The 143,620-nt window shown below is 39.6% G+C and overlaps 2 protein-coding genes across 11 annotated transcripts in view; one reads left to right on the forward strand and one right to left on the reverse strand.

Moving 5' to 3' along the window:
• ZNF518A (zinc finger protein 518A) overlaps positions 1-771 on the forward strand; it is a 10,549-nt gene extending 9,778 nt beyond the window's left edge. For all 6 annotated transcript variants that reach the window (XM_064463854.1, XM_064463857.1, XM_064463855.1 and 3 more), the window contains one exon: positions 1-771. This exon is cut by the window's left edge and continues 4,926 nt beyond it. The gene's annotated coding sequence lies outside the window, so the exon portion shown is untranslated.
• A 5,086-nt stretch (positions 772-5,857) lies between these two features.
• On the reverse strand, positions 5,858-113,099 carry BLNK (B cell linker). 5 transcript variants are annotated; one of them, XM_064463863.1, is made up of 26 exons: positions 113,002-113,099; positions 109,352-109,428; positions 103,965-104,027; positions 77,582-77,628; positions 37,098-37,163; positions 31,446-31,502; positions 29,350-29,399; positions 28,325-28,365; positions 27,555-27,711; positions 26,180-26,349; positions 25,601-25,682; positions 24,770-24,847; positions 23,297-23,322; positions 22,704-22,732; positions 22,305-22,400; positions 21,473-21,515; positions 19,089-19,116; positions 18,711-18,783; positions 18,093-18,123; positions 17,035-17,077; positions 16,182-16,260; positions 15,720-15,751; positions 12,613-12,692; positions 9,025-9,108; positions 7,894-8,049; positions 5,858-6,607 (listed from the first exon to the last, which is right to left on the reverse strand). In XM_064463863.1, exons 3-26 carry the CDS (start codon positions 104,019-104,021, stop codon positions 6,488-6,490), a joined length of 1,725 nt encoding a protein of 574 aa, XP_064319933.1. In that variant the 5' UTR covers positions 104,022-104,027; positions 109,352-109,428; positions 113,002-113,099; the 3' UTR covers positions 5,858-6,487. The 5 variants fall into 5 exon arrangements, with proteins under 5 accessions (XP_064319933.1, XP_064319931.1, XP_064319932.1 ...); XM_064463861.1 differs by lacking the exons at positions 109,352-109,428; positions 113,002-113,099 and adding an exon at positions 108,888-109,000; XM_064463862.1 differs by lacking the exons at positions 31,446-31,502; positions 109,352-109,428; positions 113,002-113,099 and adding an exon at positions 108,888-109,000.
• Positions 113,100-143,620: the final 30,521 nt, after the last annotated feature.

Here is a 143,620-nt window from a genome sequence, read left to right on the forward strand (position 1 = left end):
GAAGAGCAGATCTCTATTGCCATCAAGCTTTGAGGTAGATCAAGGAGCTTTGTGGTTTAGATAACTTGTAATTAACTGCAAATACAATTCCATAAAAATATATATTATTTTTTGTTACTACTATCATGTCCTATATTTTTATTCTATATAATATGTCTTCAGGGCTTTTGTTCTGTACATATTTTAAAAAACCTAAACATGTAAATATTTTTATACTTTTCAGCTATTTGGTATAATTCTTGCACAGAAATTAACCCCCCCCCCCATTTTTCAGTTCTGTGCATGCACTACTAAAGCCAATTTAAAAATTTTTTTTCAACTACACACACCTGGTATCCTGGGATTTTTATTGTTTTCACTTGTTAGCTCTTGATTTTGTTTTTCAGGGATTGAACACTATTGTTAGCAAGTGCCTGAAAGATGTGAAGCAGTTTACATTATGTCAACTGTGTAACCATAGGTCCGTATAGGGCCATTTCCCCAATAGTTTCATTTAAACAAAGCCATATGTGAATGCTTTAAGCTATCTTGCTATGCACATGACACTTGTACTATTTCTGTGCAGTTTGTCTACTTTCTTAGTGAAGTATTTTTCATAGAAATTAATAAAACATGTTACGATTGTGTTAATACAGTGAGCCTGAGAATGGAATCAGTTGCAAATCTACAGTATATATATTCATAATGTATATGGTGTTTAAGAATGGTGAACATTCCTAATCTGTATTGACTTTGTCACTATTAAATTTGCTATAACTTGTGTTTACAGAATATGACTGTGAGCATTATAGAAAATGTTTCTATTTTGTTTTATCCTATGTCTGCCACAAACCTTATAGGAAGGCCAGGATATGGTGAAGTGCAAAGCACCGTTTCAGGCCCGTAACCTGTAACCGCATTATAGTTTTATTCCAGGTGGATGTAATTTGTCCCCATAATGACTAAATAGTGTTTTCTGCTATTGCTTATTCAAATGAACTGCCTTTTAGGGTACCAGGGGTTTGGCAAAACCAAGGCTTAAGTTATTCCTCCCTCATTTTACTGGCCCGTAGGGTAGTATTCCTAGGAGCCTGTTTGCTTCCTACTTAGTTTTAGGGATAACGAAGGGAGAATATGCTTCACGTTTCTTAAAGTTTATGTGAGGGTATGTAAAGACAAGACCTTCTCTTATCCATAGTGACCGAGAGTATACAAATGAAGGTCCTTATTATCCACAGTAATTACTATGTCTAGAGGCTTTGTCTTCCAGATTCTTAATGAACCCGGAGGCTAGAGCCAGTCTTCAGTGGGAGTGCCCTTACCACATGGCACCTTTTGCCTAAGTACTGCAAGATTACGTCTTAGGTGTGTAAGTCCCCAAGTATTGATGGAAAAAACTGTCAAAATTGAATACTGGACTTGGAGAGGACTGGGGCATTTAAATCTCTGAGGTCTTAGATTGTATGCAAGCCCAGGGGTAGTTCTCTGTGACTACTTCCCTAAGATGAAAGTGAGGATTGATTTGCTACCAGTGAAACAATTACAAGTCTTATGGATGTCACAGGGATGGCACTGGTAACAGAATTCAACTTAGGTTTTAAAAAGTGGTGTAATGACAATGATTTTTTAAAAAAATTACTTCAGTAGCTAGAGATGTTTTTTTGTTTTGTTTTTTGATGTGTCTGTTGGCAGGAACATGCACAGTAGCCTTGTAGCTAGTGAGTTATGTGTGGGAGTCAACTGAAGTACCTGCGATGGTCAAGGCAGCATAGTTTCGGTGAATTAATACACAGTTGGCGTGTGTTCTATATCAAAATCAGATTGTTTTGTGCTGCACAATGGGCTTGAGCTGTGATGTGAAATTTGGCTAGGAACTTTGAAGAAGACTAGTGTAGTGGTGAGGAGGTGCATTAGAAAGAAACATTAGGAAAGGACAAAAATGCATTAAACTTTTTTGACTGGAAGGATCTATTGGCTGCCTCAGCTTGCTCTCCTATAAACCCTGAAGCTGAACCCCGATTTCTGGACATTGCCATTGCTGCCTTTGGCAGAAATATCTGTGCATTTTGTTGCTAAAACCTACTTGGTGCAACTTCACTGAGTATTACCAGTTTTTGTTAATGGCTACATAGCACTGAGGTGGAAGTTCTGCTGTAGAGTTTAGGGGTTTTCTCTATATTGATGAGCCATGAGAGCGACAACTGTCATTGGAATTTTTTTTTTTCCCTTCAGCTTGTTTCCCTATTAATTGGGTAACTTTAAACAATACTGTGAAAAAGAACAGTGTAAAGCTAGGAAACGTTGAAATAAGGTTGCTTTATACAATCCTTATTCATTGTCATGTGTCCCTGTCCATGGACATCCATCTCATTCAGTGCAGAGAACTTTTGTGTCCCCTCTTGAGCAGAGACTTAATATTTTGTTTCCGCACCCTCCATTATGTCCTTGTGTTATTTAGCGCACATTGCTCAAGTGTGGTTCTGAATATATAATTTCTTTTTCTTACAAGCTTTTCCATAATTTGTTGTTTGAGGCCCTAAGAGTTTGGCAGTTCTGCAGAACAGATTTCAAGGAATCTCAAGTGAGACATCCACAAAATTAAGATCACAATTAATGATTATCAGGAGGAAGTTTGGCTTGAGCAATCTGACCGGCCTCACAGCGGATAGTGCAGTAGAAGGTGCAGGGACAATATACAGTTCTTCAATGACACGTTCAACTGCTTTAACAATATGAGGCTACCTTTTCACTGCTGACTCCTGCAACGTTTGGGCATTTCTCAGCATCTTCAGTAAATGGGAAAGGTATCTTAAATATCCTACAAACAACATTCTTTCATTACACAGCCATGATTTATCCCTGAAGTATTGTGTGAACCAAGTGAAATGTATAAATCCACATGGGAAAATAGTCAATGATCATCTATTTAATGCTTGTATTGTAATAGATATATTTGATGTGACAAATTAAGGTTGCTCAGGTAACCTGATACGAAAAGTGTCTTGATTTTAAGTGCTTGACTTTGCAACCATAACATTTTAAGATAGCTTGTAACATTGTGCCTATAGCAAGATAAGAAAACCTTAACTTGTTTATAGTGTTTCGGGATGTATAGATATAGGTGCAAGTGCAGGGTCAACAAGTGGTTCTCCTCTGAGATATATACTTGGCCTGAGCTTTATTTGTACAGCATTCATGTTTCTGTGTAAAGTAGCCTTAAAGAGGCCTAAACTCTATCACGTTGTGTATTCTTTGCAAGATGTGTATTAATCAGTACGTTATGGTTCTCTTCCTCTGTAATTCCACTGTTTTAACAAAAAACTTCTGTTCAGTATTTGTTCCAGGGCTGTTGTCATGTGAGACATGTTTTTTTACAACACTTCTAAGAATCTGCCTGCTGCTGGTGGTTTAGATTGAAGGAGGAATGCAGTTTTGTAACTTGCATGTCTGAACATTTGGATTTTTGAGAATGCAAGTTCTTACTCTGTTCATGAAGCAACATTGTCAGGAATGATTTGGAGTACTCGCTGTACTCTCCTTTCTGTATCAGGTAGGCAGACAACACATCCGCCCCTTTGTAAGTTAGTAAATATGATACTTTGCCCTGAGTTCTCAGACAAAAAATGTACTTCATTTTAAAGCCAATTAAAAAAATTCTAGTTTTAGGTCTTCCCCTCCCCCAGCTAGTCAGTTAATGACAATTACATGGAAGAGAAATTAGCTAACAATGTCAAAGAAATATGGGGGGAGAGGTGTGTTGCTATGTCTGTCAGAGGTCAGACTTGACATACCTGCTACCCAGTGGAACCACCAGACAGCATTAACTAGTGGCAGCTGCTGCCACTGCAGCAGTGCTAAGATAAAGTTTCATGTATAGGACTGCACCGGTTCCTGGCTTCTGGACTGGCTGCTGAATCAATAGCGTCAGAATTTTTAACGTAGCATGTTCTAGCCTGAGTGCTATTTTAGCTCCTTGCAAAATGTAAGCCTTTATTTTCCCTTGCTCAAACCTTTCTCTTCAGTTAAAGTCGTGTTTAAAAATATGTCTACACCACAGTGTGCCAAAGCTATGAAAGATCAAGCTTGGGTATGGAAAGCAGAGTAATTAGTCTGCATAAAACTGAGAGTAAAATAGGTGATTGCATACTGGTGGGGTTTTTTTTGTTTGTGGGTTTCCTCCCTGACTCTTGGAGCCTCATTTTGTGCTTAGGGTGTTCTCATCTCAGGATTAATGGATTATTTTGTGGAAGGTGGTGTTGCCTATCAAATCCCTGCCTCATTTTGTCAAAACTATAAGTTATCCCTATAATGATGTAGGTAGAACATGGCTAAAAAGAAAAGGGGTTTGGGGATGAAAGTAGTTGTGTATTTGTCTAGGGCATAGTTGTTATTGCTAGATGAGCCACAAAGTCACGTGTAATGCTGAGCACTTAGAGCTGAGGGGCAGGAGCAGCACTGCTTTGAGCACGGAAAGGGCTTGGTATTACTAATTACCTTCAAAACCTGATACTTAGTCTCTCGCATGGAAGCTACACTTGAGTTTCACTTCGTCATGCCTTTTTCTTCCCCAGTTCTAGAATGATGGTGATACTGTACATTTAACTCAGAAGTGTTTGATGAACCTAGCCGCTTTTTTGAGGAGCAACATACAAAGGTTAGCAAGAACCAGTTGAGTTAAGAACAGTTTAAGTATTGTGCAGTACATGGGTGAATAAGGCAAGGACTCCACATTAATGCAAAGAAAGCTAAATATTGAATGGCTGCTTTTTCATGGAGTGTTTTAGATTGTGAGTATTGCTTGAAATAGTAACCTTCTAAAGTGATGTTTCACCTAAGTAATATCAGAGTACAGATATAGGAGGAGTAGATTAAGCTTGTGGAGACATAACTTTTGTTAATTTTGAGGCCTTGACTTGGCAATCTTAATGTTCTAAACATTACACTAGTACTAAGCATAGTATTAGTATAATACTATTTAATACCAACTGAACAATATACTAAACATAGCATTTATGTATACTGTGAACAGTCTGTCATAGGCCGGCTTGTGAAAATCTGTATACATTGCTGCTTACTTGCCAGTGTCTCATTTGATTCATATCTGGGGTAAGTATTATCTGTGTTGCAGAGGGAAGAAAGTGAGACACAGCAAGGTAGGTAACCATGTGCTGAACATATTCATCATTAGTAAGCAGTTCTTCCTAGAAGGCAGGTGTGTTAACTGTAGAAGTAATCGAACAAAACCACAAGGAAGTAGTTACAGAATACAGCTACAACATAGCTCTAAGTGACTTGCTGAGACTTCACAAGTCTTGGCTCAATCTTGCCTTAAATGCCTTGCAGATAATCCTACAGAACACTGCCTACTCTGGAACAAAAAGAACAAAGCAGGTGTGTAAAGACTGTCAAAATACCTTTAAGATGGATGAGAACTAATTAACAACTGTTCCTGTAAGTTTTTCATGGGTGCAATTTACACATTCATCAATATAATTTTCACCACTTTAACCTTCTGTGGAAATGACTTTGTTTGCAATCATACAATAAGTAAACCACTGTGATAGAACAGACTTGAAAAAAAAAGTGGGATTTTTTTGCGCGTGTCTGTAAATGGTGATTCTGCAAGAATTGAGTGGGTCGTTGGTTTAGGAATGAAGCAATGTAGTTGGGTCACCAACAGTAGGCAAGTTGAAGACAAAATACTTGAGAGCTATTACGCCAAATATATATGCTAAAACTGTAAAAAGTGATAGTTTTTGTAATAACTTATAGAGGAGCACACACAAATACACACGTCAAAACATCAATGATAGTGATTGATGCTTTCTTGCTGGAAGGATGCTAGGAAATGTGATCCAGCAATGCTTCTATACGCTACTGACTTCACAATAGTTCAAATTTTATTTGCACATTTGAAAATACAAAGGAAAACATTAATGAAACAAAGTAAAGCTGAGGAAAAGGACAACACGTGTCCATTAATCTAAAACATTCAGACAGCTTTATTGCCCCTAATCACATGACGTACAGTCCTAGTTTCAGCTCGTACACAGCAGTGCATTAGGTCAAGTTGCTCTAACTTCTGGGGCTGTGCACTTCACAAAGAAATTGCTGAAAGCAGTAATCTGTAGTCAATGTGACAAATGGAAAGAGTAGTTTGCTGTGGGTATTCTCATTTTTAAAGTGAAAATGGCCTACAGGAAATCTAGCTTTAAATAGCAAAGGACCAGGCTGCAGTATGCAGTTGTTCTTCACGTGATCTGTGTTGTCACAGATGGAAATCAGACGAAAGTACATCGTGTTTGGCTTCTTGTGTTAAATACAAGTGCTTTTCTCATAGAAGTGACCTGGGGTTGAACGTTATGAACTGCATCTCTTACTACTCAGTAGGTGCTCTCAGTGAGTATTTTCCATCATTTCGGATTTTCTTCTTTTAATACCAGACCCACATATTTTGGGATTTTGAAAGAAATGAGTAAAAAAGTCTTCATTTTAGCAGTCAGTTTGATTAAGAAACTCTTACAACATGTTTCAGTTTCGTTGAGTCTTTTGTGTTGTTTTGGCTGTCAATTAGAACGAGGGAGGTGCGCTGATGATTCTCTACTATTTCAGCAACACTGTCAAAGCGCTGGATAGAGAAAACAAAAATGAATTAGTGCTGGCTTCCTTTAATGCTCTAGTATTGACAGTAATCACTGCATCATCTTTTTCTATTTGCTTCTCCCACTACTGAAGAGAGTGGAGCTATGACTGTTACCAAGTGAGATACTCTGCCTTTTAGTAAGAGCACTGATCCTGCTCTTAGACCTGATTCTAGTTATAAACAGTTTAATTTGGACAGTGGATCATACCATGGCTGCTAGCTGTCTCATCTCATGCTCCTTTCCATTTGTGACTGCCACCTGCTCAAGCTGAACCACAGACATTGTTACATGGAATATTAAACTAACACCGCTTTCAATTTCCCTTAATATATACCAGGCTGCAGCCTGTGGCAGTTTGGAAGCTGTTTCATCTGTGGTTCAGCCACCTCAGAGGGAAGGGGATCTCCAGGAGTAGTATGGTACAGCCAGCCATCAGTGAGATCTGTTTTAGTTATGCAATTTTAATGTTTGTCACTAAATTAATATCCAGAATCCGCTAGGTGTGTTGCTTTTCCTTTTGGTCTTTGGTCTAATACAGATTTTTGGACTATCTTTTCTCCTGAGGTCACTTTCAACCCTTTGTTGAAAGTCAGATGAGCTCCAGGCTATTATTTATTCTGTAACCTCAAAACCATTGCTTGGGAGGCAGATAATTAGGCTAAGGCAAACCTACTTTCACATCCCTGAAAAGCCTCTTCTGTGCAGCAAAACAGTTTTTATTGGTATCTGGGTTCCAAGTTTCTGTTTTGCTGTCAGAGTAATTATCTGTGTGGTATAAACAGCCAACCAGTGATTGTTGCACTCTAGTTCTAGAGTTTAACATTTTCTTTATGTGAAAACAGGATTAAAAATACTGTCATTCTTATTTTTGATAGATGTTTTTGTTTGTGTGTGCTTTTTTTTTTTAAACGAGCACGGCTGTTCTTCCTTTACAATCTTCCAAGAAACTTAGAGTCTTAGGTAGAAGTTGAATAGAGGACTATAAACAGCTGGAGAATTTATCCAGCAGCTGCAGCTCTGATCCCGATAACTTTTCAAAACGGTCTGTGAGTATATTTTAAACTTGATCTGTGGTTTTAATTACTCACAGTATGCAGGAGCTGACGTTACATTGGTTTCTCTAGCTTGATATACGAGTCATTACATAGGGTATACTTTTGTCTTGATACATGAAGAATCCTTTTGGTCATAGTGCATTGTATCTGAATCCTTGCTTATTAAAGGTGTACAACTTAAAACTGTTAGGAAAAAAGCTCCCACATCATCTTACCTCTTCACCACTTTTTTCTCTGCCCAGTGCATATTGTCTTGTTGATTCAATAAATCGTATAGGAATGTTGTATACTCTTCTGTTGTAAAACACAACCAGTGTGTATGGTTGCCGTGAATCCTGTCCAGAACTCTTTCTTATTAGAAAGGATCCATCCTAAAGAATGAAAAGTAGTAGGTGTATTCAGCTTATTTTTTCAAACAACTTTGTTTTTAGCTTAATATTTTCATTTTTATTAGCAATAAACCCTTTTCTCCCGTTAGAAAAACTGCACAGCAGGAGATGAAGAGTAGAATGTATTCCTGCTGTCTAACAGTAGCTTACAAAGGTGTTGTTAGAGAGTCACCTTTGCTGCTGCCTGTTCTCTCAAGCAGAGAAGGAAAGAATAAACATGCCGTGGCAGCAGTCTGATGAAGTCCACAGATTATTAGGAAATGAAGTTACTATCAGTGGCAGTAGCTAGGCAAGAAAGCGGCAAGAAGTGGAGATACTGTTTCTCCAGAGCTGTAAAAAGCACTCTGATAAAGATGAGTGCCTGCAGCTACTGACACGGTAGCGCAGTGCTCAGTAGCCTGTGCTGGTTGTAACCCCAGTGCTCTGCCCCTTTATCCTGCTTTGTGGAGTTAGGCAGGAGTGGAAACGTACCTGATGCTGAGGATGTGACTCTGCATGTTACTACTCCCTCTGTGACACTAGAGCTCAAATTCTCCAGATACCTAAATGCATAGTGTTGCTATTTCAAAATGCACAGCAGCATCAGCCTTTCCAAATGGTAGCTGTTTTCACATGAGCCACTGGACAGTAGTCGAGATCATTTAAAACTCATGGGACTTTGCCTTCCATTTTAATGGATGCACATGAGCTACCAGATCTTCCTCAGTTCTCTAGTCTGTAATAGCTTTCTCTGCAGTGCACTAGTCTTCGAGTTACACTAATGCAACTTTGTCTTGGGATGGAAACCATAGTTAAAATAGCATCACCACAATAATTTTGCGTTTGACAGTATTTGCACCGTGCAGTATTCTGACCTGTTCAGAATACGACTGATGGTCTTAGAATATTTCAGGTTGTCTTTCAATTTTTTAGTTTGAAGTTCTTTCATAAAACAGATATTCTTTAAAAGTGACCTACCTTATTTGATCGGTACAATGCATCTTCTGCTGTTTTCCTATCACAGGTAGCAGCATACCATGCTTTACTATGGACACCAGCATCCTAGAAAGAAAGAAACAGTGTTTCACCTGTAAAATAATAATGATGATGATAAAGAATATGGCCTGTCGGGTAGTTACTACTAAATAATGACAGCTGTGAAGAACTTAAATGCAGAACACTGTAGAGAACACAGAACTTAAAAAACTCTTTGCCAGGAGCTCACTGGCACTTGTTGGACAGAGGTAGGACAAAGAAAAACTAGTGTGTCAAAAGAGTGGTAACAGATGCATGATAGAAGGCTGATGCATGTCAGAAGCGAGAAAGATACCTTGAGGAAAGTAGTCAGATTCAACTGGAGGATAGTTTGGTATTTTTAAAGCAGGAGGCTATTCCAGTAGAATTTAAAGAGGATATCCAGGAAATGTTGAAGAACAAATTAACCATTAACAGTTTAAATGCTGCTCAGCTGTGGGACAGCCAATGAAATGTCCAGATTTGGTAGGCATCTAAACTCTGGGAATGAAGTTTCTCCATATACTTTATGCTTTTTGTGACCATGATCACTATTGCCTCCATCTGGACAGCATGGAGATTGGATAAGTGCATCCTTTGCTCTTTTTGTTATTATTAAATAAGGAAAAGGGATGGAATCCTACAGAACAGGAATAATTAATTTCTTTCCTCTACTAATACAGCAGTTCAGCCCTTAGTGCTTTCACCTGAGACATGAAATATGAAATCAGTCCTGGTTCTCTGTTGGACTGAGTCTGAACATATCCTTATGTTTAAAACAGTGCTTTATCTAAAATATTCTTATCTAAAAGGCATAAACCCATGTTTACTGCGGAGAGGGATTACATCTGTGACAGAATACAAGAGCGGCTTGTATTTTATAACGTATCTCTTGGGTGCCTCATTTCTGTGAGCACCTTGCCAAGACCATCCTTCATTCTGTTAAGTGTTTGGCAGTGTTCTGCACAGTAAATGAACTTAACCTGTTCTTCCAGTGGAAAACATGGGACAAAGGACTTCATGGATGGGGGCATAGCCGCAGACCTGAAGATACAAGGTAGAAAGATTGGCACTTTAAAGATAGGTGGATTCTGTTTTAGAAGATAAAAACTCTCATAGCAAAGGAAGCACAACAAGATATGAGGAGGTGATGGCAGTTGGGATTGAGTGGTATGAGATTATCTGAGTAAGAGAAGATGTAGAAAACTGGGTAGTAAGATGATGCAGGATTGAGTGTACATTTGGAACAGGAGCGGAGTTTAGGGGAAAGGTATGGGGGATTTTAGAGAAATGACACCCAAGGGAAGGACAGGATGCGGGATTAGAAGCAACACGAGACCTATGCATTATCAAACTTGAATAGCTAGAAGATTAACTAGCAGGTTATAAAACCAGCAATTAAAAATTGAGCTCTTGCTGCAGAGGTTGCTCACTTGAGTTAGCTTTTGCATCAGAGAGGCTATAGAAATAGTGCTGGGAGTATTTCCTAATGAATACTTCTGGGTATTAACCTTCCTGGTCATTTGACCAGTTTTGCTCCAACCTCATAGTAACAAGCTTAATGATGAAATTCCTTTTCACACAAGCTCTGTCACTTCTGTACAAAACAGATTAAAGATGAATGGTTTATGACTGAGCTGGTTTAGCTGGCATATCGCTGCCAAAATGGGAATGACTTGGCTTCTCCCTTGCACTCATTTTGTTGCTCATCTGATCCCACAGTGAGATAATTCACTTTAGTAATCTCACAAAAAAAATTGTTACCTTTTTTGTTTAGTGTTTGACTGCCAGGTTGGTTTTCTGTCAGTTTAATGAGTTGGCTCAGCCCACTGCAGGATCAGAGGAACACCAGAGAAGCCTGTGGCTGGGAGGGGAGTTGACAGCGAGGAGGGAGCAGAGCCTCCATTCTGGGGGCATTGCTCCAGATGCTTAGATTGGCTCAAACCATAACATATAACTTTCCCTGCAAACTTCCATGTATTTCTCCAGTCACACTATTAATTGGAAAAAGATAGGAATAGAGGAGTTGCAAGTAGGCAAGGTACTCAGCCACTTAGAGAATGAGTCCAGTAAATCAATCTTTGTTCAACAGAACAAGGAATCGACTGCCCCCAGACCTTTCTCCTACCACGGTAATCTAGAAGCAGAGAGCTGCTGCTGAAGTCTGTATGGGAACCAACCAAATAACAAACCTTATGGGCATGAATCACATCTGGGAGCACCTGTATGTGCAGGACACTACAGCAAATGATACCACTGGACATAATTGGTGGGAAAATAAGTTATCTATATCTCTTTATCTCTTTTTTTAAAAACAAATGGATGTTTTACTAAGCTCTGGTTTTGCCCATGGCCGTTACATAAAAGCTGTAACTGTAATTGCTACAAGCTGTTTATTTAGTGTCTGCTGGATTGTTTATTTGAAACCGATTTTTATAATAAATATCCAGTATGAAATACTGTTGAATTTTTTCCAGAACTTCCAAGTCCTTTGTGTTCCTCACTGTTGTATTATCTTCGTCAAGTCAAGCTTTAGAACATTAATGTTATTGACTCTGCACAACAGAGCCTTTGCTTTGCACTGAGCAGAACCATTTTCACCTTGTTTGACTACTAGGCTAGTAAGAATGGTTTCCTGCATTTTGTAGTCTCCCTTCATCCAAAATGACAGTAAGGGGAGTAGCACTGAAGTGAAAATAACTTTGCATTTGCTTGGATTATTCAAAGCTTAATATTGCAGTGGAACACAGAAAAATAGAGTCATAAAACTAACAGCATTAACTGTAATGAGAAGAGGTCTGTTTAAAGGAACAGAAAGGACTTAGGAGAGACTAAAACACGTAGGGGAGGCGTCACAGCATCCTCCAAGAGGGGCAGCGGTGACTTTCCTCTTGGTTCTTAAAATTTTGCTGACACCCCAAACCACAATAAGTAGGGCAATATTGTGTTGGGCCTGTCAGCAGAGTATCTCTGTGTCCTCCTACAAATTTCTGGGGTTTCTTAGCACAGTGCACGTCACATTAGTGCAGGCTAATGCTAATAGCTGCAGATGATGGCTTCATTGTTATCTGCTGGGTGCACAGTATATTTTTTCAGGACACAGTATGTACAACTATAAATTGGAAAAAAGTAGGTAATTAAAAACTCCTTAACAACTAGACTTAAGTACATCACCACAGATTTTCTTGTTTCAAATGATGTTGAAGTATTAAGAACTGGCGAGTCAGGAAGACCTGAAACTAAGAAGCTTTTTTGGGTTTTGTTTAAAGTGACAGGCAGAGGGCCAAGGTTTGGTATAATGCTATTAATATATTTTTCTACAGTTTGTTAAAGCTCTACTATGCTATATGTTCCAATAATTTTTTTTTTTTTTAAGTGAAAGCTACCATTCAGATTATTTGTGCTACAGAAAATCTTCACTGCAAAAGGGGACAAGGATGCCCTCCACAGAAGGAGTATGATTTTTATTTAGAAAGGGGTTAGGGGCAGAAATACTACTTTAAAGTAAAGCATAAGAAGATTTCTGTAATATGAATTTAGCCAACGTTGTACCTGGTCTGCAGTACTTGACGTAGATGAAATGCTGCCGTGAGGGGAAGTACCCAGGGAGCGGTTTGCAGCTTCTGGTACTTCTAGAAGAGAGAAAGAACAACATGTCTAAGTTTCCAAGGTATGTTTGTTATGCTTGTTACGTTTGTTATAAGGAGTTATGTTGTTATAAGAAACTGATTTGCTACAAGGACTTTGGAAGATCAGGAAACACTTGACCTTTTGGTATCACTCAGGAAAGCTATTTACAGCGAATGGATGGGCCTGATGTAAGTGCCTGGAACACCTGCCTGCTCAAAAGAGGAGCCTTGCTTACAAAGAGAGAAACAGTTTGGTTAACAACTTGGTTAATAGCCAGAGCTAGACTTAAAATACAAGAAAAAAACACCCACCACCACCTAAGTGAATCAATGTAGCAACAGATAAAGAAAATGCAGGAACACAATGCAAAAAGCACTTGGGTCCAGTGTGAGTAGTAGTCTCATAGGTGAGGGAGTCAGGAAAACAAGTGTAGCTCAGAGATCATTTTTCACTAATTTAGTCCAACTGAAATGTTGGTGTATGTGTGCAAGAAATCTAGGCAGCTAAATAGAGAAGCAGAACTAGTAGGAAAGATTATGAAGCTTAATTATCATTGTAATAAAAAGCATAGCAGAAAACAGCTATTAGGGCTGAAATACAGATGTTGAAGAGTTTAAGAAATCAGAAGGGAAATGGTTGAGTAGTGTTGCATAGTAATGACATGATAGAAATATGGGAAATAAGTATAGATAATTGTTTTCTGGTAAACCAGAATCTTGGTAAAAGACAGTATAGGTGTTTGCTGTAGGTACTTGTGATCAGACCTCGGTACAGATCAATATCATTATACTAGAAAAGATGATTATAGAAAGTCTGGTGTTACTTACTGTTGTTATGGGGGGTTTTGTCTCCTGTTTGGTTTACTTATTGGGGGAAAAAGAGCTACTAGGATTGTTAGCACTCACCTACTCCTGGACATGATACTTTGCAGACTGCTTTATCAAATCTTCACTAATATAATTCGGATTTAGATTTTGGTTTCAGAAAGCAATAATTATGTTATAGAGGAGGCCATACAGTGACTCAGAATGGAAAAATTCAGTTTGACTGGACAGCTCAAAGACACCTGCATGAAGTAGGTTTAGAATTTCTTTTGAAGTAAATATCCAACGGTGTGGAAGCTGCATTCCAAGTGCAGGGGAAACATTGTAAGGAGCAGTTCCAGCTCTCAACTGAATGAATATGATCACCTGAAGAAGGCTATCCAATATTAAGAATTTTGGTTTTTTCTTTCATAATTTGACTGACCAGCTGCAAAAGCTACAGCTGAGAAGTATGTTGTATGAATTAAGAATTGCCAGAATTCAGCCTGAATTAGACTTTATAAAAGGAAATAAAAATAAGTAGTAAGGGATTCCTTAGCTGTGTAAAAAGGAAGGAGAAATGGGGCTGTCTGCAGTAAGAATTTTATTGATTTTAAAGATAATCTCAGTTCTAACCCAATAATAGTTCTGGTACAGAACTGGAAACTTCCACAACCAAATTGAAAGCAAAACTCAACTATCAACTCAAAACTCAACTATCTTTATCCCCTAAATTTTAAGAACTGGCACTTGAAATTACAGGGCTGGTAACAATTATTTTAAATAAATTTTAAGTCAGGGTGGTACCATATGGTTAAAGAATACCAAATATAATTGCTATACTTTAAGTGGAAAAAGTGACATGAGCAACTACAGGCTTTTTTGTCTGACTTCACAGAACACAAGGCCCTAGGAGAGAATTTGAAGAAAAGAACATTAAGATTAGGAGGCAAAGGTACAACTAGCAAGAGAAAGTATGAAATTTACCCAAGCAGATAAAATGTTCTGGCTCTTTAATAACAGAACAGAGTTCTACGGAGAGGCACTATGGTACCGTACTTACGCTGGACAGTGGAGCATTTGATACTGTGCCATATGCGAAACTAGTACTTTTTATGAAAAAGATGAAGGCTAGCACTAGGCTTCTATAGTGACAAGAAGATGGCAAGTTATGCTGGAGGAACATTAGTGATTGGGACCAACTGTATCTGTGATTAAATTGTTATTGGACCTGGCACAGAATAAGAGTGTGTTAAAGAAAGTTTACTAATCAGAGCATCATTTAGCACCACAGGACCTTGAAGAATAGTTACACTTTAGGGGTTAGTAAGAATTTATGCTCCATGTTGAAGCGCACCAGTTGCGTAACAGGAGCAGACAAACTCGAGAGCATCAGTCTATTGCATGAATATGAACCATTATTCTCCTTCCACAGCGTAGGAGATGTAATTGCAACACACGTCAGGGCAAACATTTCCAGGAAATAGAGAAGTACTAATAACAGCGTATAAAAGTTTAAGCTACACCACATGCAGATTTCTACGTGCAATTCTCATCATCCATTTGCAGTGTGAAAGATATGTTCAGACTGAAATATGTGCAGAAAAGGGCTTGTAGGAAGGTCACACGAGTGTCTGCTAACAAGAGACCTGAAAAATGTTAGGCCTAATTTACACTGATGTGCGAAGAGAGTTCATATACATATTACCTTCTTTGTTTTTAGCTGTGAATGGAAACAAAGTCCCTCTTTGAAAGTATTACTCACAGAAGAGCTTTAGCATTTGCCATTTTAAAAATACCTGCCTTTTTTTCCCCCTGTAGAGAAAGAATAAATTGCTGGATGCAATAATTATCTGGCTTCTAGGCAACAGAAGCCTGGAACAGCCCAGAAATGTCATATTTAGGGCTATTCTGTGGCAAGGAAGACTGATGGAATCTTTATTATGATGGGAACTGACCCAAACTGCCTGGAGTAGAAATTTCCAGTAGTCACAAATGGGGATGAAGCATCAATTTCCATCGATTTATACAATAACCCTGACATACTCCCTTAATTCTACTAGCTGTGCTAAGCCCCTGGGTACTTGATCTCTTTGTATGCATTAGAGACAAATGTTAATTCCAAACTAACGAATATGCATGGCATCTCAAAATAATCTTAATTCAAAGATTAATTAGAAATTACAAATTAATCACATTTTAATTTAAATTCTGAATTATACTTACTTGGCAGAATTGAGGGCTTTTGGAGCAAAGGCCTGAAATAAATATCAAGAGATTAGAGAAAGGTCTGAGGAGATCTACCTAGTTCTGAAAATATTAGAATTGTGTATTTGAAGCATGTAGTGGTAGGTGGTGTTCCACCTCACCCATTTGTCCATTGAGAAATAAAGGCCAGGTATTTTAAAAAAATCATATCCCACTAGTAATGGCAGTCTGGTTTAAGTCTTCATCACCTAATTAGCGGTTATATCCTCCCATGCTTTTTGATGGTGGTTATAGTATTTGGATACATTTGCTATATTCTATGATTTGCTGCTGTAAGGCTTTAAGAAACATGACTTTCAAAAAGCAACAGAAGGCTACACAGAAAACAGTGCTTCCCTTCAAAATTCTCACAGCTGTGTTCAGACCGAGCAGTAGGAGCCAGTGCACTGAAATATTCAAGATGATAAAAAGGGATTTTACTTTTGGGCACCACTTGGAAGGGGTGGAAGCAGAAGCTCTTGGCTGGAACCTCGTCGTCGTTCTGCTGCTGTAGGTTTTTCTGTAGTTTGGGAAAACAAATTGTAGAGTCAAGATTTCTTCAGAAATATATTGTCCCAGATAAGAAAGTCTCAGTAGTTGAAGGAGGATTTCTTTTATTATTATAACATTTGGGGTTTTCTCCTTACATGGCAGCTGACCACCCTGCCGCTTGCTTTATTCACTAGTGGCGTACCACCAAACTTCTAGGCAAATAGCTGTGCTGTGAACACCTGCAGGATCTCAGGGGGAGACTTGCCTTCTGAGAGGGGAGCTGTGTGACATGGTGGAGGATGCTGTGGCAGGCTGCCTACAGAAGCTCAGCCAGAGGGGTGCGGCGGGCTGGCTGCATCTTACCCTGGTGTTAGCAGCTCCTGCTGAGCTTTTGCCTGGAGGGGCTGCCGCCTCGCACAGAGGCGAGACACGGTTTCTGCCTGTGCGAGGCACTGGCTCTTGCCATGAGTCGATTCTGTGTGAGTTGGTTCTTGCTGAGTTCAGAACGATGCGCTCGCGCTTTGCCTCCCTTCCCCACTTTGAGGGCTATATGGTACATTGCTGGTCCATTATGTCGTACGTTACCCGCCAGTGACCTCAACAGTTGTACTGTGACGGCTTTTAGAGAACCATGATATTCAGTCCAACTAAGGCTGGCCAGATCCACTTCAAAACTGCTAAGACCAACCCCCCCTCAAAAACCTAGAATAAATTGAATGTAGTGTTGTTTCATGCTTTTAATAAAAAGAAAATTAAATTCTGATAGATGTCAACTTTTTCCACAGTAGTGGCGATAATTTACCTTCATTTGCAGTCAAGGTCTCTCTGGAAGGTAAACATGGTTTCTGCAGTAAAACAGAAGGAAACCAAATATTAAATGGCATGTCATTTGTACAGCAAATTTTTACCTTTTTATGAACTAGTTTATGTTTAGAATTGGCAGCATCCTGGAGGAATTAGGAGGTAGGGACGTGGCCATTCTCTGCAGAGCCTCTAGCTGTATGACCTTGAAGCTTGGGATTTTGCAAAGCAGATTTGTGAAGAATCCGAGTTTCTGTGTATAATAGATGGACAAAAGCAAAATCTAGAGATGGGTGTTTTTTTTTATTTTTAACTCCCATCAGTAAGTTTATGGGGTAAAAAAATGTTCCTTCTTATCTCAAGTCCAAAAATGAAGAGTCCATCCCAAATACTGTGAATCAAAATTTGAATATTTTCACCTTTCTCAAGCTGTGCTCACAAGTGTATGAACACATTTCCTTTTACTGGAAGTTTAACTGTCGGTTTAGCTCACAGTAATAGCTTGCCCAACCTTCTAGTTTCATTTTTGTTTTTCCATTTCGAAACTTTCAGTTTTGAAACATTTTTCAAATCAGTTTCCTTGAAAATTTCAACCAGTTCTCTCACCTTCTTCCACAAGAGGTTTTGGGATTTTTTCTAACGATGACATACCTACTGAAAAGCCTCTGACAAATTCTGGTAAAATCCCACATCCTTCTCGAGCTATCACTCTTACAATAAATCCATGTCTCCCATATGCAGCCCTCTGCATTTCCAGGAATACTTCCGAGTGGCCTGTGTTCCCATTTATTTCTCATTTTATTCAGTTCTTGCACTGTGTTACATCCTAGAACACTGAATCCAAACATCCCTTTAATAAAAATATTTTTCTACTTGAGCTTTCTCACTGCTGCTTAGTTCATGAAACTGCACCTAAATAATTCCTTTTTTAATAACTCTTTCCCCTATTCTTTTCAGAAATTTATGTTGACCCAAACTCATGATAGGATTATGTTTTACAATGAATTAAAAATCACCTGTAAAATTATTGTTTGATTATGCAATTACAAGTCAACTTACTGGTGAATTTACTGCATTAGAAGTTTTCTTTCTGTAGATTGGAGGGAAAAGTAAAAAAAAGAGTATGGTTACTTAGCAGAGACATGAATTCATTTAGCAACTAAGCATCAGGTCTGTAGATTCCCAAGATATTTCTGGCCAAGATGGGATGCATCTCCTTACTGGATGGATGTAGTGGTTGCAGGGTGGGGGAAGAGTAAGGGTATCGGATGTAACGCGGGTACTCAGGAAATATACGATATGCAAGATACGCTCTATCCAATGCCTAGGATGCCAGCTTGGGTGGGACAGAAGAGTTTTAATGAAAAACACAGCTTTCTGCATTTATAGGCATGCGCACGCTGCTGCTGTGGTTTGTGATTAAATTAAGCATGCCAGTCAGCATCTGCCATTGGTGGCTGGCAGTGAAGGGCAGTGGCACTCGCCTGCAAGCAGTATTCCTCCAGAAATAATGAAGGAATAGCTTGCCTTTACCTAGCCAGGGTGTCTTTCATGAACAGCAATAAAACTTACTCCCCAGTTCTGACTGGCATAGCCAAGGACAGGAGTTAGCCCCTCATACACCCGGTAATTTACTACTTTGATAGAGATGAGGTGGTTTTATTAATTTTTACTCACAGGCCCCTTGGTAATGGAGACGGAGCTGCTCCAGCGGGAAATCTGGATTCTTGTGTGTTACCGAAGCTGTGATCTAGAGATGCAAACGACACATTTACTATGCAATATTAGCTGTGCCTGAACAGAGGATTTTCCCCACTGCCATTTCAGTGTTACTGTAATAACAGTAAAAAATAGCCATCGGTTTAATTTTTGTCATGGCATATCTTCACTCTGATTATACTAGAAGACAGTTCAGTACCATTTCTTGCTTATTGCTGACTGTTACAGATAAAATTTACACTGACGCACCCCACTACATGCTATATGAAGGTCACCAGTGACATATTGACAACACATTCTGCTCACATTGCCGTGTTTTCAGTACAAAATACTTACTTTCATCATTGTTGTTTGCTTCATTGTCCTGTAATGGAAAAATATGTTAGATTTGATGAGAAGCAATTAAAAAAGGAATTATTATTAAATGGGAAGTGCATAAACAATCTGGTCTTGGTAATCTGTAATAATGTTTAAAGAGATATTTGGAAAAAATGCATATAACATCCAGGAGACTTCTCATCAGCTTTTATTACGCCATTTGAAAAATTTTAGCAAACATCAATCTAATTTTGAACATTCTAATAACTTTGGGATTGCTTGTCACATTGAGAAAATTGGCCCTGAATTTTGCAGCAAGACCTTTCGGTTCATGTTTCACTTCTGAGCTGGAAAGCAGAAATTTTTCAGCAGACCTGAATATATTAAGAACACATTTTCCAATGAACAGAGGGATGCCGAATAGATTGTCTTTCCCAGCTTCTTTTGGAGACATTTTGGCTCCCACTTCTGTCTTTTAGGGAATCAGACTTCCATATGAGTACCTTTACAAAGAGGCACCAGTTATTAATTTGTCTATATCCATCTACCAGATTAACGACTTTTCACTAATCTTGGGTACAAATGCATCCATTCTCTGGTTGGAGAGGTGTAATCCATCATCCAACAGTTGAGGGAGTGAGATGTGGAGAAATTTTTCTCCCAGCGAGCCCAGGCCTTTGAGAAGAACAAGGGTAACAGAACTGCATGATCAGCGCTGGTTAGTCTTAAGAATGGATTGAATGGGAGAAGTTAGCAGATGTTTCAGTTATTGTTTTGCTTTGTCAGTGTGCATAATCGGGGATGGGAAGGCACAGCACAGCACTGAACAAACATCATGCTCATTACCACGTTCTTCTTTAAAACTGTAAGAGCTGGCCACTTACACAACAAGCAGAGACCCAAAAATTTGGACTACACTGTAATTCTTTCCTAGGCTGACCTTGTGCCAAACTGGGTAACTGCAAGCAGCCAGGAGGTGAATACACCCTGATGAGTGTTTGTTTGGGAGCTCCATTCTTGGTGCTGTAACTAACTCTGTGTGTGGTCCCAGCAAAGCGATAGTCTCTCTTGATTCTCTGCAAACCAAGGATGATATTCATCTTGGATGTAAGCTCCAAGAATGAATTAATGGAGAGGTTTCAGCTGCAGTATGGCACTGGAATATGCTCTGAAGTGGGAGTATTCTTGTTAGTGCTGATCAGAGAGTGGGATTTCTGTCCAACATTCTCTCTTCAGAAGGAATTTTTTTTTTCTAATCTTACATTGGTGAGAAAAGCTGAGAAATCAAACCATTTCATAAAAGAGAAGTCCTGGACCTGGCACCACTCAGGAACTGTTCAGCATCAAATAGGATGCGGATCTAAACTGGAAGAACGTTGTGATGAGGTGGAAGGGAAACTAAAGTGCTGCTGCTGTTGTATATAGAGAAATACTTAGTATATCTGGAAATTTAAGGCTTGCAAGTAAGACAAGAAGATGTTCTTATACCACCCACATTATGTTACTGTAGCATCTAATGCTATGGTATGACCACAAATTCCTAGTTTTAAGCATCTAATTTCTCTATGTAGTTACGGGTAGATGGATTATTTCTTAAGGACAATTCAGAGCACTGGGCTGGGACAGAGCTTTTGGCACAGATGCGATGCAGTTACTGTCTCCCCGTTTCTTGGTAGTTTGCTCCTCATGAGCACCCTCTCTTGTGCTGGCACAACTGTTAGTAGAGCTATGGTGCAGAACAATTTATGGAACTAATCTGGCCGAGAAAGGACCTTTTATGCATTTGCTTTTGCCCATTTGCTGCAGCTAGACAAGCTTCCAGATAGTTTGCTTCAGAAAACCTTTGTTCCAGTACAGCAGAAGGGACCAGCTGGGGGCGAGAGTAGAGGAAGAAGAGGAATGACTTAAACACAGCCTTAGGAACCCAAAACTTGTAATTACTCCTTCATGGGCTGCATTTTCTAGTGATACTGGTTACTCGGACTACCCAGTCTGACATTTTAGGATTCCATTTTCAGAAAGTATTAGTCATTCATCAGCTGAAAGGAATGAGGCTCGGGGAAGGTGCTTCAGATTGGGCAAAACCGCCCATTACTGCTGAAGGTGAAGTTCCTGGAGTTCAGCTGGTGGTTTTTTAGTACAAGTCATTATTTTTGTGGACTGAGACATATATCCCTTAAGGCATTTGAAGTTTTTCTTGGATCAATACAGATGTCCAAGAGGTACACTGGATAAAAGATTAACGGCCACAATTACAATATTAGATCAATCTGACATTCAGTTACCTCTTTGTGTTATTTAATCCAGATAATAAAAATCATCCGTCCATCTCTGCATATATATAAACTTAGACTGTTCTGTGTTTTAACACATTCTTTTATAGTGGCACATTAATTACTTACTGCTTTTGGATGAAGACGATTTCTGGGAAGAGGCAAAATATTTCTGGAAAATATACACAATAAATTAAGATGAGCAGAATTTACTTATTTAATTGCTTGGCTCAGATATGCATTTCAAGACCTAGAGAGGAGGAGGTCTGCAGTAAATGGATTTAATTGCAGCTGTGCACCGCTACTGTGATCGTGGTGATGCTGTGCCCTTAGTGGGGAACTGTTCTAGGAGAGCTTCTGTCCTGGACCTCGCAGCCCCTTCAGCTGTGTGCAGGACCTCACCAAATGCTGTAACACACGCAACGTTGTGGATGCCACCCGCTCTTCGTGGGGCATATGGCCTATTTCGCAGGGTGATGTCCTAGACGTGAGACAGTGGTTATGAAGCGACTTCCACTTCCTACACTTCTGGGGACACAGGAGTAGAATAGCTGCATACTTAAAGTTTCCTTTGCCTTTTTCCCTCCAGAGACTTGGAATATAAATCATGGATTTACTGTGTCCGTCTTTACAAGCAACGCTGTGCCCCATCCCCTGCAAAAACAACCTATTTGCAAGGGTTCAGAGATGGGTAACAGGACTTTAAACTGGCTTGCAGAGATGTTTTACCTCTGCACTGGATCCCTACAGGGATATTCAGGAAAATGGTACCCATTTGGCAAACTGGCTTGAATACAGAAGTCTGCAAGGAAATGAGAACTTTCATTCTTACCTTGTCCCAACGTCCCTAGATATTTGTGTGCCCTGACAATTACTTATTGTCTGAAGGTTACACAACATAGAGGAGATAATTTTGTCTCTGCTAGTATTTCCTATTGCTATAAGCTGCTGTTGACCCCACCTGGAAGTATCCAGCTTAGGTGACTCTCTGGTCATGTTGTGCATGTGGGAGTGCTCCGTATTGTGAGCTGGCATAGATGGAAGTGGCTTAGTGAACCTAATAATAAAACATGAATTAAGAAAGGAAAATTATATCAGACAGTGAATACAAAGGCAAACTCTCTTTCCCTACCCCTTCAAAATTCTAAAAAGTACCCTTAAGAGGTATTTCTTTTTAATGTGTGTTATGTTTGGGTTATTGAAATTAACATAGAAATGGTGTACACAATGTAAAGAGAGAGAATTACCATATGTATATCTTCTAGAGAAGGAATTATCAAACATTAGTATCTAGATGAGAAAATGTATTATCTTCTGATGAGTTTTAAATAACGCACAAACATTCATAGCAATGGGTTACCTGGTTACTGGTGGTGGTAATGGTTTTTCCTGTAAGAGAAAAATGCACTGAATTATTTGGTCACTTTTTTATTTCATAAAATACATTTGTATGATCCTATTTACGTTATCACAGAAATGTCATTTTTGCACTGTGGTACAGATTTCTAGTAGAACTCTGCCTGGTAACCGGCACTAGGATGGGAGAGGCAAGAAGTCACCACCAGTAAAGCTGTGAAGCCCTAAGCACACTGCTTCAGCCATATGTCATGTCAGTATCAGCAAGTGCGAAGAAAATTACTGTGTCAGAACTGTCACTGCTCCTCTGCTGCAGTTCTGCTTCTGGAAAGCCTTCCCTTAGGCTGCTGCTTCCCAGACGGGATCACTGTCACACAGGACCGGGAAACTTCAGCCCCTTCCCATTTACTCTGATCTGCAGACCTTTTGAATTGATTTGCTGATTGCTGTGAAGGAAGTGTCAGAAAGTTTTAAGTGCAGACAGAGATTTGTTCCCGAGTTTTCCACTTTGAAAGACTGATCGTCTTTTTTCACAGTCACATTTGTGCCCTGCCTGAGAGCAATGTGCGCCATAAACTAACTATAGAAAGGCCTTACCTCTTCTTCAGGAACCTCGTAGACTTCTGTAGAATAGGGAAGAAAAAAATGTGTTCTTTGGTTAGCAAAAATCTACTGTCTGTTACCAGAAAAATTGATCAGAATTTGTATCAGTTATACTTCAACTTCGAGAAAAATAACTTCAAGAATCTGCTCAGAGCTCGATTCTGCCACCAAAACTCTGGGGTAGCTACACCCCTGGTCTTGTAGTGGGAACTTCATGAAGAGTCCCAGGAAGTCTAGTAAACAGTCACTGTATTAACAAACCTTCCCCCAACCCCCAACAGGTTTTTTGTTCTTTTTCTTTTTTTCCCCTCCGCAAAGCAACATGACTGCTTATATTGTGCAAACCTGGAACAGTTTGGATAAGATGCGTTATCACACCTGTGGTAGCATTTAGCCTTTCCTTGACTCTCGGGGAGGAAGAATCACAGGTGAATCACAAATACAAGCTGGCTCATTTGCATGGCCAGTGTCCATTCCTGAGCTCTGTCCCACACGCGTATCTTCATTCAGATACTAAAAGCCAAAACCACCAGCATCCTTATCTACGTCTAGTTTCTTTAATGAAAATGAATATATTTTCATAAATGTCATGTCAGGCTTCATTACTTTTATTGCGCTGAAAAATGTCCAAGTTCCCACCAGGGGGAGATGTTTTATTTTTTTTTTAGTAACACCTGTCAGGAGCTGGTTGTTGCCTGACAGTGATTTACAGAAAGGCTAAGATTGAAAAGGGCATTTTAAAATGTCTGAGAAGTAAGTCACAAAATTTTAAGTCATTCAGAAAAAAAAAACAACTTTTGTAGTTTACGACCTGAAAGCTAAACACATAGCTAATGAATATGCAAAGACTTTTAAAGAACTGTGTGATCAGTCTGTAACGGTTACACTCCAAGCAATTAATGACATGATAAAGATGCAAAAAAACCTTGGAGATAGCACAGCTAAGAAAGACTAAGCAAGTATATCTACACTTACAAAAGGAAATATGATTATTCTTATTTGTTTCTGCTTTGGTTTCTTTTTCCAAACAAATTGCTCTTTATAGAACTTAAAAATGGGAACACTTATGATAGGACACGCAAAACACTAACCTACACGGAATTTCTTTAAGGCTGAATCTCGATGTGGCTTTAAAGTGTTAAGTCTTGATTCCTATAGTGAAATGGGATTACTGAGTCTTATAATTGTTTTTGCTGTATTGATCCATTTGCATTCCTCCACTAGAGCCAAAGACAAAGTAAATTGGTTTGGGGCAAATGACTTGTTCTAGTTTTATTTGCACTTTAAACAAATTTACTATTCAAGTTAGGCAAAACAACTGCTACAACACAGAAAAACCTAAAGGGGAACATATTTTTGTTTTACTGAAGTATGTCATAGGGTTTGTGTTGTGAATACGTCAAGCGTAATTTAATATTCCTCAGTCTTACATTATCTTACTTTAACAGTGATATAAAGTCTACATACCTTGCATGTCAGAAGTAAGAGAAGGCTTTGGAGAAGCTGGCGGGGGTGACTTTGTCTTCATAAGTCTGTTTACAGGAGCTAAACACATATTTCATTCATATACATATATACTTGTGCATGTGTTTATATATACGCACACATATTTTATACACACTCACATATTAAAAAACTAACCATGTAACATTTATACAGTAAGAATAAATGCTACGTAGGTCCAGCTGATAGCCTTTTTGTATGACCTTGAACAAATCAGCTGAGGCAGAAAGCAGCTCTCATTTTAAAAAAGGGAAACATCATTCAGTGTTCACGCCTTGCTGAGTAAGTTTGAAGCTGTCAGTATTGTCAGAGAACTGAACTACATACTCTTCTCTGTTTACTTTTCACCTTTGGACTGTAATAATTTCACTCTAAAACTAAATATACTTCAAATAGTGAGGTAAAAAAAAAAAAGAATCAAAGTCTGTCTTTATTTACTGAAAATCCAAAAGGCTTGTTCTTTTCCTGAGGCACTTCAGAATTTTAATGCTGTAGCTCCCTTGGATGAGGAGGGAGATCACATACCATGAAAAGCTTCCTGGTTGTACAAGGGCTGGACTTTGAAACAGCTGAGAGAGGCAGGAATTAAGCATGGCTTCCAATAAAGTTAAAAATAATTTTCCTTGGCCTTGTCATGGGCCAAAGGAACCAACTGCCTTTTTTGCAGGCTGCGTTCTCTTTTGTAGCTGCACCTCCACTCTTTGAACCCTAGAAACAGACATTAATTTGATCCATTTTTTCCTACCGCTGTTCCTAACACGGCAATAATTATTAGATTAAATGACTACAACTCACATCTCGTAGGTAGTGACGTGCTGCTTTCTGTGGGTTCAATATAGTTATCGTCGTCATTGTCCACTGGCACGATGTAATTATCCTATGAGAAATGCAGGACAAATCTACCAGTTAAACCTCCATCATAACAACAAACGTTTGGGATTGAAGCCCTGGCAGCAGCTTATAATAGTTGCTATTTCACAGTGACTGCTATATCAGACATTTATCATCCTACGTGGATGGGATTCTCCAAGACTGAAAACCCTTCAGCAAATTACTCCAGTTCTGGACCAGTGGATAAAAGCTCTCCCTTTGGTTCTGGAGTAGCCTTTGTGTTTGTGCTCTCCCCATTGCCTGCAGCTTGTTACAGATGAGCATGAACTATTCTGTGGCCTAAAGAGCCTCCCGAAGTAGGCAGCTATCCCCTAGGAATCAGCGTGGTACTCGCAGGTCAGTGCTTGTGATGTACAAAATGATTTGTACCACGGAGGCTAAGAAAGAGACCAGGCCACGGCATTGCTGTGTAGGCTTTCTTAACATTGGTGTGGGGTTATTAGTCATTGAAACCATCAAAACAAGTATATCCATAAACATTACCTCATCATCACTACACTCCTTAGGCTTCAGTGGTACTTTTGGTTTTGCAGCGTAAGACGGCAAAGGCAGGGATGGCATGGATGGTTTCTTTGGTCTGGACACAGCTGGACTGGGCGTACTTGGGAGAGGTTTGTTGATGGGGGGAAGCTGCTGGTGACTGGTGCGACTATCTTAACATGGAAGAAAACAAGAATTTTACTGAAAGTTACAGATTAGCCTCTGGACCATCTTCTACTGTCTGTGCAAACTAGTCTTTACTGTGGCCACAGCTCAGGACAAAAGGCAGATCTGAGTGTATGCTGGGCCTGATGTGTGCAAACTGGTCCTATTTCATCACTCAAGGTGGCGACCTAGTCCTCTGTATCAGGCTGCAGCGGGTGCTTAGACACTGACTGTTGTATGAACAACTGTAACTCCCTGGGGAAGAGGCGATGGCTGGGTGGTACAGTCCATTGGTTAGTATGTCATGTGCCAGTGTGAACTTCGCTGATAGGAAGTGAGAAAGAACATATCTGACATATGAGAAAAAACAACTTTTACAGCACAAAGGGCGGGACTAAAACAAATTATGCCAGGTCCTCTGGGGTGGAATTTTAAGCATTCCTCCCCTTTTCAAAGAACAAACAGGTGAAATGCTGATAAATTTCTGTGAGTACATATGTGACATTTTAGCACTTTGATGATTATTCTATAACCAGTAATAGTCTTGTATCAATGAAAAATGAAAGCAGTCATCATGCCAATGTTTCTTTTCCCCATGGCCCAAATCTTCATCTCACTGAAGCTAACTTTCGTTTACTTCAGTGCCATCTGCCCATGGCTGAAGAGGCTCAAAACAGAAAGAGAAAATGCCTTTATGCTGAACTGATGTAAATAAAATCTTGATCCTGTCCTGTTCTGCACGTTATTTAATCTCCTTAGTACCAGTCTTGAAGGACAATATGGAGTGAATATTTGGGCTGCTTTATCCTCTGTTTTACTGCTTTTGGAAAAATAATTCAAGATTTAGAAAAGATTAAGAAGGGACCTGTCTAGTCTTATGTCCTTAATCTTTGATACAAATTCCTGCATTAAATTACGCAGATGAATCTGGAGCCAAGTTAGTGATATCTCCCATATCTTTGCATGAATTTTGTAGTTAGTAGATACGTATCAGAGTCTCTAGGATGCATTATATTAAGTATTGCTAGCACCAATACTAACTTGTTTCATGCTGTAATAACAAATCATACCCCTGAAAGCTGAAGACCCGATTGTCAGAATGAAAAGCAAACTCTTGAGGAATACAGAGGTTAGTCCATTTGAGGCCATTTCTCTTCTGGTACTGATAAATAAGCAATTATCAAACTGACAGAGCCAGCTAGTCCATAACTACCTGCATATTCACCCCTAGAAATAGGGAATGCGGAGGGAATCTTCTTTTTCTCCTGCTCACTTGGAGGTGGCTCGTAGCTGTCGTCAGGATTCTCTTCATTGGGGACCACATACATCTCAGAGTCAGAGTGGTCATCTGGGTTTTCATAATCACTGTCCTAGAAAGACAGAACTTCCCATTTCTCATCTCGTAACAGACTTATGGCTTCATAGCAGTGTATGACACGAATATCCTCTCCATTTCCTATTAAAAGGGTACTCAAGAGCTAACTCCAGAAGGAAACCGGTCACTTCAGGCTGATGGTTGTACACTATGGCATTTACTCTGCATGGCTGATGACCATGACTTACTTCATTCTAGTGTTCTCTAAAACCTTACCAGGAAATTTTCATTTTTAGGAAGAAGTGGCTTTCCTTTCCTAGCCCCTCCCATCCTCCCTCCTCTAAATAGATGATCTTACTGGCTCTGAAATTACTGTTCCATTTGAGAAGTCCCTCAAATGGATGTCATGTGCTTACTTATCCAAAAAGCATAGCATCCATGGCTACCACTGATAGTGCTTCTGAGTGTACTTCTAAGTTGAATATAAAAAAATTGAGGTAGCGAAAAGTCAATGGCTACTTGTAAATAATGCTGATGTAACAAATAAGGTAAAATTTCAATAGCATTATGTTCAACCGCAAGCAGATGATTAAAAAAAACTTTTTTTTATTATTGCTTGTGCTGAACTTGTTGCTACAGTAACCTACCACCCCAAAACACATACTTACAAAATCATCTGACCATTGTTCCTCTTCATTGTCTGCATGTTCTAAACCAAACATTAGAATTATTAAAGGAGATGGAAGAGTGAACATAAATGTTTATCTTAAGTATAGATTGAAAAAAAAAAAAGTCATATTCGGTTAAAAAGAGTAGTCAAAGTTTCCTAAACAGTTCAGAGCAACACATCTGGTTTGGACTGCACGGTAAATTAAATTCCTGCTCGCTGTTTTTTTTATAAATTGTTTCAGAGCTGTTGGAAAAGTATTAGAAAATGGCAAACCGCACATGGCCTGAACAGCAGAGCGTGCACTTTACCCAGAGTGTCCTGCTAATGCACCCAATTTTTAAGTGGGAGTAACAATTTCTACGTAACAGATGTATCACTGACCTCTGGGCCTTGCACTTTCTTGCTTCTCAGTTAAAGCTCCAAGACAGCACACTAATTACAAGTGTTCACATTAAACAGGAAACAATTATCTGATAACTTGCAAACTCCGTCCTTTTTGCTTCAGTTTTCATATTGCTGTTTCCTTAACAAGATGGCTATTAACTCGTAAAAATAGGCATGGACTAGTTTGTGGGCAGTGCTGTGTGATAAGCAAATATAATTCTACCTCTAAGATAATTCGTGACATCATCGTTGTCATGTTAAGAGTATTAAGATTCTGAATCTGAGATGATTAATTTGTTCAATTTCTTCCCTATTTACTTTCTTCACAATTTGTGGCAGAGAGGACTGGATGTGAATTCTCTTCTGTTTTTAGAGCAGCCTACATGCAGAACGCCAGTAAACACTGATTTTGAAAGAGTAGCTACTTGCTACTCTTTCTTCATACTGGGACAACTTGCCATGATTTGCTTGCTTCTCACGTCAGAGGTGTGAACTATCTTCAGCATTGTTGATAATGTTATATTGTTCTCATTAAAAACAAATCATGAGGAAAAGTATAGCTGAAATACTGTTAGGCATATAGGTATCAAATATACACAGAAATACGGTTTAAATTTATGTTAATTAGTACAGCCTTACCTGAAGCATAATCCCTTTGTGGTAGACTTGGTGGAGGTTTTTTTTTTAGCCTGTAAACAACAATTATTACATTTATGATCTAATAGTAACATTCATTAGAAGGGAGCATTAGCCAGACACAAAAAAAGCTGATAACAAAAGATACCTGCAGCTGAAGAAATACAGATTACCATCACAGATGCTTAGCAAACAGCTGCAGGAGAATGCTTTGAAAAGCTAGAAAGAGCTAAGAAATTAGAATCTAATCTGAGATTATATTTTTTTGCTAAGAACATATTTTGAAGGAACAGCTTCCTTGCATGCCCACCCACCCTCCTCTTCATTTCCAATGCAGAAACAGATAGCCTAGGGGTGAGAGGTAAATGCACATCCACCTGAAGATGAAAACCTGTTCAGGCTCACAGAGACTTTGTGAAGACTATGGCATAAGAGAGTGGTGCAACATTCTCCAGTTGTATTTTTATGACTATCATTTTGCATAGACTTTATTCTCTGATTAATGTTTAAATATACACCAGGGTCTCTCAGGGCCAGATTCCGTTTCCACTTACTATTATTTTATGGTATTATGCCCCTTTTTTGGTAAATACTGTTATAATGGCATTTGTAATACCAAGTGAATCAATAGATGATTTGTAGGAATACTGAAAGGATCTTTGTGGCTATACATATACACGTGCATATGTATGTGCGTGTATACATACATTTAGCAAACAGGAGTATACATATATGTGTATACACCTATAAAAGTGAGTGTACTCCTGTTCATACATATACATATTTATATATGTGTATACTCCTGTTTGTTAACTAGCAGCTGTCCAGAGAAGACACTTGAATTAATTGGTTGATATATCAATTATTTCATTGTCCTGTAAAAAGAGAGAAGAATTTGGGTTTAAAGTGAAAATGAATGGCGCATGTGTGACAGAGGCCAGACTGATGGATCTGAAGAGGAAAAAAACTTTGCTTTTTGTAGCCATATAAAACATTGACACAATTTACATTAAAATGACTCTTCAAAGTGACTTTTTGAACATTGCCTGTAGCACTGACGGGACCTCACCATGGGCCTGAACCTTTGTCCACTGAATTGATGGCTTCCCTCATTCTTCTTCAATCAGGTCCTAACAAATTCATTTGCAAAATAAGCAAATTATTTTTTAAAAAAATTTTCCACAAAGAATTTAAAGTGTTTTCAGGTGGTCTGGTGATGTCTACAGATTTTGCTGTACCACAAGAATTTGACACTGTCTGTTTACGTCCTGAGCACACTGCTTCGCTGGCATTGATCAGGTACCAGTGTAACTCAGGGTAGCGGCACGCTGGCACTAACACATCAATTTACAAACTTTTCCTGTCTGTTTTGAGAAATGCTTTCACTACTTCTGAGTTGAATTCATGGAATACTGTTGTTCAGCTAGTCTCACGCACAAAAAAAACACCCACATGCGTGAATCAATGAATAAATGGTGCAGGCACTGCTAAAGCCCAAAATAACCCCAAAACAAACCCCTCCAAAAAGCCAAACCAAAAAGAATCTAGGCACATTACTTTTGAAGTCTTTACCTGCTTTGTTTATTACTAACAACACTAATGATAGATAGCTGCCTCCTCCAAGTCTAATTTCCTGCAGCATAATCTAACTTAGTGTACAAACAGTAAATTAAAAAGCATGCTCAACAGCCCTGCTCTTCTCTTCTGTCCAGGTTAGCACAGGCATGTTAGAAAGGAAAAAACCAGGGCCACTGCCAGGGTACATCTCAGGTCTTCGGGCAGACCAAAATCTATTAGCATACTTTGCAACGTGTCTATTGTGACTTGTTCAGAGCCGGTGGTGACTTGGAAAACAGTGGAAGTGAGGCAACAGTAAGAGCCTGTCTGGGTCACAGTGTGAAGGATGTGGCTTAAGCCACATTGTATGTTCCCAAGCTGCTAAGCAGAAGACTTCAACACTTCATCCCAGGCCCTGTAAATCCTGGCAGTGGCCCCAACAGAAAATGTGAATATGTTATAACGAAAGCATACGAAGCACAGAACAGAGGTCTGTGTCTAAGCAGCCTATCATGCCATTGTGCAGCTCTGAAATAGCATACCGATCCCAAGTATCTTTCCCAGTTTTGCAAATTAAGGCCACTTGTTCATTTTGGAACCTGAATATCAATAGAAGAAAAGAAATGTTTCTGTCACAGAGCTGAAACAGTTCACGGCCATATCTATATTTGCTGTAATCTCTTCAAATATGTAATTTATTCTAAAATTCAGATCCACTTAAAAATAATTCTCACTGTACTGGTATGATTTACTGAGTGCCAGAACTGAAATCTAGGCTCTTTGGAAGTCAATTGGAGCTTCGCTGTGCAAGAGCCTGACCTTTACCCAATGTGCAAACCACGATGCAAGCTCAAGAGACAGAATCTCTATGCCGAGGAGCGGTTACCTAGCTGTTTCGCATTCTGACATAGTTACCCACATAGATGCTCACAGAGGGACAGGTGATTCCGTCCTGTTCCTCTGAAGTTAATGAGAAAGGACTGAAAGAATCAAATGCCATCCAACTAAGCATACATATTCCAGTGGAAGACAGAATGATTTCCTAATATATCCTTTAACAGAGTTATATAAAATTATAGCAAATGCATTTTCCAAGTAAAATTTTCTAGTTGTACTCCACTCCATACTTATGTTACAGGTGGTGAAGTGTCTCTGTTAGCTGTGGTAAAACACAAATAATGCACGTTTCCATTTACTTTCATGGGACTAGTATTTTTCTAGAATTTAACAGAAAAATAAGTATTTTCCAGAGATTCTGAAATATCCCTGAGAAATTTCAGTTCTAAAGGAATCAATAAAATCCAAGTACATTTTTGAGAGTATGTTTACAGGCTTTAAAAGCAACATAACACATCTTACTATATACATTTTAGTTTCAACAACAAAAAAAAAACCCAGGCAGCATTTGAGACATCTCACATAATGGGGCTTCGATGCTGCTCACGCATGAACAGAATGCAATGCACAGAAATTCACAGTAACTTTTAGGAGAACAAACTATTTAGTTTTAAAAAACAATGTATTCTGAGGTTTCTTCCCCACTATAGCATGCTGAGGTTGATCCAACAAAGCATTTAGGCATGCACTTAACTTTTCTCACATAAGGAATCCTGTAGTAATTGCAAATATTAATCACATGCTTTAAGTTCTAGCATATTTTTGTGTTTTCCTGCACTAAATGGAGACCTTAAATGCACTGCAGCAGAGCTCTGGGTTTTCTGCTCTAGCCACACTTGTTTTTACAGGCTACGCCCAGAAAAGTAACCAAACGTATATAGTAGTAGCCCTTTACATGCACTTCCTCACTGGTGTTTCTGCTTACTCTCCCAGCATTTAAGAGGTGCCTGAAAACTCCTTGCTTTCAAGAGTCTTTCAATTTTTCTGTTGTTAATTCTGTACAAAGTCCACTCTCCTCTTACGAACCATTTCAACTGAATAGGTTTTACAAAATTTGTATTGACACCTTTACTGAGTTGAATATTTACAGTATGTATTAGCCGTAAGAGCATTAGATCTTCACGCTCGTGATTAAAATATAAATTAATTGAACTTTGTTGAAAACTTTTCTAGAGTTCCAAACAAGTGCAACCCAATGGACAGATAAACTTTTCCTGAGCTGTATTCTCATGACCTAGTGGAATAGGGTGTTATAGCTTTGGAAGTATCTGGCAATTGTACAAAAAATTAATCTGAAACTTTTCTTTTAAAGTGTTATTACTAGGTTTTTTTGCACGTTTTCTTTACAATGTGGTATGGCAGTGAAATGGCACACAGCTGTGATTTATTAATCTTTACTTTGATGAAATTTTGTTATATTAACAAAAATCCTGGCTCTCAAAACATTCTATTCTACTACATATTGAAATTGATGTTTCTTCAGAATACAGTTAAAATTAGGTTTCTTCTTCTAAGTGTGGTACAGCTTGATTTTAGTACTCTTCTTTAGTCCATAAAATACCACTTTTCCCTCTGCCAAGGGTTTTAGCATGGATGTCTTCTAGTTGCAGCTATGCAGGTTGAAGAGAGATTTAGTGATACAGCTTCATTTTTCTGCTTGAAGTTACACCTAAGTTATAAATGGTATAGGAAAATGGACCAGACAATTTGAAGTAAAAATTTACCCAACTAAACAGCTGGGCAAAGCAGCTGAGATGAAGATGCATTCTCTTTCCATTTTTCAGGTCATGTGGCAGATATGATTTCAAGAAGTGCACGTGTTTGGATGGTGCGCAGTTAGACGAGTAACTGCGAGTGCATGATTTCTGATGGCTTTGTGAAGGAAGTTTCGATAGGATGTGCCATTGCAACGAGGTGAGTAACCTGAACTTCTAGTTTCTTATTCAACACAGCAGGTCGGCACGTACCAAGACTTCAGGGTGAAATCCTGACTTTGCTCTATATGCCGTATGACTTCTAGCACTGGCTTCGATGGAGCTAGGATTCCATGGAACAAAGCCTACAGGCTTAAAGCTGATGATTTACAGATGAATGCTATGTCTTTACAGTGTTTCAAGCACAGGCAACCCTCCTGCAGAGTGAAACCTATGATTTCTCTGACTTCCCTCTTGTGTATTACCAAGGATGTGAATATGAAAAAATACCAAGGATGTGAAAATGAAAAAATAACAGCTCTCACTGTTTATACAACTTTGGCTGTGCCTCTTGCTTCTACACCTGAGTACATAATCCTCTCTGACATCATGACCTGCACAGCAGCTGGGACTCCCATATTGTAAATAGCTCTGCATGCTACTAAGGGCAAGCAGGTGAACGGTAGCTTGCAATGGGCAATATTTTTACTGTCAGAAATTTTGAGTCAGGATGGGGAATAAACAACAGCAACTTTTAAGCAATGAAGAAACAATCTGTAGGTTTTCCTTCCTTTCTTTCTGCATAAGCAAGAGCCAATCCAGGTTTTAGAAGTTTCTTAACAAATACTGGTAATAAGTCAAGTGTATTTCATAAGTACTTGATAATTTCTTTCAATTTCAGTAGCAGAGGCTTACAGTACACGTGTGACAACTGTAGGCTTAGGATCAGCAAGGACACTATTTGACTTCTCAAACTATTTCTACTTATAATAGGTTTGAATTTGAGCCAGAACAATGTTTTTTTCCAGCATATAGATGAATTCCAAATCTGTGCTACATAAAGCCAATTTTAAAAATACAATTTTTCCTGCTTCAGTCATGTTTAGATTCTTGACATTTAATAAAATAATCCTACAACTGAAATGGAGGAAGTGATCAATGGGATAACCACATTTTTTAGAAAAAGCACCTACTAAAAATCAGACAAAAAGCCCCCGAAGGGCACATTCAGAGGAATACAGCCAGTTCTAATTCTGCAAAGCTTGACATCTCTTGTACATATCCTTAGTCGCGTCGTCAACTCATGCTTTTATTTCAAGCTTCATTATGTGCTGGGTTCAAGATTTGAGTTCTGAAATCGTGCACATGTGAGAATTTTTTCTTCAATTTTTTAAAAAATAAGTTTCTGATCTTCGTAATTGCAGAAGAGATTAATATGACTCAGATGAACCATAGAAGTATCAGAAAGATTATATGTCTGTTTTTTTAACATCTCTATTTGTATTCTTGTAGCTGGGGGAGGTGAAATGTGAGCTTTGTGCTGCAATCATACCTTAAGAGAGTTTTTGAGCCTGTTCTTTTTTGTGGATTTTTTTTTTAATCTTGAGAGAATCAAAAGAATTGCAGTGTTATAGCAGCAATCTTGTATCTGACATTTAATGATGGCACCTCCGACCTTCCCAGCTTCAGCTACGTTTAGTTCTTGTTATTTTTCCCTTGTCTGTCCTTCCCCTCTTACTCTCAGGGAAGGACACACGCTCAGAGCAATACTGATTAACAGCAGAATTCATGTCCAGGCAACTATGGGAGACAATTTGTTGCTTCAAATTATAAATTTGAGATGCTCCTATTGTTTCTGCCATCTGCTTTTCTCTCCCAGATGTTTGAACTGGACCTGCTGCAACATTATTAACATTAACTACACTTAAACTACTACTACGAAGTTGTAAGCCACCCTTTATTACAAAGCAACAACAGTCAACCCCCAATCCCTCTCACTCCCATCCCCTCCAAAAACCCACCAAAAGCCTTTACAGCCTAGAAGCTCTTCCCCATGACCAGGTCCCAGGTGAAACTATGAGGTTTTTGCAGACAGATCTCTGAACACAGTGGCCTATTTACAAACGCACTGTGTTAAAACAGACACTTACATGAAGTTAAAGACCCAAGTAGTTGAAAGAGGGTAATTTTATGGGAAAACTAGCTTTTGTGCTTGTGTGGAAACAACAAGTACACATACCACATGACTGTGATTTACTGTGAATTGCAGCAGTGCTAGAGCAAAAGGGGATGAGTAAAGGAAAAAAGTGTTTGAGAATCTATCTGGTATATCAGGTGTTACCATCAGCACCTGCTCAAGGTTTGTGGCCAGCAACACAGCTGTGATAAGGAGGCCACAAAGAAGGGCTTGCACCCTGAGGTTACTCCTCCTGCCCTGGGAACAGGTGAGCCAGGTGGTTGCTGCTGCCCCTAGAAGTACATCCCCCTCCTCTGCCAGGGACAGCAGCTGCCCCACAAACACCAGTCCCACCTGGGCTGGCAGCAGGGGCAGTAGCTGTAGCCAGCCCAGCTTTCTGGAGCTCTTGCATAGCCAAACCACACAGAGCCCTATTGCTTCTCCCACCAGCCTACTGACCACTTTGTCTATACCTAGAATTAGCTCTTATTAAAGCCATACTCCTCCTTGAACTGAACCATTACGGTCACTTTTTAAGAACAATTTTAGACAATGATTATATGTGCCTCTTATGTACAAGAGCTGTATTGCTAAAATTTAATATGGTTGTCCTGGAAACACTGCAGCTACTGTGATACTGTGTACTAATTAACTATTAAAAGTACTTAGTACTTTTGTCCTCAGTGACCCATGTAAAGAAAGACATCTGAATGAGAAAAATCACATTCAAATGGAAGTTGAATGCAAATAAGGTATTACATAAAGAAAAAGCGTGCTAAACAGCCAATTGGTTTAAATAGATGTTTGACTGGAAACAGAGAAGGGTGTATTCATTTGACAAGGATGCAGAATTACTGGAATTTATTTCTGTGTATAAATACACATGAATATTTTATGATTCTCATATGCACGTGACATCCATATGCATGCTGTTTAGCACTTCTTACTGGAATAAGGATCTTAGGAAATGCTGGGTTTTGTTTTATGGGACTGAAACACAGGAGGACTTAGCATTTTTATGGGAATTCTAACTATGATGTCTGACTGGTTGGTTCAAGGTGGAGCTCAAATTAAAACTTAATTGCATCAGGTAGCCTAAACAGTGGCCTGAGGAGGCAGGCACACATCCCCAAACAACAGGCGATGAACATTCCTGAAGAATATATAAGAAAAATGCATTTTACCCAAACACTGTTTTTCAGGGCTACAAACACAATCTCCTGTTGGAGGCCAGTTCTGCAACTCCTTTGAGATACTTTTAATACTGATGACAAGTCTGCATGTTGCAGAGTGGACTGCAGCTTTTTACATACGCTGAAGTACATTCCTCTAGAATAATATGGTCCCATCACTAAAGTACTATACACTCTGCTAGCAATCTGAGCTTCCCCGAATTGATATAACTAGGACTGACATTTCAAACTTACTTTTTGAACTTGTTTATTATCCCACTTTCGTTTTTCTTCATGTCATGCACCATCTTTTGAAGCTTCCTGTAAGATATTAGACAAAGCCAGCATTAAAATTACCACGTTGTTGAACACCCATTTATATAAATTAAGGAAAACACAGGAAGTGCATTTCCAGTAATATTTCACATATCAAAAATGCTTAATGTATGTTCAATAAGTAGTTTAGTTGCTAAATCATTTGTGTATGAAGCTTCCCTCCCTTTTTAACAGAGCTCTTGAACATGATTTGTGTTCTCCTCCTCCTTAATACAATCAAGTGCAGCTTAAACAATCAATTTAAGACCAAGCACATCAGGAAAGAGCATCATTGCCTAAATGAATACTTTAGAATATTTCCAGTGTTAGCATTTTGTTCAGAACTGACTTTACAACACTCCATACCTATAACGGGAACGCTCTCTGATTTCTGACATTACACGAGTCATTGTATCAGTGGACAGTTTACCTCATTCCCAGAGTGTCTGCAGTTACAATAGGAGGGGGGAGAATGATACATTCCCAGGCCCAGGCCATCTAAGAAACCATTAGAGTATCTGTGACTCTGAGCTGTAAAAACTTGTGATCTCAGGACTGCAGTTATGTGGACTGATATCTGGAATCAAAAACTGTTTTTAGTCAAGCTGCACTGACCTAATTAAACTTACTTTATTTTAATTAAATATCTCATTTTCCACTCAGCAAGCATCATTTAGAATCCCACCTCCCTTCTCATTTAAAGAAAATGACACCACCAAAATCAAGGCAAGATCAGGTGAAAGCCATTGAAAGTCTGGTCATGCTAGAAACTTCTATAGCACGTATATATATTTTTAGTTTCTTCACACAGTGCATGTTCTTTCTGTTCACCTAAACTAAGTATCTTTTATTAGACCTGAGCTGAAGATCACTGCCAATATAGGAAAGCAATGATTTTTTTTTTAAAAAAGGGCTTAAAAATTTTTTGCCTTCCATTCTTCATTATAAGTTGTCTATTTCATTCTGTTTTAGTCTTGCCTACCTCATGTCTGATGCACGATCAGGCTACCAAAAGACTCTTGGAAGCTCTGGTTACAAAAACAAGTGCAAACAAAATAATCTTTCCCTTTTTTAAAAGCTTTCTTTAAACGTTATGCAGAAGGTTAAGTAACATGTGGAGCATTGCTAAAAAGAAACCATCTTCATCATCAGTAATTACAGCTGCCTCTTAAAAACAAAAACAACTTCTTCAAAGGAAATTGGCATTTGGTGACAATTAGCTACAAAAAAAAAAATCAGGAAATAACTGCACAAATATCATGTGATTATTCCTCTGCAGTCCGTGGTTCAGGCTGAGCAGACATATAGCCACTCAAGGCATCAGGTAGCAATAGAGCGGGAGGCTTATGCCAACAGGGACCTTCCTACCTCTGCTGCTGATTTTATAGCAACTGCGGTAACTAGTGACAATTAATCCCACTTTATAAGACTTGCTTAAAAAAGACAGTTAAATAACTGACTACTTGTCAGTTTTTTGAATCCTGAAATAAATAACAAAGTCTTAACAAAATTTACTAACAGGACAAAAAAGTCTGACCCTTTCATTTACGTTGGCTGTTATTCAAGGATATTCCACATTTTCAGCAGCCCTGTAACACAAGCACATGGAGTATCCTGCTCTGACAGGTTAGAGATCATGTGTCTGACACTTAAATAATATTCCCAGAGACTACACCTTTGCTCAATTTGACTTGACAAACAATTCAACCTATTCTTTTTAGGTTCTCAACTCAGCAGGAAAAGAATAATGAGAATGACTGACTACATTCACAAGCACATATTTTGCTCAAAACTCATACTATTAATTTACAACAAAAGGATACAGTGTTACCTGCTGATATAAAAATTACTTATAGATGTGAGAAACAGGTGCATAGCAAAATGTTTCAAGATTTCCTGCAACAACGCACTACATTTATGAGAACAGCTTGGACTATTATTTAAACTAACCAGATTAAATCTGCAAATCTGGGGTGAAGATCTCAGAACTACTTCTCCTTTTTCTGCGGGGTTTGGTTCCCCCCCCCCCCCCCCCCAATAGATTCAACTTCTGGTTACGCTTGAAACATCACAAATAGCCATCTTCCGCAGTTTACTCTTTCTGTCTTGTGCCCCAGCTGGCACCTGCCCATGTCTATAAATGAAAAGTAATGAGGAATGAAAAGGATGAGAGGAGATTTAAATGGTTTAGTTCTAGTTTGGGGAGAATGGTTGTTTGCAAGTGTCTTCATCCTTTTTCAGAAATGCTTGCCAGCCTTTAATTAGAAATGTATGTAAGCATGGGTTGGTTTTCTTCCAGTACATATTGTTTGTTAGAGGTAGGACCCCAACAAAAACTAACCAACCAACCTAACGGTAGATTTAGATCTGAATATTGTTTATTGCTCATCTCTATGTTTACAATGGTAAAATTATGGCTTTATTTTGAAAAAAGGTGTTTCATTTTTCACATGACTCTTTATATTGTCACTTTGGTCTCTAAACCCTGCCCCCCCAGCCCCCCCAATAAAACCCACCCCAAGATTTATAACTGTGAGTACCCATAACAGTTTGCTTTTAGTTTGATCACACTTAGGTGAACTGATTAGACTATCACAGGTATTCCATGTGCACTGAAAAAGGCTATAGTTTAAAAGAGAATTTTAATACATATTTCCGTTTTTAAAAAAATGCATTTAAATTAGAGATAATCACATGTGCCCCCACTAGTACGATCAGCGCTTTTTCCCAATGCAGATGGACCAAAATAAAAACATTCCTATTTTTGCTCTGCCTCTTATTCCTCATTCTTTTTCTGGAACCATTTCATTTTCTGATTATCACAATACAAATTGTGATTAATTAGGGAGCATCTAATATGTATTTGTGTAATGTTTATGTTATGTAGCTCTTGGAGTTGCTAGAATACGTAGTTTGTTGCCTCCAGACAACTTGTATCAAGCTTGTGAGACCAAGCAGATAACCAGCACACTATATAGCGTAGGAAGTCATCAAGCACGGATGACCTCCACTTAAAGTAAAATCCCCTTTGACCCATAAAGTTGAACAAGCTGCAAAGACTTCTCTGTCCAGTTAGCTAGAGGCTGACATTTCTTGAAATGCTAGCCGATATAATAGGCTACAACTGACAAGTTTTACAAGGAACTGACTTGTGATTTTAGAGAGACAGTAGAAAATATGAGAGGCGGATAGCAAAGTCTATAGCAAGAGGATTCTCCAAATCTTAGGGGTCTCAAACCCAAGCCCAAAGGCCATTCCAGAGCGATGAGGAAAGCAAAGCTCAGAAGGGCATTTATACACTTAACATTTTGCCTGAATTTGCCTATCTGACTAGTATCAAATACTTTTTGTCTGGCTCTTCAATACTTTACTTAAGACAATACCCCAAGTACGATGGTTCATTGTGGGAAAAACTTGTCAGAGGAGCAGCCCTGAGAGTATCTAGGAAATGGAGGCTACCATGGCCCAATGAGGGCAGCCCTTGCTTCGGGTACGTAACTACAACCTTCTTTCTTCACATGTCTGAGTCAGGACCTCGTCACCAACTAATGCTTATTCTCTAGTTATTCTCTTGGGATGAACAGACACTAGAAACATTCAAGGACCTCAATCAGCTAATACTGTAAATGAAAATAAGTAACGCTAGTTTTACCTCGCTTTGCAGTTAAAGATAATTCAGAGGTCAAACTTAAGAGTTGTTTCACTACAAGCACCAACTCTTCATTCAACTTGGCTGAGAGCTTTTTATATAAAATCCAGCTTGCAGATAAAGGTGCAGTCTGAAAACACTTTTCAGCAGTAAGTAGCTATTTTGAGATCCAGTTTAATTTTGACAGGTACAGACTGGATGCGAGCCTTTGATCAGGAACTCACCGCACAAAGAATAGATTTTCAAACTTCTGCAGGTGAGAAGTTTGCAAGTCTTGGCTCTAGGTGCTTCTAAAAAGTTTTAGGTTACTAACAAATACATTAGAAATTCTACATGTTGGAGGGGAGAACACAAAAAGGACTGTTCAGTGAATCCTAAATGCAAACACTTTTTAGTCCTGTGTTGCTATTTTCCATATCTTATCAATTTTGACCTCCAGCAAATCAGATTATCAGAGGGGTCACTAGCTGTAATACATATGTAAAAGAAGGCGGAAAGGTCTACCGCTGCAAATACAATGCACCCTGAAAGAAAAATTTGCTGTGTCATAAAATACCTAGCTGTGCTTCAAGGACTGGTAGAGCCGCCTTGAGATAAAACAAGATGAAAAAAAAAAAAATCACTCTCCCTTTGATCTGGTCACAGCTCAGCATATGAGGAATGCATGTCAAGTGAAGGGTGACGGGTGGGCCTGACCTGTGACACACCCCCACTCAAACATCAGGTGAAAGCTTTTGGCTCTTTTGCATACAAGCTATCCCACAGAGCTTTCTAAAGTTAAAATAATTTAAAAAACCCAAATCAAACACACAAAAAAAGGGGAAAACAAAAAAGAGAAAAATATAAATAACATGAAGAAGAATAAAGCATGTAATAAGCTTTCAACTCAGATGTGGTACAGAGTCACCAGACTTGAGAAAGAGGAGTCTGCCTTAATTTCAGATAGATCTGTGTAATAAGGAATTCTCCCACCATTTAGGCAATTTTTTTGAGAAACTGTATTTACCAGTATTATAAATCTATGAAGACATTTACAAATATATGTTATGTAAATATGCATATTATGGCTCAGAGCAGTTGGCCTCGCCCTGCCGCTGGGAACAGCGCGGGATCTCCTGTGCGCCCGAACGGCACGGCTCCCCAGCTTGCGCGCAGCGAATCCAGTACTTTGGACCTTCAGCACACACTCTACTTGTCAGTATTTTAGCTGTACGGCTGCCTACGTCCGTGGCACGGGACAGGGCATGGCTAGCGACAGCCCTCTGCTGTAAGAATTTATTACGTGGTCCCTGGGGCAGGAGGACTGGGCACAGTTGCTTCAGTGCATCTGGCCGTGAGCACAGATGTGCGAGCTTGCAGTTGGGAGCGGTGCTGATAATGTTTTTGGAAACAGGGCTGACTGCAGCGTCAGTAGGGAGTGGTGGCAAAACAAAAACCAATTTTAAAATGAATCACAGGAAGTTCTCTATATTACAAGCATACTTATTTCTGTTTATCTGGAGGACTAGAATTAGACCTCCTTAAATTTCTGGTGCTTACAGGACTGTCCGAATTATCTGTTGTGCCTCTTGAAAAATCACTGTCTGCACCTGGGACCAGTTTCTTTAGTTAAAAAAGGGCAGAATTTTGCACAGGATATATTCAGACAGAAGGTCTGCAAGGGAAGCTTTGGAAACAATATTGACATATTCAGTATTAAGTGACCTGCATATTCCTCTCCTCCTCCTAATAACAGCCAGGTCTTCGACTGATAAAGTTGAACTGGTTTCAAAATAATAATAATTAAAAAAAAATAATCACTGTAAATCAGTCAGTTTGCACTCCAGTTTCAGTTCTTACACCTTTTTTGGGCACATCTGTTTCCCACTGACAGGGCAACCTGAAGTTCTGTGTCTAGAAAGTCCCATTTTCTGCAGATCATTACTACCTCCGTTCACTTAAAGTAAGAATGTAGGTAGTTGTAGTCCTGATTTTTGTCTTGAGAAAGTCAGCCTAATAGATCACTTAAAACCAAAAAGCAGTTTTTTTCTTGTTTTTCAGGCAAATTCAAATGCTTAGCATTGGAAACCTAGAACAGTATCTGGTAAGTACAAATTTAGACTTAAAACAAAAACACCCCCAAAAAACCCTACCTATAGCTTCAGCTATAAGGCTTCACAAAAAAGAGAACAAAGTGAGGAAGAGTATAATGGAATTTGGAGAATAAAATCTAAGTTATTAGAAGATGAAAAAAACAGTAGAAAAGTAAAAATTTTTACAGCTACCTGTTATTTAAAAAACCAAACAAACACCACATTAAAACATAAAACTAAAGAAGGAACAGCATGCCCAGCTCACCACACAATTATTCCCCCACCTTCTCCCCAGCTGGTCTTTATTTTGTGTTTCTGTTAGCCTTTAGTTTTATAAACAGGTGTGCAGGTGACCAAATTAAGAAAGCAAATTATTGTTTCTGGACAAAGGGGAAGACTCCTGCTTGCTGCTGGGGGGCAGGGGAATCTGCTCACCTAGAAGGGGATTTGTAAGAGTATGGTTTGAGATTCTGAAAAGCTTGAAGCTCTTATCTTGGACTGTCTTCTCAAACTAAATTAACAAACAAGAAAAGTACCACTTTTCTTACAACAGGCTTCCATTAACACAGTGTTCCTGACACAGTCTTTGTGGAATAACATTAATCTCAGTGAACTGGGTGAATGTCTTCATGAGATGTAATTTCATACTACTTGCCAGTGCATCATTTTACCAACCCAATTAATTATATAGAACTCCCCTCACCTTCCACCACCCTTCTTATTGCTTAGTGGAAAGGAAAAGGAAACTCGCAAATACAGAAAGCACCTAATTCCTCTAGTTAGGCCTCCTTCTGGTGCTTCTGCTAAATCATACACTCCCTGGAACAGCAAGAGTGGAGCTCCCTCACAAGAAAACCCAGGCTGGCATCAGCTGGCTGCACTGGAGCTGGTGCTTCATGGCTTTCACGTGTGTATAAGGCATAAAGACATAGCTGAATTCCAGAGGTGCAATCAGATAAACTGCTTCGGTTGCTGCTGGTCTAGGATAGGGGTTACTGCCTGTCATCCTCTCTGGGGGCTTATTGCAGTCCACCCCTGGCAATGCCTTTCGTGACGGGAGAGGAAGAAGTTTGGAGCTGGAGGTGGTCACCTGTGACACCAAGCCATCAGTTCAAGGCTCTGATATTTATCTGTAAAGCTATCTCAAAGCTGTGAGGAAAAGTTGGAAGAGGCTTGCTTATGGGGAGAAGTCAATTACAGACACCTATCCAACAGGAAGAAAGAACAACAAATTGTCTTCTGCTGCGTTCATGAGATGCACAAGAGGAAATGACTATAAATAGTTTAGTTCTGTCAAGGGTGGTTTTTTTAAAAGTCTGAATAACATCCTATTCTGCTCACTTTTCAATCATGCACTACTCTGTCTAAAGGCAAACCCAATAATTAGAGCAGGCGTGTGTTTACACGGTACACACAGGAGCACAAAAAGGCTAAATATTGATTATACTTTTCATCTTCATATGCCCTCTATGTAATCTTCATGAAGAAGCTTTCAATCTCTCTTGTACTAATAAGTACTGCCATAGGCTGAGTAAATGAAAATATGTAGCATGTAAGGGCATAATCATCTTTGACACAAATCAGTCTTAACATGAAATTAAATAGTATAATAATTACTTGGAGGTGACTGGGAGTTCTGCACATTGAAAGAACCCATGCAGATTTATTGGCGGGGCTGAGACAACAAAAGCCCTACCAAGCAGCCCAACTGCTTGGTGCAGCTGCTTCCTCATTTGAGATCAAGGCTGTGACTTGCTCCGAGAGTATATATGAACAGTATATTAATACCAAAGATTTAATATGTTTAAGTTGCACAGTATTTTTTGCAATTACTTTTATTTAGCAGAGAACAGTAGACCTGGTTCCTGTTATTTTTCTTTACTACTCTTGAGGACTTCACAGCTGTTTCTGAATATTAGAAAGCAGTGATGGCCAGGCACTTTTTAGTACAACTTTTAAAAATATAGATATTTAGTAACAGCTGAAGGCATTTCAGGTTTGGACACCTCTTCCCTCTTATTCTGCTTACTCTCCCCTTTATCCCAACTGTACTACTGTAGGTAGTACAGAAATCAATTAGCTATTATGATATGCTAATTGAGTATTGCACATCACTTCTTGACACAAAAAGGTAAAAGATATTTTCTGTTCTGTAACTGACCCGCTCTGTTCTGAGTCTTTTTGGTTAACTGATCCCTTTTATGCACCAGCTGTCTGGATATGAGCTGATGCATTAAAAAACAGAAAACCCACACAGAAGCTACATTCACAAGGCTTACTCTATTTTTCTGAAAGGTCTGCAAGCAGCAGAAGGAAAGTAAATGCATTAGGTTACTCTCAAATACAGTTCCAGATAAAACTAACTGACCACTGTACCTCCCTGAAGGACTAGTACCCTACAGCCTGGTAGGTGACAGAGAGCCAGGACAGAATTTAAGACAGTGAAGTGGTTTTTATATTTCACCCAAAAGAGGAAGCACAAAGTCATTGCAGGGAAGTGAATAAAGACAGGACTTGGTATGGACCCAGAAAATTACCACCTGTCAGTGATAACATTACTTTTAGTCACAATTCTACAAGCATTTTTTAGAAGATGAGATAACATTTCTGTCATTCCTGCAGGCATGTAGATTGAAAGACTATTACAGGCACATGAAGGGCATGAAAATGAATGAAAAAGTAAGACAACTGAGTGAACACCGAAGGCTTAATTTTGATTTGGTGTTCCAGCAGTGTGAGGAGTTCTGGCTTTCCTCCTCTTTTACCTCTTACACAAATTTCAAATCTGCCCTTTCAGTTGTGGCCACCTGTCGAAGGATATTGAAAAGTTGATGTCTAACTACGTAATGTGCTTGACCAATATTTAACCAGATTTTTAAGCACACAACTGACTTCAACTACCTTAAAGTTCAGTAAGTACTTTAATTTTGTGTTAAGGTCTTGCTCATGTTGGCACATAAGCACTGACATGAGATGTATAAGTTTAATTAATGATCTGAGCGCAGTCTTCATCCATGTCTTTGTGTCATATAAGATTGCTAGTAAAATACATTTCTAATGTAGAGATTTTGATCCAGGAAGTTCAAAGAATGTGAAAGGATAAAGAAAAAAGAAAGGTGTGCTTTTTCAATGGGCTGGAAAAGTTTGTGGGCTCGATAGTTTGAAGGCAAGGTGCTGTGTGCACTAGAGAAAAGGGAGGCTTTTCTAAACAGCATCTTAACTCTTCTCCTTAAACCAAAGGTGCATTTATATGCATAATGGTCTGCATCTGCTCTACCAAATAGTGCTCTGACAGCCAAATAAAACAGAGCAGAGCTTCTAGGTATGGCATTAAACTTTAAACACTCCCATTAACCTACTCCGAGAGACAAAATAACCTTAATGCTGCCCAATATTCGCAAGTCACTAAGATTGGTTCCCAGACAGTACCTTTATGTATATAGGTTCTAGATACACTGAGTAGATGCAAGTTAAATGAATCACTGATTTTAGGATTTTTGTAAAGTTGCATTGCTTTTTGTAAAGCCAAAATTTGTCTTAAAGTATTGCATTATTAGTTCTGTTCATACTTATTCAGCATAAATAAGAGTAAAGGAAAAACCCCCATAACTGGACTTTCAGCATGGTTTTTAAACTGCCCTTTATGGTCCAGTACTTCCTTTTCCATTCCCTGACAAGATTTTTCCTTCCTGCTTTCAGGCAGTTTCACTAAGGAATGCCCGAGCTGGAAAGAGACAGGAACTCTCCCTTGTTCCTCTCTAAAGCATAACTTTCAGGTTTTTTTCTTACCTATTAGCAACTAAGTGTAGCAACTAATTTTCTCTGTGTATTTTTGCTCAAGTCATGTAATGCTCATAGAAAAAGTTGCAGATGTTGTATTTTATGCCTTTAGCACTAAATTATTATAAATTATTAAACTGAATGCCTTTCACATTAAATTCCCTTTAGCTGAAGTGATTTTACCACCTATTTAGAATCAAAATGATAGGTGTACAGGGAAATTGATGCATTTTTGACATCTCTGATAAAGCCTAGCAAATACTGCTCTGCTTGGGCTGAAAGAGTCTTTGTTCAAGCTACTGAAGCATCATATCCACCATAGATGTGAGGCGGCACTGGCAGGGATCGAACAGAGGTTACTCATGGATCTATAAGTTTTGTTTATTTTACATTGAATTCTATCAAGTTCTGTTAGAACTTTGGAGAAGTATTTTGATCCCTACGGTTACACGGCCACTTTAATGGAGCCCACATGGGCTACCACTGAACAGGGAAGTTCTGGTCCCCTCTGCCCTCGGTGCTTACCCAGCTATGATGAATCACAGAACTTCCAGCTGGGAAACTAACTTCTTTTTTCTTTTGCCAATTTAGATATCAGCAGGACCTGATCCAGCTTCATCATGTGGTCATGGGAACCCTAGTGCCAGCGTGAGGGTGGAGATGAGTGGCAGGGCGAGCAGGGGCACTGGGAGGGCAGAAGAAAGGGACAGCAGCTCAGACTTGTGCTAAGTTAAATTGGCCATGTAACTACAGCTTCAGTAGCACTGAAGTAGCTGCTTGCAGAGATGCCTACAGTGGCTATATTTTAAGTCACGAAGGAATCATTTAGCCATGTAATATAGCCACTTGTATTAATAGCCTACTTCACCCAGTTGCCCTTGCATTAAGCTTGAAAAATGTAGCCATGTTTTTCATATTATTGCCTCAGGATGCATTATTTTAATTCTTCCTAAATTATATACTACACAGTCAACACTTTACGTTGAGGTCATAAACCTGTAGCATTGCATGTCTGGCTTTGCTTACATCTGGAAAATGAACTTGTCCAAAATGTATACACTAACAGATTAGGATAAAGATGCTAACAGAATTTCCAAGCTTCTTTTACCCCTGTCATTTACTACGGCTGTCACAAAACAAACTTATTTACACAGTATGTAAAGTCTTTTCGCAGTCTACCAAAAATCTAAGATGGCTCCCTGCAGCCAAAGGAGAAAATACTGCCACTTTCAGTCATTGTTTTCCATCAGTTTTTCAACTCTCTTTTCTGTGGAGCGCATAAAACCAGTGATATTTACTTTATAAAAGAAATATTTGCTTATCTATCATACTGTAACGTGCTTTAGGGTACTTACACTATAAAAGATGTTACATAAAACTAAAATCAGATCTCTAAAGCAGCAATCATTTTAAAAACCACATAATACATCTAATGAAAAAACTATTTAGTAAGCAGATATGTTCTTTCTTTTCTAATGATCAAGGACATACAAATCGTCTGCAAAAAATGGTTTAGCCATCTTCAGATGGCTAAAAATTACTTTTCACTGAATCCTGCAGTCAAACTCCACCGGTGAAAGTTGTAGTGTTCAGGCATTTCTGTTAAATACATCAAACAGAGCGGGTCAGTCTCCTTCACTGGGGTGTGCATACAGTAACGTGTTACAGTGGGAGAGGCACAGTTTAATCCTGAACTACACTGGTACAACAAGCTAAAAGGAAACATTCAAATTTTAGAAGTTTCAGTTAACATAACATTGTTAACATTAAGTAAAATGATCTGAACTCTACAGGTTGTCATTTTTTCAGCTTCTATTCTGCAGATAACTGAAATCTTATTTTTTTTCCTCTAGGTTTGGTCACAATGCTGGAACTGCCTGCCATGTTGGAAGGCCAGATTTCACTCATCCTTTAAACAGAAAGCAAAACCAAAACCAATGGAATTCTTAGGTTATTTTAAAACGTTCCAGTTATATCTTGTCTAGCCTGTTACAACCCCAAAGATGGCTGGTCAGCATTTTTTTATCAGGTTAAATAGTTTTCCAAAACTAAATCATCCAAAAGCAGAACTAAAACTTGATTCCATTACTTGTGATACACTTTTTCAACTGTTGACTTACAAGAGCTTTGCTTCCAAAGCCTAACAGACAGCTCTCAGAGAGATAATCAAACAGCAGAGGCGTTTTCCAATTTGACAAGGGAAGCCACTAAAAACAATACTTACTTTCAAATGAAGAGATATTTACATTAATTTCTACCAATGTGGGAACTCTTTTTCCCCCCTCTCTTGATAATCTAATGTTATTTTCCAACACTTTTATGGCTGACACAAGCCATAGCAGCATGGAGGGCTCTTTTGCAACACTATATGGTTGTCATATTTTGCCTTCCAAAAGAAGAGCATGTATCACATTATAATGTAGTGTAGAGTATGTAGGTTTTGAATGATTCTGTAAAGCACAAAAATGTTTTGTTCTGGGATCAAGATATCACTGGGTACCTGCAATGTCATATCTAGCATTCTGCACAGCTGTATGGGATACAGTTTCAAACTAATGGTGAAAAATGGTTATGACAAGTTTGGTGGAATGTTTTATTTTTCCCATGGCCAAGAAAATTCATTTATTGGGTTATTTGCTTGGCTATTGGTCATTGATTATTTGACTAAAAAAAAAAAAGGAGGCAAGTCTTTAGATCCAATCTATATTACTAGCTTTTGCTGAATAACTGACAGTCACAGGCCTAAGATGGTGTCATTTGTGATTGCTATAGTTGGCAAATGCTCCTACTGTGGGCAGGTATTTTGGCAAAACTACAATGTCACTAGAAGACCTAATTTTATTTAGAAGATTGTGCATATGAGGCAGTGGTAGAATAAGCTATGTCAGTGACTGACCAGTTTTGCCAGCACAAGTATAATGAAACTATAGGCACTATCTAAGCATAGCTGGTCTTGTGAACATACTATACTCTTACACTGCTACCTACATACAGCGATTAAACCAGGGCTTTTCAACACAGTTTCAATATTACACTGAATCATTTTGTCCACATTGCCATATTTTCATTTAAAACATAGGTAGATCACACTCACACTTAAACATACTTTTCTATAAACAGCATCACCTAGACAGGAAATTCTGTATGAGAATAATCTGCTACGTGGCGATTTAGGTTAAAAAAAAAGTAGTGCTTTTGGGGGGAGGGGGGGAGGGTTAAGGGCAGCTTAGAGATTGGTCCAGGCAGGATGGCATAGCTGGAAAGAAGGATGATAAGCAAGGAAAGAAAAAAACACAACAAAAAACCCACCAAAAAACCCACAGAAACTTTAAAGGGATTGTTACAATGAAATGCTTGTGCAGAGTGAAAGGAAGAAAGGAGAGCAAATATAGACGGGTGGAGGTTATGCTATGCTGAAGCAAGGTCAAAGAAAGAAGCAACAGGAAGATTTGACTTCTCCAGTCACACTGGATGAAAGATCTGATTTTTACAGCAGGATCTGGGGATGTTTGCATTTTGTATCTCATTCCATTCCAAAGTCCAGAGGTGAGAGAGATTCATGAACTGTTTAAGCTGTCAGAAAGCTAAAGGAAACAGAGATTGTAGAGCTTTATCATTTAATCACAATCCCATGCTCTGTATGGCAAGCTGGACCTAACAGTCCTACAGAAAGAACTTGTGTTTGCACTCATCAGCACAGCAAGCGTAGCTGGTGACCTCCTCTTCCCCTGTGCCTGTGAAATTCAACTCTAAAGACTGCGTACCATTGGCACTGTGATTTCACGTGACGTTACATTCAGCCTACATATTGTTGGGCTAAAATGTGGGTGCGCCAAAAAAGCTGCTGTTGTGACAAAACGTTACTGCGCGGTGGAAAGCTGTCAGGAGAAACTGGAAGCTGAAACAGAAGGCTGCTGGAGGTGGCAAGGGTTGGTGTCCCAGAAGACCTTCATGGCTGTCATGTCCTTAGGGCCTGAGGGTGGAGGCAGATAAGACTTTTGCTAGAGAGGAGAAGAACAGAGCCGGTGGAAGAGCAGAAGTGAGGGGGCATGACTTCTGAAGAAGAAATAGCAAGCAACTAGAAGGGGTTGTTGGAAAAATCTCGTATGTGGAACAGTTCTGATTTGGGCCTTTAGACCACTGAGTAGTGTACAAGTTATGGGACATTTGCGTAGTCTTTCCTCTGAAGTCTGTATAACTAAAAAGGGGAAGAGATGTTAAAGTTGGATGTGGACTTTGGTGCCCAGTTCTGTCATGGGGAACATTCTCTAGCTTACTTTGAAACTCCAGTTTCTTTCCTGCTTGAGTTTTTTTTTTTTTGTTGTTCTTTTGTCTTGCTCAAGTCTAGTGATGCAATAAACTATGTTAAAATTTGACTTGAAAAAACCAGTTCAGTTTCTGTTTACTACAATTAACTATTAACAGGAATTAGGAGAACTACCATAATAAATTATTCTCTTACAGTGCAAAACTAATGTTCAGATATTCCCTATTCATCTTCTCAAAAAGCAAATATTCCCTATGATAAAACACCATATACATAGAAGGTATCAGTTTACAGTTAAATATCGTTTCACTTGCAAAGGAATTAATTTTCTGCTTATGCACTTCCAAGGGGAAAGAGTATCAGAAAATCCTCTGGTAAAGAAAAGACCTAGTAGTTACAGTCAAGCTATCAGTAGAAAATTAGTGAAGACCATAAATACCTTCAGATTTGATAGACAACTAACAGACATTCAAACCTTAAGGAAACCCCTCCTGATTTTAATAGAATAACGACTTAAACCCTCCTGTTTAGCAAGGGATGTTAAAACAAAATATTGCAAATAAACTGACACACTATCCAACCTGAGAAAAAAAGTCAGTTGCTTTTTTTCCCACTTCCTTTTCATTTGGGAGTTATGGTTGGAAAGAGTGATTTTAAGGTGGTTTTTTCAGGGGGAAGAACTGCTGCAAATTAATGAAGTCATCTGAAATGAATATGAAACTGTGCTCTTGGAAAAGTTTGCAATCTGGAAGTTGTTGGCTGCATGACCTTAGGCAAGTGAAAGCATGTGGCACGCTTCTGGTTTGTGCCATGGTTTGCCCATCACTGCAGTGGTGATAGCAATGATGTCTTTGAAAAGGACTTTGTGATACACAGCTAAAGACAGCTATAAGCAGAGGATCATTATTAAGGTTTGTGGTCTTAATAAAAAAAAATAAAATGCAGCCAGTCTGAAGAGATGCTATAACAGAGTCATATATAGCAGCTTGAAATTATTTAAAGACCAGGAATCTCAGGCGTGTGGTCTAAGGAACCTGAGCCACAAAAGAATCTCCAGGTTTAGTGCTCTATCTTTTGAATTGCTAAGTTCCTGTTACCTTTGCTGCCTACCATCCCTCATTATAAGTGCATTTATTTATGTACACATTTGCAGCATAATTTTTTTTCCCTGAAGCTCAGGGTGAAACCAAGGCACACAAAAGCCTGCCATGGCAGTGTGGCTAACGCTCATGTATTCATTCCGCACTTCAGAAAACCATTCAAAGTACCAAATTTTTGGTACCAAAGCACCACATAAACTAATTTCTCTCATGATAAATAACCAAGCCTTGGGATTCATTTTTGCTGACTATATGGAAGCAATCAGAACACACAATATACTCTGAGGGAATACTTGTATAATACTGTGCATACCTTGTAACAAACACTATGTAAAAATAATACTGGCATTCCATGAAGTTCCAGCATTCCTGTCAACTGATATTAAAATTAATTGAGTGACTTAATTGCAAACAATGCCCATTCTACAACACTGAAGTTAAAGAGGCACATAAGAACAGTTATAGTTCTTATTGTTGCAATAAGTAAACAAATGGAATATGTTAAGAATTCAGATCTGACATAAGACTTGCTAATGCAATAAAAAGCTAGATCTGGTAGCCTCAAATATACCCATGGAGAATAGATGAGCATAGCATAACCACAAAATATCTAGTTTTTCAGGTCTACATTTAAGGAAATCAAAAGGTCTACTCTTAGACACTGACTCAACAGCAGTGCTACTTTAATTTTTGCTGCTACAAAGCAGAAATTTTAAGAAAGCTGTCTTTAGAAAAATGTGAACTATCATTACACCAATTGAAACTATGTTCGGTTAAGAATATTTCTTGGCATATGGAGGAAGGTAGGTTTTTAACATAACCATTTAATTCATGTAACATTCAGTACAAACTCTGAACCATCTATGTGTCTTCCATGCAGATGAGAGGCTATATTAGGAAGTCAACTGCACTGTCAACAAGTCACATCGCGCAAGGGAGTATTCGGCTGTTTCAAAGCAGGAGGAAAAGGCTGCCGCCATGTTGTGCTAATTTTCTGTATTTGCACATCTCTCCTAAATGTAAACTATGAATATGTACTCATGGAAAGTTCTGCCTTAAGTTTTTAAAATCCTGATACTGTAGTAAGACCATGTAGCCAAATACCCAGGTCTCTGTTTAAGGAGGTATTTTGACATGCTCAAATCAGAGCGTGCACTTCCACTCACACGTTTGAGAAATGTGTGCTCCTACGTCACGCCTAGGGTGAACTGGCCACAAGGAGGAGAGAAAAAGTAGCTTTTAATACTTCAAGATAATACAGGAAACAGTGACCTCCTCCTCTTCCTTATCTTACAACAGTATTAAAACTCTGGACAAGATGAAGAGTGTCAGCCAATGTAAAGATGCAGCGGGGGGTGCAATGGCTGCTGTTCTGGTTTAGGGCTTTGGAATCAGTTCACAAACAAGTTGTGGACCATTATAAACCCTCACATGTAGGCACCCTCTGTATACTTGAAAGTAATCCTGCTTTAATCGTTTGCAAAGGTGCAGAAGATGCATCCCAGCTATGATTTTATCACCGCAGAGAGCGTGTTATATTTCTTCACGTACCAGTTAACTGTCTTGATGGCATCAAGCTTTCCATCATATCACTCGTTATCGTGAGATAGCTAGTTCAGACCATCATTGAGCCCTGACACCATTTAGACCATTTTAGACTATTTAAGGTGATAAATTGCAGACAATGAGGAAATTCACTGTTGTCTTCCCCCTGTCCATTCTTGCCTGGGCTATAGGATGGAGTCTGCTAGGCTTTTATTAGGTGTGCCTGGCTGAGGAATGCAAGGGTCATTGCAGCTCGTCAAGTACGCACACCCCCCACCAATATTTCAAAAGTGTGGAAAGAGCAGATATCAAGAAATGCCATTCCATCAAAATTAGCTTTACAATGGATTATTCTGATTTGCGTGAAGGCTTCTGGGGAGAGCGAGAGAGACTTGAGAATGGTTTATAAATTAGTAGAGTGCTTAAGTACGAGTTATTTAAGAAATATTTTTTTTTCCGGTATTTCATTCTTATTTTTCAGGGAAAGAAAAAGTTTCTATGCTACCTTAATCTGAAAGAGGCCTTCTTTTAACTATTCAGGAAAAAAAAATGTCACAGTGAAGGAGCCTTGAGTTGCCAACTCCACCAGCACACAATCGAGTCACACTAAAAATACTTCAGTAATGGTCAGCTTCTGGTTTTTTTCCTTTCAAACCCTGTATTTAACATTGTTCTCCTTCACTTAGGAACATTTCCCGTTTTCCAGTTCCCTCTATTCCACCAGTTCTTTCAAAGATTAGGAAATATTACAGAACTTAACTGCAAAAGCCACGTTCACAGAACACTCTGACTAAACCACTAAGCAATTGATTAAATTTTTCTGATTTGCTTAAAGTTCATAGATTTTAGCGAGTCAAAAACTACTTTATCACAGCTCTGGAAGCAGACGCTTTAAAACCACTCTTACGTGTTGCCTTGCAATCTGTGCCCCACTAACCGCTCCAGACCTGTATTTACCTTCCGCACTTCCCCGTCCCGCCCTGGCGACCAGCGCTAACTCCACTTCACTCTGAAAAGCTTCTGCCAACTTCCTCGCCCCTCAGGCCGCCCCCGGTCCCCCCAGCGCCGCCCGGCTGCCGGCCCGGGCCCGGAGCCCACCTCAGCTTCTCCCCCGCCGGCACCGCCAGCTTGTTCAGCCTGTCCATGCTCCGCGCTGCGCCCGCACAGGCTGCGCTCCTCGCGGCTCCTCGCGGCCCCGCACCTGCCGGCGCCGCCGCTCCCTCCCGCCGGGCCCGCCGCGGCGCGGCCCAGCTCCTCACGGCGCCGGGGCTCGGAGGGCGGCGGAACCTCCTCTGCCCACAACGCCTCCGCCGACTCGAGTCGCGGCCGCGCCGGGCTGTTGAAGCCTCTTCGCCGTCCCAAGCCGCAGGCGCTACGCAGGGGAGGGACCCGGTGCTCGGGGTGCCCGGCCCCGCCGCCCGCCCCCGCCCCGGCCCCGGCGGCGCGCACAGGTGCTGGCGGCGGCACCGGGGGCCGAGGTGGAGCCTTCGGAAGTGGGAACGCGAGGCCTCGGTAACGCGCTCCTCGCTCCAGACCTTCCGGAGTGCCTTAGGGAAGCCGTGGCCCGGCCTTGGAGGACGGTGAGCCAGCCGGTCGCCCGCCCTGGCCGCACGGGGGCTGGGTTCCGGCCAGCTGCCGCGGGCAGAGGCAGGCCCAGGTAACCCGCTCTGCTCTCAGCTGCCTGCCCAGCCCCGGGTGACTCTGCAGGCGCGGGACCTTTTCCCTTCCCAGAGGTTCTCCAGCAAAGCTAAAGGAAACTTCCATCCTGTTATCTCCATCCTTTTGGACATAACTGTAAGGAGAAAAAAGTGTTTCTTCACAGTGTGTCTTAAATAAGGCAGGAACAAACCCTGATCCTTACAGGGACACTGGGCGAGGCTATTCCCACCCAAGATACAGGCAGCCGAGCTGTATTTTATGGCTCCAAGATCTCTCAGCCTGGGATTTTTTTGCTTAGTCTTGGGCTCAACCCGTTTCTCCTCTTTAAAGATGAGATTTATAGGCAGCTGGTTGCTTCAGAGGGGCAACGTAAGCAGGTAGGCATGTTCAGCCTTTATCCTGAAGTGCTGATTAATTTGAATTCTGCACCTTTGGAGGATCACTCTTGTCACTCTCTGTATCTTTGGCCTGTCTGCAGCTTAGGTTATAAGCTAAGGCTGCTCTAGGCAGGAAACCTACTTGTTCTTTTTTTTTTTTTTTAAAAAAAATAATTCCATCTGCATCATGTTAATATGTTTTGATAAGTACAATATGTTTTGAGGACACCCAAATTTATTCCTTGGGGTAGATTCTTGTTGCCGCTTGGGCTAGATTTTCACGTGGACGTGTCTCATCCCCACATTGTACTGACTCGAGGTTTTTCTTGTGAAAATGTAGTGGCAAAACAGACTTTCCTGGTTAGTGCAGATGAGCCTGGGGAAACAGCCTGCCACAAGATTTGTGTCTCTGATAACAGTATTGCTCTGATCTTGGCATGGCTGATGTTTCTGTTCTCTGAGCTTTCAACATGGAAATCACTTGATGTTTGCATAGAGTATTTCTCTAGGGAGGGCCCGTAGTGAGCAAATTGCCCTTTTTGGGGTATGTGATAAAGTTTGTGGACTTTAAGGAATAACACTACACAAAATTTTGGAGTTCTCCCCTGCATTGTATCTGGTTATGAAGTGGACATCTGCAGTTTTACTCCCTAGAAGTTATTTTGAAAATTAAGTTAGTTTTGAATTAGTTAAAATTAACACTCTGGCAATGTGAAGAAGCGGGCATAAACAAACTGCGGTGTCACTTTACTTTTTGCTTATATAACCTTCCTGCTATATCTAAATGTGTATCAGAATATGGGATTTGCTCAGTAGGCTCATGCAGTGATTTCTCTTACACAACAACTGCCTCTTGCCTGACTGTCGCAGAAATCCCAGACCATTTCCCTTTGAGACATTTGGTGGCAGCCTGTCATTTGCACTGCCGTGCTGGTTTCGCCTTGTTTATTCCTGACTCAGCAGTTTACAGGTTTAATTTTAATGCTCTGCCGTGCCCGGTTCGGAGGGTTTTCACGCCTGTCCTCGCAGCGCTGTCACCTCGCTGCTCCCGGGAAGGGGCCGCTGCTGATGCCTCGTGCTCAGGGCAGTCCCCAAGTCCCCCGCACTCAGGGCTTGGTGACAGTGCAGCTCACGCAGGATCTGTCATCCTTGTGATCTGCTGGCCCATGTGTTTGCATAGCTGTGCTGTGAAATGGACCGGGGAAGTAGTCCACTACACACGATCTAGCAAAAAGTCACAAAAAGGGGGGTTTTAACTGCATTGGTTCTTTGATTTGATTTGGAGCACAGATGTTTGGGAGGGTGCAGCACGGAGTGGGAGGAATACGTGGAATATGGTGTGACTGCTTAGGCTGGTACTGCTGCCAAGAAGTTAGTCCTAAGAAAGTCTCCATTGTGCAAGGCTTATTCATGAGATTTTGTGGCAACTGCTGTGGGGCCTGTCCCCTGGTCATACCTCAGCCTGCTTGCTTCATCCATGCACACACGCGGCCAAATACATAGCCCTGCTTCGCTTCAATAGCTACAAAGAGTTTGTAGCCAAAAAATCCCAAACCCTTTCCTGCTACTCCACCAGGGCTTGTTTTTACCTGTCTGGAAAGCAGTACAGGGAAAGGAGGAAAGTGCTTGTCCTCACAGTCCTGGCCCTCTGAATGCTTGCAGAGAGTATATCTTACTTCCCTTTATATCCACTCCTACCAAGACACATTGGCACTGGAAATTCTTCTCGGGGAGAAAAGAGTCTCGGCCTAGAGTTAGTTAGCAGAGGTCACTAGTACTAGGAGATGTGGCCTAGGCTGGCTCACTTTGCTCATGCAGAGCTTGGGCAAATAATAAATAAGCCCCTTCCTCCTCAATAAGTACATATAGGACCCAGTATCCCACAGTTATGTTAAACCCAAGGCATCTGAGAGAGAAGTTTCTCCTGGCCACCTTGGAATGTACTGTTCCTGGAAACCAGTAGAGAGTCAAGTGCAGGCAAAGTCCTGAAATTAAGAGAAGGAAGCCACTCTCCCCCAAATGTCAAACAAAGCTGTTGTTCTTACAGTGAAATTCATCCTCTCCCCCATTTTAGATGTGTATATGCATCAAAAACATCTGGATCTAAACAGCATAGCCTCACCAGAAAATTACTACAGCCTGCTTAGCTCTTTCTGGTCTACCTCCAAATCAGCCTATCTGGCCACCTACCCTGGTGTTGAGAAAGCTTGCTTGGGTGCAACAAGATAGGACAACCACTGGAGAAAAACCTTAAATAAAGAAGAACATGCCCAAGTCCCTCTAAACAGCCCTATGCCTCTTTTTTTTCTTGGTGCTATTTTTTTCTTTCCCCCAGCAGGTAGTTTCAGGGTCCAAACTTCTAGCCCATACTGGGACTGATCCCACCTGTGGTCAAGAGGGTTTTTGTATAGTCCATATGGATAGGAGCAAGCCAGAGTTTGCAGCTGGTGAGGAGAGCCCTGCAGACCTGCAGCAGGGACGGGGCAGATGAGTGGCAGCAGTTCCTCCATCCCTCCAGTGTTACTCATCTCCCCAAAATGGTGCCTCCAGGGGCCCAGGCAGGAGGTTAATGAGGCCAGGGCCTCATTAACCCTGGCTCCAGGAAACACCCTGCCTTCCTCTTCAGGAGCCCCAGGAGGGCCTGGAGGTGGTGGCAGGTTTGAGCCATGCAGCAGGCATAAGGTCACTCTATTTTTGGAGTTGTAACCCCAGCAACTCTCCTTCTTTGACCTAATATGCTCATTTGGAGAATGCCAAAGAGGAACTGGGATTTGTTTTACCACGTGGGTGGCATCTTGACCATAGTGATGGTTAGTGCGAAACCCTTGTCCCCAGCCACGAGTGCCATTCTTGGCAGAGGGGAATTTGTTTTGAGGGATGCCTGTGCCACCTCCATGCTCCCTGGCACAGCTGGGGCCCATGGGGACTGTGTGGGCCGCACAGCCATCAGCTGGCAAGTGCTGCTGCCTGCTGAGACATGGCCTGGCAACCCGGACCAGCCTGCACTGCCCAGCTGAGGGACAGGTCCCGGTGGTGTGGGGCATAATGGTGTCCCAGGAGAATATATCTTGATGTCGTCGATGAGGCTTTTGCAGAGGTGTTCCCACAGTACTGGTCTTCTGGAGCACCATCATTCAAGCCCTTTACCTAAATGGAATTTTCTTATCTAATGTTTTAAGAACCTGCATTCACACAGACTCTGCCATTTTTGTGATTACTTAGATAACCACTAACTTTATTTTCCTACAAAAGATACAGGATAAATTCCTGGCACCATTAATTAACATAGGTAATGCAGGATTTGCCAGTAAATTCCCTTGGCAGGATGGTTCACAGAATATGCATGCTTTATTTATTTTTATTTTTGATGGTCAAAATGACATGGAAATTTTGGAAAACACCTTCTAAATGCTTGGACAGATTTTCTAAATGCCACTGACTGTTTCAACAAAATTTCTTCATCACTGCAAGTGTTGTGGCTTAGTCTGGGTTTGTCTCTCTGATCCTCTCCCAATATGACTGTGTAATTCTCCATGTATGCTCATAAATAAAAAGATTTTTAAAAGCGACTTCTTTATCTTGTGTGTTCAGAAACCAGATTATTTTTTTTTTTTACCCCCTCAGCTATTTTCTGCTGTTTATTTCCCACTGCCTCATTCCTTGTACATGCTGCCGCACTCTGGTGGCATGTTCTGGTTTCTATTTAAGAGCTGTGAGATCACTGAGGCATGGTCAAAACCAGACTCAGTGGAACAAAGTGTGTCCGAGACTGAGTGTTCTACCTTCATTTCGTCAAAATTTGGTGTGAATTGCCAGGTATTTCCTGTTTACTCAGGGGTCCGGTTTTCTATACCCTGTTGTAAGATCATTTATGGTTTGACTTTTCTTCTCTGAGAAGACCCCTGTAGCACAGAAACAAGGGATCAGAAGACTTGTCTGAAATATTTTAGTCCTTGGTAAGTGGTGTTCCTAGATCAGAACAAGCACCTTCATACAGAGCCAATGGTTGTAGAGAAACCATTAGGCAAAGTCCAGAGTTTGGCTGCTATCACTGACAAGGCTGGTGGTTTTTCTTGGCTGAAGATTTCTCTCTGACTCCTTCAATGACTGCTTTTTCTGATTTCCACTGAAATTAATGCTCTGTAGTTCAATACCTTCCAGTATATGGTTTGTATGATGATTTTGGGTTTGTCAGGGATTCCTGCTGAAGCTACTAACATCACTAATACTACTATTACAGTGTTAAATACTATATAAAATACCAGCTGTACATATCTTCCTTTTACATTCATAAGCTTCGATGCTAATGCCTTTTTATGGAGATCATTCATGCCATCGTCTTAATGTGGATTACAGATGATGACTGTGTTTAGTCTAGGGAACATAGGGGCCTGTTTGAGTTCCTGATCTGGGTTGGCAGCTGAAGCCACATCCTGAGTGCATAGCGGGGTGAGGCTCAGTGATGCAACAGCATCTGCCCATAGCCTCCTCTGCGTGACAAGAAACCCTAGGAAGGTGTCCCAGGCAGGGGCTGCGGCACACAGGATTGATGGGCAATCAAGCTATAGGAGGAGTGTGAAAAGTCCAAGCCATTATATAGGTACAGCCCTGGCTCTCATTTGCCATTTCTAAACTTCTAGGGTTTCACACAGTTGAAATAAAAAGCAGAGAATTGTAAATGCGTCATGTAGCATAAACATTTAGCAATGAGAAGGTGAATAAGAACTGCTAATAGATTAGTTTAAAACATCAATTTACAGTAAATCTTTTTAATGTTTATTTTTATTTTTAATGCTTTGAGGAGACAGTGCTGCATCAAAGGATCCCAATGAACTGTGCATGACTATTTCAAGAGGAAGCTATTTTTTTACAGATACATTAATGCTTATAGATACAGTCTAGTGCCTTCAATGTATATAAAACAGCTGAGAAACCTGATTTGAAGTAAGCAATTGGTTTGATAATCAGGTTTCAATTTTATTCATAACATGACCATATAAGACTGACTTTTTTCTCTCAGTCATGCTAGAAAACCTGTTTCTTAACCCCTTCTCAATCAGCAAAATTTTGTCTCCCACATTAACAGAGAAGATTTTGCCAAAATCTTTTCTTAGAAGTCCTCAGGAGTCAAGGATGCAACTATTCTTTATAGGAAAGAATTCTTCAAGTGGATTTCACGCACAACCTGTCTTGCCAAGTAGCTAGTGTATTTTTTGATTTTGACTTCCCCACTTCTGGCGAACGTGGGGAACCACAAGGTATTGCACATTTTATTCTTTGAAAGACAGCTTTGTGGGCTTTTGCCTGACAAAAGAGCGGCAATGTAAGCTCTCCTGAGCAATATGTAAAATGATTGAAAATTCCCTTCAAAATCTCTCTCTGATTCTCCTGTTTTGAGGTCATAGTATTTCACCTGCCTCAGAGGTACTTCTCCCTGCCTATGTCTGCAGGCTGTCTTAAATCTCTGTCAGACTCTGATAATTGCTTCAAAGAGAGTATTTATTCATATGTAAAGGTGTCTTTTAAAAATTTGAGTCTACTGCATGAGCCCTGACTTCGTGCTACTACTGGGATAGCACTAAAGGTGAGAGCTCCAACTGTGCAAGCAGTGTAATGTGCATGTAAATGTAGCCAGCCAGTAGCAGGAATTTAGCTTGATCAGTCTGTGTTCGCATGAAAGTCAGTAAGTGATAGCTACAGTTCCCTTTTTCAAGGCTGTGGAAGTTCAGTGAAAATAGCCCAAACTGACACCACCTACATCTGAATTAGAAAACAGCCCAAGTTATTACCACCTGATTCTGAACTGGAATCTGTAACCATGTTGCAGGCTTGAATTGTTCCTAAAGGCCTTCTGTTTTAAAGTATTTTGTATATAATTGATCTCTTCTGCTTTCAGAATATCTGTGGGAAGATGTGCCAGCACTGCGCTGCGGGGATGAAGAGCCGAGGGGAAACGGAGGGTTAGCAGTAGACTGTCACATGCTGCCCGGGAGGATTTTGTGCTTGATCATATGGGTTGAATGCAAATTTGTGGGACTTGGTAGCAGGCCAAAAGAGCACTCAAACTCTATTGTTTAAAACGATGCCATTTTAGACACAGTTTTGTTTCCCCTTGATTTCTATTTCAGTTGATACACTGCCTACTTAACTTGCTGTTCAGTGTCCCATAGCTGGTGTTTGGAAACCATGAGATTATGGAACATTATTTCTCATGACATTCTCTGTATTTACTACTTACTGAGTGCTGTAAACAGGTGAAACACTGCTGCTTCGTGTTTAAAATAATACATCTCTCTGTTTTCCAAGCATTGCTCTCAGACTGTCATTAACTAGTCTATCGAATGGATTTTTTTTCCTTTTTCCAGGATGCATATAAGCTGTTTTAAACTAGAAAACACTACTTGTTGAGGAAAACTTACATGTGGGCATTTAGCTGTGTCTTAGCAGATGAAAGGAAAGTACTTTTCTGTCCCAAGTATTTTTTAAATAGTACTAATCTTCAGAAGTTTTAGTCTCACTGTGGGTCAAGTGGCTCAATGCCACAGTGTTAATTTTGTAAGACTCCTATCAACTGCCCTAGAAATCTTAAAGTTTTAATCTGTTACCACTTTGGATACTAAATGGCATATTAAAAGTAGTTTATATAGTACAGTTGTAGGCGAGGCATTTAAAAATGCAACTCTAAATTTAATTGAACAGGATTTAGGTTTGACTTTAGGCTCACTGGAGAAGACAGGCCGTACGTGCAGGGATGTACGGCAGGGCAGGCAAAGATGTGAAAACTGTAAATGTAGTAGGATTTTCTCATAAAGGGGCTTCTGAACAAACTTATTTTAGCACCTGCGGAGAAAATGTGTTTTATTTCTCTGGGGACAAACCCACTGTGTAAAAAGCTGCACTTCTGCTTTTCAGTTTTACTGTCTTCTGTTCCACATGCACACAGAAACACAAAATTTGCTCCTTCAGACAGGCTAATTATTTATTGTTAAACTGAAAGCGTTGGAGGACAGATTGCCTTAGAGGCAGTGACCTGTGTTGAAGCCAACTGACAGCTACAGTGACTCTGAAGAATAGTGCTGCTGCTTGGTCTGCAAATCGTATCCCCTTCCAGCAGTCAAGAGATACTTGTAACTTGCCAGCTTTAATCTAGCTCTGCTCCTAACCTCGGAAGGGAGGGTGTAGGGGCATGGGCTTCTTTGCAGCTGAGCAAGCCACTCTTGTCTCTAACTTTTTTCTGGGGCTTGTATACCCTGCTCTCCCTCCTCCTCATCTCTTGCTGCAACTGGCTGAAATCTCAGACAAGTTTTCTTCCCTGCCCGCCCTGCTGTTTGGGGTGTGGGTTTACTCTAGAGGGTACCCGAGAGGCCTTAGTGACGTGCTTAGCCGAGGGGGTTATTTGGCCCTGGCACTGAGAATGAGGCTTGCACGAGGCAGAAGAGAATGGGGGAGGAGAAGCGTTTTGTGTCCTTCCTTTCTGCGTGTGCCTACTGAGCATCAGTCAGGATTCAGACATAGGTAGTGAATGGTCTAAATATGTGTCTCTGCTGACAAAATTGCTGTGTATACTCACACAGACAAAAGGCTGCACGAAGTTTTCAAATTTCAAAATGAAAAGGTGTCTTAAAATGAGGTTATTTTTGTATAGGCCTGATACTGTTTACACATACCATGATTCCTTCAGTACCTGGAAAATGCTGAAAAACCAATAGTTTTTAAACCACTTCTTTCCTGCACTGGCCTGCAGTACATAAAGCCAAGGAAAACAGCTGGTGCATCTTTTCTCTGGCACAATTTGGTAATCTGCACTGCTTCACTGACCATAATAATTGCTGTCTGAGCATTTTCCTGTTCCTGCTTAGGAACAGGAGAACTACTTTTGTCTGTAGTCTTTTCTGTTTTCATGTGTTTCCTTCTCCTTAAGACTGCTCTCTTCTGTTTCCTGGATAACTGGGATTGCCTAACGCTATGCTCTGGGAGCAGAAATGTCACTGAACAGAAAAAGTTCCGAAAGTCCTTCTCACCCAAAAGTATAGTGGATTTGAAATACTGCTTCAAAAAAAGACAGTGAAGTGATCAAGGTGACGGGGGACTTTCCAAAGAAATAAATTATTACCTTATTAATTAAAAAAGCAAACTACTATTTGAAATAATGACAAGATGACATTTTATGACCAAAGGTGCTATATGGCTGTAAAATGAGATAAAGAGTTTCATGGAATACTCTCTTCAGTGAAGAAGAATTGCTCAGATGTGTAACTATAGCCGTGAAATTCTTCTGTTGTCTAAGCTGCAAATTTTGTGAATTATTGCAAAGAATATGTTTGCACAGTTAGTAACTTTAATTGCATTAAGACTACCAGACTGTAGCAGATGACTACGAGTGCCACACTGTATGAGAGTGGGTTATTATTTTTTATATATCCTATTTGGAAGCATTTATTGCTGTCGTACAGCATTTAAAAGAGCTGTTTCATAAGTTTGTGGTCATAAGAGCCTGCATCCTTCTACTCTCAGAGTATACTGGGAGAAAAGAATTCTACATTTAGTGTCAAACACTGGGTTTCAGAGTAACGGTTTCTACTTTTTTTGTCATCCCTTCAGATTTAAAATATAAAGGGAAGTCAGGGAGAAGTGAAAGAATAAAGTTTGATAGAAGTCTACATGTAAAGAAATGCAGATATGTAAATTTGAATATTCATTGTATTGCAGTAGCAGATAGTAGTCATTCTTAAACAATTATCCCTTTTCATTATGTTGTTCTAATAGAGAACAAGAAGAAGGTCACTGCATTGAGGAAATTACTATCTCAAATATTTTGGGATTAAAGAAAATGTCTGACTGGTAATTTAGGAATAATATACGTAAATGATAGTCTCACAAAATTTTTAATTTCTGGACACTGGTGGATTTTACCAACATCTGCAGCATGGATTTAGGTACTTAAACCTTCTCTGTGTTGTAGAGATATGCCTAAGTTTATGTTATACATTTGAAATTGTCCTGTTTGTTATTGCCACAATAATGTTAAGTGATTGATTAACAGACTGGTTTAAGACTGATTCCCTTTCCCAGGGAGGCATCACGGCATCAGCCTGACAATATTCAAGAAGCACTTGGACAACGCCCTCAGAGACACAGTGTGAATTTTGGGGTTGTCCTGTGCAGGGACAGGAGTTGGACTCAATGGTCCTTGTGGGTCCCTTCCAGCTCAGGACATTCTATGATTCTATGACGAGTGAAGACTGGATTGCTATGTGCTTTTTGTAATTTGAAATTGTTGACAAGGTACATATTATGTATATAACTTTTGCTATAAAATGTTCATATTAATTAGAAAATAGGAAGACAACAGTGATACAGTAGAGTCTTCCAGGGAGAAATTATTGGTTTTTAAGGTATCTCTTCCATAAAGGTTGTAATTTCTTTTAAGCTTAAGCCTTCCTCAAGGTTGGTTAACTTTCATCATTCTGTTCACAGGAAAATCTTCCCTTTTATGAAAAAAACTCCTCAAAGTATTATAAGCTTCTAAAGAAATGAGAGATTTCTGTTATTGTTCGTATTCCTGGTGGAACTGATACCACCAACACGTTCATGAATCAAAGTTCATAGTGTAAATTTATTTGTTTCAGCATGGTCCATTGAGGCGTTATACCAGCTCAGCGAGTGACGTATGGTTCAGATGCACGCATATAGAGGCACCCACCCACACTCATTTGCTCGTTCGTATCTTCCTTAGGCACCTGATGCAGGCAAATGTCACAAAAGTCATATGAATTAGTCCTTTCATCTGACCCAGGATTGCTTTACTTTAAGTAAATACTCAAGAATATTAGAGTAGGAGGAAATGCCATAATAAAGGAGCAAATTTTTGAGCTTGTATAGAATAAATTCTAAGCCTGCCCAGCTCTCTGCTGGAGCTGTGCCATGGGGCTGCGTTTCAAAATGTTGTTGGTGCATTGGTTGTGAGTGAACAACACTTCAGATCTGTACAGAAAGTGGGGCTTTCCCAGAAACTGGTGTTCCATCCCGTGGACTCTGCGAGGTACATGAGAGGTATAGATATATACTGCTATGTTGTGTTTGCCTTAGGCTGGTTGTGGACTATTTACATCTTTAATTCAGAAGAATTTATTCCCATTATTCATTGCGGCTAATGGAGGATCTAATATTATATTCACCTTGGTGACGATAGAGAAGCGTTGCTGGAAAGTCATCTGTAAGGTCTCTGGCCTGTGATCTGAAATTAGCTATATTTATTGTCTTTCAGTATTTTCATAGAGCTGCTGGGGGGGATGTTGTTTTTGGTTTGTCTTGGTTTTCATTTTTTTAAGCTAAAAACTAATAAAGTACCAATGTGACAGAGGTATATCATGCGTGTTTAGTACTGCTTTTGGATAAAAGCTGAAATTGTTTAAGTTTTGGTTTTATCTGTAATTTTCAATAAATCACTGGAAAGGGATTAGCTAGCAGAGAATACCTGTAAGACTGTCAGTGTGAATCATACTTTTATTTCTTTAAAAAGACAAATAATGACAGGAAATATTTGACTTCAGACTTTTTTCCAGAGTACATTTAAATCTATCTATGAGAGCCATACGTGGACAAAACCCACCTAGTTATGAATAATTTCTTAAACTTTATTTGTACCAGTAATATGAAAGGAATATAGCTTGTAGTTCATGCTGACATCTCAAGCAATACAAACAATCCTTTTACTTCTGTGATCTTGAACTGTAATATCTATTCATTAAAGCATCAGCATGGATATGCCTTATATTCCCATGTATTTCTTCAGAATATTATTGCTTTAGCCGAAGGAATGAGATAAGGAAGATGTATACTGATAAATGTAATTAATTATATCAGCCAGATCAGGGATTTAGAAAAGGATCTGATTACTTTTATGAAATGTATGGTAAGGCAAATTAACTGACATGGTAAGATATTTTTAGGTTATTGCCTGTATTCTGAGAGCTTTGTAAAATAATAAAAAGCCATGAAACTGGGCAGTGAGGAACTAAATAGGAGAAATGACAGAGCTGTGGTAGCAGGTGTCTGGGGAAACTGAAGTGCCAGAATTGTGAAGAAGAAACTGAGACTTAATGCTCTGTCAAGGATATCATTGGAGAGTACCTAAAATGTGCAATGGCAGTGGGTAGAGGAAAATGGAAAACAGGAAAGCTAGTGTGAGAACTGTAAAATACATAAAATCACATTTTTTCCCCTCAGAACTCTTGACTATTAGTAACAGAAGGAGTTTGTCAGACTTTGAAAAATCAGGCATGGCTTGTGGAAGAATAAAAGAAAATAGTTTTTTGAAACAGATCATGCAATACTGTTCCATTATAATTTTTAACATCAGTCTCAGTCCAGACTAAGTCAGCTTTGGGCAGGGAGCCTGAACTGCCTCCCTGTTCCGGAGAGTGTCCTTTCATCCCTCTGTCCTCCAGAAGGTTGATAAAATAACCTGCAAGGGGTGGTTTGAGTAGTTCTAAACTGTAACATGCTGCAGGGAAGCTGCATATACTGCTGTTAGCATGGCAGGAGATTGTCCATAATCCCACCTGAAAACACCCCCTCTTCAAGAATTCAGAGCATTTCTGAATTTTACTTCTAAAAATTGTAAACAAACATTGAGATTGTGAAGTCAAAGTGTTTACACCGTGCGGTGGAGTACGGTGCCAGAGCGGTTGACAACTGAGCAGCCTCTGGAACAAGATGCAGTGGAGTTGCACCACGAGACAAGACATTTCAGATTGTGTGCAGCACCCAGTGGTGCAGCTTTCCTGCTTCTGGCAGCTGAGCAGCTCCTGTGCTTGGTGCTATCTCCTCAGTCCCTACACTGCACCCACTGCAAGGGTACAGACACTCTCAACCACTGAAAATTAGAGAAAGCTAGCATAGAGGTTGCCTGTGACTCTTAATTTCATAAATAAGTGCATTATGATACTGTCTGTATTTAGGTGGTTACAGATGATCTATTCAGAGAGGCTCTCTGATGCTCTAAATGATTCGTTGATGAGTGTTAATACCATCCGTTACGTAGATATGCATAAGTAGCATCAGGCCAGCATCCGTGGTGTTACTAAGGTAGTTCTGCATTCCTCACATATGTGTTGCTCTTGGAAAGGGAGTTTATGAGGAAGGGGCTATAAAGAGGTATTTATTTGCATGCTGAATGCAATTTCTGTGTTTGTTCGGGGCAAATCTTTGGAATATACGTTTTTGGCAAGTTCGTTCATTCTATGGGTTGCCGCCTGTAGCAGTGGAGGCTATTGGGTTTCAGGTCTTGAATTCTGCTGCACAAAGGGCTGCTGTGGCATTCCTACCAACAGCACTTCATCTTTTGCCAGACCAGCTGTGCTGAACAGCCTCTCCTGAAGCTGTTTCAGGTGACTGGTTGCTACAGCACCAACTGTCTGGCTTGCAGCTGCAACAGACCCTGCTGCCACAGTCCCTTAACTTCTCCTTGCAGCTCATCTTGTAACTTCTCTACCCTGCTTGTCAAGCTGACCCCATTTTTAAGCACTGCATTTTTCATGGCTGAGTATCTTATCTCAACCATCTACCTGTTCTCTTTTCATTTCTGAATTCAAGAAAGTCTGAATGAAAGGGCTTAATATTTTCCTTCATTATCTTAGAGATACTGCGTAGACCACCTGCCATCACAGCACAAACGTACGAACTAATGAATGAAGTTCTGCGTGCTTATACAAAAGCAAAAAGAGGTTACGTTTTCACTTGTTTTCACAGGGGCTAGTTTAAATCGAGAAGAATGAAATGCCTCTCCTGCAAAGAGCATAAATATGTGTTGATAACACACTGTAAATTAAATATTGTATTTCTTTCAAAAGCTGAGAGGACCCCAGTTTGGAGACTTGGAGCAAAATGAGCCAAGACATCTGCTCTGTTTTCTGCCCAGTGTGTACTTGAGCTGGGGCACATGTGGAATTCTGCTAAAATGAGATTGTAAATTAATAGTCCTTCACGCTTCATTGCTTGAATGAGCCAGAAGTTATTTTCTTCTGAGTTTTGAGTCCCAAGTGCAGCACTTTCTGACTACCAAATATGATTTTCTAAAAAGGAAGAAAGACCAGTGAATCGAAACTACAACAACCTCTTCTCTGTGGTCTGGCTAGAGCCACGTAATAGAGAAAAGGAAAGAGTATGAACTGACATGGTGGAGGGAAAAGATCCTGTCCAGATATATGATGGTGGTGAAGAAGCAGTTTGTGATTTGGGCAACAGCTTCTGGCTTCGTGTACAAACATAAGCAGGTCAATTGGGTCTGTGTCTTAAAGAGGTGACGTGTTTCTTTGATTTTTGGTTTCCAACTTGAGTTGCTCTGCAGCTATATAGGCTGGTCTAGAGTACCAACAAAGATAAATGTTTCTACTGTCACTAAAACTGAGTGGGATTAAGCTGACTGTTACAGACCTGGCTCTCCCTACAGCTGGGCCAGCATATGCTTTTTTCCCCAGAGGCTGGTCTACTCTTGCTCTTCAAACTGTTATCAAAGAGTCTGTGATTTATCTTGCTTAACATCCCTAAAAATGAGCATAATGTTTCCCATATTAAAGAAACATTTCTATAATTTTACTGTTAACACCCACACCAACCCCCCAGCCCCCAAATGGCATTCCAAAGATGGCTGAGCCCGGTAGGGTACCATGAAAGGAGATTGGGCAAGGTTGACTAATTATAAAATTTTCTAATTTAGAAGTTGTCCTGAACAGGCTCCAGAACAGAGAGTAATGGAAAATCATGGGGCTAAAGAAGAGGAGGAGGCTCTGGAGACAGTTCTAGGCTTGTACTGCTTTATATATTATATATACAGACAGAAGCCAGCTAAGACTGCAACCTCTGTGTGTCACTCTGTATTTTCCTAAACGGGATAGGGAGGATAAAATATGCCATGGAAGATACTCAGATAACTTGAAACTGGTTTCCGTCACAGCCATTAAGGGTTTTGGGAAGAAAAATCGGAATTTCCTCTGACATCTTCATATCCTATCAGTTCTTTGGTGACCTCCAGATAATATCAACTGGTATTTCAACTGTTTGAGAATGGGATTCTTTTTGGTAAGGAAGGGTGGGAAAAAGGACAAAATTATTTTCTTTCATTAGGGTTTCTGGATGCAATTTTCATTAAAATGGAAAAAAACTCCAACTCTGACAATGTATCTGTATCCCTGAGGCATTCCTTATCATTGCAATAGCAGTAATTTAGCCTAACAGTAGGATGTGCATAAAGAAAGCCTTTTGTTGTATATCCTTTCTACTCAGTCCAGGGGCAGGAGTATAGCGCGCAGAACCACAAGAACTGAAACACTGCCAGGTTAGTTTCCACTTTAACCAAGCTGCAATACTGTAGCGTGGCAACATCTGAACTGCCACGATTGCTATTTGGAGACTAGTAAGACCTCAGCAAATGTTTGGATATGGGGACTTGATCAGAAAATAGAAACTTGTATTTTTGGTTTATTTTTGTGTATTTTCAACTTCTGAGGGAACTGTATTGTTACTACTTGTTTCTTTTTCAAAGATTAAATGCTCTTTTATTTAAAATCTCTAGTGACTTCCAATGATTCTTGTATACAGGTGTCTGTTTTCTCTCTATAAACTCTGCCAAATGTAGTTGCTAGATACATCTTTATTTTTGGTAACAAAGACAGGCTTGTAATCATGGTTAGTTCCTGTTAACTTTACTTAGTATCTTTATACAACAGCAGCTGAAGAAATTGTTTAGTGAGAAAGGCCACTCAAGTAGGGGCTTTTTAGACATCGTGTTTGCTTAAAATATCCTTAATTTAAAAGTTTAAGCGATGCTGCAAGACAGGTAAGGCTGTTGCCTAAGTACTGCATCTCTGAGTTTGTCTTAACTGTGAACTATAAGCAGATGGTGGGCTGACAGGGGGCAAGTCTGTGTCCAGTTCTGGGCCTCCCAGTTTAAGAAGGACAGGAAACTGCTTGACCAAGTCCAGCGGAGAGCTACCAAGATGCTCAGGGGACTGGAGCATCTCCCTTATGAGGAAAGGCTGAGAGACTTGGGTTTGTTCAGCCTGGAGAAGACTGAGGGGGGATCTTACCAATATTTATAAGTATCTAAAGGGTGGGTGTCAGGGCAATGGGACTAGGCTCTTTTCAGTGGTGCCCAATGACAGGCCAAGGAACAACGGGCACAAGTTGGAACACAGGAAGTTCCACCTGAATATGAGAAAAAACTGCATTCCTGTGGGGGTGCCAGAGCAGGGGCACAGGCTGCCCAGAGAGGCTGTGGGGTCCCTTCCCTGGAGACATTCACCCCCCGCCTGGATGCGGCCCTGTGCCCCTGCTCTGGGGGTGCCTGCTCCAGCAGGGGGTGGGACGGGGTGAGCTCCAGAGGGCCCTGCCAACCCCTACCAGTCTGTGATTCTGTGATTCAGAGTTGCTCATGTTCTAAGAGCGATACTGCACAGGACTCAACATAAGGTGACATACATTACTCTTCAGCTGAACATGCTGCTAGCTTGAATGCCTTCTGTACTGGGTTTGGTTTTCATCCCACCTAGAGCACGATTAATGTAATTCTACCTTGCATCTCCATGTCCAGTTTAGAAAGATTGTTTGAAGATGTCTTCTGTGTGGTTGCAGTCGTAGGAGAATGTGATGTACTGAAATAGTTTCTCCTGTGTACAATTTTCTTTATGCACTATTTTCAATGTAAAACAATGCATAAAATACAAATTCAATGTTTATCTGTGGAAAAGTATCAAATGTTATTGGACTTATATAGTGGACAGCATATTTTGCCAAGATAAACTATCATAAATTTTTGGCAAATCTCAAATATATGGCAAAGCTTGGTTAGAAGGTTGGATGGGATTTCCTTAGTACCAAGAAAAATGCCCAGTTATAGATTCATAGTTTTGGAATGTGTCTGTCTGAGTTCTCCTTGACGAGGTACTTCTTTTGACATGGAGCTGAGATGCAGAAGGTGCTATGATTAAACTGCAGTCTCAGGTTCAAATCCATGCAGTTTATGGTGGTGTCATGAGACTTTCAATGCTGTGATCTTTCCATTCTTTCATTGTTAAGCTTTGGCAAAACACTTCAAAAATTATTTCAGAATACCAGTTTGGCCTGGCTTTAGATCGAAGATAGCACAGTGAACTGTCTAGTTACAAGAGCAGAAGTGAGCTTCCTAGAAGAACTTGGAACACAATGTGCTCTTGAGGTGTGAGGGGAACTTTCCTCCTTCTCAAGTAACTGGTGTCGTTGCAAAAGCCTCAATTGCTCACTGCAGGATGAAAGAGAAACTGCTGTAATGCAAGTGTCTGTTGCCCCCTTTCTGCTGCAGGAGTGTAACAATCTCTGCTGCTGTAAAAGGAGGCAAGATGGTATTGCTTCGCTGAGCAAATATTTCCTAGATTCTCCTGTGAACAGGAGTGTATCCAGAATTATGTCTAATCAGCAGGCAATGGCTGCCTCTGTAAATATTTGATGCCTGAGTAGACCTTTGTCATAGCCTTTCTATGCTAAAAATGAGTAAATAATATATAAAAATATTATTTAAAGTCAAGTTCACTTCCTTCTTTTTTTCCTTTGGGGTGTATATAGCTACCAAGGGAGTGTCCTGTAGGATGTTCCTGTGACACTAGAGTGGTTATATACTGGAAGCCTCCTTTGGTCTTTTTCAGGTATCATTTTTATTGGGATGTAACTGTATGAAGAAGTATTTCTGAATTTGCAGCCCTGGCCTTTTCCAGTTTTGGGAGTAAGTGGAGATTTTTAAAGTGGCATTTAAGCTACATCAAATACTAAGGAAAGCAAGGAACTAAATCTGCATATTTAGACATAAAACATTCAACCTGAGTCAGCACTGGTATTTAAAGGATATAGGGTAATTAAAAATCCATTATGGTATTTCCCAAGGAAAGGGGAAAACCTTTCCTGCTTACTAAGTATCGGGACAGAAGTCATCTACCACCTTTGTTTTTTCAGCTTGGAGCTTTCTCTGGAGTGGGGAAAGTCCAAATACAGATTGTCACAAGACTCCTGTACCGCTGCATTTTGCTTAAGGAGGCAGCAAAAGCTCTTTGTCTTTATTATTTCTTAAGGAAACAGTCTAATTCTCACAGAAATCTCATTAATTATATTAGTATTTTTATTGGGGTTTGACTTCGGTTAGGTAAAGTAATCCTCTGAAATAAAAATATAGGTGCAAGAAATAAAAATAATTCAAAGTGAAACAGAAAGTATTATTTTGCACACTCTACATTTATTAAGAATAAACATAACAACAAGGCCTATGTAATGCCCCCTCCAAACAGGATTAGAAAATTCTCTACATGTGAAATTTGAATGTCATTGCAGTCTGTTAGAAGTCTACTGATTTATTTGTTGACTTCTCTTGTATTTTATTCTTAATTTTAACTGTTGTCTTAATGTTCATGCCTTCAATTTTCATGTCTTTTTAATGAAAAGTGAAAATGTAACAGAAGAAAATGCATTAGGCGTGCCAGTCTCTGAGACGATTCTTGCTGGAAGCATGAACAAGTTAAAATGCACTGAAGTGTCGACTAAATTGTTGAGAAAAGATGGGTGTAAATCTCTGCCATGAGTAGACTAGAATTAATTTTGCCAGTGGAAGCCTGCTTGCCCTTTGAACCGTTGTCCTCTTTTGTTGCCTGCAAGCCTGGGGTGGCCCCTCACAGCACAGAGCTCTGTCTGGCAGCTGCAGCAATGGCAGTTTTGGCCACTGCTTGGCCAGTAATCCCCCACAGTATTCAGATGTCCCCAATGCATGTAACTCCCGTGGCCCTGTGGCACCACCGCTACTGAATGGGACCTTGGGAAGCAAGTTACAGCTTTCACCTGCAGTGCAGTTGTACGGTTTCCCCTACAATTTTAAGTAAAGTCACCACAATTCCTCATGCTTTTCCATTATAACACCCCTGTGAGATAGGGAAATACTATTATTTCCACACTGCAGGTGGGAAAGGAAGCAGGGAATGCTAAAGTAATTTAGCTGAGTTTTCTTAGGCAAAGCAAGGTCTCAAATCCACACTTAGGCAATCCAGGTTTAGTGATTATTGGACACCATCACTCCAAAAGATTTTGCCTAACAAACTCTCTCCTGACCCAGCTGCAGAGGGGCTAAGAGGGGATCCAGGCCTTTGCACCTGCTGTATGGAGAACTTGTCCGTGGATTTAAATGTTGATAGCTGTGAAAAAAACTGAAAAGTGAATTTTCCACATTTGGTGTTCAACTTCCTTAATGAAGAAATAAAAGAAAAATGTCAAGCGGAGGGGGGAGAACGAAAAAGGAGATAATGTGTAATGTTCCTAGTTCTTGCAGTTTGAATTATGCAAGTGCAGACATTTCAGGTGGAACATCTCAGCATTATAAACGTACTTTCCTGATATGTAACATCTCTGACAATTGAGAATTTATTCATATGTCTCAGGAAAAGGCACCTGCTTTGCTTGGAAGGCAAGGATGAAAAATTTCAGCTGGAGTTGTTAAAAATTATGAACAAATGAGAAATAGATGTTAGAAACTAATCTAGAAATCAATCTTAATTACAGAACACTTGGTTTATGAATAGCAATTTTTCCTGCATATACTATAAATTCCTGGTAAAATAAACTAGTAACATTTTTCACAGCAGAGAAGATTAGTAGATGTTTATTTCAGGAAAACGAGATCAAATGCTGCCCACACCATAATTAAACAAAGCTTGTCATTATGTGTTCCTTGTCACAGCTCACTTATTATCCAAGATCTTCCATAACTGCATGTTGCTATATACAAATGGTAAACTCAAGACTTGACATCTCGTACCTAATTTGCCAGTGACTTTGTCTCATTTACCTAGCAATCCAACACAGCCAGAACAGGCTTCTGAATTTGCACATGTGATAGAGAGCACTGATTTTGTGATGAAAGATTCCAGTCCTAACTTTGGAAAACAGTTCCCAGACCTCATGAGGTGAGAGCGAAATTTATTCTGAGTTTGATTTGGGATGAATTTCTAATCACATTAGCTATAAAGACGGCCTTTTAATTTCACGGTCCCTGGGAAAGTTGCAAGGATTGTGAAACAACGTCTGCATAAACATCTGATACCGTAAGTCTTGGACTATCTACACTGAGGTGATTAGGTTGTAATTACATTTCTTTCTCAAGATGTGCTTCCAAATTATGGATATTTATAACTGAGTTATAGCTTATATGCCAGTTTTGCTGAATACAGTTATAAATACCTATCTTATTTGGACTGCTTATTAAAATGTTAAGTAAAGATAGCAAGACAGCATGTTTGGAAAGCACTTGAGGTCCAGTATTCTGAAATATCTGTGGTATGAGGTTGACTTTGATATCTGTGCTTTCTTAAAGAGTGCTCCTGAATGTAGTGGGAAATTCTATATAGTGCTACTCCTGCCATAAATTTTAACACTGAATAAATGAACCCATGACTGTAGTCAGTGGGATGTTTGAGGCTTCTCTGATGGGAACTATCTGGAAAGTGCTGTTGTACTGCCATTCTTGAGAGCGAACTTGTTCGGTGTTTTTGGGTGACCCCAGGCTCTCAGGGCGAGAGTGTATCAACTGAGTCTGCTGTGTGGAGTGAAAAATGCAATGGTGCTTCCACAGGAGGAAGGGCTTTAAGCAGAGCTCAAGATTTCATCATGATGTCAGAACTGTTGAAAACATATAAACCTGTGAGAGCAGTTTGTTGCACAACCCTGGCAGGTAGCTCCAGAGGCCGTTTGGACTAGTGCCTTGGTATTCTGCTGTCCCGTGTTTGAGAGCAGCACCTCTCTTCTGTTATTTTTTTGGGAAGTAGGGAAGGAAATCTGTCATTATTTCATCTCAGGGATAGGATAGGACACCAGTAGAGGTTGCACATTGATAATGTCACTACTATATTCAGTAGCTGCTCAGAAGCAATCTAGGTAGACCTGTGGCTTTAAGCGTTGATGAGAACTAGTTCACATCAGGCTGTCATTAAGCCAATGCTAATTGAATTAACAGAGTATAATAAGGGTCTTCATAAAAACTCTTGTGCAAAACCAGAATTACTATGATAAATTCTTCCCAGAGAAAACATTTTGTCTTTTTTTGCCAGTTATCTTTTAGAGAACAGGTATAGTATTACTAGAGGGAAAAGAGCCTTCCACTGAGTTAGTGCAGGTATTTGGTGCAGAAGTCAGGAAAGAATGCCGATGCACAGCTGCAGATTGCTCCTGGTACAGCTGTGATGGGATTTCTAGCCGAATGTAGAATAACTGCACGTTGTAGTTCACAGAGCATTTGTAGCATTCTAGGCTCAAAACTTTTCTTATGGAAAAGAAGAACACCAAGTGTTGCACTAGTGAGAACTAGAGTGGGAAAGGCAAAGAGCTTTTGGTGGTGGCACATTGGGGGAACCTAGCTTCTGTCTAATGAAGCCCCATGAATAAACTTGCATTACAGGCAGAGACCTGAAGCACTGGCTGCTGCCAGGAGCAACACAGGATTTTGGTCCCACCTTGTCTGGCTATTACTATCTTTCTGTTTATCCTCAGTGTTTTGGTCCATTGGGGATTACCTGCTGTATGAACAGGCTTGAACAGGCCTGTTGATCTGGCTTAGGTGGATCAGTGTAGACCTTTCCCAGTTAAAACACGCAAACTGTTCGAGTGCTAGAAGCTCAGGCAATTTTTGCAATAGCAAGTAGTAAGATGTAAGAGCAACAGATTTTAGAGCGAAAGTTGGTGCTAGGGATGGGATATCCACAGTGTGTATTTCGGTTTTATTGCTTTGGACTTGATCTACTCTAGTTTTTTGTTTTATACTTGACAAAAGATTTCATATTACAAAATACCTTTGTCATTCCCATTTACAGTTTGAGAACCCGGCTCTCGAATGCCCCCATCAGTAGAAGTGCAACTCTCGGTCTCAGTTCACTAGATTTCTGTTTGCCCCAATACTGTGGTAGATCAGCTTCATGTATATCACAGAAATGGAGATCACACCCTTGGTTAACTTTATATTCATGCTCTCTACATTTTCTCTCAAAATGATGTCCCATTAGACTTAATTACTTTGCAAGAAAGTCTTTTGATATTTTCCTTACTCGTCTTGTTAACTATTAAAACAAACCCAGAAGAATATTAACTTATACTATCATTAAATTCTTATCAATAGGAATAGGATTTTAATTGGTAAAAATGCCTCCAAGTTCCTCTGGTTTCTTGCCAATAGAGTGGGATCCAGAAAACAATTCTGGTTTTGTAAATCAGGATAATGTTTTCCCAGATAGGGGAAAAAAAAGCTACATGGAGTAGTAACAACCATTAGGTGAAGTAGAGCAACTCACTCCATATGAAACTGAACTCTTCTTGGTTTCATTGGCTCATAAAGAAAAACTTCCTCATATTATTTCTGTACAGTAATACAAGAGAAATAATATACGTGAACATTAACAATATCCTTCTAAATGAACTTGATTTGTCACAAATTACATGAATGCGTTTCCTAACTGTTACACCTATATTTTCTTACTCAGTACTCTATTTAAATTCTGTTTAAGTTACTTTCAACATAACACTTTGTTAATCTGATCACTTAAACTGATCCCTAAGCAGCAAATGAATCAATTCTGAAAATTTGGCCCCATATGCTATACAAGTAAAGAGCTTTTGTATTCTGAAAGAAGTTGAACTTGTACTTTTCCTAATATCAAGGTTGTGCCTGTCTGCTCTGAGGAAGACTATCACCCAGCAGCTGGTGCAGAAGAGAGGTTCTTGTCATCTGATCTCAACCACAGTTCTTGTAAACCTTTAGGGTCCTAAATCTGAGGAAGTTCCACCCCCATCAATTGATGCCCTTCACATGAGCAGGAGGTTTCAATTCTTATTTTTCCTAATTTATTAACAGGCAAACTGTCAGAGTGCAACAGAGTATTAGTCATTTAATGGGGAAGTAGAAAATAATGAGAGACTTACGGCTGGTGCATTGTTTTGAATTGGCTCAGCTCATAATCTGATATATTCTGAAAAGAGAGAAAACACATTTTATATTTTAAATAGAGATCAATTTGATCAAGACAAATCCATTAAGTGAATTGCATGACATTTTTAATAGTGAACTAAGCAAAGACCTAAGAACCAGTTTTTAGTTTTGTAGCTACATGGTTGTGTCATCTCGGTTAATGCTTAACTTTTTATTACTAGCCTGTTGTAACATTTCTGGAAAACTGGTAGGATACACTACATTGTTAGATGGGAATTTAACTGGGCATGTGGCAGATTAAATTATGCTGGTTAATGAATCATTCAAAAAGCGATAAGCAAGCCATTTTATATACTCTCTTTCCAGCTCCACCACAGAATTTCTTTGGGTTTTTTTAACGGAAATCAGCAGATTAACATAACAATGGCTGAGTGGAAGATTACTTTAACAATGGCTGGCAGACTATTAAATCCCAGTTTGGTCTGTTCTTGTGCTAGACATCTGCATGACTCCTCAACCCATGAAAAACTGGGGATGAAAAGAAATGGAATTTTTAATGTGGCACCTGGGCACATACAGTGCCCATTCTAGTGCTGTGCAAGCTAATTTGGGTACGGGAAACAGCTTAGCCAAATCATTTCAATAGTTTGTGTAGCTCCATATACTTTTCACCTCAATGTGCGAAAGAGGCCGTGCATTGCACTAAAGCACTTCTCATGTTAAAGCTGGCACATAGCTTGTAGCCGACCTTCTTAAGTCAGAGTTTTAAACTGGTCTAAATGAAACCTTTTCTTATCTATGGATTTTCCTTTAGTGCAAAATTTCCAGTAAAATCTCTGGATTCTACCCAGACCAAGTGTGTGATTGCATGGTTTCAGTCCAAAAACCTGCTAATGGTAAAATGCCCTCTTTCTCAGCATAGATTTCAACAGGGGATGTGTCAGGCTGAAAACATGTCCATTTAATAGATGCAATTCTAACTCTCCTTCTCTTTTTGTGTCAGGAATAGGAAATTAATTTGCTTGTTTCCTGAGACTTCCTAGGCACACCTCTAATGGATGTGAAATCTCTGACATGGATACTTTCCAGTGACTTCAGTGATACGGAGTTAACTGTAATATGATTGATGTTTGCTCGGCTCTGTTTTCTGAATAACCCCCCAGCCATCAGTCCCATTCCAAACTGTTTTGCCTTTTCTCTCACCATCTCATCAGCATGATGGATGAGTTTGCATCAGGCATACAAAATGAGACACTAATAACAAGTGTATGAGACAAGGAGATCAGTGGAGAACACGTAAGATCCCAGAGAAAACCAATTTCCTCAGTCTGTATTTAAATTCAAGTGAATCTCTACATTTCTTTAAGTTCTTTGATACATTTGTTATGAAAATATGCCATTTCAGGCACTAGAGAACCCCCTACGTTTAATAGTTAGCCTGTAATTATACTGTAACAAAAAGCAGCTGTATATCTACATTAGTGCATATGGTAATTAGCAGATGATCTAGCAGATCTAGAAATCACCAAATTCCTCAGGAAATATAAAACTATATTGAGCTGTCTGATTGACACAGAGGCCCATCTGGGCTTGTTCAGACTTCGTCAGCTGCAATAATGACTCATGAAATTGCCTCTGCAGATCAATGACCAGCAATATTAGGGCTATTTCAGCCCCCGTTATTGTACCCTCTAAATAACAGGAGGAAGCAGTTATGCTTTTTGTTATAAGGACTTGATTTTTGTTCACTCCCTTTTCTTTGCAAAATAGACTATTTAAACCTTTTCTTGAGCATATTAAGATTGCTAAGGTATAACTGCTTGGTGACTGCAGCCAAATAGCCTGTGTAATTCTCACTACCCTTCCAAACCGATGCTTGCTCTAATCTGCTGCTTGAGCAGTACTCTGCTGTAGGCAGCTCTTTCTGCCCATGCAAGTGCTGTGTGTAATGGTCAGATCGAGCACTTTTTAAACTAGAAATTTAGCTTGACAGAGGAGGAAACTATGGATCTAAGCACTTCCTATGCTGGTGAATGTTTTATATAGAAGGTTTAAACTTGATTCCTTTTTATTCTGAGAAAGTCTTCTATAAGGGGATTAAGCTATGACCCTCCCTGGAGTTTGAGGAGGTTGGCATCTATGGGTCCAGCTGAAAGCTATCTTTTCTTATTTTGTATGTTTGGGTTTTGGTGATTTTTTTTTCTTTTTTTCTTCAGTAAATTGCACCGTTGATTGCAACTAAAAGTTGCTGCTACATTTTAGCAACAAAATCCTGGTCTTAGGAAAGAGTACAAAAATATCGTGCAAACTCAACATTTTTGAAATTACATGGTAGCTTCTGTAAGAAGATGACTAATTCTTCCAGGTTTTAACCGTCCATTGCTCTTGTTGTTGCTTATGGTATACATTGTTAGTGATTCATATTGGCATGAATGGAACATATTGCAAATGAATAAGCGCGATAAAGAAGAAGTTAAAGTAGTTTTTTTCCTGGAGGCATATGAGTTGCCAAATATACAATGAGGAACTAAAGGGACAGATTGGAGTGTTTGGGTTTTTTGTATTTACAGTTTCATGCTAGAGCGCAATTTAGAAAGCATATAAAAATTATGTCCTCTTCAAACCTGCTATTGATTTCCTCTTTTCTGCTGGCTGCTTCATTCACCTAACATCAACCTTCTCAGTAGCTCACTCACCTAGCTTAGTAGCTAAGAGTAACCAAAGCTCTTAGCTTGCAGATCTAGCCAGCCAGCTTTGTTCTGCGGATAGCATCATGGAAGGGGTGAAACGCTGCAGGGGTGCAAATGTTTGAGGTGTGTCTCTCACTCCTTTACTTGCAGAGGCATGTCTCGAATCTGAGCCTATCCTGCTGTAGCTGCTTGCCAGCATGGGTGCTGGGGAAGGGGAAGCCTTATATCAAAAGCAAAGGGAAGCTAAACTTCTGTACAGTCTGGAGCAGACCCGTATGTAGGTATAAATGCATAAAGCATTTTTGTCTGGAAAACCTAGACTGACTCATGCAGGTGGACTGTGCAGTGCACGCACAGCGAACTGGCACGTCTGAGGTGCTCTGGTTCGGTGCACGTGCTTCACAAATGGCCAGCATGTGTGCACGTGGCTTACATGTCTTGGCTGGGTGGGATTTATGGCATTTTGCAGACTTGGGGACATGTAGAGGATGACTGGTAGGGGGATAAGTTAGCATGCAAATGGAGTGCTGGTTTGAGGAAACTGAGAAACTATGGTAGGAAGGTAAAGGGAACGGGGCTCTTTCATGGGATAAAACATTGTAAGACAGTATATAGCATGTATGGCACCTTCACCTGCTTCAGGTTTAGCACTTCTCTAAGGAAGGCTTCTAAGTCACAAAGGTGGCTGTTAGAAGTTACGGGACCTGATGTGTTTTGGCCTCCAGGTTTGCTTCGGAGATTTTTTTGTCATGCTTTCACAGTTCCTAGATGAGGTTGGACTAAAGGATATTTTAAAAGAGTTATTACCTCAAAAAAAGTTTTTGGATGTCTTTGCAGAAGGTTGTTGAAACAGTTGACTGTATGATACAGTCTTTTCAACTCTATTTTGAAGTTCACAGAAGCACAGCTCTTTCCCCATCCTTACTTTTCAGCCCCTCCTTGTAGGTAAGCACCTGTATAAGATGGTTATGGCTGCAGGTGCAAATAATACCTGATAAGTCAGGAGAGCTCTGAAGGATCAGTAGGAGTCTGAAAGGTCAAATTTTGATGCAAATGGGGATGAGGGGATTACCTTGACTTTATGATAAACAAACATCCTGTGTTGCTAGGTAAGCTGTCAATACCTGAGCAGTAAAGCTGCATGTGAGGTGACAGCCTTGAACCTTACAATAATGCTGAGTTACGTTCTGTAACATTGCTGGTACTGAGCATGGACCAGTTTGGAGTGGTTTGCTGTGAAATGTTTGTTGCTTTTTGTGTGTGTCCGTGTGTTTTTATATATATATAATATATAAAAAAACCTTTATAAATATATATGTGTATTTGAATATGATATGGTATAATGAATTTTACTTCCTACTAACTTTCTTCAGGTTTTTTGGGAGGGACATAAAGACCCAGATTTATTTGATATAAGGCAAATTCATGTTGTTACGGCAAAGTAAATGCATAATATATTACAAAAGCTCTGTATTCAGTATGATCAACTTTAGATTAAGACCTGTTTATGTTTATGGAATCTGTTTGGTATTGACAAAAAGACCTGCAGGAAGCCAGGATTAGGAGAAATCTACAGCTACATTTGTCATTTCTGAATGACAGAAATTTGGAGGGTAAATAAAAATTATCTACCTTTAGGCAGTCAATACGAGTAAAAACCTGAAAAATGATAGAATTGTAATAATGCATATTAATCATATCTTCTATTAACTGGCATAGTGGACTATCTGTAATTAGTCAGAGAAGATACAGCATTTCTTAGTAAAAATGTCCTTATGGAATATAAAAATATCCTTATGGAATAAGAATACGAGCTCTGTGCTATCCCCTAGAAATACAACGTGAGCTATAGACTTTTGCCAGTGTTATCTGGCAAAAACTGTCAGAGTGTCTCAGATTGAGTGAACCATGGAATAAATGCTGAGTGGAAATTTTTTAGGTCTTTTTTTCCTTAGGTAAAAACTGTGCCCCACAGGGGGAGAAAAGCTGAAGAAAAGGTGGTAAATAAAAAGTGGAATCCTTAAAATTAAAGGTCAGCCCAGAAAAAATGGCATAATAAAGAACCATTTTCTGTTGTGAATGGAGAATTACTATTTTTAAGGTATTTATCAGTTTTGAAGTGTGTGAAACTGACATCTAGTGGCAGCAAGAGCACTTTGTCTGCAAAGTGGCTTTATAGAGAGACCAGTTTGCATAGCAGATTAACAGGTTGTAAATTATGTTACATACTGAAATTGCAATTCCCTGTACTTCAGCCTACTTTAAATCCAGTTTCTTTGTGTTACAGAGCCTTTCAAATTAAATCTTACTCCTTTTAGTAATATATTGCTTATGTGAAGCAAGGTGGTGGTGTCTGTTCATCTTTACGAATGCAGGGACTGCTACCATGCAAGTGTCATCCTGATGAAAAGTTTCTTTAGAGGGGAAAAGGTTGGAGAGGGTGTTAGGATTAAAATATTCCAATCGAAAAAGCTGCGGATAAGGGTTAAAGAATCTCAGCAGGGTCACTGGGGAAATTGTTTGGCAGCTACCAATTTTAGACCTCTTACAAATAAACAGCAGAAGTCAGGCTTCAGAGCTGCGGCGCATGTCTCAGGTGTGGCGTTACTCACAAGTGTAAGCTTCTCTGGGAGGAGAAGCAGGGCTTTATGGACAAGATACAGACCTCACGTGAATTCAGGCAAGATGTGTGGGGTCTGAATCAATAGAGCGTATAGGCATGTGCTTAAATCATTCTCATTGAAGGCAAGAGGATATGTTCCAGCACCATTCAAATCTATCTCCCAGGTAATAAAATGAAAGAGATCAGCAACAGAAGGCTGGGTGAAGGCAGAGACAAATCTGAAGGAAGAAGGAAAGGAAACGTTCTGTGAAAGTGTAATTAGAAGTGGGCAAAAATAAGACCACCAACAAAAAAAACCGCTTTATTTTTTCAGGGTTGGCAGTTTGTGGCAAGAATTGTCAAACTATATTGGTCAAGTTTTCATTGTAAATGTTTATTTTACAGTCTTCTCAGTTCATAACTGCTGCAAATATCTCAGAGGTAAAAAAACGCTGGTAGCGTAATTCTAGTGAAACATAGCTCTGTGCAGTTTCAAGGCAGAGGTGAATCATGCTATGCTGTCTCTATCATTCCATCTCTTAATTTCAAAACATGGTGAATCATGTTTGTTGAACACAAATGTTGATATTCTGCAGTGCAACTAAAGTCACAGTTGTAGAAGTAGTCTAAGAAACAGCTGCTGCCATTTCAGATAGGCGAGCCTACTGCTTTAATGTGAAAGCAGAGGTGAGCAGCAATCCTGTTTGTTGCAGAGCCGCTCTGTAAGGACAAGATTAGTTGTTAACAGTCATGCCAGCCACGGCTAGGTGATGCAGTCTTATCTGTCCTGAGCTGGTAATCGAGTGTAGGTGCTTAACAGTTCTAATATACTTTTGACCTTTCAGGTCTGAGTGTGGGAATGGTTGCAATGACACGAGGCCAATTGCTATGTGCAAAGTCACTCTGGCTTTGTCTGCACTCACCGGGGCTTCTCCTTACTGCTTAGCAGTGAAAGCATAAGAATAAGTCATGCTAGTAGTGCCAGAATTGTTGATATACATGATATCTCTAAGATTTTACAGCAGCCATCACTGTGTTTGGCTTAGATAAGACCTCACGTAGTACAAATGAAGTGGTGTTGGTAGCAGTGTTAGTAGCAAGGGAATATATTCAGGAGATGCTTGGTGTAAATAGGAGTGTTGGGGATGGGTTTCTTGGTCCACTGTGAATTTGTCAGCCATCAGGAACTGCTGCTGGTATTTTGTCCTCAGGCACGGTTTTAGTTAAACAAAACTGCTCCTGTAATGTCTTGTTACTATCACACTGCGATAATAGCTGTGTTCAACACGTTACAGGAGTTTGAGGTCTAGATGTCTGTAATGCTGGAAGGAACAATAGGGTATTCTACATTTTTTAGGACAATCAGGATTACTTTAGCACCACTAATGGCTGTCTGTTTGTAGGGCTGCTGTGCTACCATTTCAAGTGAAAACCAGGGTTTTTTTATGAATGGTTTGATTAGGTTTAATATGCATTGAACTACTGTATGGTTTTGCCAGAACTCCAAGGCTCAGGAGTGTGTACTGCATACCCCACCACATTTATTTAACTGTTGAGATGTTAGAAACTTTTTTTTTTTCTTTAAAAGAAAGATATTTTCCTGCAATAGTAGCTCAGAGAATCCCTGTTGTTTATGTTAGAGGAAGCTGCCTTTTGCAATAGTACCTAAAGTAGACACATTTAAGGTTAATAATTTTTGCTTTGAAAGAGCTCTAATGAAAGATTAAACTAGTTGATTCTTTGTTCTCGTACATGCTATGAGTGGGTTCACCTATAATTTATTTGTTTATGACCTAGGGTTTCCAGCCCATTCTACACCCCAGCGTTGCTGCTTGCTTACACTTGGCTATCCAAGACTTTTTTGAGCCAGTCATACTCCATCTCATATGCTGAATGAAAGGTCCCCTCCTTGAAAGCTGGCTGCAGAAATAGCCTTGGTCTAAGACACTAAAGCTCCATCTGCAACATAAATCTGTGTTTTTAGTACGTGCAATGGGAAAGTTAATTTTATTTTTCCTAGAACATGGGTGTCCCCGTTAGTCTTAAGCTGCCCTGATGGAGAGGTGAGGGGTTTGCAAGGTTGTTTCAAAAATTATGCTGTCTTCCCCACTGACAATGTAATGTTCTGTGGGCTGAGCTCTATATTTGCATGTCCTTACTGAAAGGACACTTACCGGAACACAGAAAATAAAACCACTTCCCATGTCTTTATAGCAATGCTTAAGCAAATTGAAATGGGTTTTAGTGTTTGAAAAAGGAAGCAAGCAATAACATCTATGACCACTAGAAATTTAGCCTCAGCAAAAATCAGCAGAGCCTGTTGCTGATGTGGGCTGCAAGATTAGGAAGTCTGAGCGTTGGTTTTTTTTTTGTGTGTGTGTGATGGTTTTTTTTCTTGTTTGCTTTTTTTTTTTTTTGAGAAAAGATATTTCAGAAGAGCCAGCTGAAAGTCTTCTAGCAGAACCATTTATCTCTAAAAATGCTTCATCAATTAAAACAGATTGCTTTGCAGGACTCCTTTCACTTCATCAATGATTAAGAATGTATAAAAAATTTTGGCAAAGTTGAATTAATTTATTTTGATGTTTTTAATATAAGTCAAAAGGCCCAAATAAGGCTTGCCATTTTATTTTTACTTTTACGGGAAACTTGCAGCTATTCATTCTGATTCAGAACAAAGGGAAATACTGAAGCAGCAGAAGCTAAATTTTTGGCCACATCTAAGAATTAATGGCCTGGAAAATATTTCCGGTCTGTAGTCAGGATACCAGTGACCTGAGATCTCCAAGAAACAGGGCACGCTGCAGAAATGCCCTCAGCACGGGGCTCTGCTGGAAGCAGAGCTGGTGCTTTAGGAATTGACCTTTCCCCAAAACTCAGACCAAGGTGGGAATGCACAAGGCTGTTGACCAGTTTTGGACCCAGTTTAACAGTGATATCTAACAGGAATTATACTGTCAGCTTCTTTTAATAATCTTGCCCTTCAATGGGGCTGAACCATGTCTGAGACCAGCTGCTGCTTCCAGCTACCCGACTCCCCTTCCAATAACTGCAAGGAGGTGATTTGAGTCAAGTGGTGCCCCTCTGGGTCTAGCTTATTAAAACAACACTGTTGTGAAAACAAAATTAACCCTTGCCATGTGGTTATGTGCAATTTCTTTCTAGATCATCTTTTCCTACCTTAACAATCTGGTTTTGCTACCTGGTATATCCTTACGTGAGCAGACCTCTCCACCATGGCCTGTCTACAAGGATCTTGCTGAGGTGGGACTACAGAGGCTCTTCAAGATCCTCCCCTGCCTCTGTCAGGGTCTCTTGCCCCTAGATAACCTGAGCAAGTTTTATTTTAATTACCTTGTATCTTATTTCTGGGGGATGTTTGATAAAACACAGCTAGCATGGAGCCCTTCTGGTGCTTGCTCCCTAAGGCCACCAAGGTGCCACCAGGCAGGGATGGGAGAAATCTGAATGAGGCACCTGAATCATAGAATGGTTTGGGTTAGAAGGGACCTTCAAAGTCTGACCCACAATGTCCTGGTGGTTTGTGGCTGCCAAGGGCCAGTCCTGCTCCCTCGACTCCTGTCATGGAGGCATGTCTCCCATGCATGTGCTGACTCTGGTGCTTCTCTGACCCTTTTGTGGGTTGAACCAGCTGCAAATGAAACAAGGGGATTCTCTTGAACCAAGGGAAGCTTCTGGCTGGAAAGGCAGGGGCGGGGGGTGATATGTAGAGAAAATTGTTGGTGAGGAGACTGACCCCCGTCCCTGGCAGCAGCCTCTTCTGTTGTCTGGGTTTGTCTGAAATATCTTGCTAAAGCTGTGTTTTCCACAGCTGCTTTAAACCTTCTGGAGAGGTGTATTCTCTGGGCATTGCTCTTCCTCTGTCTCTTCCCTAATCCAGCTCACCACACAACTGCTGGTGACAGCATGGGAGTGGTCTGCCTGAAAAATAACTATTAAAAAACCAAAAGTTTCCAGCTGTTAAAACCTTGATGCACTGTCTTTGTGGCCAAGTGAGCGACAGTGCCAGCAAAGTTGTGTGTGTGTGTGTGTGTGTGTGTGTGTGTGTGTGTGTGTAATGGGAGCGCATGGCAAAGGTGGAAGGGGGAGCATTGCCTCTTTAAACAGATATGAAACTCCCTTCAGTTAATCTCATTTGCTTACTGAGGAAATTGGGCAGGAGCTAAAATGGTTGTGGTGGTGGCATTTTCAGTATTTGAATATTGACTTAGCAGGGAGAGTACTGTCTTGGAACGGTGGCAGAGGCTGTCTCAGTGGAAGATGCTCTGTGCACTACATTGAAAAATGGAAGTTCTCTCTATTATTAAAAGTATTAAGAGTTTCCACCCTGCTCTCAAACAGGAGGCTGAAAATGATGACAGGAAGTAGCGCAGCAGGAATCAATTCTCAGGTCACTGATAGGTGAGACTGGCAAGGACCCTTGTTTCTTCTGGAAAAGTTAAGCCATAATCCTACTTAAATTGCACAGAAAGGCTCCACGAGTCTCTCAGGCTGTTTGGAGCAACAGGATCAATCTCGGAGAATCCCAGAAAGCGGGGGACTTTCGGCCTCCAGCTCTCCCCTGCTGGCCAAGGGCCTGGGAACTGTGCAGAAGTGCTCCCTGCTGACACTGCCTGCAGAAGCAGCTGCCTTCCGCTTTCCTGCATCTGGTCAAAACCAATAATTATAACAAGAAGTGCTGGGAAATAGCTGAGCCTGAAAAGCCTGTACAGAGGGGTGTGAGAATCATCTCACCTTTGAGAGCAAATACTATGGCAGAAGCAGTGAGAAATCTTAAAACTGCAACAGCAGCCTTAAAAGCAAAACCTATACATAAGAGTATTCTCGAAATATTAAGAAAGATCATATGCATAATTGTAAGCACATTAAATTTCATCAAGGGAACAAGAAGTAGCTAATGTTAATGGTAAGGATAAACGCCCTTGCTGAATCAGAAACCAAATGTGACTTTGTGCATGCCTGGCAGCTCCAAATGCTCTGATGGCTGGCCACCTTCTGTTTGGAAATAAACAACAGCATAAGCTCCTTGTGCATTTAAATTAAAGAAACAATTTTATATGCCAACCCAGAAATCTGCTGAGCTACTTAACTTTGAAAGTACCCCCTGGATAGTGGGATAGATCTGCTGTACGTTCTTTGATACTGCTTTATATTCCTGAGGTAGTGCTTTAGTTCCACTGTTGAGCTTTATTTTAATAATCACAATGGTTATAGCTCTCTGGTATAGATACTCTTTAATTCATAGAGTCACGAAAATGTTGTGTGCGTGTATGTCTGTAGTCATCTTGAAAATGAGCAGTTTTCAAGTGAGATTTGCTTGAATCGTGTTACCTCAGCCACAGTAAGCAATGTCACTAATAGTGGGTTATCACTGAGTCCGTCAGCAAGATCATGACTCCTGCATATCAGTGGCTGAAATAACTTTGTGAAAAGGTAGACTTTAAGGTGCTGGAAGTCCTTACCAGTAGGAGAAGGAATGCCATATACAGTTATGGTAATTTATGTAAGCAGCAGTATTATCAAGAGTCAACACAATGAAGATCCCTTACTGTAAAGCCTACGTGATAAATACACATTGTTATAAGCACTCAGCCTTTGTGACTGTTTTGTGTTGAAGAGACCAGCTGCCAACAGTGCATGCAGCCTGTGGCGCTGATTTAAACAGCAGCAGCTACGTTTGCCGCTGGAGAAAGGCGCATGCGATTGTTTATGTCAGTTGATGTCTCCATTCAAAGCATGAACCTGATCTGTGTTGGGTCACAGCATGGTGAGTTGGATAAGGACTTCTAAGGTGGGGTGGAAGATAGACATAGCATGGAGCGGTGACCTCTGTCCTGCCCTGTGATGCTGCGCAGAGTGCTGCTTAGTGGTTTATGGGCAGGGCAGCTCCAAGTCGTGAGAGCCACCTCAGGAAGGGGCAAAGCCAAAGACTAGTACGGTAGTAAACGATGCTTACTAGTGACGCAAAGACCTTTAGAAGTTTTCTTGGTAAGGACTTGGCTACAAAGAGGTTAAGGACATTTAATTTAAACATCTGCTTTATTTTTCTCAGTTTGGAAATTTGAAAGACAGCCTGTAAACATAACACTCCCTTCCCCACATCCCAACATCCCCTGTCTTTCTGGGATGCCATTAGATTTGTTAGTGTGCTTAAATGGTTTAATTAAAAGCTTTTCTGGTCCACTGCAATGAAGAATGTCTTCTGTCAGTGAAACATGTCTGATGCTAATGATGCTTCTGGATAATAGATTGTTGCAAGGACAGTTACAAAGGTAAAGAGTAACTTAATTTGAGAGGTTTGATTTTTCTTTTACTTCAGCTGTCATGAGCTGGACAGATAATGCCAGTCAGAAAGAAGCAATGGAAAAGGTACTTTGAAAGTTTCTCATCTCCTTTGTTCTTATATGGAAATTTAACAGTATAATGACCCATTTGTCAAGTCATGTATATCTATCTGGTACACGTTAAACTATTATTTGCTTTTCAGTAGGAAAAAGGAGGTCTAGTTTTGGATACAGGACTCATTATGTTAGATTAAACAAAGTTGCTGGTGTTCGTGTGTGTATATATTTCTCTGCAGAGTATCGGTTCATAAAAGATTTGTGTGTTTTCTAATTCTGTGTTGCTGCTTGGTCTTTACAACAAATATTCATTTACTTGGTTTTCATGCTGGATCCAAGTACTTACTCGAGGGCCACACTACCCGGTGTGTACCTTACTCCATTCCCCCTCAGCACTGTGAAACTTCAAAAATGTAAATATCAGTCTTTTCTGTTTGACACTTGATTTTAGCCAATGCAGTGCATAGCTACAGCTGAAATTCTCAAAGCTTCGAAGTATTCAGACTGTATAATCCTGCTTTTAGTATGTTCTGCATTGACTTTATAGCATTAGATACTGTTTGGGAATGGATATGAAATGACTTTCTTTTGGCTCTTTCTTGAAGTGACCTGAGTTATTTGTGAACACAGTTATAAAAATGATGCCAAATATCATTGAAATTACTGTTCCACTGTATATTAGAATACATTAATATATTTTAGAAATAAAACTTGTTTCTACAATTTTTTTTTAAATTAAATTACAGCTGTTAGCAAGTGTGGTTCCTGCAGTGAAAGAAATAGTAAGACATATATTTAAAATGCCTGAAACTAAATATCTTTGTTTCAGGGCTTTACAAGTCAATGACCCAACATGTTGTTGACAACCAAGATTAAACACTTACAAGAAATTCCAAACTTTCACTGATATACAGACACTGTTTCCTTTCCTGGCAGTTTATGAAACATTAACATTTGAATTTCAGTCTGGTACTATCTGACTATTTTGGAGCAGTATATCTTTAAATCTATTAGCAAGCCTGTGCAGAGTTCAGAGCAGGAGGAGAAAGGAAAAGCAGCTTTTTTTAAAATTATTTTTTATTTAAATTAAGACAAGTTGAGCTTTGAAAACTACTGAAAGTTTTGGAATGCTAAAAGACAAACCAGCTGAAATACATTAACGAGCAAAGAGCAGGAGAAGAGGTCAAAACTGTACATGCAGATGTCCTTTCACATCCTAGTAACTGCTGAAGATTCACATGGTTTCAAAAATAAGCTCATTCCGGGGATACAATACGCATATTTGCAACTAGTTCTAATATTAGTCTGTCATTATGATGGTATCTGAAAGCCAATATTTATGCTAGCACAAAAGAGACTAATACATTACTTTTAAATTAGTCCCCCAACCTCAGTTGTCTTGTGTGTGGGAGTAGTTTCTTTGTAGGAAAAAGTCATCGCTGGTTGACTTTTCCTCTCCCTTTCTCACCCCCCAACCATTGACTAATACTGAAATTTAACATACAGTGAATATTTCCTTTTTTGCATATGTGCCACTTAAAAATGCTTTAATCAAGTTTTTAAAGCAATTTATAGTGCAGAGAGACTTTCATGTACTATTGTCTTCATGCAGAAGCAAGCTAGAAATGGAATGAACATTTAACACTAATATAAAAATCATATGCTGTTCTCTAAATGATTTGATGGATTCATAAATGTCCATTGGCAATACTGGACAATGATCCTGCATTATATAACAGCCATCCTTATGACTGGGCACATACATTTGTAAAATGGGAAAAGAACACAAAAAGGGAAAAACATTTGAATTTTGGTATGAGTTATTTAATTAAATATCAAATGTTGACAAATTTTGCATGTATATTAGCAGTTAATGCACTACTGTGTTAAAAGGTTTGTAGTGAGTGTGAATCCAATCCTTTCTTGTGTGACCACAGGCAAAATAAGAGAACTTTATTGAATAAACCAAGTAAATTCTGATAACGTAGGTTTCCTTCATATTTCAATAAATATTTTAAGTACTATTTTTCAGCATGGCTTTCCAAATTCACTTTAGTAACTAAAGCTACTAGCAAGGATCAGATCACTTCAATTATAGGATGCAACTACTTGTAGCTATTTCTGGTGCAATTAAAATGTAAAATTGTAAAAACTCATATCTCTAATAAATGAAGATGGCCATAGAATGGGTGGTGTTGCTAAAGCTGTATTTTATATTAGCTTATTTTTCTCAGTATTGGAGGGGAAGGAAGAACAGGTTTTAAAGTTCAGACATGCAGACTTAGATAAACAAAATCCATCTAGAAATTTATCCTTGTAAATTATTAAAATAATCTGTATTGGTGTGCACCTCCTACATAAACCTGAAGTATTTTATTTCTACTCCAGAAGTATAAAGCGTTGAGTAAAAAGTCCATATTCTTTTCCTGTAGTACTCTCTAGCTCCATTTTTCATGTGACTGTAATCACCAAGCCATGTAACACACCTGCATAGTATGACTAGATGCCATCGAAAGTAATTATTGTTTTTCCTCATTTTATTTTATTGCATCTCCTGCCAAGTAAAAGACCCTGGCATTTCCTATTCTTATGTGTTTGTAAAATGAATATGCCTTCCCACTATCATCTGTATGAGAGCGAGAGTCTGCAGCTCGTTCAGATGTGTATGTGAGCATGCACACGTTCAGATGATGGATGTTGGGATAGTTGTTGACCTTCTGACTGATGGCCATGCTTATGTGGAGTATCTGTGGATCTGGGTACCATTTAGCATGACAAAACTGGCTTTACTTGGCTTTAGCTGATTAAAATTCATATCCAATACTTCATGAATATGACTTACTTCAAACTGAAGCTCAAAAAGTTAAAACCATATTCAAGAAATTCTTGGACTTGGAACTGTATTTCATGTTACTATGTGGAAATCCAACTATTGTCTGCAAATGTCAGGTTATACCCATTTTGTCTGTGTTGCCCAAATGGATATTCCTCTCATTTGGAACTAAAGAGGTGCTTTGGGTTATGATGAAAAACGTAAGAAAACATAAAACAATCTCCTATGACCTAATTGTTCAGTTCCTCAGTTTCTCATGTTCCTGAATTTATTCATGAGCATAGTCACAAAATCCTTCAAGACCCAACAGAAAATGAAGTGCTAAACTGTAAGTTCAAGAATACTTAATTGGACAGGGAAAAGGAAGAAGAAATAACACCATAAATAATGCATGGCACAGTTCTAAAAAAGACTGAAAATTTGTTGGTAGAGGACTTTCTGCTGGGGGTGTATATGCTATGACCAAATATAACCCAGGGCTTTGTGGACGATACCCTCGTTCTTACAGGTTTTATTTGCTTTTCTTCCTATTGCCTCTTTAAAATTCAGTGCTGTGCTGGTACAGATGCATTTCAGGTACTCTCTGAACGCCCTGAATCAAAAGCATTCAAGTAAGAGGTTGGGTTTTTGAGGTTTTTTTTGTTGTTGTTTGTTCCAGTGAAGAGTCTCCTTCACTTGCAACGTGATGCCGGTACATATTTGTATTTCTTTAATCTGCTTTTGTCTGGGTCCTGTAGTATATAAATCTAGTGCACAAATTAAGTGTTGCAATTCCCCCCTCACGGAAAACTAGGGATTCAGGGCAAATGTCAACATTTTCCTTAGCTAGTTCCAAGCGAGTAAAACAGGTTGCCAGCTTTACATATGAAACATACATTTGTAATCTAGTGTCTGTGCACGTATATATATATACATACTTTTTTAAACAAAAAATTTGTAAAACCTGTATCTACCTTATCCTACATTCAGATGGTTAAGCACCTTGCTTACGGTGATCAGATCTTGTTTTAGTATGCTGGGGCTTTTACGTACGTTTAATGGAAAACCACGTTTTTACTTTATCAGGGTCCTGCTGTAAGGGGCGTTTGTAAGGACCTGGGTATTGGTAATAGTTCTCAATCTTATGCTTGTCAAGGACTATGTTGCAGTCAATACACACAATAACACCTTTTAAAAATGTAGATGGCGTTCAAGTAGCAAGGGGCAAAATACTTAAATGCTTAAGCCAAAAAGCCCAGCTGGCTTTTTCCCAGTGGAGGGGAAAAAAAAAAAAGGTACAGAAACAAAATAAAAGCATTTTACACCAGGTCTCAAAAACATTAATTAGCAATTTAAAATATCTTTCATGGGAATTTTGTGCCTCTCTGTTTACTAATGCAAACTCAAATAGTACAGGTAACAGTACCTACAGAAAACCAAGTACCCTACAAATAGAAGCTGTGCTAGATTTGATACAGTAACATGTATTTTGCATAGATTTTGCCCTTGAGTATTCCAGAGGCCTTAAATATATGAAATGATTGAAATTCTTATTCTTCTAAGTACTGGTTTTGTAGGACCTTTGGGAATTCTAATTTCTTTCCAGCGTGCCTCTTTCTGAGCGCCAGTGTGTGATGTGGTTTTTCAGCAATGAAACCCAAACTTCAAGCCACATTCCCTAATGATAAAGCCTTTGCTTATGCACAGAATTGGCACTGGGAAAACTCACTAATGAAAGACCTCTGCAATTGTATTTGTATGGGGTTTTTTTTGTGTGTGTGGTTTTGTTTTTTTTTTAATTGTGGGTAAATACCGTAAGTTTTTAGATATGGAAAGATTGATAAATATTTTAATAGTGCCCTCTGAGCCATTCTAGGAATGGCTGCAAGCTTTTGTTGCTCTTAACAGTATGTTGATAACTGACGGGTTGTGCAAACCATCTGCTGATTGTTTTAAATCAAAGACAATATTACATTGAAGTTTAGCAGTCACTACATTTGTAGCAATCTACAGGTTTGCTGTTCCTGTATTGTTTGCCTTTATTTTTTTTTAAATTTTTTTCCTTTCTTTCCCCCTAGCATCATGCTTGTTCACAGCAGATGGCATCATGTGAAGAAAACCAGGATGGCTTCTTTTTACTAAGGGAAACCTGCTGACACTTGGTAGCTTAGTCTTTATCTGCCTCTGTGTTTCTTGTTTTTATAAATTTGCATTGCAGACAATGGACTTTTATTTTAGCTGTGTTAAGCCCTTTAACACAGCCATAACAGCTCAGTCAGCAGTAGCAAAATGTGCTCAGGTTATTGTGGGTTATGTCTACCTCTTAGGGACCAAGGGCGCTTCTGTGTGAGAAATTTACCAGCAGAACTGTCCTGGCATAATCACGCTCATGTATCACCCCTGGGGATGTCTTGTTGGGAATAGCAGTGTCCTTTTTTGCCTTAGTTTATGTCAATTTATGTTTAGTATCTTTTTAATAGCAGACAGTATCCAGACAGAGCTAGAAGGTGTTTCAACAAAAATGTGCTTTTTTTCTCTGCTATTTCAGGAAATTCAAGTTGCTTTAATTAATTAATTATATTTTTTTTTTTAGAAATTATTTCTAGCCATCCAATTAGTTCTGCTTTGATTCAACAGGAATAGCAGCTCAAATTGTATCTCCCTGGAAATTTTTTATCTCATTTTGGCACTAGCATCACCCATTGGCTTAAGTAGTGTGTTAATATTTGGGGCCTTTTGAGGTTCCCTCTATTTGGAATGGCAACTTATGCTAAATGCAGGTATTTTGTTTGATTCAATCCTGCATTTACACAGAAAACTGATGAAGCCCTCCTTTCCTGAACCTAGTGGAAGCAAAAACCAACTTAACATCCTCAGGCTTTTGCTGGCCTATTCCCAAGGAGCCCTTTCTCCCTGCTATATTGTCTGGTTCTCACAGGATTTCCTTCTTTTCAGTGGAATTGGATGTATTCACCTTTGCAAACCAACAGAGCCCTGAGTGGTCCCTATCTTAAAAAAACTCCTTTACAACATTGATTTTTTTTAACCTTGTTCACTCTTTCTCATAAGAATCAATAACGTTTAGCTGGTTTTAGTCTTTGCTGCAGAGAGAAGTATTTTCCCAGAAACCTTAGAAATATCTTCCAGGCTAAGAGCACCATGGTCCCCCTCACCAAGACAGTTAAATCAGTGTGAATGCATTATCCTTGGGAACTCTTGGTTTAATTAGATTGAGATTGAGTTTACTTCGACTTTATTGTCAACTTTTTTTCACTTTCATGATGTTAATGAGCGACAGAGTTGTGAGTTTAGTCTGATTGGTGAGGTCCATACATGTATAACCTGATGTCCTCACTGCTGTTCTTCTGTTATATGATTGCTAGTTTTCCAGTATGTCTTTTTATTCTTAAAAAAAGGTACCATCTAGGGAAACTCTAGAGCCAATATAAATTGATGTTGTAACAGTAAGTTTTCTTATAAATTAAAATTTCTAATAGTAAAAAAGATTCCTGAGAAAGAAATTGAACCCAAAAATGAACATAAGATTTTTACTGTTCCTTTCACTATATTAAAGATGTATTTGAGATGTCATATAGATGTGAGACCAGCAAAATCAAATGTGCTTAGGCTTTCCTTTCTTATGGACACATCTGTTACCTCCTGATTTATTTTCAGCTTTGCTTTCTTGTATCTGCAATTTTTGATGTAAGACACCCTTTCACAGAACCAGCATATGCTCTGCTGTTGATAAAATGGCTTGTACACATAACTGCTGTGGGTGTACCGTAGGATCAAAAGACATTTCTTTTTCTTTTTTATTTCTCTACTCTCTTTCAGTCATTTTGGGGTGATAGGAAACAACATTTACAGAATGAAGTGCTACTTGCAAATTGATTAATGTTCCCACCAGTTAGTTGAGGTGTTTCTCATTCTTTAAAAAAAAATGTCTTTTAACTTTTAAAAGCCAATTGCTGCTGCAAAACTCGCGTTCCCGAGCTTTTTCTTCCACTCTGCCAGAAGGGTGGAGTACCCATCTTATAAATGTGGCCTTGTCTAAATCTGTATCTCTGGGAAAGTCTCGCTGATTGTTCCAGTTTAGTTCTTCATTAATAGAAAAACGTGAAGTATAACTTCCTCAAATGCTTCTGCAAGGCACAGTCAGCTAATGCTTTCCAACTGCTCTGTCTCGAGTGACATTCAGACAAGCATAGACAAAACTGCCTATAGTAAAACTGTCCAGCTTGGTAGCTTTGCATTGCTAGAGCTGCAGCTATCAGTACGTAATGATGAATTTGGTCCGCTCATGTATGCATATATATATCTCTATAAGTACTTTTAATAAGCACATATTGGGAGAAGAGAGAACCTGTTCTCTTCTCTGCATGAGATATTTTGCTGACTTCGTGTGGGACTTGCTCACCAAAACTTATAACTACTTAATTAATCTTTATGTAACTCACAATATGCCTTTGCCTACTGATGTTTTTTGCCTTTTTTTAAAGATCAATCTTATACAGAAGATAATGAAAAAATGAACTTTCCATTTTAGTATCAGCTTCCCACATTCACCTGTCTCTTCAAGCACAAAATAAAGAGTGGAGAATTAGGAATTTATAGCCCTGCATTGGAAACAGCTAATACGAAAGCAGAAGGACTAAACTGCGCACATTTTAGGGGCTTGAGAAGATTTCTGAAATGGTTAGCAGCTGGTATTTAACAATGGGAGAGTGATTATAGTTTCTGGCCAGATTTTTAGAAGTGACTAATGGTTTTAGGCACTAGTGTTGTGAAGTTCCAACTTGCATGCATTGTAAAAGCTCCTGAATTTCAGGAAGGAAGGAGTACCAAAGCACGCAAAATGGAGATTCTTCAAATCACTAATTGTCTCTAACGAAAATTTATTGAAATTATATCAGAGGGGGTGCATTTATATAACCAGGATGTTTGAGTAAAACAGAAACAGGAGGAAGTTCAAAATTGGAAAGCCTGAGACTGTGTGGAGTGATTTTCTTTTTCAGCTCAGGGCTTACAAAGTCAGTGTTGGAAACTATGACACAATGGTTTAAAAATTTCCACAACTTCTCACATTCTTTTTCATGTTCCTTGAATTGGAAAGGTCCACAAAACTTGAAGGATATTTTTAATAACATTTAAATTATCAGTAAACTTTAAGAACAAAGAATTCTGCATCAAAAGATATTCCTTTAATCCATATTTAATGTAATTATGAATAATTTGACATTTAGAATTTGATTGGATCGTTGTGTGCCAGAACTTAAAGACAGGAAAGCAGACAAGCACTTCCCATCATTCGCAGCTACTGCATAAAACAAACAAATTTATGTTCAAATCACTTCTGGCAGCAGTATTTGGAATGTGAATAGAAATGTTCTTCTGTCACAGAAAAAACTAAGGGGCCACTCCTGCAGTGAATCCTTTTGCACTGGCTCAGGATTTCTTCCTACGGGAGTACGTTGCTAGATCACGGCATTAGACAGTTTTATTAAATTGCTTTTGAGATATTTGAAAGTACTTAGAGGGAAAATTAATTCAAAATGATTGGATACAAATTCAGTTTCTACGCTAACATTTGTGGGAATCTGGTGATAATGATGTTTGACTCTGTATTTTAGTCTAATATTTTCTTTCGAGTGTTTACTAATATTAGTATATTTTGAAAATAATAAATTGATAGATAAAATCGCCTGTATTCTTATGTGTCAGACAATGAGGCACAACTTCACAGTGCCCTAGATTTCAGAAATCATTTCTACATTCAGTAACCTATCTCCATATTTATATTTTGTTTTGTTTTTGAAGAATAACGATAAATATGCAATTTTTGCTTTTACTTTACCACGTTATGCTTTGTTGAAGATACATGAATATGTAATGCCCTTACTTCTTAATTGAAGATGACTGATAAGCAGCAGGTGCGTTAAGCTATAAAATAGCCCTCATTTCTTTCAGGTCACTCTTTCATTCTAGGTACTTTATATGTTTAACAAAATTTGCCTCCTTTCTATGGCATGTTCTTATAATTTTTCTCTTTTTAAAGTGACTGAAAGTACCTGTGATTTTGCTTTTAGAAACAGTTTCCTGTTTGGCTAGAAACAGCAAGGAACAGAACCAAACCCCTCCCTGTGTGACAGCCGATGATGTTCAGGGTGACCTGGGCAGCTGTTGCTAACAGTCGCTTCGCCGGCAGCCCCCCTGCATCGCTCTGCAAGAACTGCCAGGGGGCAAAGATTGCCCTTACCTGCTTTTTGTTACATTTTCTGCCCTCCATTTTGATGCTTTGCATCCATCTCCCCTGAGGAGAAACTGTCTTTGGTTACCACCTGCCCTGAGAAACTTTCATTTTAAACAGCTTTATTTTAACAATATTTTCAAAGCCTGTAAAGCACATGCTATAGGGATGGATGCCAAGATTGCTCCTCTGCATGGAAGAGTTCAGGCCCTTAAGGGTGCCTGGCTCCTGCCGCTCTCTAAGCTCTTCATCGAGAAAGTGAGCCCAGAGCCTGTAAAAATACCTGGAAATGAAGGTGTTGCTGAAAAAAGGCAGCTCAACTGCCTCTGACAGGGAACCTCTACAGCCGAGAAGGAGGGAAGTGAGGGAAGCCCGTACAATTGCAAGTCGGTGAGAAATGTGACCCGGAGAAATTTCCTTGCATGAACAATCGGACCTAACTGAGGCAAAAAGGGAAGGAGGAGCCTGGCTAAATGCCAAGCAGAAGTAAAGCCTAGGTGCTGGAAGGTACTGGAGGCAAGGATGTGTAAACCGGGGGAGACAGAGGGGCTCGGCACCTGCAAAGTGTATTGGGGAAAGGGGTGTGTGTGTCAGGTAGTAGATAAATCCGAATAGGAGAAAGGAATGTCAGAGGAATAGAAATTGTGCATAAAGGCAATTAAATTAATGCAGTTACGTGGCCTAATCGTGTTTTGCAGCTGAGAATATGTGGCTTTGTAACCTCACTTTTCTGTGGTGAACAATTACTGGGTTTTGCCGTGGGGACCGTCTGTGCTTGCCACGGGCAGGACAAACAATGCCTACATCGCTTCTACTCAGCCAAAACAGTGGGTACCCCAAAGTGTGAGTATTGGGCTTTTGTGTGACTGTAAAAAAGTTGTGGTGGTTTTTTTTTTTCCAATGCCTTTTTGAGATAAGTGGTATACTATCAAATCCTGGAATTGTGGCATTTAGCTGTCAGCAGCCAGCGTGAGCGAGTGACTCAACAGTACCTGCAACTTGCCTCATGTTTGTCTGGACCTTGCCCATATGCAAGCTTTCTGTGCTTGCCTGATACTTGGGGAAAACACTGCAAGAGTTTTTTGGCCCTTTCCCAGAGGAATTAGGTTATAAAGACGTACTTAGCAGGCTTATTTCTGTTGTTTAAGTTTCTAATTTCTGTAATTTAATTTTCTTATTTCTGTTGTTTATGAACTTCCCCCCCCCACCCCCTCCCCCCCCCGAAAGGCAAGGCATTCATGGTCCAAATTTTATTTGTAAAACTACATACTTAGGGATGGATGTCAGATCCCATTGAAGAGAAACTGATGCTAGTTAGCTCTTTCCTAACAGATATCCAAGCAGCCAGAAACAATTTTAATCTGCCCTTCCACCTATTCCCCTATTCCATGCTCCTAAAATACCACTCGCAGTATTGGGAATCTCTCTCAGCTGAAACTGGGGAAGTGATTTAGGTCTTGTGGGACTCTGCAGCATTCACATAGCAACAGAGGAGCTCTAGGTGTGGTGTGTTCAGTCGTTGTGGTCACTAGAGAAAGCAGATGTGGCTCCTGTCCTTTCCTGTCTGCTGCTTCTGCATTGCAGGGATGGGAAGGAGCATCCAAGTGGGACGATAGGTTTTTTTTTCTCAGTACCAATGCTGACATAAATGGAAGTCAATGTACAGCCTCAGTGAATTGAACTTGTCAAGCTCTGGTGGTGTTTTGTACTGACAGGGAGGCACAAATTTCCCACAGGAAGAAACAGGTTCCATTCTCTAAATATTACTAAAAAAAACCCAACGCACCCCACTACTGTATTCGTGAGGAAAATGGGACTGGTTTTCCTCAAGGCACTCCTATTCCAGCCATGCCATTCGAAACGCAATTTGAAATGGCAAGAAAGAGGAGAAGTACAGGAAAGTTGTTTAGAATCGATGTCTGACCATTTTGCAATGTTCCGCATTTCTTTTAGTAAATTTCTACATACAAATCCAATGAGAGAGTACACCTTTTTTTCAGTTCTGAAGTTCAAGTCAAAATCCACTGTTTTTTTATATCTTTTTTTTTTTTCAATCTGTCACTGGGAATTCAGAACAATTTAAAAAAACATCAAACAAGCAACCTACTCTTAGAGGGAACCGAAAAGCACAGTACAGTTTGGCAAGTTCAGACATTAAAAAGCAAGAAAGAATATAATATACTCTGTGCAATGCAGCTGTGGCTAAATGCTGATTTGCACATTAGGACTAGATTAGCATCATTCAAATGTGACCTGCATATTGAATAACTATCACAAGTATAGTAGTACTGATAAAAAATGAAACTGCATGGTACGCTTCAGATCTAATATGCCACCCTTTTGCGTTCTTAGATTCCACAGATGCATAAAGGAAGAGCCATTACTTCTAAATTTTTATAATATGCATGTAACTTTGTTTCCCATAAAGGATCAGTCTGATACTCAGTATGTTTATAAAACAGAATATAATGTTGCTATAAAAGTGATTGTCTTTTAGCCACTCAAAGACAAGAAACATTCAAAGAAATGACCATATAAAAGTTGATTACTCCATTTCTATTCTGAAACCAGTCAAAACTGATTTAAGGTGTTGTGGCCCACTCATCACATATTATGTGGCTACAGTGCCTGCGTGGTTTGACTTTGAACATTTTAAACTTCAGAAAGATCTTAGTATTGATAAATCTATCTGATGCACTTTCAAATAGAAGGTAATTTGCATTTGACATGAAGGACAGGTTGTGCAGGAAGCCCCCCTAAGAAGTTTTGTGTTAGTTAAATTGTGAGCTTTAGGATAATTATTTTCTGCAGGCTAATTATTTTCCCCAACTTTTGACAATGTTCGTTCTTCGGAGAACTAAAAAGTTGAAGCCACACAGGAAACAAGAGGCACATCTGGTGTGTTGGTGGTTATATCATGTGATAAACGCGCTTTCCAGGAAACGCCTTCCAGCAAGGGCCACCAGCCTCTGAATTTTGGCATACCTCACTAACACAAAAAGCCTGTGCTGCATATGCTGTATGTGTCAGTGCCACGGCAGGGAAGCAGAGGTTTGGGGCAGGCCGGAGGATTTTTATGGTGAGAAGAGGGGCTTCCTTGAGAAATGTGAAGGGCTGCTGGTAAGCATTGAGTTGGCTCTGCTCGGGCTGTGCTCTTGGCCTTCACAGGCGCTCTTACCTGCTTTCTGCAGCAACACTAAGGACAGAGGACAGTTTTTTCAGACTGTGCAAAGGTATAACAGAAAATTCTGTGAAAGTGTGGTTGGGGAAGTTCACTAAATTCACATGGAAGACACCACAGAGAGTTGCCTTCTTTATCTGCCAGACTAGAAGGAATTTTTTGTCCAGTGATACCTAACAGATCTCATAGCAAAAACAGATCTGCATCTAAATAGCCATCTGACATCGGGTAGACACATAGAAATGCTGCACGTATGTTACAAGAGATCTAGATGTGCATAGTGTGTCTATGCATACATGTATTAGTGGTAAACTTGTATTTGCTTTTTAGAAATTACTAATATGTGAAGGTAAATCTGCCACTCCTATCTAGTAGATGGCATCAGGCTTGCTCAAGTGCTTTCTCTTGTATCGTGTCGTGGATTTTTATTCATTGCTGTCTAGTGACAGATGGCCAGCTTTTCTCTAGTGACTTTTAGCTCAATGTCCAAAGGTGATATTGAACTTTTGTTAAGACTTTGCAGGGTGTAGTAAAGTCAACCATATGCCCCTCGTAACTGAGTGATACAGTGGGGTGCAAAACCTAAGGTTCCTGCCAAAGGTAATAAACAAGCACACTAAGACAATCAGGGTTTCAGAATCTTGGACCTCCAGACGCCTCCACACAAACCAGTAGATTCAGTTAGGGAATTGTGCTTTAAGTGGTGTAGACAGAAACTCAGATTTTCTGAGTGGAAGTGTGTACCTCAGCCATCTTGTTACTCCATCATATATTGTTAAAGTGGACCTACTAAGGGTGTGCTTTCTAAATCAGACACCTTGTAACAGAGAAGGAACTTTTCATTCCTAGACTAGTATAGATTTCTTGTATAGCAGGCTAGGAGCTTGGAAAAAAAAGAGAGCTATTGATTTAATTACTTAGAAGTTAATATACATATTAGCTTGCACATAGGAGAACAGCATCTTGTAGTTACTCAAATACTGCTGTTAAGGATAGCAAAATATAGGTTCCTGACCCATTATTTTTTTTAGTATTGTCATAATTAATTCTGTTTCAAGCATACATTATTACAGATTTATCCTTTTGACAATGCTATTGAACAATTCAATTAAAGAACGCATGAAAGCTGTAGGAAGGTTACTACTGGTGTGTAAGACCTGTCTCATTTTCTCTACAATGCTATCGAAATGGATGTTGCTCATTGTATCACATGTATACTGACATGTTTTCTGCAGTGCAAAAAAAATCTTTAAAGAAGTGTTAAAGAGAATACATGGTTTGGAGAAAATCCTAGCAATTGCTTTCATTTCTATTCATAATGCTTTTTAAAAATTCTGTATCGCAGACCACCACCAAAGATCATCCATTGTTCCCCTTGCTTTTTTCACTTGTGTTTTCATTAGGTTAGTACTAATGTCTGAAAATATTTGTCGTAGCCCTTTCCGCTGCTGCACAGCTTTACTTGCAGCAGGCGCAAGAAGCCAACGCATTCACCTTTACCTTTAACTTCCTCTCAGTCCAGCAATGGGCATTACAGCACCTTTAGTGATTCAGTTTACAACGTGTGAATGGGATCACTCTGTACTTGACAGCTTTGTTAGCCCTACTCCACTAGCATGAATTGTTAGTAAAACCTGTTTTACTCTGTGGCAATGCATTGTTTTTTTTAAAGTGAACCTGCATGCACCTGAGTAGCTGTGGTCTGATGGATCACTTTGCAGTGTTGGAGCCCGTGTTAACAGAAACAGCAGATATAACTCCTGATGCATCCAGGAAACGGTTTTGTTAAGCAATGAAATGCCAAGCAAACATAATTTGTCTGCAGTGCGTAAATACATCATAACAAGTATTTTACCTTTAAAATAGATCTTAAAGGTCTTTTAATAGCTACACAAATGGAATTCATGGTAGAGGAATCACCCCAGTTCAAGGAGTTATTCCAGTCCTCTCTTCTAATTAGTTGCAATCAATTAACCACACTGTTATGCAAAAAAATCTACAGAGGTCAACAAAGGAACTTACCAGTGTTTTTCAGACATTGTTCCTGTTATCTGTAAAGTTATTGTAAAATTCATGTAGAATTCTGTACCAGTAGATGTTCTTACTCATGAAAGTTTTATGAAAAAGCTTCTACGTAAACAATGGCTTAAAAATATATATTTTATTAAAAAAACCCAAACCCCTTTAAGTCATATTTCATGAGATGTTCCCTGCTGCGTTTGTGTGCTAATGGCTGATTCTACATATCTGCACGTTCTCTGGAGGGGAAGAAGGGCTGGCTGGGATTTATGTTATGTAGAGGGCTTCCTCGAGTCAGAGAGATAAATCAGCCCACTAAAATGGGAAATCAGAGCAACTGCTGAAGTGTGTACACAGAAGGAAAATGGCACATTACTTTGTGGCACTGTAAGCACTGTAAGGAATAAAGCTCTATGCTGAAATATGCTTGAATGATACCTCTTATGAAATATTTGCTTACCAAGAAATGAGATCCATTCATGCCCAGTTTTAGTACAACCACAGCAGATTCAGGCATTCCACACTGAGGTGAGAAAAAATAGAATTATTACAATAGTATGAAACTTGACATTTGTACGCAAACTAGCTGATATTTTTATGCCCATATTGTGGAAATCTTTATACTATTTGATATGGATAATTAGAAAAGGAATATTGGACAGAACAGTAATTCTTAGAAATAGGTGGTGACTTCCATGTAAGAGATGAGGCACAGTGTTACCCCTTTCTTAGCAAGAACGATTACAGGGGATAAGGGCTGATAAAATCATGAATGGAGTAGACAAGATGAAATTATGAAGCATCAAATGTAACATAAATAGAACAAGAAGACCAACAGAAATAAACTGCAGAACTGTAATTGCTATGGGATAAGAGGAGGCCAGCATTAGAAACAGGTTAAAAGGCTTTATGTCACCAGCTACCCTCAGTAGCCATGCCATCGCCTCAGGAAATGGTTGTATCACTGACTGCTGGAAAAGGAAGGCATGTAAGAGAGAGCTCTGTTGTTACACGCTTGTTTCTCAACCCTCTGTATGCACTGGCTGCCACTTGGCTTCAGCGCCACATGGCTGGGCTAAGTGTGTCTCGCAGTTCCCACGATGGATGGGCATTGCTGGAAAGAAGCAGGTTCGGAAACAGGATTTCTTTTCTGTAACGTAGTTGTGGTGGTGGTGTTTTTTAAGAAAGTTGGTGTTGATTATAAGTTAAAATGGAACAGGAATGTACAGAAATAGTATCTTTTTTATGACAGAAACTAAATAGTAATTCGGAAAAAAAAATGGACACATTGGAGTTCCTTTATTAGAAAGCAGTAAGGAATGGAGCAGGGCTGAAGATGTCCTAAAGGTTTCACTAATGTTTTAACTTGGCTTTTTGAAGAAATTGCAGTTATGCATGGAAAGTGGGGGAAAAAAAAATAAAATTGAGAAATCATAGGTTTAGTTTTAGGTAGTCCTGCAAGGAGCAGGGAGTTGGACTTGATTGATTCTTGTGGTTCCCTTCCAATCTGAGATATTCTATGAAATATTTTATTTAAGAATGTACCACTCTTGAAATGAGTTTTAGTGTTTGTAATGCTTGTCTGTAAATTTCTGCAGCAGTAATGACCAACTCAGATACTAACAGAGGAGGAATATTAGTGAAAATAAATATTCTCAGGAAATATTTATGTGGATTTTCTAATATAATTCTTCATTTCTAGAATACTTAAAACGGATCAGATTTAGAAACATTGAAAGTGTATTTTATCTACTTTTTTTGTTACGAAAATTTCATTCTTATACATATATTTGTACAGTTTGGCCTATAATCCAATATTTCAGTGTTTACAAATTGTTCTTTTAAACTGTGGGAGAGAGTTGCTTGTTTGCTGTACAGAATAGATCACAGTTCAAAAGAAAGCATTTGCTGGAGGTGTTGGACCAAGGGTTGGTTGTGGGGTGTGTTAATTTGCCATCAGTTGCACTGATGTTGCTGGAGGGGCAAAGAATCAAGGTAATGCACAGTTTCTGCTCTTGGCTTTTGCCTATCTATTTCTAGTTATTGGCTCTGTCTCCAGTTATTGGCTCTGATAAGCTGCTTTTGCGCTTTGCCGTTGCTATTAATCAAGCATGTAACTTTTGCGTAAATTTTGGGAAAATTTGAACATTTTACATCGCTAGCTTGTCAGACAAGCAGACGACGAGCACTTTCTATCACTACTGTTTAGTGATGACCACTGAACCTTTCATTTTCTTACAAATACATTAACTCCATAGCATTAAGATCAGTACTGAGGATAGGGACTAGGTTACATGGCAAATGGAGATCAAGCAGGTAACACCAAGATATTCCATGGTGCATTCAGTGTATGACAATTATATTGTAGATGCAAGATTCCAGGGGAATAAGTACATGCGCATGACTAGCAGGTTTCCATTATCATCTTCATTTTTTTTTATGAGGAAAAGGTCAAAATCAGTAGGGTTTATTTTTTAGTAGTGAAGTTATTGATTTTATATAAAATGACTTTTGTGAGGCTGGAAACACTTTGGGGAATGGCTAGTTAATTTCTGTACCTATGACACAAAAATCTGTTCTGGAAACATCATGAAGCCTGCAATGTTAAGGAAATGGCAAAATCGCACTGTACATATGCACATTAGCCTTGTACATATATATTATGGCACCAATCTCAGTATGCCTCTTCTGGAAGATCCAGCCTCGCTTCCAGCACATAAAAGCTGATGTGAATTTCCTGAACTGCTGTCAATATATCACGTCCTGTTCAGTGCTCACTGCCTGTCTGCTATCCTGTACGCCTGTACGGCCCAATATTCCAACCTTCTCTGAAGCAGAACAACTTTTTTGTGTTTTGTTCTGAGTTGTTCTGCAGTACTCTCTGTATTGTCCAAGTGCTTCAGAAACATTCCTTAACTGCATTTTCTAAGATGACCCTGTGAGATGAAAACTCTATTAGTAGGGGAGCTGAAGTGCATTGGAGATCAAACTCATACAGTATCCAGTGTTTTCAGATGCCTAACTAGAGCTATTTAGGATCTGTGAGATATGCATGTGTACCTGAATATTCAATATTTTGGCATTTTTACCTCCTGAGCAGAGCTACCACTGTGGGTACAACTCTCACCTCTCACCACTTCTGGAAATCAGAGCCTGGAATTTCAAGTCCAGCGCTTAGGAAATGTCATGTTTTTTCTGGGTGACTTGCATGGCTTCAGGTAAAAATGCAGAGCTGGGGCGGTGACAGAATCTATTATTTCAAGGCAGAATTGAGTCGACATTGCCTTTAATTAGTTCTGTCTCTTTCAGCGAGCCCTGGCCTTGTGTACCTCACAATTTCTGTAATGGCCCAGGGTAGTGCACAAAACATACAGGTTTCTCCGCATTGCAAGAGGCAGTTTTTTGTGAATGGAAAAGGTAGCACACACAAAAGGAATTACAGACTATCATAATGCATATGTAAAAGGGGGAAAATTCAGGTTGTAGGAGTAATCCCAGTTCTGGCATGCTCAACATTGAGTGCTTGTTTCTGCAACCTTAACAGCGTTATTTTAGGGTTCACGTACACGTATGGCCAGCCTCAGGTGGGGCGGGCGGGTGGTGGAATCCAGCCCAGTCTGCTGGTGCGTTGGCTGCCTGTGGGAAGGGCAGCAGTACCCGGTGCTAAGGCTCTGGTAGCAGGAGCTAAACATCTCTGGACGTGGTGGCTGCGGGCGAACGGCTGCTACTCCCCAGTGCCAGGCCTTGATGCGCAGAATGGCCAAGCACTGAGTGCTGGTTATGCTGTAGCAGTTTGGTCACTTAGCTGCTTTAATCAGTGATGTGACTGTAAGCATAGGCACGAAGAGCTGTTAATAAAGTTGGAAGAGTCTCTCTTAACAACTGTGAAGCCAGTAGTTACAGTAGTTACAACTATGAAGCCTGCTGAAATTTCCCTGGAAGCCTCTGAGTTGTTGAACAATTGTTACTAATTTTCTGCCTTGTATTCTGCCGTAGAATTACAGGGTACTTTAAAATCATTATATCTTCGATTAATTAGTCTGATTTCCTTTAAGCTGAAAGGCTTTGAACTAACTAATCCTCTGAGTGGCTGTTCACAGTAATATGTTTGCAGTTTAGCTGATACATTATCATTATGGTATGCATTAATCCCATGGAACAGGTTGGCGTTCTCAATGTGGGGACAATGGTCCACCTGTGATACATCTGCATTGCAAAACTGTCATTTTAATTTTTTTTAAATTGCACATTCACGAGCGTGTGTATTTATGCACAAGGCAAAATGCAAAAATAACAAAAAATGAACGTTTAAAACTTGTCCCACTTTTTACATGGCTAAAAGTGGAACTCTTCATAACACTGTATTATTTTCCTTGAAAAAAATCACATGCTGCTTCAGTTGAAAAGGATGAGAAACCTTAATGATAATAAATTTTCACTGTTGGTATAAAGCAGGTACTGGAAAAGATTGGTGCTTCTACAGTTAGAAGTAGGATGAACACAAGACAGAAAAGTCCTATATATGAAATTATATAGAGAAACTTGCATTAAAAAAACCCAAAAGGAATGTAAAGTGAGGCATATATCAAAATATAGTGAATGGACTTTATTGTGTAAGTAAGTTAGAGGTAGAAGTCTAAAACCTGAGTCATAGTATCCAGTAAGTTACAAGGAAAAATCTGATATCAAAAGAAGGCTATATCATGGAGGATATATTTTATATATCTTGGAGGAGATTATGCAAGTAGAGAAAGGATGGCTGAAGGCAAGCATGGAATATTTTGTGCAATTCAGGTTATTTTACATATACTAGAAAGGCCACTGCAGAACTGGGAAAGGTACAAGCAGACAAAGGAATGCATAACAACAACAACAAAAACAGCTCAAGTACCTTTAACTTAAGCAACATGTAGCAACTACTGTGGGTATATATGCATTGAGAAGAAATGATGAACAGTAGGTTCTTATTGACAAGCTGTAAATTTTCAGGTGTATTCAAATATAAAGTCTAGACCCGCTTTCAGTGAAATGGTTATTTCTTCCCAGCAGGGAATAAATTGGGGCGTGAAATACCTTTTCTATTATAAGAAATATCCCTGTGAGCAAACATTTTTCATATGATTTGCCATGCAGGAGATCTTGGCTACCAGCCTCTACCATGTATTTGATTTCTGTAAAAAAAACAGGAGAGCACCAAGAAACTCACAAGTTATTAATAAGAATAGGTTCTTGGGGGTGACAGTTGCTGACTAATCTATTTTCAGTACTTTTGAATATCTGTGCTAGATTTAGGATATCTGTTTTTCAAAGATAAATCCAGTAAAAGTTTCTGCTAGCTGAGTATAGACTGGACTGTCTAAATTGTTACATATACATTCAGTACCTGTCTTAGGAGCTCTGCAACTTGAAAAGCTGTCCAGTTCTCAAATTCCTCTTGAGATGGTAGTTTTGTGGCCATGTTGCTATCCGATTAGAAAGACTTGATCTATATGAGTTAAGATGGAACTGTTGCTTCACTGGTTTTTACTGAGCTGCTGTAGAAATACTAGGAGGAAGTCCTTTTTGCAACTTTTTTCCTGTTTGCTCACTTAAAGTGAACGCCTGTAAAGGGTGATTTAGGAAGTACCCATATTCTTCTATGACTGATTCTTTCCAGTATAAGGAAATGGTAAGTTGTTATATCAACATATGCAAATATCTGTCATAACTAAAATCAGTTAAACAAATTCTGCTGAAAATCAGTGTATAAAATATTTTTTAAGTCATCAGCACCTTAGAGGTTTAAATATGGAAACTGTTTTTCATATCTATTGCAGAAACAATTAGTGATAGCTGTCTCTTGCCTACCTTGAACTCCTTGATCCAGCTGCTTGGATCTTCCTTCAGATTGCATTTGACTTGCTTTTGGGTTTTGACATACTGTGCTGTGGTGTTTAGACAGAAAGAAGAGAGTTCAGTTCCGGAACTTTTACTTCCATATTGTCACATCATATAATCTCATTCTTTATGTCAAGTCTGGCCAGCATACTTTTGGGCTCAAATAAATCACACGATTAGTGTAAGGCAATGTATGATCTAAAGTTTTGGAGTTTTTGTTTTGTTTTGTTGGGTTTTTTCTCCCGTCATTATTATTAGTGCTAAAGAAGAAATTTTCAGTGAATTAATCCCAGTGCTACATTATCTTCTCAAAAGGTAGGGCTAACATAAAATGCTTGTACTGAGTCAGACCATAAGCTCATCCAGCTCAGCATCTTCTTTTCTGACTACCAGAATGAGCTACTTAGGACACTGTATAGAAACAGGGCAAGCCTGTAAGTCTTCCATAGTATTCTCCCAGTCTCCAACCATTTTGAACTCAGCGACTTAGTGGCCTGGATATGGCTTCTATATATGCTGCATTCATATGTCACATACATTACACCAGTGGTTCCCAAATTTGGAGACATGACTGTTTCCCTTTAAGGAGGGAGATGTGCAATGGACCGGGCAGGCACAGCCAGGAATTGCTGCTGGGCTGCAGGAGGAGGAAGGCAAATGTTTTTTAATAGAGGCTGGGACTCAATGGAGTCAAAAGGGAGCAGAGCAGAGGGGGATCAGGACGGGCACGTCTGCCCCTTCCCACCCCTGTCCCTGTCCAGCCATCTCCTCTGAGCTGCGTTGCTGCCCCGCTCACAGCCCTTCTGTGCCTTTTCACCTCTTAACCCAGAATACACTTCCAGTGTGAGAGGAGCGGCATATGCAGTTCTTAAATTGGAGAAGGGGCGGGGTGCATATTCTAAAATGGAGCAAGCGGGAAAAGTTTGAGAGGCATTGCTTTGTCGAATGGGCAATAAAATTGCAAAGATGCAGCTGCAGCTGCTGAAACAAACCCAGATTATTTTGCTCAGCAGTTCTGACTCACCACAAAAGGAGAAATACGAAAGCTTCCGTAAAAGGCTGGAGACCAAGGAATGTTATAGACTTCTTTCCAATTACTCTTCCTGTTTTATTTCCCAGTGCAAAATGGATTTGGGGCACATGTTCAAAGATTAAAATGGGTTTCAGCTAAGTTGAAATGTCTCATCTGCTATCCTTCTTCAGATTTTCCTGCCTGTATTTTTGCTGTTAGAGTTACTGACAGGTCAGTTGTTGCCAGTGACTACTCTTAACCCTTTGCTATCTTGTGACTTTGCAGCACACTGAATCCAACAGAACTCAACTCCTGGAATTTCAGAAATGCAGAATTGAGATAGAAGCCTTTGCAACTTAAGCTTTGCTTCCTTGGAATAATCTCCAGCTGCCTGGCTGGCACACTGTAAGAAAAACTATATTGGATTTCATAGTGTTTCGTAGTGTTCAATGTTTCAGTGTTGGCTGTGAGTTGTTCCAAGGGGGGCAACATCTCCCTGGATGATGGGAGGGAGAGATACTCTCTTTCACTGTGTACAGGACCAGAAGAGAGAGGTGCACATATTCCTTAAGAAATCTTTCTTGCCCAGTTTGAGTACAGGAGTGATTGTGTCACCAGTAAGGTCTTCATGTATGGTGGAGGTGGGAAGCAGCTGGGTGGGAGGTATGTGTGAGTTACAGGTTTAATGGTTGCTTAGGGGAAACAACACAATAACAGATGGTATCAGGTGTGAAACATGACTAAAATGAAGTATAGGAATGCTGTCCTTTGTGCAGTACAAGTTGAGTTTGGTTACTGAGTAGGTGTACGCAGTTCTAGTTCGGAACATCTCAAGGGCAGATTAAAAATAGTGGTTTAAGGATTTTGCAATTCAGTTCGTGCTGCCAGCAGTACCTGCTGTCTCTTCCTGCTGCCCTCCAGTGCGATGTTCCTACGCTGCCTGGTAGTCTGCAGCGTGAGCTGAAGCCCTGCCCTGGCAGCTCACCCACCTCTCCGTGCCCAGGCCTCCCTCTTGTCCCGCCGGGCTGCGCTTCGACTGCTCTCCCCCAGCACTAACTTCTGGCTAATTCTCCTATCATTGCCTGTGTTGACATTGCCTTAATTTATATTCTGGGTTCTCAGGAGAGTACTCTCAAGAGGACAGTGTTTATGCAGTTCACCTCTCTCCACTGAGTGAGACAGAGATCTATTTGAGAAGGTCATGTTCGGCTTTGTGTTCCCAAAGGGGCGGTAGCAGAGGTGGTTGAACAACAGCGACTGTAGCTTGCAAGAAATATTTTGCCATTTGTGTTTTAGTCAGATTAGAAATGATGACAGAAAAAAAAATAATCAAAAACCAGGGACATGGGGAGGTTCCTCTGTGATCTTGCAGCTGGTCTCTTCATGCTGCTATTCATGTTGGCTTGATCAATGCTGTAGTTTTTCTTTCCTCAAGCGTGTGCAATGAAAATTGAGAATATTATCATGCACTTCCACTTGCTTTCCACTACCCTAAAGGGGATTATTTCCAGAATTGTTGGCTAGGAGGCCCCCAGATTTTGTTATCGATTCTACTTAGTCCCCTCATACTTCTAGTAACTCTGTGCAGTATATCAGCTTTCATGGAAATACAAGTAAATATGTGCACTTGAACACATATTGGCTCTGTGGGCTGCAGTGGGGGGATCCTTGAGCAGAATACTGAGGCTTCCAGGATCTGCCACTGTTGCTTTCCAAACGGCCAGGTGCCTACACGTAACTTTCAAGGAGATTGTAGAGACACGAATGAGAACCAGCACTAGCCCTGGGCAGGTCATGCTCTCTTGCTACTGAATATCCCCTGCAGCCTCTTGACCTGGCATGGACACCGGCAGGCTTAAAAATATGCTTGTGTACGTGTGCAAAGTGTAATCTGTTTTAAACTTGTATCTAATGTTTTTCATCTGTACTTTTTACAATTTCACTCCTCAAAAAAGGCAAAAATCGGATTCTGTCTATTAAGAAAATTTTACTTTTCTGGACCCCTTAGCAAAAACGACATCTATTACTTGAGAACTAACAAATTTCAGAGGAATCTTAGTTAATGTGTGTATTTTATACACCAGGTAATTTGGCTTCTAAACAGAAAGTCATTCTCATACATAACTTGTACATAAAGCAGAGTTGATACACAGTTACAGTATATATTTGAATGAATTTTTTTCTTACAGTCTGGAATGTGCAAGCCACATAAGAAGCATGTTTTTACAGGCTACAGCTCCTTGGAGTTTCATAAAGTAAGTTCTCAATTTGCAATTTCATAGAAATTGTTAATAGGCAGTATAAAAACTAATTACTAGATCATACCACTAGCAATTCTTACTAAATACAACATATATTTTCATGAACATAAGCACTAAATGTGTTAAATTATTTCAAAACTTTCAAAGTTAAGTTCTGCTTTGCAAAAACCTGTAGCAGCTGCATGCAACTTATTTACTGGATATAACACTGGAATACTGCTCTCGGGAAAATATACTTGAGCAAAATAGCTCAATTAAATATTACTGTATATAAAATATGAGCCATTGTCACTGTTTCCCCGCCCCCCTTCATTTTATACAAAAGTAATGAAAGGAACATGACTTACCATATACTAATTTTTCTTTTCCCAGGCACACATGTTGGAGTTGATTCCAAGTAAGTTAAAGGAGCGGTTTCTCATGTCTGTTCTTCCCCCTTAAACTGTCCCATATGTATTTTGTTGTTGTTAGTGTGATTGACAGGCTTGGCATTCATGGTGGGTGGGAGAAAAATGTTCTTAAAGTAAAACGCTGGAATAGTGTCAGTCCGATTCAGAGTTCACAGAGAACATCAGAAAACGAAGGCTTACTTGCAGCTATCTGTCTAGAAGTTTGATAAAGTTTTGCTAATTGGTTTTGTCATTTTTTTATTTAACAGGAAATAAAAGTAACAGAGTCAACAGAAATCATAGGGTCTGGAAGAGACCTCGGGAGGTCTAGGCAGGGCTTCAGCAGAGAGGCAGGATCAAATAGAACTAGAACAAATTGGCTCAGTCTTGGAAATTGGTTTGGTAACCCCTTTTTCTAACTGAGTTCTTGGGGTAGCATCAAGTTCACCATATCCTTGGGTGGCACAGCAGGAGGAAGAACTCGAATATTTCTGTGCTGTGCTGCTGGAGGGTGCAAGAGAAAGTGCCCATTGGTGAGGATAGCTGTTGTCCAAGCACCAGAGGGGCTAGACCTAGACCTCCTCTCTTTCCTGAGGAAGCAAACCCAGTTTCCTTAGCATTTCTTCAGAAGTAATGATTGTCTTATTTAGTCGTCTTTGTTTGGCTTCAGTTTGGCTCCATCTTAATTGAAAGATAGGGTGGCCAAACCGGTCCCAGAATACTATTTTTTATCCTGTGGTAACTGCCTCTGTCTCAGCCATATCCCAAGGTACTTTAGAAGTGTGCTTGTTATTCAACATCCATGTTCTTAACAAAATACTGAATACAATTAAAACCAGCACAAATTTCGATGGGACCCTCCTTGAAATACCCACTGAGTTTGGAAGTGATTTGCAGCTATCTTTTCAATATAAGTCAGATGAGCACTTAAAATATACAGTACTTTCACCACATTTCTCTAGTTCACGTGTGATGATTTTTATATGGGACCACATCAAAAACCTTGATGATAATATCTACTTTGGGCCCCTTATCTACTAGGTGGCTGTCGTAGCAAGGAAGGAAATGAGACTGATTTGATACAGTTTGTTCCTGACAAGTCAGTTTTTACTGCAGTATTAAAGAAACAATTTATAAGTATATTGAGGCCCAATGTTTGTTTTAGTACATTTGTGAGAATTGAAGTTGGGCTGACTGTTCTGTAGCTCCCTGTCCTCCTTCCCCCCTCATCTTAAAGGATGGGTGTTTGCCCTTCTTTACCTACTGTCATTTTACTGACCTACATTATGTGCTGAATTTATAGCACTCAGAGTTCAAGGATAATGCCTTGGCTAGTCTTTTACATAATCTGTATTGAGAATATCGTTACGCCCTTCTTATTTATATTTATAATCCACCTTAATACCGATAATAAATATTCTGATCCTGCTGTGGCTGCTATCAAAATTAAGCATCTGGTCACAATCTTTTCTGTGAAGACTAATTAAAATATTTCAGTTTTCTCTCATTTTTTCAAAATTTATTCTCTTCCTCCCCACTAAACTGTGGAGCTGTAACTGCTTCTGTTTTTCTCTTACTAATATCTCAGGAGCCACAGTGACTTGAATGGATTTTGGATGAAGCTGTGAGTGAGGGAAGTGCTGCAGGCTTTTCCGATGGTGCCACAGGTAAGTACTAAGGGAAGAAGTTTCTTAGAAAATTACTTTCTGCAGAAACATTTTTGTACTTTGGATGGTTTAGCTTAATTGCATTCTGGCATGTGCCTTTATCATTAAATTGCTGTTTGGTTTTCAACATTTGTTCTGTGGAAGTTCATGTTGAAATTCTAAAAACCATGAAGCGAGAAGGTATTCAGAATCTCGTCTTTTTATACATAAATACTGTATTGCTTAAAACTGACATTTGTTCTTACAATAATAAAACCATAATGCCAAATTCATAACAACTTTTGTAGTGGTGTGACCTATCTCAGAGCTTCATTGTAACTCAGAACGTGGCAGACTCAGCAAGATTTTCTGGTTTTGCAGAAGTGGGGTTTAGGAGCTACAACTGTTTCCATGTGACAACATGTAGTATTTTTGGAGTTGTAATTGCATTTTTAGATTGGTGGTGGATTCCCCCTGCCCCCTCCCCCCCCCATGCCAGCCAATTATATGAGGGATGGAAATGAGTTCGAGAGTCTTGGGTTCCCTTTGTGACCGATGTAGATTATTTTTTATGATTTAGATAAGTCAGTTAGGGAGCCTTTCAGAGGCCAAAGGGAACTCTGCCTGCCTAAATACTTCATGGATCTTTGCAAGTCTCCTTATTTTCTGTCCTGGTGTTCTCTCATGGAAAGCAGAATAGAAGATTTAGTACTGTAGCAGGGAGAACCATAGGGAGCCTTAATATATCAACGATTTCCCAAATGTTATGAAAGCTTTCATGTTATAAAATGAGCATGTGGGTTTTGTAGATGTCTGCCCGTTTGTTTTGTGTTTGCTTTTTTTTTCTCTTTTGGGGGGGATATTCAGTAAATGGTATTTTTTTCAGTTTTACTAACTGCATGTTGTATACATTTCCTGTCTTGTTTAAGTTTTAATACAGAGCAATAATCTGTAGAACTTCTTTGAGCAGCTATCTCACAAGTCAACATAAAATTTATTGGAGGATTCTGGCATGTAGGCTATGCTACTAAAAAATAAATAACGTTTCATGGTAAAGAACAAAAACCATATATTTGCTTTACTTAATTGAAGTATCTCTTTGTTTAGCCCTAAAGAGTAACTCCAAAATGCATTTCCTTCTTGTGATTGCAAAAGACCCAGACCCAAAGAAACCTCAAGTGGAAGAGAACAAAACCCACAAAACCCAAACCCCAGACCCAAAAAACCTTGCTAAGAATGGTTAGCACCATTGCTATACCAAGGAGGCTAAGACTGTACGCTGATTTGAAACCTGTCACCTTCAAATAATGTCCTCTATATCCAGTTTGCTGCATAAATATACCCTCTTTATTTCACTTGTTCTTCAATCCATTCCTTGAACATGTCATTTCAGCTGGATTTTAATTATTGCCAAATGCTAGGGTTTTTTTTCTTTGCTTGTTTTGTGACACACATGCTGGATACATGGCATAAAAACAATTGTCTTAAGGACAGTTGCTCTTTGTGTTATCACTCAGCCTTCTAAAATCTTTTTATGTGGCTTTTGATTGTTAGTTAGACCTTCTCTTTGAATCTAGCAATAGATTCAGCCATTATTCTAGAGATTTTCCCACATCTAACCATGCATTAAAAAATGTACTTATTCTCATATGTATTTGTTTGTAACCTGAATTTTGCACCTAGTTTTCTTTATCTTTTCAAAAATTCATGTTTTTAACTAGTACAATAAAATATAACAGTAATAAAAACCCAACCTGCTACAAAAGTGACATTGTTCATAAGAAATTCTCTTTGATTTTTTTGAAGGCTGGAATTGATGCTGTGGTGCTTCGTTGTGATATCCTTAGCAAGTACTCAATATTCTTTGCAGTTTAACTGAGCCACTTCTTTGATTTTTATTTGTTTGAACACCTTGGCAGAACTTGCTGTCTGTTCCTCTCGATTCATATGTTGGCTTGTGTAATTTACGCTTACATTTTATATAATTTCTTTATAGAACCTCCCCTTCTTTGAAATTCATCTGTGTGTTGACTATTCTGATAAAATATAGGAAAACGTGTACAAAGAAATTTCTGTCTGGCAACACTTATATGCATTACAATTTAGTGAGTAAATTTCAAAACAGAGAAATATTATTTCAGTGTCTTGCCTTATCATTTAAATAACATTCCTGGCAGCTTAAATTTGAAAAGCTGTGACTGATGCTTATTTTAAATTAGTTTATTTTCTTGTGATGGATTTTGTTAGTATAATGAATTCTTAGTTAGACACTGTTGATTTCTGTGAGGCTTGTACACTGATACGCATAGGAGGTCTTTTACCATGCACATGACTCTTCATATGAGATAAATGGAAAAATGTTAAATTAGTACTTCAGCTCCCAGTAGGCATAATATTGCATCATTGCATGGTATTTTACAGCAGAAGATCTCAACAGAAGGTTGACCCTGCAGGTGTTGAAGGCTGCCATGAAGTTAGTATAAGAACGAGAGTGGTGGGGTTTTTTTTTGTTTTGCTGCATCTAATTCCCAGGTCCAGAGTTCTCTGTCACTGCAATGAACTTGGCTAACCCAGCTAGTCATAGTTAGAGAAATTTCCAAACGATGGAAGTCTGCCTCAGCATGACTTCCAGATGAGGGCTAGATTTAAATAAAAACATATGAAGATGTGCATTTATTTCAAGTTTTATCAATACCACTCATTTCTTTGAGGTACAGGCACAGAGATACGCCTCCATTGCCCACTTGCCCCACACTTCCACTGTACTCCTCACAGCACTCGTGACCTTTGGAACAGCCTTTGATGCTTCAGTACATCCAGCTACCACACAGCAGTTATGTTGACTTCCACAAGGAACTAGTATTACTCAAGTTCACTGAATTGATAGAGGCTTGAACCAGAAAATCTTCAGTCACAACAGATTTGGAGTGATAACTGCAGTATTTGTTGTCAGGATGCATTGTTAGCAAGAAAGGTGAGGTACATCACGGAAAGCATGCTTCTGTTCTGAAGAGGTATTTCCTCCTGCTTAACTTACAGGTTCAGAGAAGGGTGACGTTTCTCCCTGAGCTGGGGAACTTAGAAGCATCAAAACAATAGTGAAGCATTAGTGTACTGCTGTTATATTATCATCAGTATTGTAGTGTATTTATACTATATAGTATAGTACTATAGCAAGTATTATAGCACTGTACTATAGTATTATTATATAGTGTTTCTGTGCTGCTGACATGCAGGTTTCATTCAAAAACATGTACCAGGTGAATTCCCAAAGGTCATAGCTTTAGTTCTATTTACTTAGAATGACTGAGATAACACTTGACAGGGAAAGTAACTGGCTGGGGGAACAGGGCACTACAAAATCTAGGACCTTTCTGTAGGACAGCAGAAGATCTGAGGGAAACTGCAGTCAACTGTCACATGAAGGAGGGGAGATCTGGGAACAGAATCTGAGAGATGGAGTGGTTTGGACAAGGTGTTTATTGCTTATTGTCATAAAAAGATCACATGGAAGGAAGAAAGCAAAAATTGTGGCTTTGGGGAGCCCAAAGAGCTGAGGGAAGCATGTTATTCACTTTTACGCATAAGAGGAATTGGGTGGAGCATATGTGTCAGCTGGCCAGCATCCAGATATTGTTTGGATCAAAAATAAGCAGATGTCCTCCCTACTTCCAGTCAACAAAGCCCTGAAAATGAGGTTGGAAAAGTGAACTTCTGAGTCTGTTAAATAAAGACAGAAGAAAGGAAGGAATTCAAAAGGGGAAGGGGTGCTTAGAAGATGGATAGAAGAATTGAAGAGATTGAGAAAGGGAGGGGGTGTAGAAGTGGAAAGGTATGAAAGTAAAGAAAATGAGAAAGGAGGTGATGGGGAGACAAGCTGTATAAATAAAGAATATTTCTCAAGGTTTTTAGACTCATAAATAGAGCTTTTACATGTCTTGTGTCCTTAGCCTGCTGACATAGATAAACTCTGCTTGGAAAATTTTATCTGACAGTCAACAGACAGAGAATATGATAAAATCTCAAAAAGTAAGAAAGACCTTAAGAGCTGAGACATCTATAGATTTTATTTTTTTCTGACTGCAGTATCTGGGGAGATCTCAAAAAGATATTTCAAGACATATGTTTATGACAATAAATTTTAAATGACAGAACTATCAAGAAAAAAAGACAAAAAATACTTTCTAATCTTTCTCATTTGAGTCTACACAACTTAATAATTTCACAACCTTATATTCTAATTCATTTTTATTAGTTTGGTTTTGTTTATCATTTAGGAAATGGTAATGTTGTCAAATCTCTCCATCAGCACGGTATTAAGTGAAACTAGATCTAGGTAAAATGATCTTTTGATAACCAGAAAGGTATGGAAGGAACAAACATTCCGTGACAGATTCTTCCCCACACCAAATCTGGAGGAGTCTTCTATTGTTATATGCTGAATACGGTCAGAACTTAGTATGGTTATGTCTATTCTCTTTACATTTTTCTTGAACTAGCTTTTGCTTTTGTGAACCTTTCTTCCATAGCTTTAGCGTCTCCAGCTCAATTGTCATAGAGATACTCTGGGAAAGCCGTGAAAAGTCATACAGGTATTTTCTTTGCACAGTGCCAAAGTCGCCTGTTGCTGTATGAATTGGTGACAATATGGAGTTGTTTCAGTTTATTCTTCTCTCCTCTCTTCCAAAGGCAGAAGCCATGCTAATCATGTTAGTTTATTTCCAAGGAGAAATGCTGGAGCTTCTAAATGTAATTAGGAAGAGGGTGAATAATGACATGGGATGTACCAAAGGGCAGTTTTGTGGTACCAGCTGGAATTAGTGGGAATGAGGGTAGTAGCTGACTGTTGCTTGTGCATGTCTTGCATGAGAAACAGTACCGTTAAAGTATAGCTCAGGATTTTTGCTGTTTCTAGGGAATATACTAGGGAATGCTGGGCTCAATATTCATGCATATCGCAACCTAATGGAGGAAACTCCAGTAACAGCTGCGCTTGTGTGTTGTAAACATTCCTCTGATAAGCTTTTTAAGGATCTAGATATGAGGTGCTCAGTATGCATCCATCTACTGGCAGTATTATAAATATTGCATTTCTGACCTTCAGATTTTCCCTCTTGATATCTGGTTAAATGATATATTTGCCGGTTTGACACTGCTGACATTCTGTCTGCTGGGTCTAACATTGTTATCCCGTGATTCCTTATGATCCCATTGTCATGGGAATGATATATCTCAAATGACGAATATACTTTGAAGCAACATGGGAAATAAACACACTGACTAAACTTCATTTACAAGACTTTTTGTTGCAAAATGCCTTATTCAGTGTCCGGTATTTTAAAACACTGCTGTTTTATGAGATAATGTAAAGGAGGATGAGCTATTATTCAGGTGGATACCGAGTATCTCAATTATGGTTTTAGTCAGTTTTTCCCTTGCTTTTGATTTCCCATGCACTGACTTACTGGGCTTTGCAAGACAATAAACTGAACAGCAGTGGAAATAGAAGCTTCCCGTTTTCCTTCAGTGGTGAGTGCTTCAATTATCTAGAGATGTGCTCTTCTCTAGAACTGGTGAAAGTTAACTTCACTTCTAGAAAAGCAAATGGCAAAGCATATGAGGTGAGACAGAGAAGAAATGAACACATAAAAATTTTGCACTGTTAAAATTTTTTCTTATATGCTTGTTTTATGTTTTTGAACACACCTCAAAAGCAGAAAAGCAGCCCTACCTTAGAATTCCATGCCTGTTTTCAAGAGCTGATTCGATGTATGATGTGAATAAGACCTTGATAATGTTACCTATATTTCTGAATAATTGAAGTCTATTTTGATTCAAGTATTTTATGAAAAGCCATTCAGTGGGAGGTGTTTATGCATAACCTTTATGTCCTCGGTCCTTTGTTATTAAAAAGAAATTAAATGAGAACTTCAGGAAAAAAATTGTCAACAATAAATGTCAGGCTGATAAAAACCTCACCATTGACCTTCAGAACAGTGCGATCTGACTATGATGTGATTATCCTCTGAGGTCAGAAGTTACAAATCAGATGAAGCTGTGATGATTTCAGTCCTCTGCAGCCTACACATTCTGCATAACATCCCATGCCTCATTTGCCATGTCTTTTCCACTGTCCAGCACATGATCTATTATTTTTGTTTGCAAGTTTGCATCTCTCCATTATTGGCAGACTACAGCAGGCAATTGAATTCTCTGGCAATTCTTGCCTCTTGTCAGCTGTGCCCCAGTTCATAACCAAAGCACTTAATGTGCTCTATATGTGACTGGCACACGTCAGTGCAAAAGCTAGGGAGCATATGCTGGAGCTGATACACCTGAATCAGCAAAATGAAATGGAATGGCCCATACCTTATAACTGATTACAGATTATTCAATATAATTGAAAAATTGCTCTTAACTGCAGTTTGTCTCTCTTCTTTCCTGTTGACTTGGGTGGCTGACCTTAGTTTAGTTTGATTTACAGGCAGAGAAATGATTTTATCATTTAGAGTTAACACTCTCTCACAATGTATGCTGGAGGCATTTTGATCCAGTGTCCCTATCGCATCACTGAGGTGATGCCATCAATGTTGCTCACCCTGCCAGCCCAGCTTTTGGTTTTCTACTGACAGTTTGCAAAGTGCTTACATCAGCTTCCAGAGTCATGTTTTCATTTCTGATTTTAAAGAAAGCACAATAACATGTAAGGGACAATAGATAACAAGTAGTTTTGAGATTACATCTGGAAAGCCACAGTCACTTACTCATTAAGTACTTTCTTTCCTTACTGAGGATCTTACCTTTTCCCCCATAACTTTATCTAGCAAAACTTGGTAAATAAATGCAGGTCCAAGCAACGTTTAAATTGAGATATTGGAAGACTTAAGTGCTGAAAACTACTTTGCATAGAGAAAGAGTCAATAGAGGTTCCGCTCCGGGTGGGCTGAACTCAGGAAGTTCATGATGCTATAAATAGTTTTTTTTTTTTCTCTTTTTCCTTCTCATTCTTGCAAAGATGAATTGCACTCGTCTCTCTTACCTCTTGCTGTCTCTCTCGCAGCACGCAAACCCCTGTGAGTCAACACTGTCTGTGAGAGCAGAACAGCGGGAGAGTGAGGCTAGAAAGAATGGAATATTTTTGTGTTTTTTTTTAGATTGGTCTCCAGATTTCTTATCTGTATCCCAGGAAACTTGAGAGCACAGCTACTTGCTTGTCAAGAGGCTCTCTGAAATAAAAGCAGGCTGAAACACATAACTCCTGCACAAGTGTGGTTATGAATCTCTGAGAGGGTGAGGGACGTCCTAGGAGGCATGTGGTTGCCAGCTTTGGTTGGCTCTCTGAAAGACTGGCTTCCACCCTGCTACTGACAGAAAGCTGGCTGAAAAAAAGAGAGACTCCTCTGATGTGAGGCAATATATTCATAAGTATTGCCTTTCAGCTTCCTTTTTTTTTTTTTCCCCTGGGTTTCTGTCAGTTTGTCTGCCTTCAGATTGCAAACGGCCTGCGGGAGCTGGGGGTTCTCCCCCTCTTGAAAGACTAGAACCATCTCAACAATAAGGTGATTCTATCATGGACACGCTGCAAACAAGAGGAGGGAGGGAAAAGGTGCTTTCTGTGTTTGCTCACCCCATCTGAAAGACAGAGCCTTGCATTTATGGTATTTAATCCTGTAACACAACCATCCTTGCCTGTACTACCAATAACTAGTAAGAAAATACTTTTACAATTAGTTTCTACTCCTAACCCCTGTTTTAGAAATTCGTAAAAGTATTTCTGTGCAACTGCATCTAGAATTCCAGAGCATCCATCCTACAAAAGTAGACTCTGTCCAAATACAATCAGTCTTGGAAAGAGCAAAGTTGAAATGTAGCATTTCATATAAAATGTCTCAGTGCTGTTTGATAGCTTCATAACAGTAGAAGAATTTAGGAGAAAAGCTGACAGGAATAATCCTCCCCGCTTCAGAAGGTAGCCACCTTCTTTAAGACCTAGTTGTAAAATGTTTACCTAACAGAAGAATTTGTTTTGTGGATGTGACTTTGTTTGGAAATTCGGAAAGCAAAATCCAGTGAGCTTCTTGAATGCAGCTGACTCCCCCCCCCCCACTGCTGGATTTTTGTGCATCCTTTAATGCACTTGCAGAGAATGGATCTTTAGATTCTCTTATGTTCCCGCAGGAGATGGAAATAGTACTGGGACCTATTTATCAAATGTTATAAGGGAATGTCAGTATTGAGGCTTAATTTTTGGTGAGGGGATTTTAGTAGGCTCTTGCCTAATTCCCCAGTGGTTTGTATCCATTCGGCTGTTTGCACACATTGAATGTTCTAATAAATGTTCTAAATCTTTTTATTTCTTTACATTCACTCTCACAAAATATACTGCAGAAAATTGTTAATCTGATCTAAATTACAAATCCATCACAGATAAACCCAGTCAGTTTTATAAACTGAGTAAGCAAAGATAAAAGCACTATCGGAAAGGATGCCTTTTAGCAAACTGTTTTATCAAAATGACCCCAAAACTATTCAGTTAAAGTTCAGGGAGAAGAACTTGAATCAAATGAAGTGCTGTTGGTTTCCAGAGAGGATCTTGATCGTTAATATGCTTTGCTTGACTTTACAGGATCTTCTGGGAGAAGTTAGCGGTTGCCTTCCTTTGAACTTTCCGACTGAATTCTGAATACTTTGCGAGAGAGCAGCGCACTTTGCTGGACTGACACAGCACAAAGGTGGTGAAATCACATCACCGTTAATGAATGTTTTTCAGTACATTCTGAGAAGGTGAGCTGGAGCTAAAAAGAAATGGATTGATGGCAACTATGCAATTCACTGTTTGACTAATGTTTCAGATAATGATATCAACATACTCCCCCTCCCCGCAGCGGAACATGATGAGGGCAGCGAATGCCCGGTAGCACAAACCGCACTGAGGAATATGGTATTGCACTCGGTTATAGCAGGTGAGATACTTTGTGTTTTCAGTCAGCACTGGGGCGAACACAGGAACAGCAGAAGACTTTCTGAACAGTGAAAGGCATTTTATGTTGAACAGTTTTTCATGTAGTGCAGCTTTCTTCTGAATGAGTATTAGAGTGAAGTTGCAAATCTGTATGCTATGAAATTAGTATTTTGACATAGACTGTTTGATTTGAAGAAAGTAGCGAACACAGAGGTGGAAATTGTTCTCATCAGATAAAATCTTTCATGCAACAGAGTGAAAGGGGCAGTGACCACATATACATATGGGACAGTTTTTTGCACTTCTTTGGGAAAATTTGTTGAATACCATTTTAGTGGTATTTAATTTCCCTGTGCTGCATTTGTTTCTTACAGGGTTAACAAATACAATTGCAAATAATTCACTTCAGTAGCAAATCTCCTATCAACAGCACATAGAAGTATTTACAGTCCAGAGTAAATCCCATTAAGAGTAAGACACTGGTCAGCCAACCCTGGTTTAATAAATTATTTTTCTGTATATTTGTTCTATATGTTTATTCTGAAATTTAATAATGGTGGTCAAAATCAGATTTCAAAGCAAAACAGTCAACAATCTTCTGCAGCCGCAGACAATCTGCAGTTGCAGATATGTTATAACAGATGTATTCAATGAAACATTTTCTAAGATGTTTCAGTGCTATAGGCCTAGCTTAACTCTGGTGATATATGTACAGTGCATAAATGAGACATAGAAAGCATTATAATGCCATGTTGTAACAGACCGTAAGGGGGAGTACTTAACAACTACATTGAATTGTTACAGCTCAGGAACAGAGAGGCTGAAAGCAGGACCTTTAATGCAAGGCAGCTGAACATAGGTAGTCTCTTCAACTCGTGTTGACAACGAAAATCAATTTCCTAAAAGAAGACTACTTCAGATCTTTAGGCTCAAACTAATTATCACTCTGTGTATATATAAAATGAAATAGTAGATACCTTACTGAACCAGAACCATTATAATTAGTTTTCAAAAGTGGAGCGGTGTTTTTTGGTCACTTGGAAAGGAGTTTGAGTTTCTTAATTTATTTAACTGGGTGGTTAATTTATTAAGTGTAAAATTGGGAATGGTTACATATACAAAATGACTGTTTCATTTTCTTTCCCATATTAATGCCCTAAACACAGGTTCTAGCTGTAATTTTGCCATAGGTAGTTGATGCACTTCTTTTATATTGATGTTGTTTACTAAGAGACCTTTTGTTGTTACTATTGTAACGGAGATAGGAATCTAGCCCACAGTATACATTCATGCAGGAGGCATTCACAGCTGTCAGATAGTTGGCAGCTCATTGGCTTGTTTTGAGATCTGTGGATAAAAAGCAGTGCAGATTAAAGACAAGATACAGGACTGTATTTTTTTTGCTAACTGACGCTTGGTATCAAGGGAGCTTAATGTGGTAGCTGATGGTTAGATTATCCTGGCAAATTCTATGTGGAAGACAATAGTAGAGTAATGCCGCACTATTGAAAGAAAATTTTATACTTTGCCTTTTTTTGGGGAATCTTCATGCTTTTCACACAATTTAAGATGGTCGTTATTACCGAAGTCAGACAGAATTCTTAACGTTTCCCAATTTGTCAGCAGTGGAAATACAAATACAATGTCAGAACTTTGCTCTGGACAGGTGTGCAATAGCCTCTCACTGTACCTTCATAAGCAGAATATTGGGGTAGCTCTAGAAGATATTTTCAAAATCTGTTGTTTGTTGCAATCAGCATACAAAGGGAGAGAAGTATTGAAGAGCTCAGTTTCACCTTCTCATTTGTCTGCCAGGGCTGATACTCCCAATGTGTGTATATCACCGCCTAATTGGAAACTATTTTTTGATATGCCGAATTCTGGTTTTGATACACTTTCTGGTGAATAGATGTTTGCTGATGATATAATTTTAGGACTTAATGTTTGTTCAATTTGAAATGAGGTCTTAAATGAAGGCTTCATTTGAAGATGATATACAACCATTGCTTGTAAGCCTAATGGATTCTCTCTCTGCTTTTGGATTGATTAAACAGTAATTTCTGAGTTAGAGAATTGGGAATAAGTGATATCCAACACAGACATTCCATGCACGTTTTCATGCTTCGGTAAGTCAAGGTCAAAGATGTGTGTCAACAGTATACTGGACATGATACCTTAACCTCCATCAAATCATCTCTGAAAATGACCAGAACCATGAAAGAAATTTCTTTCTTAACTATGAGCCGAAGACAATGGTTGCATTTTTTTGGAAGGGTTGCTTTTTCTTTGCAGTGAGTTTTTGTTCAGGGGAAACAGGGAGTGTGTTCTCATTTACACTCCTTTTTCAGGTGAACTCTTTAAGTACTTGATGTTCCCTTCCTTGCCCACCAAAACTAGTGATCATAAAAATGTGGGAACTTAGCTGCGCTGTTCTTAGCACAGAATTGTCCTCATGTAGGAATATCATCCCTTTGTGATGAGGTAATTGATCCAAATCATCCACTGAACAATTCTGCCCTTATTGAAACATAAGGGTTTTTGCCATCTAGTCGAGTTACAGTTATACTGTAACTCTGGATTACTGTAAAGCTGGAGCAGAAATAATCCAGAAGCTGGCCTTAAAGCAGGAATGAAAATGGAAACTACTCAGCATAGAAATCACAGTACTCATCTTAGACCTCTTTTTCATTAAGTCTTCAAAAAGAGATTCATAAATTCATAGGTGTTAAGGGTACAAGTGACTAGCAGTCGTTACAGAGTGTGACCTTTTGCATAACAGAAATTATGATTTATGTAAATAAGTTCTTGCTTTATATCCTTATATTTGTATACGTGATTGAACTAAAGCATATAGTTCATAAAAATATTCAGCTTTGATAAAAAGAGCTTCCAGTGTTTGTGGCCACAATCCAGCTGCACAGAAATTGATGAAGGTGAATGGATCGCATCTACCCTGTATTTCTGGTGAGAGCTTGAATTTGTCAAGATAGCTTCATATTACATCATATTGGTCTAAATACATCTAAGCCTAAGTATATTCCATTATGGCTAGTCATGATATGCCAAAATATTAAAAATCAAGATCATAGTTAAAGAAATGGTTGCAACTCCTTTAAACAAAAGCATATGTTAAAAAAGCAACCCCACAAACACAAACAACCCCCGCCCCAAACACTGTTCAGTGCGGTTACGAAAATCTAACAAAAGGCAGAGAGCCATGGTGTGTGTGTGGATATCTTCCTACTGCTCCCCCAATTTACCAGGGTTTCTTTCTGTCTCATTGGTTGTTCTGAGGTGCATGTTGCTTATGCCCATTTTGTAAACTAAGCCTTTACAAACCTTAGACCAGTTAATGTCACCAGCCGAAATAAAGTGGTGGGGTCATGTCCGTGTTGGCATTGCATCGAAGTAATGTTTCTCCAACAGTGCTACTGTTCTGCTAAATTCAGCAGCGTTACCTCCGAGAGGTTTAATTAAGGCAGGGACTTCTATGTTGACTTGAGTCTTTTAATCACCCTTTGGAGAATGGAGGCGTTTCTTTTTAGTGAATTCTAACTACATAATAACACCAGTTTCTGCAGAGCAGAGCGACCAGTGTTGTATTATAGAAAAATCTAGAAAAAAGTTTTGGGAGAGGAAAAAACCAGAAATAGATTAAATGCTTTGTTTTAAGATTTGTGATTTTTTTTTTTTTTTACTTCTCATTTAAAAATGATATTTTAGAATAAAAATAACCCTAAATTGAAAAACAAAATAAGGAATTAAGAAAATGAGTATTGTGAAATTGGTTTAGGTTGCCAGACTTCACATCAAACAAAACACTTTATTCAACTGAATGTGGACATTTTTGCATAATTGATACAAGAGGTTTCATTTTTGATTGAATGGACACTTTCAATCATAGAGAAAAATTTTGGTTTCATTTCATGGAAAACATCCTGCCTTTTCCAATCAAACAAGTATTTCTTTCAATTATTGTTTAGCAAATGAATTGAAAACATTTTCTTTATCTGCGTGTGTTCCTTTGCATTCAGTATAAAGCACTCACCAACTCAAATGCACTAATTTGCCCAAGAAATATGTTTAATTTGGGGCCTAATAGGGTTACTTCACAGGATGAAGAAAAGGGGTAGAGATAGACTAAATAGAGAAGAGGTGCAAAATGTGAGCTGCAGGTTCTGCAGAGGGGAATTACTGCTTGTATGACCACAAAACCAAGCCAGGTGGCTGCTTCTGTGTCAGGTCTGACTCTGGCTGTCAGACACTGTTAGCCCAAACACATCTGTTACCTTCCCACACCCAACACACTTACAAAAACAGAAAAGGTTCTTTGCATAAGAATTCATTAGCCATAAACCCATTTGGCAATGTGGATAAAGGATGCCAGCAATCCTGACCCCTGCTACCCTGATATTGTTTGCATACCCAGAATTGCTAACCCAATAATCCTTTTAGACATAGGCCATGGGATCCTATTGAATGAAACTCTAACTCTACTGAACTCTGAACTCCAAAGATTTAACCTGTTCATTAATATAGAAAAGTGATTTCTTTTAGCCAAAATCCAAGCACAGGTTTCAGACCCTTGTTTGCGTCAGCACTAAATCAATTCATTCTAGACTGAGTCTAAAACACAGGCAAATGATCTCTATTTTTACAAAACCTAATAATTATACTAACCTGGTTGTTAATATGGTTATATTGCATCTCTTCACCCGTAATAAATGGAGGCTGCTGGCCCAGACTAAACCTAGTCTGGTGGCCCTTTTGATAATGATATCTAAATGTCACAGAATCACCGTATAATCACAAGTGTATGTTATCTGACCTTGTGGGGCCCTAACCTTTATCCGAAATTTAGGCTTTCTTATTTTAGCTACACTGAGTCCAAGGTTATTCTTACTGTCCTTGTTTGTAGCCATATAGGACACCTCTTCTGGCTAAGTGCAAACCACTGTTTAACCCTGAACCTACCTCACCACCGTTCTGTTCTCTCTTGTGTCTTTCAGCTATAGCTGTAACCTTTACTGAAAACATCATCCTATTCTATTAACATACACAAGCAATATCTATTATCCAAAACATTAATTTACATCCTAGTCCATGATATTAAGAACACTAAATTTGGCCTAAGTACAGTCCTAACCTTACCTTTTCAGATCCTGCAGAAGCCATTGCCCTTAATTTCAGACTGACAGTTCTTTGGTCATTCCCCTGTATTTAGAGTGGAAATAAAAGTGATTCCTTAGTTCAGGGTTGTATATGAACAGGCTGAGGTTTACATTTCAGGCACAGAATTATGATAGTATCTTCAAAAGATGGTAGGGCCAGATACTTACATCTAGGGGTCACAGGATTGCCGCTTAGTAATTTGCAACATAGGTTTTCTTAAATGTGTAGGGCTTAAGCTTGCTGTATTTGAGTCCCAAGACTGCACTGGAAAACTGTTATATGATCACACAGCTGAAAAAGATTGTGAAGCAGTGAACTAAATGGAAGGTGAGTGAGTTTGCAGCTTCTAGTCACTTCTGAAAATAAAAACCTGATGAATGCTGAGCGTGCCACTTAAATATGTGCCTGTTTTGAAATGTGGGGAACGGGGAGAGCATTGACTAATTTTCAAGCATATTTGGCATGAATTAGTGTGAGAAGTGATATATAACTGTTCAGGTGTATCCATTTTATTTATAGTACGGCAGCAGTCTTAACAAGGTTGAGCGTTTTTAATATATCCATTTGAATGGAGGCCTGTAAAATGTGGCTGGCCTGGTAAGGAACATAGGGGAAATTTGTCATGAGTCATTACTGATACAGTCAGTGCTGAAAAATAAACAACAAAATAATGGTGTTAATTTTAAACTTAGTACAACCTTACTGTTCTCCTGTATTAATGATGGACCAAATCAGCAGAGAGCTGGACACTGATATACAGACACTGTCATAACCCTGGAAACAATATGCAAGAACCTGGCACTTTGAATCTGGGGTTTTACATGTAACAGATGTAATATCAGCTGGGGGGACTCAGATGGTTTCTCCAGAAAGAAAGCAACAGGACAGACCTTCAGTCACTGCTGTAATGAGAAAATATTCTCAAATTTAACAAGAGAAGAAAACCTGAGTAATCACTGTTTTAATGCCTTGCTAGATCTTTCTTGCCTGCTTTGGAGATGGTTGTGGAGGCCATATAGCCTTTTCTAAACAGTTATAAAGCTACAGGCTCTACCATCACATTAATTAAGTGCCTTCTCAGCTGATTCTTCTAACCTCAGATTGCCCATGCTTTGCAAGAGCAAGGTTTTTCAAGTTTTCCGTGGTGGTTTACAGTCAGGTGCAGCGTTGACTTCTTTTGGCTCAGATGTTTTACAGAGAGGCTGAGTTGTAAGTTTTCATGTCAAATGTACAGTATTGATTTGCAAGTGACAAGGTGATAACAAATTGTAACTTCATCTGTTATATGTACTACATATTTAGAGTAGTTTAATTTTAGGAGTTTAATGCTTCATTATTTTCCTAATGATTTTTACTCAATGAATCTGCTTAATTGCTATGCCAAGCAACATAAAATAGCCTTGAGAACATCTTAAGAATCCAAACATATAGTAGGGCTGAGTAAGACTGAAGAAGTACCGTTAGTTACTTTTTCTTTCCTGCTTGGTCCTTTAAACCAAAAAGTTATCCTCAATTTCTGGCCCTCGCATTCACTCCTCTACGTTGTACTGCTGTTTGTTTACAGCGGTGTTTGTGCTGTAGGCTGCTTGTGGGTAGCACAGCTGTGGAGGTAGCATGAGGTGATCCTGCGGTGGTTTGCTGTGGAGCAGCAGGGAGCGCGCACCACAACTTCGTGTATCGCCGCAAAGCTGGTGGGGTTTGTGTTTTGTTGTCTGTTGGTTTTGATCAGTGATTAGTGGAGAGAATATGTATAAATGGTTGTTATTGTTGGGGCAGACACTAACTTTTACTACATCTAACTGTTAAAACTGTAACTTTAATACTTCGGCAAAACAATTTTATCTGGAACTAAGAGATAAAAAATTATGTGTGTGTATATACAAGCTATATGTATACATACATAATTTACAATTAAAAGCAAATGTTCTCTATATATTTTTGATACCTTTCAAATTTTATTTGACAATGTCTATCAAAGAATAGATATTTAGGGTATTTGTTAATGACCTGTATCTTATGCCCTTTATATATGCCTACATCCTTGCCATCATCCGTTCCTTCCTACGCAGAAACCTTTCTCCTGGACAGAGCCATCTTTTTCCACTCACTGCAGCAAAGTGAAGAATAGTATTTCCTCTAATATTCTTTCCCTCAAGTGTGAAAATTTTTATTCCCTCTTAGAAACATCCACTCTTACAGTCTGATTTAGGTGGTCCCTTTAACCTCCCTCTAGCAGCATTCATAAAGAAATATTTATGTTTGGTTTCCTTTTATGATGCTGTATGTGACCAGAACAGCAAGGGCTGTGTGGAGTTGGTCTGAACCTTTTCTTCCAGGCCTCTAAGCTGAGCTCTATCACCCACGGTTGTCCTCCCCACCCCCTCGTGAGTTTTGAACACCTGCACAATGTGGAGGAAAGGATCAAGAAGACATTTTAACTCACATAACCTGTATAACAGTGACATAAGTAACCAGGGAGCCACTGAGCCTCCATAAAGGGGAAAATATACACTACATATAATTACATGTGGCAGAGAATTTTCTGGATTTACTGATGTATGAAAATATACATGGGTTTTCCCCCTGCAGGTTGTGCAACATGGCACATTTTGTACCATACTAGATGCCTGCACAAGATAATGGACTGACCAACAAAATTTTCTGCAGATAGAAAACTGTACTCTTAGCAAATTATATTTTTATCAATGTTACCTGCATGGTTCAGTAATTATGATATTTATATAGGCAACATATAATTCTTTAGTCGAATCTGTATATATGGTTTCTCTATCGTGTCCCATTTTGCTTCTATAAGTAAGATTTTACTTACTCATAACGTAGGAGACATCTTGGACTACTTTCCTATACATTTAAAAGCATGGCTACATCTTACATCATTATTTTCATCTTAGTAGTTCACTAGTATTGAAGCATCCTCCTCCACAGACCTTTTCTTCTTGACAGGATTTTGATGTGCATTCACTTACAGCTGTCAAAGCCATAGTCCGTGTATGTTGTTATAGCCATGGCTTCCTCATTCTTTGAAGGCCACTGTGCCATTGCTGTGCATGTTATGTTGAGGTATTCAGTCGTTCTGTGCAATGAGTCTGAACAGCACAGACCAGTGGGTAAGGCTACAAGAGAGGAAAAAAAGCACTATTTTCCCCAGTGCCTCATGTACATAAATTAGTGGCACTTCCTGCCTGGCTCATTTGCTTTGGACAGGAAAAGGTGATGGTAGATTAATATCACTTCCATAGTGCTTGAATCAACCTTGTAGAAGAGCAGCCTAGAATAGCTGGAAATGAGCTAGCTGGGTTTTGAAAACATGTATGTAGTATGTTGTCAAAATAATTGTTTTTGACTATATGATAACTTTGGGGTCTATTGGTACCTGTTCTCCATAACCATTAGCACAGTCTCAGGATTTAGGCCTTTCTCTCCTCTAACTTGGCCTGTTTTTTATGCCTTTGTAATTCCGCATATTTCAATGCATTTAAAGAAAACAAAGGCTAAATTTGTCTGCGTGTCATGCTTGTATTAATGATATTTTGAGTTCCAGACATTGTAAGCCTCATAATGATCTCCCAACAGCAAAAGAAAACTATGATATTGAATTGTGTTCTTAATAACATCACAAAGTGACTAAATTAAAATGTCTTTAAATTATAAACAGAATGTATTTTTAGTAAAATTTTGAGTAAGCTGTTGTAAAAGAACAGCAGTCACAAATAGATTTACCTGCTTTATATCCTTTCTGCTGCCGTGCTTCATAATGTATGATAATAATTAGTTTAGCATAGGAATAGAAACCCAGAAGGATATAGGAATTATTAGTGGAAGAAAGAAGTAGAAGCTTGCTGACAGGAGCGCTGCCAACAGGGCATGGCACATCAGCCAGTTTGCATGGAAGGGCATGTAGGAAGGGGGCTGCACTCTGCTTGTAGGTCCACAGCCCAAGGAAGTGCTCTAGGTCTCTGCCTAAATGGTGGGTACTCGCCTTAGAGCTAAAACTAGCATTCCTATGGAGAAAGCTCCAGAGATATCTGATGCATCCACCCAGATGGAACTGGTAAGGAAGGAGGCTTCAGTACAGGTGGTAGGTTGCATTGACTGCCCAGACCCTTATCCTGGTGTAAAGGTAAATACCTGCACAAGGTGTGCATGGATTGTTAATCTGTTGTGTCAGGTGACCAAGTTGCAGGAAACAGTTAAAAAGCTGTACAGTATTAGTGGAGCCAAGACAGAGATAGACAGATAGATAGATGGTTTCAAAGCCACATTCCTGTAGCGGACGCCACTGAGAACGAGGCATCTTGGACCCTGGTGACCCACAGAATCAGGGCTCTGCTTCAGTCTCCACCCTCCAGCATCACTACCAGCAACAGATATGAAGCTTTAACAGCTGTAGGCACACACAAGCAAGGTCTGCAAGGTGCAACTGTACCAGCAGCACAGAGTGGATACCATAAAAAGAAGACACAAGTGCTTGTAGCGGGTGACTCTCTGTTAAAAGGCACTGAGGCGCCCATCTGCCAACCTGACAGGGAGTCACGAGAGGTTTGCTCCCTTCTGGGAGCTACGATCTGAGACATTGCTGAGAGGGTGCCACAACTTGTCAAGAACATGGATTACTATCCGCTGTTATTCTTCCATGTGGGCACAAATGATGCTGTAAGCTAGAGCCTGGGCAGAACCAAGGATGACTACAAAGCCCTGGGGGAGCAAGTGGAAAATACTGGTGCCCAAGTCATCTTCTCCACCATTTTACTAGTTGGAGAAAAATGGGCAGCCAGTAATAGACAAATAATGCAAATCAGCTCTTGGCTATGTGGCTGGTGCTGGTGCAAGAGTTTTGGCTTTTATGACAATGGGACTTTCCCCAGCAACCATAGCCTGTTGCGGTGGGATGGAATTCATCTGTCTAGAAGGGTCGAGGGAATCCAGCAGGCTGGCCAACTTGGTGAAGCAGGGTTTAAACTGAAGGGCTTGGGAGGCAGGGTCCAAACTGGCAATGTTAATGCTGTCACATCCAACGGGGGAATATGCCAGGCCAACCAGAGCAGCTACAAAGGTGTCTTAACTGTCTCAGGAGATGGCAATCAGAAGACCAACCACCTCAAGGTTGTGTATGGCTGTAGTGGATCCTTGTGCACCCCTCCAGGGAAAGCTGCGTGCTCAGTTACCTCTCTGAAATTACCTCTGTACACCAGTGTATGCAGCATGGGGAACGAACAGGAGGAACAAGAGACCTGTGTGTGGTCACAGGGCCATGATCTGATTGCAGTTACAGAGACATGGTGGGATAGCTCATGTGGCTGGAATGCTGTCATGGATGGCTACATACTTCTTAGGAAAGATGGGCTAGCAAGGCCAGGTGGGGGAGTTGCTCTTTATGTGAGGGAGTAACTGGAATTTATCGCGCCCTGCCTAGCGGTGGAGGAAGAACAAGTGGGTTCTTCTTCTGGGTAAAAATCAAGGGGCAGGCAAATATGTGTGACAGTTGTAGGCACTTGCTACAGGCTGCCTGATCAGGAAGAGGAAGTCAATGAAGCCTTCTATAGACAGCTGGAAGTAACCTCACAGTCGCAGGCTCTGGTTCTCATGGGGGGCTTCAACAACCCTGATATTTGCTGGAAAAGCAACCTGGCAAGGTGCATGCAACCCATGCGGTTCCTGCAGAGCACTGAGGATAACTTTTTGACAGAGGTGGTGGAGGAGCCAACAGGCAAGGTGTGCTGCTGGACCTTATACTAATAAACAAAGAAGGTTTGGTTGAGGATGTGAGGGCTGGGGGTAGCCCTGGCTGCAGTGACCATGAGATGGTGGAGTTCAGGATCCTGCATGGTAGAAGCAGGGCAACAAGTAGGATTACAGCCCTGGACTTCAGAAGAGCTAACTTTGGCCTCCTCAAAGACCTGCATGGAGGAATCCAATGGGTTAGGGCTCTTGAAGGTAGGGGGGTCTAAGAGAGTTGGTTAATATTCAAGTACCACTTCCTCCAAGGTCAAGATTGGTGCATCCTTGTGAGGAAGAAGTCAAGCAAAGGATACAAAAGGCCCGCATGGATGAGCAAAGAGCTTCTAGAAAGACATACATGGAAGAAGGAGGTTTGTGGTATGTGGAAAAAGGGACTGGCCACTTGGGAAGAATATAGGAATGTTGTCAGGTTATGCAGAGATGCAATGAGGAAGGCCGAGGTCCACTTGGAACTAAATCTGGCAAGGGATGTTAAGGATAACAAGGAGGGCTTCTTCAAATACCTCAGTAGTAAAAGAAAGACTGGGGATACAGTGGGCCCACTGCTGCTGAGGTGATGCAGGATGCAGAGGAGGCAGAGTTACTGAATTCCTTCTGTGCTTTGGTCTTTACTGCTAAGGCTGGCCCTCAGGCATCTCAGCCCCCAGAGGTGAGAGAGAAAATCTGGAGAAAGGAAGATTTGCCCTTGGTTGAGGAAGGTTGGGTTAGAGATCACTTAGGCAAACTGGGTCCTCACAAATCCATGGTCCCCAATGGGATGCACCCACAAGTGTTGGTAAGCCACTCTCCATCATCTTTGAGAGGTCATGGAGGACAGGAGAGATGCCCAAGGACTAGAGGATAGCAATGTCTCTCCAGTCTTCGAAAAGGGTGAGAAGGAAAGGTGATAGAACAGTTCATTCTGGAGATCATCTCCAAGAATGTAGAGGAAAAAAATGTTATCAGAAGTAGCCAACATGGATTCACCAAGGGGAGATCATGCTTGACCAAACTGATAGTCTTCTATGATGGAATGAATGGCTGGGTAGGTGAAGGGAGAGCAGTAGATGTTGTTTACCTCGACTTCAGCAAGGCTTTTGACAATCTCTCCCATGATATCCTCATAGGTAAGCTTAGGAAGTGTGGGTTAGATGTGTGGACAATGAGGTGGATTAAGAACTGGCTGAATGATGGAGCTCAGAGGGTTGTGATCAATGGGGCAGAGTCTGGTTGGAGGCCTGTGACTAGTGGTGTTCCCCAGGGGTCTGTGCTCAGTCCAGTCCTGTTTAATATATTCATCAATGACCTGGATGATGGGACAGAGTGTAACCTCAGCAAGTTCGCTGATGACACCAAGCTGGGAGGAGCGGCTGATACGCCAGCAGGCTGTGCTGCCATCCAGCGAGAGCTGGTCAGGCTGGAGAGCTGGGCCCAGGGGAACCCAATGAAATTCAACAAGAGTAAGTGCAAGGTCCTGCCCCTGGGGAGGAACAACCCCATGCACTGTTACAGGCTGGGGGCTGAGCTACTGGGAAGTGTCTCTGCTGAGAAGGACCTGGGAGTGCTGGTGGGAAGCAAGCTGACTCAGTGATGTGCCCTTGGGGTGAAGAAGGCCAATGGTATCCTGGGGTGCATTGTAAGGAGTGTGGCTGGCCAGCAGGTTGAGAGAGGTTATCCTCCCCCTCTACTTTGCTCTAGTGAGGCCACATTTGGAGTGCTGTGTCCAGTTTTGGGCTCCCCAGTTCAAGAAAGACAGGTAATTACTAGAGAGACACCAGCAGAGAGCTACCAAGATGATCAGGGGACTGGAGCATCTCCCTTATGAGGAAAGGCTGAGAGACTTGGGTTTTTTCAGCCTGGAGAAGAGAAGACTGAGGAGGGATTTCATCAATACCTATAAATATCTAAAGGGTGGGTGTCAGGGCAATGGGACTAGGCTCTTTTCAGTGGTGCCCAATGACAAGCCAAGGGACAACGGGCACAAGTTGGAACACAGGAAGTTCCACCTCAATATGAGAAAAAACTTGTTCCCTGCGTGGGTGCCAGAGCAGGGGCACAGGCTGCCCAGGGAGGCTGTGGGGTCCCTTCCCTGGAGATATTCACACCCCACCTGGACGCAGCCCTGTGCCCCCTGCTGTAGGGGTACCTGCTCAAGCAGGGGGTTGGATGAGATGATCTCCAGAGGTCCCTTCCAACACCTACTATTCTGTGACCGGAAGTTCTTCAGTACAGTGTGGTCTTCTGATTTGTCACAGAACTATTGAATTACCAGCTCCATTTATAGTTCTGTGATAGTACCTTCAGTCTGACTTTTCCTGTAGCAGAAAATAAGCTTTCATTTCTTAAAACTGAATCCTCTCTACAAGAAACAACACAGGCAAGAGGAGTAAAGCTCATAATGCAAGTACTGAAATTAGAAGGAATTATACTGTCTCTTTGAATAGTATAAAAATGTGTCAAAAATTTGTGATAGAATTTCCTAATAAACAGGTGTGCATCATAAAATAATGGCATGAGATTTACATCTGTGATTTAAGGAATCAGAAAGATGGCTCTAAAAACTATAATCTCAAAAATATCTAGGAATAGTGTGATTTTCTTATAAAGATCGACCAACATGTGTTCACAGCTAAGTAAGACTGCAGTGCTCCAATGGAACAGGGCTTGCCGGGGCTATTGCAACTTTGAATTGACTTAGAAATATTGAACTTTCTGCAAGATGAAACAAGGGAGCAAATTCTGAGATAGCCTGGAAAAGGAATTGCCAGTGGCTTTGAGAAGTAAATTTTCATGCAGTTGAAAAAAACTAGCTTTCATTGTAGTGAAAGGTGGAGGCAGCACATGCACACTGCAAAATAAAAAAATGTTTAAGTATTGATACTTTAGGCATCTGCCAAATTATAGGTGAAGTCAGTAAGAAGTGGAAAGAATGCTTTTGTGGAAACTGTGTCAAGAATGGCTTTGGATTAAAAAAATCCAGCTGGATAAAAGCAAACTCTTTCCTGCTATGAATTAATCACCCAGCTAGGTTACTTCTGCTGTAATTAGTTCTGCATTAGTGGAACTCAGAATCTCAATAAATCAGAGAGGTGCAAATTCTGCCCTATTCGACTCTGCTTTCTGGCTTCCTTCAGCTCAGATTTCTAGAATGCAGAAAGGCATCTGATTGACTTTTTTTTTCCCCTTCACCTGCAAAATTCAAAACATGTCACTCGGATGAACATCTGTTTTGTTTTCTTTCTGGAGATAATGCAAAGATATACTACCTGAAAGGAGGTTGTAGTGAGGAGGGTGTTGGTCTCTTCTCCCAGGTCACTAGTGATAGAACGAGAGGAAATGGCTTCAAGCTGCATCAGGGGAGGGTTAGACTGGATATTAGGAAAAATTTCTTTACTGAAAGAGTGGTCAGGCATTGGAACAGGCTGCGCAGAGAGGAGGGGGAGTCACCATCCCTGGAGGTATTTAAAAGACATGCAGATGTGGCACTTCAGAGCATGGTTTAGGAGACATGGTAGTGTGGGTTTGATGGCTGGACTTGATGATCCTAGAGGTCTTTTCCAACCTTAATTATTCTATGATTCTATGTGTGTAATCCTCATCAGCAATTCTTTCAGATTCTCTGTCTTTTTTTTTCCACAGTTTATTTCGACAGAGTGTGCAGAAGGCTCCGTCAGGACTTGCTGTACTGTTAGCCATTACTTGTTGCTTTTGCTCAATAGCCAGAAAGTGAGATAAACTTTCTTATCTTGCTGTGATTCACACAAATTTTTGAGAGGACAAGGGGACATACCACATAATATTATTCATAAGTTTTTCTTCCCTCTGCAACAACATTACCTATGGTACTTACTCTTATTTACTCCTCTGGTCTGATTATCTCCTCAGCTTGATGATGTGGGAACTGCAAGCCAAAGATTTCCTGTACTACTGAAAATTGAGTGTACAGTTCAAAGCTTTATGTGAAACATGACAATAGCCTTTTCCCATTATTCATTATTTTGGCTTAAGTATATGTATCTTTATTAAATGCATGACGCTTTACTATCTGTAAGTGTAGAAGGCATAAATCTCACACATACTGCTGTTTGTATATTCTGTAAATAGGTCTAGAATTGCATTTGCAGTGTTACTGCAAGATGCATCAATTCTACCATCTAGTAACTATCGTAACAACTAATTAAAAGATACAGTCAGTTCACCACTTATATTAGCAGTGTCCTACCAGAGCAGCGGGGGAGGAAATAAGGATTCTTTATGAGAGAATGAAGCTGGCAGGATAGGAATTTCTGTATAGCAATGTGTTCATTTCTATTACCTTTTTATATAAGACGTTTCTGAAATGTCCACAGAAACGTTATTTGGTAATTGCTGAGAGAAATAATCTTTTCAGCTGCCTAAATATAGGCCAGGCATCACCATTTATGTAGCTCCTCATCTCTGAAAGGTTGTTTGGTATTTGTTAATTAATGGAAATGTCCTTAATACTGGCAGTGAGATGAGTGAGAGAGTCTAAATAAATGGTACTCAATATCCAGAGACCTTTACCTTTGTGAACTGTGTTCAGAAAAGATGCATAACTGTCAAAGGATTTCCTGACCATATATATTGATGGGATTATGCAGAAATGTCTCTGCTTGTTGCTGAGAGGTTCACAAGGCTCTCATGAGACTACAGTATAAAGAAAACCATTGATGCACCATCACAAAAAAATCAAAGAGTAGTCCAATAACAATCACAACAAGGAGCAGCAGCTATCATTAGCAGAGTAACCAAAGAGAACAATTGTAAGCCTTGTTGCTGAACAGAGATACTGAAGGAAAACTGAAAATAATAGTTTCCAGGGAATATAGGCATATTGATGTGGGTAGGAAGTAGCTCCTGCCAGGATTTGTCATGAATTACTTTTCCCCATGCTGTAAGGGGAACCCCATTGGTCTATTTTATTATTCATCACTGTGATACTGCTCTTCCCTAGTTTCCTCAGAAAGGGCTTAGAAGAACAAACCCTTTCTATAATAGCCATGTATACAATCCATTAAAGAAACTGTCAGCTCTTGGTAGGATTTCTACATGGGCAGCTTTTGAGAGATGTTGTTAAATACATTCTTCTTATTCAGCTTTTCATCTCCAATTTGGGAAAAAATATAATAATCAGCTATTCTGACCACATACATTAGAAATGTACATCTGATGACAGCAGTTACAAGGTTTTGTGTCCTCTCTAAGCCTATTTTATCTTACATGCCAAATACCATAATACGGCCCAGTAAGCACATTCAAAGCACACTACTAATTCATCAGTTTTTCAAAATTCTTGGTCATCTGGGTATTTGATGGAGTTTATCACCTTTGATGTGAATAACTTAAGCACGTATACTTCAAAGTTGCTCCCTGAAAATGTTCTAGTAGTTCAAAGAATATAAACACCAAAGGGGTTGAGGCAGAATTGATTTTTAAATGTATCTGAGCATTTCAAGAATACGCGTTTCAACATTTCCTTATCTTTAATAATAGTACATTTATTAAAAACACTGGAATCCAATGTAACAGCATGATGTTCTGTTTCTTTATTTTGTAGGCTAGCCAGGCTGGTTACCATGCATATTAGTATAGGGGAAAAAAAGTAGGGACTAGAGAAATAGATTAACTTATGTTCAAACAAGGTTTGCTGGTACAGGTAGCAGTGTCCAGGAATTCCAGGTACTGACCCCTTTTGTACAATGAATTGTAAGATATTTTTTAAGCTTGTTGATTACCTACTAAACAATAATGAAAACTTCCCACATAATGTTGAATTAAGGACAGAAACTGGAGGCCTTCATGAGTCTATGTAGCTCCCTGGGGACAAGCGAAGCAGAAGATAGAGGTAAAACAAATAAATAAAAATACGAAAGCAAAGCCTGTACTTGTTTGCAGGAGATAACATTTCACAAAAAAATGTTCTTAAATATTTTATATTTTGGTATATGTACATCTTTCAAGTTTGTGCGTTGGCTAAGTGTAAGAGGTACAAACATAGAAACGTTCTAGGTAATAACAATTTAAAAATATAATTGGATTCCACAAAATTTGTACTAAAACCAGGAAAAACACCTGGCATATTATTTTTAGGCATTGAGATATCAGTAGAACAGGTATCAACAGCAAAGGGAATACTTAACAGCCAGGAAGGTCAGAATTTAAACAAAAGCAAAGTCACGGCAATATCTGGACAAAAATATCAGAAGGATTTTAAAATTTCAGTTAAATCATTCTTTGGAAAATGCTGAATTACCAGAGACTCCAACATGAAAAAGCTAAGAAAAATTCATCCTCATGAAACAATACTTCGTGAAATGTTGTTAAGCCTATGTGAAATAAAAAAAAGAGGTATCCAAACAATCAGTTCTCTGATTTTTATTGACGGTGCTTGAGAGATGCTTTCTCGGAAGGTTAGCATACTGCAGTTGTGTATTAAAAGCACCTTTTACCACTCTTCACGGGAAAGCTACATAAAGTGGGTAAGTAACATTTTATAAAATATTTACAATGCAGTTCATATGAAAGCAGGGCACTAAAAGGCTATCTGACAGTAATCAAGAAGGTGCAGTGAAAGCATGTGTGAATACTGAAATTCAGAGAAGATGAACTGTGCTTTCCAGAAATCACATGTTCCTGCACTTTTCCTCCTGGGGAAGCCCCTTTGAAGCCAGGTCAGTACTCTGGGCTTCAGACTGACGTCTGTACTAGACGCTGCTCGAGGACTGCTTGGGATGCTGCTGTTGGCACAGACATCACGAGTGATTAAAGTCGTCTACTTAAATGCCCATCAACCTTTGTGTGTATCTCATTCCTAATCTGTGCCTTTGATAGTGCGCAACTCTGATCCACAGCAGGAACACCAGAACATGGAGATTTGTTCTAGATTTCCCTCCAGGGATGTGAACTACTCTGAACTTCAGGAGTTCAGATGGAAATAGATGGTTATAGATAGAAAAATTTATGCAAGTTTTTGTGGTTTTAGGTCAGTAATCTTATGTGGTGGAGAATAAGATGTTATATGTGGTGTCATGACTCAGATAACAGGATACTTTTCCTTTGTCATAAATAGGAGACATGTTTCTTCTCTGCTGTATTTGCTCTCTCCCTAATGCATATTCTACTTTCTGTGTTACTGTCAAAAATATTATAATGTAATGCTGTAGGAGAGTAGGTTATTAGCTCGTCTGGGATATGGAAATCCTGTTAATTTTGGAAGGTACGTTTAATAAAATTGCATCATTGGCAGAGACTTTTTAATGGTATTATACTGTGTTTATTAGGCAGAGAAAATCTCTTTGCATTAGGTTCAAAGCCTGAAATTGATTTCCAGAGGAGCTGGGTGCCTTGGTTGCTTAGATATTTTGAAAATCCCACTAGGCCTCTGTTTGCAGGTTTTTGGCACCTAAATACCTTAGAAAAATCTGGCTCAAGAGTTATTACAGTAACATGAAGGAATAATAACTTATGTTTTTCATGCCAGAAGGATTTTACTGGCACTGAGCATCTTGATGTTACACTGGGGGAAATTATATTTACATGTTTGAGAGCACTGAATTAATTATAACATAAAATAAGACTTTGTTTAACATATGTAAAGAATCTGTTCTCAAATACATTATTCCTCGTAGGGCTTGAGATAAAGTAAAGCATTTTACCAAGCCTAGGAAGGCTGCAAACAGGCAGATGGCCAGTGTTCAATGGTTGATTAGTAGTCTGGAAAACAGACATGGAGCAACCAAAACAGATTGCTCAGCCTTAATGCCAGACCCTTTGCTATTAATTCTTTTTCTTCCTTGCTGCTATTCTTTCACTTAAGCCTCTTAAAGTCTGCTTGTCCATTTTGCAGATCCTATGAAACTATCTAATATAATTTCAAAATAGCCTTGAAATGATTTATTTTGACAATTTTAACGTTAAGAATTAGAAAGAGGAATAGATATTTTGCCTTCTGGGTTATCCTTAGGCAAGGGAAGAAATGAATGAAGTCTAGTCTATATACTGAAGTATGTATATATTTTCTTCACGGCCTCAGGAAGACCCCAGAGCTGAAAGCTCTATATTAATTTTTGATGGTTATTTTCTATTCTGATGAAAACTGTTTCTTTACATCTGTGATAATACAGTTGAAGCAGCAAGAGCTATAGGGCTGGGAAAATGTCAGTAATACTTTTATAATTTAATTTTAAACTCATGGCCATAATTGCAGGAAACAGGTTTTGACTCATTTTTCTGTAACTCAGGTTGTATATCCATCCATGATAAAATGACTGAAATAAAACTGATAGATCTGACTTAGGCAGGATTTTTCCACCTTGCTTTCTCTCCTGAACACGAGCAATGAGAATTGCAAGATGTAACATTTCTGACACATTCTGAAGGACTGGTAAAATCCAAATTCTCCACTACACTAAAAATAAAAATCCAGCTTGACGTGGAAACAGGGATATGTACCACTAAAGCAGATTTATGCTGAAACAGATGCGTATGCGGTAAGCCTGGTTGTTTGCACTCACTTTGGTGTGATGGAAATTCAGGGTGATACCTAACTGGATCCAACACAATGTCTGCGAGAGATTGTAGTGCAGTTCTCTGATGACCAATACCCCATCTGCTAGGAGAGGACGGTATCTAGCCTCCATAGTCTTCTCTGCACCTGTTTGGAGGTCACTGGGCGCTTAAAAGTGGGAAGGTAGTTCCCATTTCCCTACTGTACATGCCACAGACAGCAGTACATTCCAGGGCAAATAGTAGAAAGCAATGCTGACAATGCACACCAAAGGTATATTTAAACACATGTCTAATGCTTTGTCTTTCATTGCATTAGTATCAAAACAGCAAAGGATTTCTTTTATTGTAAATTTAATTTCAAATGCTTATTTTTTGTTTGCTCTCTCAAAAAATGTATCCCTTTTTAATCAAATTAATTACACAGAAGTAGCGGGTGTACAAGCTATTCTACAGCGTATTTGTGTAGTGTTATTTAGTTGTATACTAAGACATAGTTCCTGGCTAACAATAGGAAGATTTTTTTCTTTTA

The sequence above is a fragment of the Phalacrocorax carbo genome, chromosome 12 (assembly GCF_963921805.1).
Source record: "Phalacrocorax carbo chromosome 12, bPhaCar2.1, whole genome shotgun sequence".
NCBI classification, from domain to species: Eukaryota; Metazoa; Chordata; class Aves; order Suliformes; family Phalacrocoracidae; genus Phalacrocorax; species Phalacrocorax carbo.

Bases quoted from the DNA above. Each gene is read 5' to 3' on its own strand.
- BLNK (XM_064463861.1), bottom strand. From the start codon at position 108,962: ATGGCCACAAAACTACCATCTCAAGAGGAATTTGAGAACTGGACAGCT. The intron at 17,078-18,092 runs GTAAGTTGACTT...GTTTTACTGCAG, and splicing joins CTAATGCAGTAAATTCACCA to AAACCATGTTTACCTTCCAG. The intron at 15,752-16,181 runs GTAAAATCCCTT...TATTTATTTCAG, and splicing joins CTTCCAAGTGGTGCCCAAAA to GCCTTTGCTCCAAAAGCCCT.